This window comes from Pyrus communis, chromosome 4 (assembly GCF_963583255.1).
Source record: "Pyrus communis chromosome 4, drPyrComm1.1, whole genome shotgun sequence".
Taxonomy (NCBI): domain Eukaryota; kingdom Viridiplantae; phylum Streptophyta; class Magnoliopsida; order Rosales; family Rosaceae; genus Pyrus; species Pyrus communis.
Window position 1 is genome coordinate 23,393,910 of NC_084806.1, and position 144,179 is coordinate 23,538,088.

The 144,179-nt window shown below is 38.5% G+C and overlaps 2 protein-coding genes across 2 annotated transcripts; one reads left to right on the forward strand and one right to left on the reverse strand.

The window, feature by feature from the left end:
• Positions 1 to 49,097: 49,097 nt before the first annotated feature.
• On the reverse strand, positions 49,098 to 118,721 carry LOC137730438 (uncharacterized). Its single transcript, XM_068469427.1, has 3 exons — positions 117,556 to 118,721; positions 116,898 to 117,039; positions 49,098 to 49,649 (listed from the first exon to the last, which is right to left on the reverse strand). Exons 1-3 carry the CDS (start codon positions 118,717 to 118,719, stop codon positions 49,630 to 49,632), a joined length of 1,326 nt encoding a protein of 441 aa, XP_068325528.1. The 5' UTR covers positions 118,720 to 118,721; the 3' UTR covers positions 49,098 to 49,629.
• LOC137731174 (AP2-like ethylene-responsive transcription factor AIL5) lies at positions 88,651 to 92,015 on the forward strand. Its single transcript, XM_068470280.1, has 10 exons — positions 88,651 to 88,777; positions 88,891 to 89,299; positions 89,451 to 89,533; positions 89,923 to 89,931; positions 90,591 to 90,679; positions 90,802 to 90,875; positions 91,025 to 91,075; positions 91,334 to 91,410; positions 91,517 to 91,772; positions 91,982 to 92,015. Exons 1-10 carry the CDS (start codon positions 88,651 to 88,653, stop codon positions 92,013 to 92,015), a joined length of 1,209 nt encoding a protein of 402 aa, XP_068326381.1.
• Positions 118,722 to 144,179: the final 25,458 nt, after the last annotated feature.

The following is a 144,179-nucleotide window of genomic DNA, read 5'->3' on the forward strand; positions in this document are numbered from 1 at the left end:
TGAGATTTTTGAAGTGCTACACTTACCATCTATTTGTACTATCACTTCTACCATCTCTTCAATAAAGGTAGGGCTCACTAATGCATGTGGATCCCATTTTTATTGGAGAGATAATACAAATAGATGTTTAAAATAATATTATTGGAACTATAAATGCAAGAAACACAAAACATGAAAAGTCAACTTTATAGGCGATTTTACGGTTCATTGAATCAAGGATGATTTACAAACACAACATATTATTTATTCTTGTCATTGAAAACCAAAAAAGGGCATTTCTAACTTTCTAGACTTCTAGATAATATGTTGATTAGGGACAAATCGTGATTTTGTGTAAAAATTCTCTCTTGCGCATATGGTCGTGTGCATGAGCTCCATTTGACTTGGAAACGACAACATTACAACTGAATATCAATGTCATGTTAACGAGATTTATTTTTCTGTAAATTGTTCTTGTCACTGACCAAAAATAACGGGTGGTTTTGATTTTTTAGATTTCTGAATAACACATAGCTTTGTAACACATAGCGATGTGACTGCGAACTCAAATTTTTTGTCCAATAATTGTCGATTTATTTCCTTTTTAAGTAATTAGAGGTCGCATATGCACAACATATTAAGGGTAAATTGTCGTTTAACCTTATGAGCTATCACGTGAGTGTCAATGTCCTCCTTGAACTATTTTTTTTAGCTACTTGATCCCTTGAACTATGTCACCATTAAGTTTTTCAAGTTCGATCCAAATTGCCTTCAAAATTAAGGGCAAATGTGTCGTTAAGGGCAAGTTCCATGCAAATTGCCTTCAAAACTAAGGGCAAGTGGTAAATAAGAAGCAAAGGTGACTTGTCTTAAGCGTTTGGTAATAGCACATGCAAGACAGGCCGCCCAACACCAATAGCGCTTTTGATTGGATGCGTGTTGAACGTAAGCTTAAGAATAAAGGTAATATTCCTATCTCTCTTTGCCTTCCTTACCTATATCACTTGCAATATTCATATAAATCACAAGTACATTGCATATAAATTAACATAAATCAACTTAAATTAACTTTTTAGATTGCCAATCAATCTTCAATCATCAAAACAAGAGGATCATGCACCCTAAGACACCATCACATGCCTTCAAAACTGGATTCAAATGTCTCTATATTTATACACTACCATTCTATAAACTCAAAACTACCCTCAAACTTCTCATCACTGCCTCGAAAACCCAGGAAACAAAACTGTGAAACACATCGATTCAAGTCCTCAATTTCATTCGAAATAATGGGTTATGAGCCTGGAAGGAAAATGGAAACGAAAGGAGTTTCGGTACTTGGAGGGGATCAAGAGTTTTTGTTCAACAGAAACCTCTTAAGAAACTCCTCATCCTCATTGGGTTGCTCTTCTAGGGTTTATTACTGCAGGAGCACTGAAGGGGTTCCATTTAACTGGGAACTGCAGCCAGGAACACCGCGGAACCCACCAAAAGAAGAAGCAATTCCACCAATAAGCCCTCCTCCGGCTGTGCTCAGCTTAGGGCTACCCAAGCCCTGCATTGATCAGCAGCTTCATACTAATAAGCCTCCAACAAGCCCTCTGCATAGGCTCAAGTTTTGGAGTAAAAAAAATAAGGGAAAACAACAACGTAAGAATAATTTGCAACACAATGGTGGCTTATGTAAGTTTGATAAGGTCGAGTCTTGCAGCTCTGATTCTGAGTTCATGGCATCGTCAACTTCACCTCGGAACTCAAGCTCTTCATCTTCATCTTCATTTTCTTTTTCAAAAGGGCAGTGCTCGAGTTTAAGAAGTACTCCGGCAAGGGATTCTTTCACTAGTTCTGGTCATTTCAGCTGCAGTCCTTGGAAATTAAGCTCTTTTTCTCACTAGCGCTGCAAGGCGAGTTTGATACAGCGTGTTGTTAAGTTTTGCATTATGCTTTGTCATATACTACATACAATTATTCGTTTCTAGAAAGGCTTTTTTTAGCCAAATTGACTTTTGAGATTGGCATAACTCTTCATTTTGGTCTCTGAGATTTAAAATCAATAGAACTGATCATTGAGTTTGTCTACTATCAATCATTTTGGTCATTCTGTTAAAAATCTCAGTTAAATAAGAATAAAATGACAAAAATACCCTTAATTTTTGTCAAATCATTTGGGCTATTGTTTATTAAATTGAAGATATTTTTGTTATTTTGATCCTTATTTAGAGGATATTTTTCACAGAATGATCATAATGATTGACGGTGGACAAGCTTAGAGACCAATAGTGCCAGATCCAGGATTTTAATATTGGGTGGTCCCAATATAAATGCTCCAAAAAATATTAGACGAAATCAGTGTTCTAAAAATCGGCCTAAGAGTTAGGTGGTGAAGACCCGTCCCGATTTAGGGCAAATCGTTTCAAAAATTGGGTCTAGAGCTAGGCCGTCCTAGGCGGCACCTAGGTGGTCCTAGACGAATTTGGTTTTTTTATTTTTATTAATTGTGTGTTTTTTATTTTATTTTTAGTTTTATAGTGGTATACTTGTGGAAATGGTGTACCTAATTTGCAAATGACGAAATAACACACCCCGACCCCGAATGTCCACTAGGACTCCGAATTGAGTTGTGCTGGCCGATACCTGGGAGGTGACGAAGCCATGAAGTATGATGATGTGGAAAAATGTGAATAAATTTAAACCTAAGAGTGCCTAAATAGCAGAGTGCGCTGGTGAGCAGGAATGAACCCACTTCACACGTGACGTTAGAACATAAGTAAGTACAGTGGAGTGGATAAGAATTATACCCTCAAAAGTAACCACCTATCCTTAGATTTGCCAAGAATCCTCGTCGATACGAACTTTCAGCAATTAAAACCTGGAGGGGCGCAAAACAGAAAATGTGAGTGGGCAAAAACAAAGCTTTTTAAAAACCATTTCAATTATCAAAGGTAGTAACCCCTCGCCGTAAAACCTGTATAATTTCCCAGAAAATAGAATATATACATATATCGAAACCATACTCGAATTAGCAAAATCCACATATATGCCTTGTTAAATATCTCAGCATAAAATATGTAAGCCAGGTGATATCAATCAATGCAAATGATATGTCAGCCGGAGTCACCTAACATGACTTGTACGGCTCAACTCCACATCTCAACAAATATACCTGCACACAAGTTGGAACCACCTAAAGTGGTTTGTACGACAGGACTGTGTGTAAATAAATACGCTCAAGTGCTACGATCACGTGAAGATTGTACGAATAATCGCGGGTCACCTACGAGTCGGAACCACTTATAGTGGTCTGTACGACAGGACTGTGCACCTAACTTGGATCCAAGATGAGTGTATGGTGCGGGAGGTGAACATCACGTGAAGGACTGTGCCTTAACCATGGGTGGGAGCACTAACACCGGGGTGCAGGTTTATGAGCTCTCAATGCATCTCAATATACTCATCAACTCACATTAACAATCTATAACTCACCTGGTACTTACCTGAGCGTCCACAGCATCAAATCACACAATATGCATACTATACTAACTCATAATCTAAGTATAAATCATGAGGCATGGCATTTCAAAACATAATTCCATTTAAACGCATTTTCTGGGAAAAATACCAAGCATACATATATATACTGAAAACAAAAGCCCACTCACCTAGAGTTCACGCTACAACTCCCTAACACAACCATAGAGGTGTCATGAACGATTAGCGCCTAGAACAATTATCAAATCACAACTCAGAATTCTTATCAATAAAATATGTAACTTGCATAACACACATCTGTACGTAGTTTGATTCGGAAGATCTGCATCATGGATTTCCGATCCCTTACTTCCAAAGATCCACATTATACTTCTAGACAACATCCTAAAGTTCTATTACGATCCAACGGTCGGATCTCCGCCAATTGCGAAAACCAAGTGGCGGTTAACATTTTATTTTATGAACTTACAAATCCAAGTCGAGAAGATCCGTATATCGGATTCCCGATCCGTAAGTTCCTATGGTCCTCAAATATTACGTACTATAACATATTAAAGTTTGGTGACGATCCAACGGTCGGATCATCGATTCACATCTTTACCAAGTAACATATCGTAATGAATTTAGGTCCAAATGATCAACCTACGTCATACAATTACCAAAATTGAACTCAAGACATCTAATTTATTCTAAGAATAACATCATCGACCCCTGGCCACACACCACCGCATGAGCCATCGTGGGTGGCGGTTGGCTGCCTCGACTCGCCGGAAAATCCAACTATTTCCAAAAATTACCAAAATTTACAGGAATGAAGATCTCAATGAGTAAAGTAAAATTTATACCTCCAGCCAAGTCTAATTTGGCTAGGAAAAGCTCCAATTTTGCTCAAACCCATCAGAACCCTAGAAAATAGTGGTTGTCGATTCGTCATCTCCGAAGCTCCACCGCCCTAACCACCGGTTGGGTCTTATTCCTGGGTCCAAGGGAAAGCTAACTGTGGTGGTAATCGAAGGAAATGGTTGTAGGAATGGCGGATTTGCCGTCGTGCACCTATCGGGTTCCTGATTCGATTTCTACGAATTGGAGCCCCAATTGACTTAGGTTTTTGGTAGAAATAGGAAAGGAGAGGTCGTGAACAAATTCCCAGGTGAAAGCTCGGTGAATTTCACCTGAAAAATTGCTAGAGGACCCCATAATTTGGATTGGAGCTGTTGGGTCTACATGCGGGTCATGGTCCGAAACGGGTCAAGGAGAAAGGGTTCCTGATCCCCTGTTCTTCATTCCATCCTTGGCCCTCTCTTCCAACCTCCCGATTGGCCATCTCCTCACCTCCTTCTTCTGGTTAGTCACTCACTCTCTCTTCTTTCTGATTGGGCAGTAACCTTTCTTTCTTTTCTTCTTCAACTTAAAAAAATAACTAAATGATAAATAAATATAAACATTATAAAAATATATAAATAGTGACTAAAACAAAAGTACTTCTCGAGTTTACAATTCCATAAAACTTTAACCGTAACCCCAAATCCTCTTCTGCTTGCGCCTATGAGTCCGTAATGTCGAGTACTTCAGGAAAATGCTAAAGGATTAATTCATACATCTCACTATACGTTGATCAACGAAAGTCAAGACCCTCGCCTCTAAGGGCATTTTCGTAAAATCACGCTTTTAAAATTTGTAAAAACATAAAATTAGGGATGGGTCCAAAAATAGACATATAAAGCATAACATAGGGTCCAAAAATAAAATAGACGTATAAAGCATAACATCAGAATACATTTGTAGTGAAGTAAAATTAAAATAGTTATATTGAAATCAAAAGCGAAGATAAAATATTTTTCACAAACGCACTCATAGTATAACGTACTTCGAAACTAAGTTTGTAATATCTTTGGGTCAAGCCCAAACAACAAATTACTACTTAAATAAGTAAATACAAATACTAACGTAGAATGACCTACTTGTTTACTTGCTTAACGAACCCAACAAATAAGTTATTGATATTACGGTCTACAACTCGCAATATTGACAACCCACCGTTGTCTCGATAAGCAAGTAACAATCCCCGAGGGTGCAATATTACCATCTTGCCCCTCATTGGGAAATACACATATACGTCTCGATCGTGCTCATTCACTACCTTTTTAGACAACATCGTCAATAACATAAAATTTTCTACATAACAAATTCAATCATTCAAATACTTATTCACAATACTCTTTGTAAATCACAAGCTGCGCATACAACAATATTTATATTATCTCTCAAATGATGCCATACTCCTAATCAGGAATGTAACCGTAGTTACCCATAACTCTAACAAAAGTAAGCGTCTACCAAATGTGCACTATGCATAAGGTAGGTATGTCAACTCCAATGGTAACATAGCTAACCCAAAATTGAAACTGTGGTTACAAGCAACTAAAATAGAGATAATGGTATGATGCAACCATGCTAATGGTGGGACGAACAAGGTGCAACTCGTCCACTAAGGTTTGAATAACTCGTTTCAGACTAATCGTTAGTCTAGGGGTAGAAATGTGATACTAAACAACATCTAATACTCAAAACCTTCATAAAGACTTCCAAAGGCTTGGAAGTGAAACATGTAGCATGATGAAATATAAATACACCAAGATGATAATCTTGTCGGGTTTCTGTTTGCCTGAACTTGTATAGAAGTCTAGAAGCAGCTTTCTCATAATGCCATCATCCCTTGGATGCAATTAGAAAAACTGTGGTTGTCTAGGAAGTTTGAACTCCATATCCTCAAAATCCTCCCAACGTTAATCAAAAGCGAGGTGTATCTAGAATGATGATTCTCTTCAAACACATCAAAGGGAGCCTCGATTTTATTCCTTTCCTACGTCCACCCTTGATCATGTGACAATGAGAACTTCTTGATCACATCACATGGAGAAGTTAACAGCGTCCCACTTCTATCTTAGTTGTCTTCACAAGTGTTTTGTTGTTGAAATTCCAACGCCCATTTTCCGGAATGAAATCATCGCCAATACTTAAAGCCTTGAAGCTGGAAGAATACGGCTTCCCACTTAAATAAAGCTACCACCAATTAAAACACTACATAAGCATAACCTTGGTTCGGCATCAAGATTATTGACTTTCACATTCACTACCCATACAAAATACCTCATACAGAGAGCGTATAATGATACTTCCTAACTCCATTCATATAACAAAAGTGATTTACCATTCGAACTATTCTTGATGAGTCAAAAATAATTCCATAACGATACTCGAATTCTCTAACTACAATAGGATAGAATAAGCTAAAAATGATCAAGTACAGTTATGTCCCTTAATTGCCGCCATGAAAACTTAGCTCATTCCAAGAGTAAATATATTTAGGAAATTCTAAGGTTGATAAGGATTTTGGACCCGTTCTCCACAGAGAAATGTCATTTGATTTTTAGGCAAAGATGGTAAATGTCGACTCTAAGTCATAAATGAGATGGCTCATTCTAAACAATTCTACACATTAGAAATATAGATGAAAATCCGTCATGCTGCCTCTGCACAACTGAAACATCCAAAGATACATCGTCATGAATCTCCCAGAAGATCAACATCATCGAAGAATGTAAAGCAATGGTGAACTGAGACAATAATTTCATTACCAGAAACTTTATTCATATCCAACTTTTCAAAACAAGCTAACTTTTCTCGGCCGAAAAGTGAAGAAGGATATTGTAGCTGAGAATTCACTGATAAATTGTCGATAAAATTGACAAGACCAAGAATATCACGAATTCACAACCCTTTGTGAGAATGTCAACTTTCTTCCATTACAAGCTTTTTGAGAAAAATAATCTCATCCATTGAGGTCGCGTCTCTCAAGAAGAGTATCAATTTAATCAAAGTTTAAAATCGAGGAATTTGGTATATAGCTAATTAACAAAGCTTAAAGAATTTGGTCTCGCTATCGAGGTAGATAAGAAAATCACCAATAAGACCACTACGAATTCATCAGACCATGGAGACAAACTTGGATTTATAAAGGTCAGTCAACTAGACCATCAGTTTGAAGTAGGGTTTAAATGGGTTCTAATCGCCACCCGATCAAGTTGCCAAAGTCTAGGTACAAACCTAGGGTTCAATCTTTCACCTTAGCAAAAGGTTTGAAGTTCCCTAAGTAAATGTTTGATTGGGTAATTCCCTACTTGATACGCTTTAGGAACTGAATTCTTTTAAATGGTAGAAATTACTCGAAAGGACGCAAGGAAACTAGTGAATATGAGAAAGTAGATCGATGATAATATCTCAGGTAAGGCTTTGGAATATGATGCCTGAATGTACGTCCTCAAAACGTACCATAAACTTGAGGATTAATCACCTAAACCTGTATACCCTACGTACAAACACTGATCTTGCCTCACGCAAGCAAAGATGACAACTGAGATTGATACGTACCTCACACTGCTCTTGCCTTCGAGGCAATAAGGGAAGAAATTGTTTCACAATCTAATTTATCATGCAAAGATACCAAGAATAAAGAATTAGGGTTTCGAGTTTCGATCGATGAATAGCTTGATATGCTTAGTGCGCTTCTTAATTTTATCAATTGAATGAAAGCAATATATAGTGAAGGTTTTGGAATTTTCTCTTCACCTTCTATCATGTTTGTGGCGAGTCCCTCCTTGATGCGAGAATTTATACGCACACAAATTAAACCCTCTTTTTGACAATTGTAGTATAGATATAAGTAGGGATCGTTCTTAACCGGGGATTAGGAGGGATTGCAAAATCACTTGGAAACTGACTCAAAAACGTAAAATAAAGTTTAAAACACTAAACTAGACTCAAAGAATGCAAAACTAAACACTTGAAACACTAAAACAAACCAAAACACTCAAAACAGCACCAAAACACTCAAAACTACCTTAAAAACACTTTCTGGGCAGTTTTGAGCACTTTGGTGAATCTGGACGAATTTGTGTAACAAATTGAATCAAAATACTTATAAACACAAACTAAGACACTTTCTAACTAAATTGGACACTAAAGTAAAGGGGGATTGAGGTTTTGACGAAATTAAACTAAATGAACAGATTGTAATTAAAGGCAGAATGTAAATATGAATATGATGAAAATATGGATGAATGCTAGCTAAGGGGTTCATCTCCACACATGTTATACTTGCATATAAAACGATTTCCAATTGCTTTTCAATAAACCATGAATTCTCAACGCCCCAGATTAACCGTGAATTGCACTAATTAACCCTCAGATTTTCCTAACGTTATTGAATTGGATGATTGCATACGACAACCCAAAGCATTCCCCACAAGTTCCCTATATGAACTGCATAATAGAGATACAAGCAAGAATCATTAAGTTCTTTGAAAACCATAAGCATTGACGAAGCACTCGTTACTATGAACTGCATGAAACTTATGCCAAGAATTTACTTAACGCAATTGAGATCATCAACCTTTACTACTTGTGAATATAAGTTCATAACTATTAGGTGAAACTCACTTATTTTCTAGCGTCATATTCATGCATGAAAATTAAGCGTGCACTCTCAATAAACATACATAAATAAGTTATCAATCAAACAGTTAAACAAATTGAATCCACAACTTATGAAACGCAATTAGAAGTAATCAAATCATATTGCAAGCATAAACATGTATTTCGAATCCCCCCCTAGCCAAGGGGGGGTTTAGTTCCTCATACGTACAATACAAAGATAAGTAAATTTAATTATTGAAATCAAGGAGAGGAAACACCTAAACATTCCAACAACTCAAACTTGAATTGTATGAACGTTTAGGCCTCTTCTCCTCCTCTTTGTTGTGGCACAAGGTCTAAGGATAGGTTTTGGGGTGGTATTTGTATGGAGGAATGGATGTGTGATGGTATGAAATGTGTATGAATGGATGGAATGGTTGAATTTCTGGAATGGTGGATTGGCACGGCACAAAGGGACTCTTTGTTGGTGTGACTTTGTGTATGAATGAATCCCCTTTCTTGTGGCTGCAATGGATGTTTATTTATAGGTGGATGAATGATTAAAAGAGGGAATATGACAGCTAGGAGGTTGGTGGAAAGCTGGAAATGGGATGGGAGTGCACGGCATAGTGGTAGGAATGGGTGAATGTGCATGTGGCTGATTTATTTGAAGATGCATGTGCAATGACAGCTAGGTTGAATGATTAAAGGGGTGCTGCTAGGTTGGAAATGCATGTGGAATGGCTGGAATGAAGGGGGAAGCACGGCACCAAGGGGTTTGAATGATTGAATGATTAAGAGTGCATGTGGGTGAATATGTGGCTGCAATGATGAAGTGGACAACCTGGAAATGCAAGGTGAATGTGCACGGCAAGGGGAGTGAATGATTGAATGTGCATGTGGGTGAATATGTGGCTGCAATGATTTTGGAAGAATGATATTGAAATGGGAAAGCATGTGGCTGCCAACTAGAGTGAATGATTGAAGTGGGATGGCTGGAATGAATGTGTTTTGCACGGCAAAGGGGAGTGCATGTGGAATTGCAAGGGGGAAAGCTGGAAATGGGATATGAAATGCACGGCAATGAAGGGAAGTTGCTGGAATTGAAAGGTTTTGCACGGCTAAGGCTTTGTTTGATTAGGCTAGGCCCTTTGTTTTATGTCCTAAAGTGCATACAAGGCCTTCAATTTCGTCCAACACTTTGGTTCCAAGCATAAGCTATCCATTCCAAGTCCAATTTTGCTCCAAAATGCTCCAAAATGCATCTTTTTGCTTCCTTAGCCATATGAACCTAAAAACACACGAAAATGGCTTAAACTACAACAATCAGGAATTAACAATATAAATGCACGAAAACAAGCTAAGTAAGTCGCCTAAATATGCTCCTATCACTCCTTCCTGAATTTCAATGTTAGATTGATTTGTTTTTTTTTTTCCTTTTCGGTTATGGAAAAAAAATCTTACCTAAAAGCCTAATCATGTCGCAAAGCACAATCATTGTAAACTGTCACAAGTGCAGCATAAATTCATGCAGAAGTGTGAAAACGAGGGGTATATGAATCTACAATCACGCCATGCCAATAAAATAATAATTTATAAATTGGACGTTTGTGTAATCATGCCAAACCCATCCACATCCATGCATATTTAACACGCTAAGCCATGTTATGACGTTAGCGTTGTAAATAAATCACGCCAACTACGCTACATGCTAAATGGGCCCAATCCACATGTCGGGGCTTGCAGAGTGGATCATCATGTGGATGGTCACTAAAGTTTACCAGGCCTATGTGGAACTAAGGTTGCAGAAAACTTTAGGCTGCTTGTGGGCACATAAAGTCCAAGCCATATTCTTTGGCTTTATGTGGGAAGTCTGAGAGAGAAAAGGCCAAGTTTCCCTTACAAACCAAACAGGAAACTTAAGAAACAACCAAAACCCAAAATTAAGTTGCCTGAATCCTAAGAAGAGCCATTCCAAGCTTACATAGGAAAACTAGAAGACAAGGAGCTGCGCCCCTCATTACTCTTGATCACATTGTTTGATTGATAGTTTATTCATGTCTACTATCCAATGTAATTATCTTGCCTATATGATAAACTTGAATGATTTGGAACATACTTCCTAAATCTCAACCATACTCTAGCTAATGATTCTTAATCATATCATAGACTATTCTACCTCAACGGTTTAAAGGTTAGAGATCCCTTGTTATATATTCATATGACCACATGATTAAGTAGCTTAACCTCAACTATGCTGTGGACATAGTCAAATATTGAGGACCTAGCCACAAGATAACTATGACACCTCAGGTCAAATAACTATGTTGTATTATCCTAACTAATGAGTTCTTATATTACATGAATATGAGAACTCTTGGTGATCGTTGTTGGAACCAAATTTGTACACCGTCGTAGGAGGTGGAGATGCACAAATTTGAGTAACCTGTAAAAGAAAAAACAATCATGAGTTAGCCAAAGACCGGGGGGAAGGGGTGGGGGAGGGTAGTGGTGTAACGTTCAAAGGATATCCGAGGCTCAAGTTAGTAAGCAATATAAGATTCATGCAGTGAAAAAGAGAATAAGTATGTGATAATTACGTTACCAGAGATGAACCCAAGAAGTGTATGTTTATACCAATCGAGGATGAAACCTTTTAGGATAATAGAATCCTTATTAAACTGGGAAAATCCTAGAGGATATATAAGAAGTAAATATTGTATCATCTTAGGAGTGTGATTTCTTGTGGCACACGCCAATCCTTAGATTGTAAGGACTTTAAGATTACAGGGAACTTGCTGATTTCTTCTTGGATTAGGTTTCCGTATCTTGTGGAAAAAGCATGGTCAATCTTAGCGAAGTCATCGGGCTTCGCCCCTAATTACGGAACAGGATGATGGTGGCATCGCTGTTTCGTTTATTCAGCTTCGCATGGTGGCTGTTGATTCCATGACAAGACTTCCAAGTTATGCATATTATGATTCGCTTTACTCCATCCTTGGAAAATCATGGTCCCACATTCCCCTAACTATATATCTAAAATGACTTGTTCCCCTAGAGGTTGTATAGTTATCCAAAGACTATACCTTTCGGAGTAAGTCGGAATACATATTGTTTTAGTTATTCTGACATGTGGTATCTTGGATTTGACCCTTGTGAACTTTTGATGTTTCAGATTCAGATGTGCATTCTCGAGAGCCGTAGCACGTAGGTAGCATTGATGAGGGATTTCATGTTACTTGTGCATATTTAACAAGGGGCAGCCCTTTGCTTCACCGAGTGACTTTGGCTTTTAGACACTTGAATCTGTAAGCAAGACTTTTCAATTCGATGGTAAGATTTTTTGGCAACTCCTTTTTAAATAGCCCAACCTTAGCTTTATTTTGCAAACCCTTTCTCTCGAGTTCTCAACTTTGCCATGGATCCTCTTTACTTCTTTCATACTTTAGCTTCAAACTCAATTTCCACTTTGAGCCTTCGATGATTAAGATTTGAAACCAAGAAATTTGCCACATCCATATTCACTCTTATCAAGAAAAGTCTAGATAAGCCATAACATTTCAATAGCTAACCTTGCTTCCCTCGGCAAGTTCTATAGCCTTTATACTTTGCATTACATCCATTGGCAACATCCTTCTCGCAATCTTTGCATACGGATTCAACTTGAGGAAAGTGTCGAGATTCTTCAGTGGGTTCTTCTTTGTTGGAGATTTCCCAATCCTTATTTAAAGTAGCATTCTCCTTGATCGGCCTGATGACAAATTGAACCTCATCAGAGTTGATGATTATGGCCAAGTTAACCTTCTTAGCATCCTTAGGAATAATTTTGTACTAGGGGTAACGACATGTCTCCGCCAAAGAATTGTACTGCTTTTGTGCTATTTATGGGACTTTTATTACGCATGTGCTTCATGTTTAAGAGAATTGTAACTATATTCAAGTCATTAATCATGTTGGAATAAAGCATCTCGAACTTTTTAGCCTTTGCTTCCTAATTGCAGAATAATATTTTAATCCAACAAATATTTCAAAAGTAATCTAAATTTGGAGTAATGAGCGATGAAGTGAAACACGATTAAGCTTGTAGGCCTGGGACATAGCTCTAAGCCCCTTTAGGTAACACTGATTCAAAAAAATATTACCTCCCAAGCTGTGTGTTTATAAAGATTTTCACTGCAATAACTAGACTACCACCTTACTTTGACACCAGGTCTAAATCTATGAGAAATCTTTTACTCTACACTTTCCATGTTACATTGATCTGATTAAGGATGAGAACGTGAGAGATTTTGGATTGAAATGTCCTCATACGCATCGACTTTGGTGTGTCATCTTCAAGAAATATGTTGCTTGTTTTTTTGTTCACCTTGCCCAATTTTGGATCTGAGGATTTTGATGATTGCAACGTGTAGCCAAGAAGAGGCTGCCTTTGCCGTCCAAATTGCATGTTCGTTCCTAGTGAATCTTAGTTGAAAGTTTGTTAGAGACTTGGTCTCTTACATGTGGGGCAGGAACACCTTTGGAATCTGAGACCCGTATCGTTGGACCTGAGCATTTCAGATCAGACTACACTTATTAACTTGGCTAAGGACTTTCTGTGTATCGAAGCTCATTTGGAATGAAATTCCATTTAAGGATTTCCTAGTCTGGATGCCTTCTTCGGGTCTACTTAAACACATGGTGTTGTAGAACATACTTGACTTAGTACACTTGCCCAAGATAGAAGTAATCATACTCAAGATTGAAACTTAGAGCCACCAGTCATATAATTTTTGAATCACCCTTTGGATTATACCCTGGAATGGTGTAGAGCTCAGGTTTGAATGTTATAACCCACCCTTAGGTTATATAAACTTTTTCGGAGGCAAGATGATGCATTGGACTTCTGGGTCGAAGGTCATATCCCGTGCCCATAGGCCGCCTATCGTAACCGTGCTTAATATGACTCGAGCCTCCTAAGCTGCTAGCCAGACACTATGGAGAAGGCTAAAGGAGACTCCTCTGACACTATCACTTTGAATTTTTAGACTTGCAATTATGCGAAGTTTCAAGATTGTGTGTTATTCAAGATTTTGAGGTATCCCATGCACCGCTTTGATCTGGTCTGGTTGGCTCTATTTTGCTCATGATGACCAAATAACTGAGGAAATGGCCTAATGCTACTCCAAAGGTACTTTTTTTTTTTTTTTTTCTCCAGATTGAGCTTCATGTTATAATTATGGAGTAGGTCAAAGAATCCCTAAAGGTGAGTGACGTGGTCTTTTTTTTTTTTTTTTTGCTTTTAACGACCATGTCGTCTATGTAGACTTCCGTCATCTCTCTAATCATTTCCTTGAAGATTTGATTGACAAGTCTCTGATAGGTTGACCTTGCATTTTTAAGATCAAAGGCAATAACCTTATAGCAGTACATAACTCGACCAATGACCATTGATGTCTTCACCTTAATAACTTTCTTTGCACCATAACCGACTTTGTGGTTAGATCCAAGTGGAGGAGGTGATGGTAGATTATGGAGGGTCCATCCTTTTCATATCTTCTACGAACCAAGCAAACATGTCATTATTTGCTTGCAGAAAGGCAGTGAATAACTACTTCTCGTGATTGGTCAACTTCGTAATGATCCTCATTTGGCACTCCAGTTTGTTGGGGCCCAAGCTAATGTAGATAATACTCTAATTCGTTTTAGATTTCAGAGTGCTATCATCTTGGGGGTCAAGGTTTGGTTAAATTCCTTATAGTTCGTATGTTGGCCCCTAGCTTGTGAGTGATATGGGAATGCTAGAACTCCTCTCCCTCTACAGATCATGTTCGTAGTTTCGATAGTTTATCATTGTGCTACTACCTGATCATATTTGACTTTTTTAACTCCCCTGGGCGTTGGGTAATAACTGATGGTAAGGTGAGGGGATTGCCAGTATTTCATAAAGCCAGTTCCGATCGAGTATAGGATTGTGCTAGGGCTGGGCAATCCATAACGTAGCAAGCCACTAGATAATTGTACGACTTGGCATAAACCACCAACTTCACTATTCTGAGAGATCGAACATGAGTCTCATTGAAGGTGTGGATGGTGGTTTTACTTTTGTTGATGTTGTCTAAGATCCTTATCCTCTCGTTGAATCCTTGAAGAGAATGTTAACTCTAGATCCATTATCCACCCTAACGTGACTTACCATTGCATTGGAGATTTGAACCTTAATGGCCGAGGCATCATGATGGTGGGAGTGGACATGTTCTTAATCCCAATAAGAGAACATCAAGATGTTCGAGTTAATAGGAAAGGGCTTGTTGATGGTAGCCACCATCATAGGCTTTTTGCAATTCGCACGGGGCTTTCCATTGGGCCCTGACTTTCTTGTGTAACGTTTTGGGAGTGGAGCGGCAGTGATTCGCACGTGATTTCAAATCAACAATAGAACTGCTTTTTTACGTCGCACAAAAGATGCTGTAAAGGGTTATTCATAGAGTGAGCACCCAAGCAGTAAAATCCTCTGTCGTAAATTTTTTTATTGTCAAATATGACGTACTTTAGTAGTCGTGAACAATTTAAGCAAAACACATCGCAAATGCTCTTTAAGACGGGCCTTGTATGCCTTAAATTGGTATTAGATAAGGCGTTAATGGAGTGTTGCAAAAATAATTACGGCATACCTATGTGTTGTAATTTATATTATTTGATACGACGTTTATTAAGTGTCGTAGTACTCTGAAGAAAATTACGGTAGCACGTTGTACATTGTAAAATAAGACTACCATTAATAGTTGCTGTTGATTTTGCATGCCGTAATTTATATTAATTTAATTTATATTTTTAACAATTCGTTTTAGACAAACCTCACTTCATAACATCTAAATTAATATGGAATACAATAATCATCATAAACACATTATGTCACATCCCGGCCCGGGGCGGATCACTTCCCGGGCCCGTTCCACCACTGTAGCATGATATTGTCCGCTTTGGTAGCTCACTGGCTTCGGGTTCCGTAGGAACTCCGAAGTTAAGCGAGAAGGGGGCTAGAGCAATCCCATGATGGGTGACCCATTGGGAAGTTGTTCGTGAGTTCCCAAAAACAAAACCGTGAGGGAATGGTAAGCCCAAAGCGGACAATATCGTGCTATGGTGGTGGAGCGGGCCCTGGAAGTGATCTGCCCCGGGCCGAGATGTGACAATTCGGTATCCGAGCCTAACCCTGGTCGCGTGCGTGCCGACGAGGACGTCGGGCCCCTAAGGGGGGTGGATTGTGACATCCCACATCGCCCAGGGGAGTGATCCTTAAATGTATATTCCCATCCCTACCTAGCACAAGGCCTTTTGGGAGCTCACTGGCTTCGGGTTCCGTAGGAACTCTTAAGTTAAGCAAGAAGGGGGCTAGAGCAATCCCATGATGGGTGACCCACTGGGAAGTTGCTCGTGAGTTCCCAAAAACAAAACCGTGAGGGAATGGTAAGCCCAAAGCTGACAATATCGTGCTACGGTGGTGGAGCGGGCCCGGGAAGTGATCCGCCCCGGGCCGGGGTGTGACACATTAAACTCCAAATACTTAGATTAATTAGTAGAAGTGGTCAATTACAATACAATTGGAAGTTTTGACACAAACAAAAAAATATGAATTGTTTTGTTCATCTTACATTTGATGCACATTCTAATGTTTGTTGTAGTCTACTACAAAATATGTAGCATCAATACTATGCAATCTAGAAGAAACTAGCCTTTCGAATAAGTTCAATCATTACAACCCTAGCTGCATCATCATTTTTCATTTTGTAGCATATCCAGGCTGTCAGCCGTATAACTAAAAGTTTTGCAAAGTCCCTCAGCCGAAGCTCATTGCATAGTGGCTACGTGGACTCATCTGCTTCTTTAAAAGCAATGTGCTTGATTGTCGGTCTTATAGCTAAAAGTTTCATAATACAAAGTGAAATTATGAAGATGGAGTAAAGTAGTTTATCGAATTTCTAGCAAGTTGATAAACTTTCACGAAGGCCACCAAAATCCGACACAAGCCAAACAAAGCACACTAATTATTAGAAGTTTGGATGACCATTAGCTTTTTAGTAGCCACCCTGCCTCCAATGGCCATCCTGCATTTAACAATCACTTTGCACTTAAGAGTTTGCTCATCCGAGACTTCATCTTCAGCAGCTCTAATCTTGGCAACCTATCTTCAACTACTTAATCTACAACAATTGAGAAATCAAAATCGAGCAGTTTCCTCCTTTTTGGCAGGCGACACAGATGTTGTAGCAGCAAAAGAAGCAAGTTTTGACGTCTCTTTGGCAGACGAATCCACTTTCCCGGGTGAAGAATTTTCCTACCCACTTCTCATAATGGTGAGCTTTTTAGAGGCCAATCCAGACTGAGCTATAAATGGACTCTTCACTTTATCTCTAAACCCAAACGCTTGAGGCAGGCACAATTATTGCCCTGAGTGATCTTCTTAACCAAGATTTCAAGCTCCTTCCAGAAGCAGCATAACTCCAATGAGTAGAAGAAGAGTCTTGGAATTCTTCTCCACTGAAGATTTAGCAAGCATGACAACCAACCAACAAGGTTGACAAATCAAATTTGAGTAGTTTCCTTCTTCTTAGCAGGCATCATAAACATAGTAGCAGCAGAAGAAGCATGCTTTGCCGTGTTTTTGGCTGTCGAATCCACTTTTTCGAGTGACAAACTATCCTTCATATCTCTCATAGTGGTGATCATTTTAGAAGTCGATCCAGACTTAGCCATAGATGGACATTTCACTTTATCTCAGAACCTGGACGCTGGGGGCAGGCGAAAATTTTATGCTGAGTCATCTTTTTAGCCAAGACTTCAACTCTTTCCGGAAGCAGCAGAACTCCATAGAGCAAAGGAAGAGTCTTGGAATTCTTCTTAAATGAAGATCTAGCAAGCAGGACAACCTACCACAAGGCCCCTTGCTAGCTTGCAGCACCGTGCCATTCATTCCTCGGCCCTAGCTAAGCCGAGCTAATACTTGGCCTCAGCCAGCTGGGCTGCGTCAGCCAAACGGGTCCCCTGAGTTGACTTGCAGCAGCACCGTAGCTTTCCAACCACGCTTTTCACTTCCTCAATCTCTGCCTAGCCATTACGTTAAGCCTCGAAGCTCCAAAAAAAATAAACAAGAAAGAAAATTAATTTTTCTTATCTTTGTGGTGCGGAGAATAATAACAACAACGATGAATAACTCTTTTCTCTCTTTCTTGTTGCAATAAGAATTGCTCTCCAAATTTATTTAACCATCCACTTAAGGTAGACTTATATAGGTTTTGGAGGCAATTGGTTTCTCTTTCTCAGAAGACTTCATATCCAAGTTAAAAATGATCTACATCAAATTGGGAATTAACCCTTTTCTCACCTATAGAGCCAAAATAATCCTAAAAATCCTAGAGATGACACATGAACTTTTTTTTCTTCTTAAGAAGATGAAATTGCCCTCATTAAATGGGTAGGGCACACGAATATTCACATACGTTAGTATTCCTGAATGTTCAAGCGGTTGACTACAACTGCTCTCAACTCCCCTGCTTATGGCATGGGATAGTCGAAGGTATTAAAGATAAGATTAATAATCAAATCCTATCTTTAATACAACCCTAATTGAAGATCAACCTAAACAAGTAAGGAATCCTCATCACAATCAATTAGGGATGCTTCCTGTTGGAAATGTGCCCTAAAACCAATCATATGATGATACTTTACGGACATTTCACAAAGTTAAACTAATGTAGTTTAAATGTAAAGGGCAAAGATTATTGTTTGAGCCGTCTCATATAAATGTTATATGCTTAAATGATAAGTCCAAGGAATATGTGATTGGAAGAATGCGATCTAAAGAAGTTAGATTCATGAGACCATTCTTTCGTTGACACATCCTAAACGTTCCTGATCATAGGATTGTAAATTGGGCATTGACAGTCCGTTAAGATCAGTACGTGCTATGTCTTCTCTCAGGGAGAGTGACTAGTCTCGAGTCATTGGTGTGTGATGCGAACTAATTAAGCACACAAATTAAAACCCTCTTGTGACAATTGTAGTAAAGATGCAAGTAGGGATCGTTCTAGACCGGGGATTAGGAGGGATTACTAAATCACTTGGAAACTGACTCAAAAATGTAAAACAAACGTTAAAACACTAAACTAGACTCAAAGAATGCATAACTAAACAATAAAACACTAAAACAAATCAAAAGACTCAAAGAATACAAAACACTTATAAACACAAACTAAGACACTTTCTAACTAAATTAGACACTAAGGTAAAGGGGGGATTGAGATTGAGGTTTTGACGAAATGAAACTAAATACACAGATTGTAATTTAAAGGCAGAATGTAAATATGAATGTGATGAAAATAGGGATGAATGCTAGCTAGAAGGTTCTTCTCCACACATGTTACACTTGCATACAAGATGATTTTCAGTTGGTCTTTCGATGAATTATGAAACTCAACACCCCGGGTTAATTAGGTTCGCTTAAATTAACCGTCAAGTTTTCCTTAAGTTAATGAATTGGATGATTGCATGCGACAACCCAAAGCATTCCCCACAAGTTCCCTGCATGAATTGCATAATAGAGATACAAGCAAGAATCATTAAGCATCATGAAAACTATAAGTGTTGACGAGGCATTCGTTACTATGATTGCATGAAACTTATGCCAAGAATTTATTTAACGCGATTGTTTATAAGCAACCTCCACTACTTGTGAATATAAGTTCATAACTATTAGGTGAAACTTACTTATATTCTAGCGTCATATTCATGCATGAAAATTAAGCGTGCACTCTCAATAAACAAACATAAATAAGTTATCGATCAAACAGTTAAACAAATTGAATTCACCATTCACGAAATTCCAACCAAAAGTAATCAAATCATATTGCAAGCATAAACATGGTTTCGAATCACCCCCTAGCTAAATAGGGGTTTAGCCTCTCATGTTCACAACAAGAAAAATAAAATTGAATTTAAACATAAAGAACAAAGGATGGATTACACCTAGAACGCCCAACGAATCCACTTGAATTTCTGCGCGTCGAAGCTCCTCTTTCCTCTTCTCCTTGTTGCGGCAGTGAGGTTTTGGATGATTTGGGGTGAGTTGCTGGTTTATAGATGGGTTTAGGATGGTTTGGGGGTTCGGCAAGGTTGTGAATGTGGCTGAAAAATTGGTTGTGAATGCACGGATGGTTGCAGCTGTTAATAAAAATGGGATATGGTAGTGACGGCTGGCTTAGGAATTATGGGAGAATGTTGGGGGAAGTCACGGCTGGCTTAGGGAGTAAAAAATGGAATTATGGTGGCTGAATGATTAGGGTGGAAAAATGTGAATCCTGAAAAGTGACGGCTAAAGAGTGAATAATGAGAGAATTAGGATGATTGGCCGATTAAAATATCAATGAATGGGATTTGCGGATGGAATGGAATGGTGTTATGGAGGCTACGGCTTAGGTCAGAAAATAAATGGGATAATTCCATAGGGGGGCCACGGCTTGTAAGTTTTTGGTGATAGGACCCACGGCAAAGGTGGGAAATTTGGGTGAAAAATTGCGGCTGCTAGGTTTGGTTTTTTTTTTGTAAAAGGGAGGATACGGCTAAAAATGGTAGATTACTTAGGGTTTTCTGAAATTTAAAACCTAATTAATTTTTTTGTTAATTAAAATTAAGTTAAAAACTTCTAGAATTAGGAAATAAAATCAGAAATTAAAAGGGATTAATTAAAGGGTGCGGCTAGGGTTAGGTTAGGAGAAGGGAAAAGGTTTTAAGTGCACAACTTTGGACAAAAGTGCCCCCCCTTGCACGGCAAGGGAAGAGACTAGGGTTAAGGCACGGCAAAGGGGTTTAAAGTGGGCTAGGGCCATTGTTTTGTGTCCTAAAGTGCCTACAAGGCCTTCAAAGTGGCTAGAAAATACGGACGTTTAAGTTTAGGAAAGGTTACCAAAACGGGAAACTTAGGGTTAACTTTCCTATATCAAATAGGAAACCTTGTTTGAGTAGGATTCCTCGTTTTGGTAAGAATTCATCGTTGGAGTAGGAATTCGTCGTTTCTTTAAGTCTTCAACTCATTCATTCCTCTTTCACTCCAAAAGACTCCAATTTGCATCTTCTTGCACACTTTGGCCTTATAATCTGAAAATACACAAAAGTAGCCTTAAACACTAAAATAGCTAAGTAAACACAACATAAATGCACGAGAACAAGCTAATTAAGTCGCATGAATATGCTCCTATCAGTGTGTGTGACATCAAGACAAGTACGTAGGTGCTCAATAGAGAATGAGTTCACTGAACACGATCAACGAAGAGTTCTCATATTCATGTCACATGAGAACTCATGGTTGGGATAATGCAAATTAGTCTTTTGACCTGAGGCATCACAGTTGTCTTGTGGTTAGGTCCTTAATCTTTGATTATGTCAAAGTCACTCCATCAGGAGGGTGTCCACGGCATCGTTGGGGTTAAGCCACTTAGCCATGGAGGCAAGTGAATGTGCAACAAGGGATCTCTAACCTTCAAACTGTTTGAGGGAGAATACTCTATGATATGATTAAGAATCTTTGGCCAAAGTATGAATGAGATTTAGGAATGTGTTCCAAATCACATTCAAGGTAATCATATAAGCACAAGACTCACATTGGATAGTAGACATGAATAAACTATCAAACCAAACAATGTGGTCAAGAGTATTGTATTAGAGAAAGACCGTATTGCATTTGTAATCCTAAAACTGAATAGGTTCTCCACCTCTTCTGATTAGCTTGGGTAACCATGACATGCTGCTAGGCGTCAACCATGGTTTGTGGAAGCCCTAAAAGTGTATTATCACTAACGGGAGAATTGAAAGTAAGTTTCAATTCACAATCGATTAGAAAGAGTTTTAATCGCCCACTGCCTCGCTAAAAGGAACCTAATGGATCGTTCACCGAGTAAGGTAGAGTTTGAAGAAACAACGGAGATGAGTAAGAATAATTAAATGGTTTAATTATTTATCTAAGGCTAGGATTAATTAATATGTTAATTAATCAAACGAATAAGTTCGTTAAAGACCTCGGGTTAGTTTTGGGCCGCAAGGCCCAATGGGATTTGAATGTCAAGCCCATTAACTCAAGTTGTATGACAACTTGAATAAACAAAGGGCTTGAAAGCCCAATAAACCCTATAGGCCGGCCATGTTAGAAGAATAGGGCTTTTGGTCCATTAGGTCACTTATTTGAAGGGACTATATAAAGGACTTTATAGCCTAAAATTCATTAAGGGTTGTTTTTGGGGAAAGGATGAGAACACAAGCTCTCCTTTCTCTCTAAAATTTCGGCCACCTTGGAGGGATCATCTAGCAATCAAAGTCCTCCAAGGTCACTCATTTCTTCTTCATTATGCCTTGGTGATGAATCATTAGAGGTTCTCAATTTTGGGAACTTTGGAGAAACCTTTTTTCATCCATCCAAATCCATAGATCTAAGATGCAAGGAATGAAGGCCCTCTCTTTGGGTGATTAGCCTTTGTTTAAATACAAAGAGGAATCTACAAAGGTATATATTTCAACTCACTTTGTTTTGAGTTGATTATTGGTTCACCATTTTACTAGGCTTTGAACATTCATGGGTAATGTTTTGTTTTTAAGTGCATGCTAGCATGATTCCGCCTTTAATTTGTTAATTGCATGCTAATGATGTTGCTTAAATGAACATGTCATCTTCCAAAATAATCCTTCACTTCCATCATCATCCCAAGATATTATCTCCTAATTAATATCTTAGGAATATTATTTTCTCATCCATCATACGGATGACACAACCTTGACCAATGATAAGTCACCACATATAGGGTATAACCCTACATCTAGTCCGGTCACCTCTTTAAAAATAGTCCATCTACACCATTACTGATAATCTTTAGCTACATACACAAGCCCTAAACGCTTATTCTTTCAGATATACTGCCTTAAGCATTGAAGATTCATTGCCAAACGCAACCCAACCTCTTGGTCACGAATGGCTTTGGCCTTGATCAAACGTGTTGATTATTTTGTAGGTACAAATTCATCAAGACTAAAGATGGTGGCTTCGTGCTACCACAGTAATTATCTTGCAGAAATATAGTATGTGTTAAATTTGGAACCATGATTGTCTAAAGCTTGAGTAAGGCTGATTTAAATACTGCTACCTTAGAAGTCCTATCATGGACTCACCAGCTCTTGACATAGTTGTATCAGACGGATCATGGTGCCATCATCACTCTACTCTGGGGCACTAGGCAGAGTCCTAGCGACTTTGCTGGATGACTATGCTTGTTCTGCAAGACATGCGACCTGATCCGGATATGGACACAATTAGATCCTATAAGTCTTAGAATTCCTATAATGTAGGGATAGGCGTGTGCCACAAGTAATATAGTCTAGGGATAGTCGTGTGCCACAAGTAATCACAACTCTTAGGGGGATGCAATATCTACGTACTAGATATCCTTTAGGATTCTCCAGGATTAGAATGAGGATTCTATCTTGAAAAAGTCTCTCTTCCTACGGTCTAAATACACCCACCTAAGGTTCATCTACATTAACACAATATATGCCCTTTAATGTCCACTACTTGAGTCTACAATCATTCACTAACTTGACCATCGAAGAGCCTTTGGCATCCCCTTCCCAGTCTTAAGCTTGCTCATCGTTGTTTATTGTTTTGTAGGTTGTCAGGTTTACTTGAATTTGCACTCAACCACTGCTCACAGAGGTGCATGAATTTGGTTCCAACACTAGAGATGAAACAAAACCGAGGGGGATTGTTCAACAAGAAGATAAAAGGCTTGCTAATTGTTTGGAGTCAACCAAGTGGTCTCTCATTTGTCTTCAGCACGTGGCTAATTTGGATTTTTGACGTTTTAGGCATAATATTGGTGGTGATTAGAAGTGATTGGATTGAAGACCATCAAATATTTGGATCATAATTGGTCTTATATTAGTATATAGTTCCAGGAGATGATTAGGAATGGATAAAGTTCCATTTGATGATATAAATTGGATCAGGATTGGTTGGTCTCCAGATGATACAACAACAACAACAACAATGCCTTTTCCCACTAAGTGGGGTCGGTTATATGAATCCTAGAATGCCATTGCGCTCGGTTTTGTGTCATGTCTTCCGTTAGCTCCAAGTACTCTAAGTCTTTTCTTAGAGTCTCTTCTAAAGTTTTCCTAGGCCCTTCTCTACCCCTTCAGCCCTGGACCTCTGTCCTGTAGTCGCATCTTCTAACCAAAGCATTAGTAGGCCTTCTTTGCACATGTCCAAACCACCGTAACTGATTTTCTCTCATCTTTCCTTCAATTTCGGCTACTCCTACTTTACCTCGGATATCCTCATTCCTAATCTTATCCTTTTATTGAATTTCCTTTCGAGTGCAAATATAAGGATAGTATAGCAGCACAAGTAAGGGTGTCGAACCACAAGGACTGAGAAACAACTTAGTAAAACCTTTGACTTTTACAAATTAGCATTAGTTAAAGACTCATATGACTTAAAATGGGGGGTTTGAGTAATTTTGGAATAGAAATAAAAACAGAAAGAAAAGGGAACAATTAGAACTATCTAAAAACAAACCTAAGACATGGAATAGGTTAAAAACGTTTTTAGCACATAAATCTGACTTCAATTAAACAAAGGCCTTCCCCTAAACATTCCTGAATCAGTGATATGATCTTTTAACTTATCCCTTTCAAATGCACAACTAAGATGTTCACATATCTAGCATGGCATATAACTAGATTGTATGAATGTTCTCTTACTTTGCATGTTAGATGCATGGCATATACATAAAACTTATATTTGTAGGTGCAACCTAGCTTGGTATATACTCAGATTTAGCACCTAGAAACTCATTAAGAACGAAGAGGATTATGAACATCACATGAACCCTAGAACATGGCATTTGTCCTAGAACTTCATGGAATCAATTTACGTGATTAGTTTTGAACCTAACCACATGTTGCTAACGAATGAAAGAAGTTATGGCAGTCATCCTTATCATTCTCAACAGAAAGAAAACATAAATAAGGTAGCTAAGCTTGAAAATATGTGCTTGAAATGATTAAAACAGAAAACTGATTCTAGCTTGCAAATGAAATTAATAAACTAAAACTGCATCAAAACATTAATTCAATCATGTGTAGGGCTTCAAAGCAGCCCCAAATATCCATAAACTAAATTAAAAACATAGCAAAATACATAAAAAATTAGGAAAGCTAGAACCTAGAAACTGCTCAAGGCTGAAGACTCTTGCTTTCTCCAGATTCTCTTTCTTTGTTGTTGTGTATCTCCTCATTTTTCCTCTTTTTTTTCCTCATGTAGTGTATTTGTCTACTATTAACAAGCTTAGGACTTATCTAACATCTGACACAGTTACATCCTTGAATTGACTCTCATTTATAACTCATAACAACTAGTTTTTTGTATTGGAATAACTGAAAACTAGCTGTTATCAGAATTTGTAACTGAACAGCTCCGCTTTATTCTGTTATAACTTCTTGTCAAAACCTCCAAATGAAAAGTTGTAAAGACCATCATAAAGAAGACTTCCAGGGCTTTCCAACCATATATGGCCTATTTTCTAATTCTTTCTAAGCTCTTCGGGGCAAAGCTCGCAAGTTGGATGTTTTGCAAGGGCCTTTTCTAGCGGATCTTAGGCCACTTGTAATATTCAAAATAAGATGATTTCTTCAAGCCCTTACTTTCATCTTGAAATACAAAACAAACAACAAAATACCTTGTGATGCATAGAGATTTTAAGTAAAAAACCTAAGTAAAAGAAGGCATATAAATATAACTTTATGCACTCAACAAATACCCCCAAACTTAGATTTTGCTAGTCCTCGAGCAAACCAAAACTAAAAGAAACAAAAACAACAAAAAAGACAAACATAAGTTAATCTAAGACCAATTCCATCAGTGAGACGAATGCATTCAGCTTATGTATCAAGCCTTTAAACCTCTAGGCATCCCTAGTGGAGGAGTTGTGTCTCCTAAGGGTTTAACAGTGATGGTACCCATAAATGTCTAAAACAACCTACAAAACAACGATTAGAGAAATTTTGAAACAAGATAATAAGAATCAAAGCTCAACTATGCCTTACATTCCTAACTTTGACTTTACCTTTCCAGCAATCAAATCTGCATGTTAGTGAGGTGCTCTAGCTCAAATTAAACCTGTTACTAAGTTACAAGCTCAAGCAAGGAAGATCATATTTGTCTCAACTCTAATCTCACAGATTCACTCTTTCACTTGATTCCTAAGGCTTGCACTCAACAAGTATATGTGAGTGAGGTTATGTAATGGAAAGCAAGATATTCTCACACATAATGCAAATAGAAACAAAAGCACTTTATGGACAAGATCTCATGAAAGGAATCAAATACTAAGAATAGGATAACACACATACTTACTAACACCCATGAATACATCCTCAAAGATCAGCTAGGTCTTTCAAAAGGTTGTAATGTAAGGTTTTTAGGGTAGGGGCTGTGAAAGGATGGATAAGGATTACTAGAACTTGAGATATACCAAAGTGTCTTCCTTGCAAAACCAACATGCTCTCCTCTTAAATTGATCTTCTTTACTTGTTCTCGGCGTCCAGGACCCATGGACTAAGAAATTGCATCTTCTTCTCTTTCTTTCTTTTTTTTTGTTTTTTTTCTCTTCTTAAAACGTTTTCTTTTTCCCTTTTTTTTTCTTTTCTCTTATTTTGCAATTCCAGCCCATGTTACCTCGGTACATGCCACTTTCTTAGTTTAAAGCTCGAGCATTTTGTCCTCATCACTTTGGTATTCCCCAAGCTATAGGGAATGGCTATTGTGGGGGAAAATGGGTAGAGTTTAGTGTGGGTGATGAATGATATGGCTGTGTTTGGCTTCAAAATGGGTAATGGCTCATAAAACAAAGGTAGGGAATTAGGTCATTTACTAGTTAAAAATGCACAACCTAACATCGTCTCAATAAATTCATTCATGGTTGATAATAAGCACAAGTATCCACAAAAGAGAATAACTCTTAGTATTCAATAAAAACTGAATAATGAGATCATTTGAAATGAATTTGAAAGAAAAGAATTAGAGTAGAAACAGTTTAATCCCTCTAAAAGAAGCAAATAGGCACAAAATTTCACAAAAGGTAGTCTCCACCAGCCTTCTTTTAAGGCTTGAGCTAGTAACTTTTCAAAAGTATTCTTAGAACTGTGAGCAGTGGTAATATATAGCAGATACAACAACTTTCAAAGCATAGCCAAAGTTATGATTGCAAGACTAAGTTAAACATGTACATTCCCATTATATAATTGCAAATAGCTTTAATCATGACTCAAAAAGACTAAAAATTCAATACCACACACCCCCATACCTAAACAAAGCATTGTCCCCAATGATTACAAATGAATGAAATGAATGCAATGCAAAGTATGGCAAAGAATGTCATAGTAAAAATACTAACAGAAAACAAAAAAAAAAATAAAGGAGAGAAAAAAAACTTAGTTGGGTTACCTCCCAACAAGCGTTTTATTTTATGTCTAGGCAAGACATGATGTGAAGGTTATGTGGCTCATGGTGGTGGTTGATGAAGAGTCTCAGCAACCTCAGGAATTGGTTTATAAGCATCGTAGTATGGCTTAAGACGATGGCCATTGACTGTGAAAGTGTTCCCTGTTTGGATGTTTTGAATGTGCACTGCACCATGAGGATGAACATTAGTGACAAGAAACGGACCATACCAATGGGAACGAAGCTTACCAGGGAAGAGCCTAAGGTGTGAATTGAATAAAAGAACTTTTTACCCAATCTCAAACGACTTCCTATGGATTGCTTTGTCATGATATGCTTTGGTCCTTTCTTTGTAAATTCGAGAGCTCTTGTATGCATCATTCCTTAACTCATCAAGCTCATCGAGTTGAAACCTTCTCAAATGGCCTGCCTCATAAGCTCTATGTTCTAGCTCCACAGGAAGATGGCAAGGCTTTCCATAAACAAGTTGGAAATGTGACATGCCTATGGGAGTTTTATATTCTGTTTTATAAGCCCATAATGCATCATGCAAGCGTAGCGACCAGTCTTTTCGAGTAGGGCCTACAGTCTTCTCAAGGATTTATTTGACTTCACGGTTAGAGATTTTAGCTTGTCCGCTCGTTTGAGGGTGGTATGGTGTGGAAACCTTGTGCGTGACTCCATAGCATTTTAATAAAGCCTCAAATGATCGGTTGCAAAAGTGTGTATCTCCATCACTGATTATAGATCTAGGAGTTCCAAATCTAGCAAATATGTATTCTTTAAGAAAACTGAGAACCACTTTAGAGTCGTTAGTCCTAGTGGGGATTGCCTCAACCCACTTCGAAAAATAATCAACAACAAGCAATGTGTATAAACAACCATAAGAATTAGGAAAAGGTCCTATGAAATCAATGCCCCAAACATCAAAATTTCAACAACTAGGATTGGGTTTAAGGGCATTTGATCACGAGAACCTAAGTTACTTGTACGTTGGTAGCGATTGATAAGAGCATATCTATGCGGCTTAGTTAGCTTGTTTTCTTGCATTTACATAGTTAGTTTCTATTTATTATAGTGATTTAAGCTATTTTCGTGTGTTTGTAGGTTTAAATGACAAAGTTGGCAAGAAAGTGCAATTTGGAGCTATTTAGAGCAGTTTTAGGCTTGGAATGGATAGCATATGCATGGAGCAAGGTGGATGGACGAATTTGAAGTTAAAAGAGGCTAGGAACATGCTACAAATTTGGAGAAACAAGTTCAAGACAAAGAAGATAAGGAAAGAGCAAGAAACATGGAACATTATCCAAATAACCTTATCTTATCCAAACCTTATCCAACCTTATCTTATCTTATCTTATCCTAATCTTTTCCGACCATAATTCCAGCTGCAAAGAGGACTCATTTTCACATTAAATCACCTAAATATCAGGTTCTAGAAGCCCTATTTTCGTGCCCTTAGTTTATGCCACATGTAACCCTTCTAGAAGTTCTAGAATCTGCCACAAGGACCATTCCTTGTCCTCCCTGGAATCTGATTGAAAGTGACCTTGTTCTTTGGTGATTTGGAGTCCTAATTCCTCTCCTTTTCAGCCCAATTTTGTGACTTCCCTTCACCCTATAAATATAAGATGCCGCACCCATCATTTAACACCACCCTTTACCATCAAATCACCACACCATCCACCACACATCAAGAGCCTAAATTCAGAAAATCCCCATTGTGCCGCACCAAGGAAGGAAGGAGGAGCCACTTGGAGCCCTGCTTGCCATTCAAGACGTTGGATTGTTGGAGCGTTTCTAGGTGTATTCTATTCTTTATTTTCAATGTTTAAATTTAATTATGTTTGTTTTGCAAACACGAGGAACTAAATTCGTTTTGGCTAGAGGAGACTTTGAAACCATGATTATATTTGCAATATGAATTATTACCTCCAGTTGTGATTTCATAAATCGTGAATGCAATTTACTTAACTGTTTGATTGATAACTTATTCTTGTATGTTGATTAAGGATGCATACTTAGTTTGCATGCATGAATTTGATGCTAGAATATAAGGGAGTTTCACCTAATCGTTATGAACTTATATCCATAAGTAGTGGAGGTTGCTAGTCACAATCGTGTTACGAATGCCTTGTCAATGCTTATGATTTTCACAAAGCTTAATGATCTTTGATTGTATCTCTATTATGCTGTTCAGGTAGGGAACTATTGAAGAATAATTTGGTTGCTAATGTGTATTCCATCCAATTCAACGACTTAAGGAAAATTTGAGGGTTAATTAGTGTTGTTCACGGTTAATCTAGGGTGTTGAGGTTCATGGTTTATTGGAAAAGCAACTTTAAATTGATTGTATGCAAGTGTGTCATGTGTGGAGAAGGACCCTCTAGCTAGCTATTCACCCATTTAAACACCCAATTTCATCCAAAGTTGTTTAGAGTCCATAATCTACTTGTTTTTACTTTAAATTCATCAAAAATCCAATCCCCTTTATTTTGTTGTGTCAAATTAGTTAGAATTTGTCCAAATTTGTGTTTTTAAGTGTTTTGAGTCAAATTAAAAGTAATTTTTGTCAAAATCACCCTTTAGTGTCTCGTTTGAGTCTATTTGGTTGTTTTGTGTTGTTTTGAGTCATTCTAGTTTGTTTTAAGGCAATAGAGTCTAGTTAAGTGTTTTTAAGCTTTCTAGTCCCCAGCCTAAAACGATCCCTACTTTCATATACTATAGTTATAGGGTTTAATTTGTGTGCTATTATATATCACATCAGCGATCACATGTGACAACAAACTTCTAAGCATCTTTGAACAAGCAAGGCCAATAGAAACCACTTTGAAGAACTTTAAGAGCTATTTACTGTGCTCCAAAATGACCTCCACAACGTGAATCATGACAGAATGTTAAAATAGAATGAAATTCAGATTCAGGTACGTAACTTCTTATGATCAGGTCTAGGCAATATTTCCATAAAAAGGGATCATTCCAAATGTAATACTTAGCTTGTTTTACTAGCTTGTCTTTTTGGAATTGAGTGAATGTGCTAGGGACCTGCTTAGTGGCCAAGTAATTGATAATGTATGCGAACCAAAGATTTGCAATATCAAGGGAAAATAGCTGCTCATTTGGGAAGTTTTTTTGTAATGGCAAGTGATCCTCTTCTTCATTAGATGAATGCACTAAATGGCTAAGATGATCAGCCACAACATTTTCTGAACCTTTCTTATCTCTAATCTCCACATCAAACTCTTGGAGTAGAAGCATCCAACGAATCAACCTTGGCTTGGCATCTTTTTTTGGTAAGGAGATATTTCAAAGCTGTATGATTAGAATAGATAATCACTTTAGTGCCAATTAGATAAGATCTAAACTTTTCTAAACCAAAAATAACAGCAAATAAGTCGTTTTCAGTTGTTGAATAATTAAGTTGTGCATCATTTAAAGTACGGCTAGCATAGTAAATGACATGGGGAAGCTTGTTCACACGCTGCCTTAAAACAGCTCATACTGCATAATTTGAGGCATCACACATAAGCTCAAATGGAATGCTCCAATTTGGTGGCATGATGATAGGGGCAGTAGTAAGGAGTCTTTTGAGCTTCTCAAAAGCTTCATGGCACTTGCTATTGAACTCAAATGGAGTATCTTTAGCCAACAAGTTGCATAAAGGCCGTGAAATCTAAGAAAAGTCCTTGATGAATTGACAGTAAAATCTAGCATGTCCAAGAAAGGATCAGAGTTCCTTCACTGATGTACGGGGTGGCAACTTGTTCACTATGTCCACCTTGGCTTTGTCTACTTCAATCCCATGAGTATAGATCACATGACCTAAAGCAATGCCTTGTTGCACCATGAAATGACACTTCTCCCAGTTAAGCACCAAATTGCATTCCCTACACCTTTGCAACACTAAAGAAAGATTGTGAAGACATACATCAAAAGAGTCACCAAATATAGAAAAATCATCCATAAAAACCTTAATGATGTCCCTAACCATTTCCGAGAATATGCTCATCATGCATCGCTGAAATGTTGCAAGGGCATTGCACAATCCAAATGGCATCCGTCTATAGGCAAACGTGCCAAATGGGCATGTGAATGTGATATTTTCTTGGTCCTCAGGGGCTATCACTATTTGGTTATATCCAGAATAACCGTCCAAAAAGCAATAATGGTTATGACTTGCAAGACGCTCAAGCATTTGATTAATAAAAAGTAAAGGAAAATGATCCTTACGAGTTGTTGCATTGAGCTTGCGATAATCAGTGCACACCCTCCAACTTGTTTGCACTCTTGTTTGCACCATGTCATCATGCTCATTCTTGACAATTGTGATGCCGGATGTCTTAAGGACCACATGTATCGGACTTACCCATTTTGAGTCAAAAATTGGGTAAATAATTCCTACATCTAGCAGCTTCAAAATCTCCTTCTTCACCACCTCCTTCATAGGTGGATTTAGGCGTCTTTGAGCTTCTTTGGTTGGCTTGGCTCCATCCTCGAAAAGAATTTGGTGCATGTACTTTGTTGGGCTAATTCCCTTGATATCAGTTATTGTCCAACCAATAGCTTTCTTATTCTCTCTTACTAGCTTTTCTGTCTCAACATCACTTAAATGGGCATTTATAATAACAGAAGAGTATCTCATTAACAAGATTAGCATATTTAAGATGTTCAGGGATTGGTTTGAGTTCTAACCTTAGAGCTTGAATCACAGAGGGAATTGGCTTCTCTATTGAGCTAGGAAGAGGCTCAAAATGTGGCCACCTTGAAGGCCTATAAAATGGCATAGCTTATAAGGCATCAAGTATCTCAGTTCTTGCTTTGTCATATGCATCCTCCTCATTTTCAATTAAAGTGAGTGCTCTCTCTAGTGGATCATCCTAACCTTGTGTTTCAATTGGTTCTTGCAATGTTAAGCTTAAATAAATAGAATTGCATTCATGAATGTCACTAGGGTACCTTATAGCTTCAAGGATTTGAAAAGTTCTTGTTTCTCCTAGAACAGTCATGGTAAACTTTCCGGAATGACAATCAATGATGGCATGAGCTGTGGCTAAAAATGGTTGGCCAAAGATGAGAGGAAGATGATTTGGTAGAGGGCTCTCCTCTATGTCCAAAATGTAAAAATCTGCTGGTAGAACTAGGTCACCGATTTGGACAATCACATCTTCCACAATTCCTTGAGGATGAGTAAGAGAACGATCCACTAGTTGAATCATCATATGAGTTGGCTTGAGATCACCTAATTGAAATGCTTCATAAATAGAGTAAGGCATTAAGTTAATCAATGCACTTAAATCACATAAACATTTATCAAACCTCAGTGGACCAATTTGGCATGGAACGGTAAAGCTTCCAGGATCCTTCTCTTTCCATGGCAACTTTCTTTGCAAAACTAATGACACTTTCTCTCCAAATGCCACCACAGCGTTGAGTTCCACCATCCGTTTATTTGTGCACAATTCTTTTATGAACTTTGCATAACCTGGAATATGCTTGATTGCCTTAAAAAAGGGAATTGCAATTTCTAGATTCTTGATTGTCTCTAGAAACTCTTTCTCGAGCTAGTCCTTCTTTGAATTGACAAACCTGTGGGGGTAAGGCATATGTGAAGTATATCCTTCCACCTTAGGGTTAGAATTCAACTCATTAGGTTTAGATTTTAGCTTCGGAACATTCAACTTGGTTGGAATAGTGCTCCCGTCATGAAGAGTTGATTTAGACTCCTTGTGATGTTGCTGGTAGTCTTCTTCTTCCTCTTGTTGGACAGCCACAAGTTCATCAATTTGTTGAGGCTCCTTGGTGCTTTTAAGCTTTTTTCCATTCCTCAAAGTGATCACATTCACCCGTGCATTGTTCAAATCTTTTGGATTTACAACAACTTGACTAGGAAGCTTACCTAGTTCTCTTTGGTTTATGACTGCTGCAATCTATCCAACCTGAGTTTCTAGGTTTGCAATTGAATGATCAGTCTTGTTCATGAAAGCTTGGGTTGAAACCTTGAGGTCTTGAGTGCTTTGAGCTAAAGAACTCACTTGTCCAACCAACGTACTCATGATGTCTTCAAGAGGCTTGCTTGGTGTAGCTTGGGGAGGTGGCAAATTTTGCACATTGTTGTTGTTTCCCCATCTGAAATTAGGATGATTCCTCCATCCTGGGTTGTAAGTTGGAGCAAACGGATCATTTCTAGGTCTTTGATTTCCTTCAAATCTTCCTACCATGTTTGTTTCTTCATGAAACCCTTACACTCGAGGACATGCTGCAGATGAATGTCCTTGCATGGAACACACTTGACAAACAGCCGCAACTTGCTTTTGGGATACAAGTTGCTTAACAAGGTTAGTTAATTCAGAAATTTGAGAGTTATCATTAGAAGTACTAACTTCATATTTGATTGGTTTGTCGATTTCTAAAGCTAAATTGGTTCATATTTGAAGCAATGTCTTCAAACATGGTATTGGCTTGATCAGCTGTCTTGTTCATCAAACCATCGGCAGTAACATCCACCATCATACGATCAAAATCAAGCAATCCTTCATAGAAATATTGCATGAGCAACCATTGTTCCAAGTTGTGATGAGGGAAAAAATGTAACAAAGTTTTGAAATGGTCCCAATACTCATGGAACAACTCTCCATCATTTTGCACAATTGACATGATTTCGCGCCTAAGCTTGTTAATGCGTTGAGCTGGGAAAAATTGTTGTAGAAACTTTGAAGCTAGTACATCCCAAGTTTCAATGGATCCGGATGGAAGAGTGTGAAGCCATGCCTTACCCTTCTCCCTTAGTGAAAAGGGAAAGAGCCTAAGACGTATCTCTTGAGGGGTCATGCCTTGGATCTTAATGGTATTGCACAGCTCTACAAACTCCTTGATATGCAAATGGGGATCCTCACCTGCCAAACCATTAAATTTAGGTAAAAGATGAATCATACATGATTTGAGTTCAAAGTTCTCCACGATGGTGTCAGGATAATGAATGCATGAAGATTCCTCACTGATCTTGGGAATCGCATACTCCTTTAAAGCACGATTAGCCTCGTTGTCATTGTTGTTGTTGTTGTTTACCATGGCCATCTCGTCTTCTTCTAATTCAGCCTTGGGTGAGGATGAGGCTGACTTAGGTGTATGTGATTCTGAATGGCAAGGAGAGCTTGGCAAAGATTGAGTTTTGAGAATCTTCACAGGTTTGAGTGTACGCCTCTTACCCGAACTTAACTGAACCACCCTTTGTAGCTACTCTAAGTCAATGGGCTGCTTGAATGGATTGAAAGACATACAACTAAAAACAAAATAAATTAAGTTAGTAAGCAAAACTAATAGGAAATTCAAAGCTGTTTAAGTGCAGTCCTCGGCAACGGCGCCATTTTGTTGAATTTCCTTAGTATAGCGGCACAAGTAAGGGTGTTGAACCACAGGGACTGAGAACCAACTTAGTAAAACCTTTGACTCTTACAAATTAGCATTAGTTAAAGACTCATATCACTTAAAATGGGGGGTTTGAGTAATTTTGGAAAAAAAAAATAAAAACAGAAAGAAAAGGGAAAAATTAGAACTATCTAAAAACAAACCTAAGACATGGAATAGGTTAAAAACGTTTTTAGCACATAAATCTGACTTCAATTAAACAAAGGCCTTCCCCTAAACATTCTTGAATAAGTGATATGATCTTTTAACTTATCCCTTTCAAATGCACAACTAAGATGTTCACATATCTAGCATGGCATATAACTAGATTGTATGAATGTTCTCTTACTTTGCATGTTAGATGCATGGCATATACATAAAACTTATATTTGTAGGTGCAACCTAGTATGGCATATACTCAGATTTAGCACCTAGAAACTCATTAAGAACAAAGAGGATTATGAACATCACATGAACCCTATAACAAGGCATTTATCCAAGAACTTCATGGAATCAATTTACATGATTAGTTCTGAACCTAACCACATGTTGCTAATGAATGAAAGAAGATATGGTAGTCATCCTTATCATTCTCAACAGAAAGCAAACATAAACAAGGTAGCTAAGCTTGAAAATATGTGCTTGAAATGATTAAAACAGAAAACTGATTCTAGGTTGCAAATAAATTGATAAACTAAAACTGCATCATAACATTAATTCAATCATGTCTAGGGCTTCAAAGAAGCCCTAAGTATCCATAAACTAAATTAAAAACATAGAAAAATACATAAAAAATTAGGAAAGCTAGAACCTAGAAACTGCTCAAGGCTGAAGACTCTTGCTCTCTCCAGATTTTCCTTCTTTGTTGTTGTGTATCTCCTCATTTTTCCTCTTTTTTTTTCCTCACTTAGTGTATTTGTCTCCTATTAAAAGGCTTAGGACTTATCTAACATCTTACACATTTACATCCTTGAATTGACTCTCATTTATAACTCATAACAACCAGCTCGTGCGCCTACACATCCAACAAAGCATCCTCATCTTCGCTACGCCCATTTTATGTATGTGTTGATGCTTTACCGCCCAACATTCTGTGTCATACAGCATCGCCGGCCTTATTGTTATCCTATAAAATTTTCCCTTGAGCTTCAGTGGTATACGGCAGTCACACAACACGCCGGATGCACTCTTCCACTTCATCCATCCAGCTTGTATTCTATGGTTGAGGTATCCATCTAATTCTCCGTTCTTTTGCAAGATAAATCCTAGGTAGCGAAAGCGGTCGCTCTTTGGTACTTCCTGATCTTTGATCCTCACCCCTAACTCATTTTGGCCTCTATTTGCACTGAACTTGCACTCCATATATTCTGTCTTTGAACGGCTTAGGTGAAGACCTTTAGATTCCAACACTTCTCTCCAAAGGTTAAGCTTCGCATTGACCTCTTCCTGAGTTTCATCTATCAACACTATATCGTCTGCGAAAAGCATACACCAAGGAATATCATATTGAATATGTCCCGTTAACTCATCCATTACCAATGCAAAAAGGTAAGGACTTAAGGATGGGCCTTGATGTAACCCTACAGATGATGAGGAGATAAAATTCCAACAGGCATGGTGCAATCAAAATAGCTTCTACAACATATCATCCAAGGCATACATGTCCTTGTATATACAAGAAGATTTGCATTATAGAGAGGACTTTTAACTCAACACACAATCAACACTTTATGTGAAACCATCTCACACCTATGAGAAAAATAGTAACTACTCCATTTACACGTCACCACAAATTTAGTATGGTTAAACATCACTGGGTTGACAACCGACTAAGGTGACAGTTTGGTTATACAATACTGGAGTCTTAGAATTAGCTTAGTCCATGAATGCTGATATTTTGGTTAAACAACATGCTCCCCTCAAGTCTTTATTAGTGAAGATTCTTTGATTCTTTAGCCGAACGAGGTCACTTCATCAGCTTTCTCGGTGAATTAGAGTGTTCTATGACTGGGTATTCAAAAGTATCATTTAGAGTTTGGCATTTGAATGGCCTAACAATTTTTACCATAAAAATGCTAATTTCCTAGGATCTTTGCCCTTATTGTTCGATTCTGATTTGACACACTTATATTTTCACAAATATATTTAAAGATGCCAAATGTGACATCCCACATCAGCCAGGGGAGTGATCCGTCAATGTATATTCCCATCCCTACCTAGCACGAGGCCTTTTGGGAGCTCACTGGCTTTGGGTTCCATGGGAACTCCGAAGTTAAGCGAGTAGTGCGCGAGAGCAATCCCATGATGGGTGACCCACTGGGAAGTTGCTTGTGAGTTCCCAAAAACAAAACCGTGAGGGAATGGTAAGCCCAAAGAGGACAATATCATGCTACGCTGGTGGAGCGGGCCCGGGAAGTGGTCCCCCCTGGGCCGGGATGTGACACTAAACCTGGTGCATAAGATCCTAAACTTAGTAGTGATTTGCATAACCTTGTCTTCAGGTTATAGAACCCTAAACCAAGAGCATTCCTTCCCGGGCGAAGTTGCTCGCTATAAAAGTCAGCAACGCATTTCATTATCACACCACCACATCCATCTTATTCACCCAACCAGGCTCAATAATGAGTTGTCACACTTGGATCATCAATCAGCCTCACAAGAACTTAGTTAACTGATTAGTTACTCATCATGCGTTTAGATCAATAAGTCTAAGTGTCTTAACTATTGACACCTGAGATATTTACTAATATGGGGAAAATGCATTTTCAACTTGAGCAGTCTACTTATGTGTTTGTTTTGTACATATTTCTTCTGTCTTTTGGATTCTTTGTCCAATTTCTTTACTAGATTTGTACGAGTTGGCACAGCAATCTAAGTGCTCATATGGATGGAATGGAAGAACGTCAAATCTAGCGGTTGAATTATTTGTTTAAATAATTCTAAAATTAGAAGAAAACGAAAAGAAAAAAGGAAGTAAATTTCAAATAATTCCTTGGATAAGCATTTCAAATGTACATCTAGTTCTTATGCAAATGGAAACTTTGTGGCTGCAATGGCGTGGCACGCTGGAGGAATCAAATCCCAAACACTAGCAGAGTGTATGGTTGCTTGAAAGGCTGCGACCTTTTTGCAGCAATGGGACGGGGCGCAGGTGGAATTAGAAGGGGATGCTCTACTGGTGGTTGCAGCACTTCAGTGGGATTCAGCAGCAAACATGGGTTAGTTTGGTCATATCCTTGATGATATCTGTCAGCTGATGGGTAATATTCCTCAAGGGAAGGTTTCATTTTGCAATCCGGAGGCCAATAATGTTGCATATCGCTTGGCAAGGTATAACTTATATAAAACTACAACACAATAATTCTGAATATTCGTTTTTCATTGAATAATTGGATAATTACATCAATTGTCATGTATATAGCCACAACTATTTAAAATATTCTCTCTAACAAATTTTACACATGGCACATTATAAATGGTTGACTACAACAGAATGTATGTCATGATTTGGCATCCTCATCTTTACACCCCTTCAAGCTAAGCTTGGAAGAAGTTGGAGTTCCAAGAGATAGCTTGGATTGGAGAAAGAGAAACTTGTTCTTGGATAGAGACTTAGTATGAATATCTGCTATTTGATCCTTATTGCAGACATACTAAACCTGAACAAGACTAGCGAGGACTAACTCTCGAATGTTATGAAAATCAATTTCAACATGCTTGGTCCGAGCATGGAAAACAAGATTAGATGTAAGAGAAATAGAAGATATGTTGTCACACCAAATTATAGGTTTAAGAGATAAAGGAAAGCCAAAATCATGAAAAACCTTGCAAATCCAAGTGTGTGGGCTAGAGACCTATATTCGGCCTCAGTTGAAGATCTAGCCACTCCAGGCTGTTTCTTAGCACTTTAGCTAATTAAGTTGGATCCAAGCAAAACACAAAAACTACTGGTTGATCGTTGATCAAAGACACAACCAGCCCAATCTGCATCAGAGATGGCTAAGAGATTGAGATTAATTTTTTGAAACCACAAACCATGTGTAGAATTACCTTTGAGAAATCTGAGGACACTTTTGGCTGCATGCATATGAAGATCAGTGGTGTATGCATGAATTGGCATACTTAATTGACAACAAAAGAAATATCAGGCCAAGTCTAGGTCAAATACTGTAAAACACCAACCAGTGATCTATATTAAATAGGATTAGATAAGGGAATACCACTGTGATCCAGTTTAGTAGTACCAAGAGGTGTGTAGCATGGCTTGGCACCCTCCATCTTGTTGGTGAAAACCCTTGGCAACCAAGCGAGCCTTATACCTTCAACAGAACCATTAGGTCTTTTGTTGATTTGAAATACCCATTTGCAACCTGCTACATTCTGAGATGGTGATGGGGGGACTAGGGACCAAGTTCCAGTGGATTGAAGAGCATTATACTCATTTTGCATAGCTAATCTCCATTCACTATGCTTAGAAGCTTGATTGTAAGTAGTGGAAATATAATCCACAATGGGTGGCAAAGGATGTTTAGTAGTAGTGTAGGCTTTAGGTTTGAAAATACCATTTTTGGACCTGGTAACTATGGGATGAATGTTGGTGACTGGTGCAAGAGAAGGAGATTCACCAGAAGTAGTAGATGATAATGGATCAAGATGTTAAGAGGATGAGCTGAAGGAAATAGGTGGAGCAACAGTAGTAAAGGATGATCAAGTGGTTAGGATGATGGTTGAGAAATAGGAAAATGAAGATCGATGGTAGGAGGAGTAGTGACAGAGGAATGTGATGACTGAAGGTTGAACTTGGTGCAATGGAAAAGAGGTCTCATTGAACAAAACATACCGGGAGATATATATTCTATCAGTGAGAAAATCCAAGCATTTATAGCCCTTATGTTGCAGATTATAACCAAGAAAGACACATTCCTTACTTTTACCATCTAACTTAGAAGAAACATATGGTTTTAACCAAGGGTAGCAACTACATCTAAAAACCTTAAGCCTAGTATAATCTGGTGAAGTATGAAACGACAATTCCCACGGAGAATGAATAAGGCCAGAAATAGGCAATCGATTAATCAAATAGATGGCAGTAGATATAGCTTCAACCTAATATTTGTGAGGAGGATGAGATGCAACCATGAGAGTTCTAGCAGTCTCTATTAGATGTCTGTGTTTTTTATCTATATAGCCATTTTTCTCAGGAGTATATGGATAACTAAGTTGAGGAGAAATGCCATTCAATATGAGATAAGCTTGAAATGAAGAACTAACAAATTTACCCCCTGAGTCTGAACAGATAGCCTTGATTTTATTTCCAATAGCATTTTCTACATATGTTTTGAAGCTTACAAATGTAGAATACACTTCAGATTTTACTTTCAATGGAAAAAACCAGCTATACTTAGTATGATCATCTACTAGCAACAAATAATAGCGAAAACCACTAACTGAAAGCACAGGGGCAGGTCTCCAAACATCACAGTGAAGTAGTGCCAGGCTTTGAGATGCAGAGGAACTTGCAGCTTTGAAAGGAAGCTTGTGGTTTTTAGCTATAACACAATCAGAACAGAAAAACTCAACTGAAGATGTACCTTGCATGACAAGTTTATTGTTTGAGATAACCTTTAGAAATATAGGAGAAGATGGATGACCCAATTTGCCATGCCATGTCTTTACTGGAGCTTTAACAGTGACAAGAGTAGATGCAGTAAGGGAAGGATGAGCAATACTAGAGACAGAGTTACTAGCTGAAGTAACAGATTGCAGAGGATAGAACCCTTCTTTAACTGATCCTTGCAAAAGCGTCTTCCTCGTAGAAGGATCCTTGACAATGGATCCATCAGAATCAAGGGTTAATGAACAAGAATTGTCTCGAAAAAATTGAAAAGCAGACAACAAATTATGCTTCATGTGAGGAACATAAAGAACATTGTTCAGTTTAAAGGAAGCAGCAAACATGCATAATGTGGAAGAACCAACATGAGTAATGGACAGACCTTTACCATCACCGACGTATAATTTTTTCTTCACCAGTGTAGGGAGTAAGGGAATTGGTGTATGAGATGTCATTGGTGATGTGCAAAGTGGTGCCATAGTCAATTAGCCAAGAGGGAGAAGGCTTTGTAGTGTAACGCGCACACATTGCTTGTAGTTTAGCAGGAGGAATTCGACCAGATATCTCTGGATTTATACGATCAAAATAGTCGAGAGCTTTATGATTGAGATTAACACAAATTTGACAAGGAGCACGAAGACTAGAAGATGAACCACGAAAATTTGAGTGGATATTGGTGCGATTGGAGCCACTGGTATATTCATTTCCTCAACAGATACCTCTAGCTCCACGATTATTGTTGTAACAGCCATTTGATGCGAGAATTATACGCACACAAATTAAACCCTATGGATGACAATTGTAGTATATGAGCAAATAGGGATCGTTCTAGACCGGGGATTAACTAGGGATGCTAATCAATGTGAAATTGACTCAAAAACGTAAAAACAATATTTAGAACACTAAACTAGACTTAATGAATGCAAACCTAAAATTTAAAACACTCAAACAAACTAAAAGACTCAAAACAGCACAAACACACTCAAATCTGCCTAAAAACCACTTTCTGGGCAGTTTTGAGCACAAACACAAATTTGGACGAAATTAAGTTGTAACTTGACTCAAGACTCTTAAAAACACAAACTAAATGTATTTCTAACTAATCTAACACTTTAAAATAAATGGGGGATTGGTTTTGACGAATTTAAAATTAAAACATAAACTTGGAAACAAAACAGATTCTAAAACCGATTTTGATGAAATAGAATGATGAGAAACTAGTTAGAGGGTTCCTTATCCACACATGAACATATGCATATAATTTGATTCCCAGTTATGACTTCAACAAACGATGAATGACAAAGCTCCAAGTTAATTAGGTCCGCTTAAATTAACTTTCAGATTTCCCTAGATTCATTGGATTGAATGGGATACGCATTACAACCAAATTATTCCTAATCAAAGTCCCTAACTATGGAATACGCATGATAGAGACATTCAACAAAGATCATTAAGTTCAACGGAAATCATAAACATCGACTAGGCATTCATAACTATGGAATACGCATGTTAATCCAGCCTAGGGTTTATTAAACACAATCGTGACTAGCGATTTTTACTACTCATGAATATAAGTTCATAACGATTAGGTGAAATTCCCTTATATCCTAGCATCAAGTTTAGGCATGCAAATTAAGTGTCGACCCTCAACCCACATACATAAACAAGTTCTTAATCAAAACAGAAAAGTAAACCACATCTAAAGTTCATGAATTCATAACTGGAGTAAATCAAATCATAACCAACATATGTCCATGGCTTCAAACTTTCCCCTAACTAATTAGGGGTTAGCCACTCATGATTACAACAAACTTAGAGAGTAATAACAAAGTAAACATTGAAAACAAGAACGAAGAACACCTAAAAATTCCAACAACTCAATCTTGAATTGTATGAACGTTTAGGCCTCTTCTCCTCTAGTTGCTGCAGCACAAGGGGTTTTGGTGAGTTTTGGGGGTTATGGATGATGTAGAATGATGTGTTTAGGGTAGGGATGGATGTAGGCGAAGGCAAGGAGTGTTTTTGGGCAGAAAATATGAAGAATGGTGAAGTATGGCAGTGTTAGAGAGAGGGAATGAATTTCTGGCGTGAATGAATGTGTATGAGAGATGGTAATATGAATCTTTTGTGGCTGCAATGGATGCTTATTTATAGGTGGATGAATGATTAAAAGAGGGAATATGACAGCTAGGTTGTTGGTGGAAAGCTGGAAATGGGATGGGAGTGCATGTGGGTGGAAATGCATGTGGGAATGCATGTGCAAAACAGCTAGGAAAAGTTGTGGAAATCTGGCAATGGGATGGGAGTGTGCACGGCAGAGATGGGAATGAATGATTGAATGTGCATGGCTGGAATGAATGTGTTTGCATGTGAATTAAAGCTAGGGTGAATGATGATAAATGCATGTGGATTAAATTAGGGAATATGGAAGTGAATGTGCTGAAATGATGAATGGGAAAGCTGGAATTTCAAGGGGGAGCCACGGCAATGAATTTGTGTTAGGTGATGGGTGCATGTGTTGGCTGTTTTATTTGTTGGGAAAGCATGTGAATTAAAGCTAGGGTGAATGATGATGAATGCTGTTTTATTTGTTGGAATATGCACGGCTAGGGGTTGTTTGATGGATGTGAAAAGGTATGTGAGATGTGGCTGAGATTTAGGTGAAAAAAGGAATGTGTTTGAATGCTTTAGAATAGGAAAGAAAGCCCTCCCTTGCACGGCAAGGAAGGGAAACATCAAGGGGATACACGGCATGGCCTAAGGTTGCAAGTTTTGTGACCTAGAATAGGTAGGAACCTTCTTTGACTAAGATTCCTCATTTGATTAGGAATCCTCTTCAATTTCGTCCATTCCTTTTGCTCCAAACGTAAGCTATCCATTCCAAGCCCAATTTTGCTCCAAAATGCTCCAAAATGTACTTTTTTGCTTCCTTAGCCATATGAACCTAGAAACACACGAAAATGGCATAAAGGACTAAAATAACTAAAGAAACACAACGTAAATGCACGAGAACAAGCCAATTAAGTCGCATAAATATGCTCCTATCAAATTCCCCCACACTTAGCTTTTGCTAGTCCTCGAGCAAAACAAACAAACTAAACAAAACGAAACGAAACAAAACAAATAAAAGATAATCTAAACCTTCCAACGTTGCCTTAGGGATTTCCAATGCACATGACAAGTTAAAAATCATCATTCCCATTGATTTTAGTCATCTTCACACTTAAGTACATTCTTAATCATAGTCACCACATACTAGTTCACAATTAAGCATTTAAAACCATGTTTTGAATGTAGTAACATGCCTTAGAGAATTTGCTCAATTCCTTACAAGATATGCACTCAATTTTTCACTCAGATTTTCTAACTACACACCCCAATCTAGTTACATGTGAGAAGATTGATGTAAACATGAAAACGAACACTCACATATATGTATCTCAAAGGAAGCAATTTCTGGAGTTAATAAGCATGTTTAGGTATGATCTCATGAATGGAATGCTCCTACTTAGATGCGAGGACCAGTGATTCCATATGCTCATACCAAATTCAAACTCCACAAATTGAACACATAACATCAAGATAGAAGTTGAGGGTTGTAACGGGGCTAAGGGTAATGGTTTAACAAAGAAAGGTAAAGTAAAACAAAGGTTCTTAAAGTAATAGGAAGCGAAGTAATGAAATTGACACTTAAACTCACTTTTAATGGCAGAAATCAACTTTTAAACACAAGGGAAGATTCAACTAGGGTCAAATTCACTCTTTTGGACCCTTCCTTCAATAACCAATACTTGTGAGATCATTCTCACTTATTTTTCAACTCTTTTTCTTTCTTTTCAACACTTTTCTATTTTTCCACGAATTTTTTTTTTCTTTTTTTCTTTATTTCATTCTTTGGCCGTGCCCTATTATCTTCCCCCACACTTATTTTCTGCAATATATTGATCAAAAGGAGTTCATTCTAAGTCATGCTTCACTATCCTTTAAGAACAAGGGTATGGAAAGTCCTAATCTAGGCTGGGTGAGAATAATGTGGTTAACAAAGAAAATAAGCTTGAAAAGGCTCAAAAGGGGTAATCCTACAATACATGTGAAAAGGGATAGGCTTTTTGGCTTTGGCTTGACTAACAACTTCATCTTGTTGTATGTTATGCAATCAATATCATGCTTTGAATGAATTGGGCATGAGTTCTAGTATTTGGAACTATAATGAAATGCATTCCAAGTAGCAACCAAGCAAAGAATGATGAGATCATGCAACGACTTTAGAAAACAAGAAATCACAGATTTATACTCTCCAAAGAACGTTATAGGCTCAAGTCTCACAAGGATGTAGCTTTAGTTTAAGTTCCTTCATTCAAGCATGTTACAAAAACAGATTTTCTCTTTGTAATTACATGTGAATTCATAAGCTATAACCATAACCAAGCATAAACCAAAGCATAAATCAACTTCCAGCCATGTTTACAACATTCTTTAATAGTCATGTAATTTAAAACCAAATTCTCATCATTGTGTTGGAAGGTACCCTAAAACACAAAAATGACTCAAAAACGACTCTTTTTGGTATTTTTCAAACTTTTTCGAATTTTTCTAAGGTTTTCTGTTATATGACACTAAAACACATCAAAACACACTAAAAACACTTTAAAACAGTGAGAAACAACATGTGAAGTGATAGGTGATCAAATCCCACGAATTTCATGCAAATAACAGCTTGTTTACCCCCCCACACTTAAACCAAACATTGTCCTCAATGTTTCAAACTTAGATTAACACAAAAACAATCAACTAACACAACTAGCAAACATAACACAAATGGCAAAGTAATAGCAATAAAGAGATAGGTTAGGGACGCAAATCTGGGTTTGGAGTGAAAGTTCCTTCTTCTCGTGTTTCAACACATAGGTTGCCTCCCAAGAAGCGCTTGCTTTAACGTCTTCCAGCCGGACGGTACCTCCGTTTAAGCTTGACTAGGTTCCACGGCATGGAGGGGTACCTCCTCCACGACATGCTCCTCAAACGTCTCGTAATAGGGCTTCAATCGATGCCCATTCACTTTGAATTCTTGCTGCGTCCTTGAACTTTTGATTTGCACTGCACCATGAGGGAAAACATTAGTGACAATAAAAGGACCAACCCATTTGGAACGCAACTTACCCGAAAACAACCGAAGGCGAGAATTGAACAACAACACTTTCTGCCCAATAGAGAACGTCTTGGCACGAATTATCTTGTCATGGAATGCCTTCGTTTTCTCCTTGTAAATCCGGGCATTCTCATATGCTTCATTTCGGATTTCATCAAGCTCACACAATTGAAGCTTCCTATGTAAACCTGCGGCATCAAGGTCCATATTGAACGTTTTGACGGCCCAATGTGCACGATGCTCTAGTTCGACGGGAAGATGGCATGGTTTCCCATAGATGAGCCGAAAAGGTGACATCCCAATGGGGGTTTTGTAGGCAGTGCGATATGCTCACAATGCATCGTTTAAGCGCAAACTCCAATCCTTCCTTGTAGGCCCCACGGTCTTCTCAAGAATCTGCTTGATTTCCCTATTCGAAACCTCGGCTTGCCCGCTCGTTTGAGGATGATAAGGTGTGGCCACCTTATGCGTGACATTATATTTCTTGAGCAACGCCTCGATGGTTCGATTACAAAAATGGGAACCTCCATCACTGATTAGCACTCGTGGCATTCCAAACCTTGCAAAAATGTTAGTTTTCACAAAATCTGCAACCACTCGAGAATCATTAGTTCGGGTGGCTTTTGCTTCCACCCATTTCGACACATAGTCCACAGCAAGCAATATATAAAGAAACCCATGTGATGAAGGAAAGGGACCCATAAAATCAATACCCCAAACATCAAAGATTTCAACACTAAAAATGGGGGTTTGCGGCATTTGTTGTTTAGGACCAATATTGCCCGTTCTTTGGCATCTATCACAAGACATGCAAAATGTTCTAGCATCCCTAAAGATGGTAGGCCAATAGAAACCACATTCTAACACCTTAAGTGTCGTTCTTTGAGTGCCAAAGTGTCCCCACAAGCATAAGTGTGACAAAAGGTTAGAATAGCATTAAACTCAGAATCGTGCACACACCTACGTATAACTTGGTCAGGGCAATATTTCCATAAATATGGGTCATCCCACACATAAAACCGTGCCTCTTTCTTCAATATATCACATTGGTGTTTAAGTAATTCACTAGGAACATGTTTAGACACCAAATAATTCACCAAATCAGCATACCACGGTTCACTTACCTTGACGGACATCAATTGCTCATCTGGGAATGTCTCTATGATAGGCACGGCATCCTCCTCATGCACTATACGGCTCAAGTGGTCAGCCACCACGTTTTCACTTCCTTTCTTGTCCCGGATTTCGATATCGAACTCTTGGAGAAGAAGCATCCAACGAATGAGTCGTGGTTTGGCCTCCTTCTTGGTGAAAAATACTTCAATGCTGCATGGTCAGTATAAATAATAACTTTAGTACCAAGCAAATAAGAACGGAATTTATCTAAAGCAAATACAACATCAAGAAGTTCTTTTTCAGTGGTAGAATAATTCAATTGTGCATCATTTAAAGTCCGAGAGGCATAATAGATAACATGCGGCCTCTTTTCCTTCCTTTGCCCCAAAACAGCTCCTAATGCATAATCGGAAGCATCGCACATAAGCTCAAAAGGAAGGCTCTAATCCGGTGGAACTATGATAGGGGCCGAAGTTAGCATTTCTTTGAGGTGATTGAACGCCTTCTCACACTCCTCGTTGAAGTCAAACGCCACATCTTTCTGGAGGAGACGTCAAAGAGGGTTTGAGATCTTGGAGAAGTCCTTGATAAATCGCCTATAAAATCCTACATGACCAAGAAACGAACGAACCTCTCGAACCGAAGTAGGAGAGGGTAAGTAGCGTACAAGATCTATTTTCGATTTATCCACTTCAATTCCTCTTTCTGAAACAATATGCCCTAGAACTATGCCTTGTCTAACCATAAAGTGACATTTTTCCCAATTAAGCACAAGGTTAGTTTCTACACATCGTTTCAAAATCATTGTGAGATTTTCCAAACAACCATCAAATGAATCACCAAACACACTGAAATCATCCATAAATACCTCAATAATCTTTTCCACAAAATCTGAAAAGATACTTACCATACACCTTTGAAACGTGGCCGGAGCATTGCATAAACCAAAAGGCATGCGACGATAAGCAAAAGTACCAAAGGGGCACGTGAAAGTTGTCTTTTCTTGGTCATCCGGCGCTATGACAATCTGATTATATCCAGAATAACCATCAAGGAAACAATAAAAAGAATGACCGGTTAACCTTTCAAGCATTTGATCAATGAACGGCAAAGGGAAGTGGTCCTTCCTTGTGGTGGCGTTGAGCTTCCTATAATCAATGCACACTCGCCAACCTGTTTGGATACGGGTTGGCACAAGCTCATTCTCGGCATTCTTCACCACTGTCACTCCGGACTTCTTTGGAACACATTGCACCGGTGACACCCAACGACTATCAGAGATCGGATAAATCACGCCACAATCAAGAAGTTTGATAATCTCCTTTTTCACAACTTCCATCATTGGAGGGTTGAGACGGCGCTGAGCCTCTCGAGTTGGTTTAGCCCCCTCCTCTAGAAGTATGCGATGCATGCACGTAGTCGGGCTAATTCCCCTAATATCGGCCAAAGTCCATCCAATGGCCGTCTTGTGCTCTTTCAACACTCGGATCAACTTCTCCTCCTCTATGGCCGTGAGTGATGAGGAGACAATGACGAGCAATGTCTCGTTGTCTCCCAAGAAGACGTACTTTAAATGATCGGGCAACGGTTTAAGCTCAAGTACGGGTGCCTGAATCATTGAGGGTAACAACTTATTAGTGGAAACTGAAATTGAAATTGGGTTAGAAGGCTTACCATGGTGTTGAGGTAGTGACTCAAGGGCAGCCACTATCTCGGCCTCCTCCACACTTCTAGGCACGGCAAAACCAGATTTTTGCCCAATTCCTTGTGCAATTGTTGTTTCAAGTGTATCCCTCTCCAAAGAATCGAGAAAATCCTGCGCCAAATCATCAATTATATCAATAGAAAAGCAAGAATGATCGTCCTTAGGAAATTTAATACTTTCAGAAAGATTGAAATCAATGACTTCCCCATCAAATTCCATCGTTAAAGTTCCTTTAAACACATCTATCTTGGTGCGGGCTGTTTTCATGAAGGGCCTCCCTAATAGAATCGGCAATGGGGTGGAATGGGGTAAATCCTCCATGTCAAGCACGTAGAAATCCGCTGGAAAAATCAAGTTACCAACCTGTACCAAAACATCTTCCAAAACACCCTTTGGATATGCATTAGAACGATCGGCTAATTGAATTATCACACCATCATTTTTAAGCTCACCTAAGTTCATAGATGCATAAATAGAGTATGGCATAACATTAATCGAAGCCCCTAAGTCTAACATGCATTGTTCAAACTTAGTATTACCAATAACGCACGGAATTGTAAAACTACCCGGATCTTTGCATTTAGGGGGTAATTTCCTTTGTAACACAGCAGACATTTTCACTTACTTGAACCACCTCCTTGTTTGAAATCCTTCTCCTTGTTGTACAAAGTTCTTTTAAAAACTTAGCATACCTCGGGACTTGCTTAATCGCATCAAGGAGCGGGATATTGACTTGAACTTTCCGAAAGGTCTCTAGAATGTCCTTCTCGGCTTCTTCCTTCTTTGATTGCCTAAACCTGCCAGGAAAGGGCACATTTAGTGGAATAGAACTAGAAAAAGTCGAATTGGGACTTACCTTGGTGGTTTGGGACGGTTTAGGAGGACTAGATGAATTCGGCAAGGTTTGGTCATCCTTGGCCGTGGGCTTTGCTCCCTGTGCTTCTTCTTGCAGCAACTTGTCCTCCTCGTCTTGACTTGATTTGGATGTATTTGAGTCCGTTCCAACCTTTTTACCACTTCTCAACATGATGGCCTTAGCGGTTTCAAATCCTCCCTTCGGGTTCATAACGGTTGAACTAGGCAATCTGCCTTGTTCTCTAATTTGCCCCATAAACTCGGCAATTTGACCCATTTGCTTCTCCAAATTATCCACCCGTTTGTCTTGGATTTGTCTCTCCTTATTTTGAGTTTGTACTTCCTGCGTCAAAGTAGTAAGTAACTTAACAACTTGATCATTATCCAAAGACATACCTGAGGTTGTTGGGGCAGATTGCACTTGGTTTTGATTGGGGACGAATGGCTTTGTATAAAAGCCCGGTGGTTGCTGCCTAAATCCTCCTTGTTGTTGGGGTTGTTGAGGATCCCGCCATTTGAAATTTGGATGGTCCCTCCACCCCGGATTGTAGGTATTAGAGTATGGATCATGGCGTGGTTGATTTTGGTTCCCAAAACCCACGGCATTGGCAGATTCCCAACCCCCATTCTCAATCAATTTAGGGCATTGATCGTTGGCATGTCCTTGCATAGAGCACACGCCACACACACTTGGTCCATGAATCTTCATTCCCTCGGCCAAATGAGAAACAATAGAAGTAAGGTTAGCTAATTGGGATTGAATTTCGGGCATAGAACTTACCTCATTCACTTGTGGCCGTGGGGGGTCTCTTTGTCCAACACCTTCGTATTGTTGTGCATTATGTGCTCGGTTGGCAATTAGAACTTTTGCAGCCCCCGAAGTTTTATCCACCAACGCACCTCCCGCCGAGGCATCAAGCATTTGGCGTTCCATGGGAAGGAGTCCTTCGTAAAAGTATTGAATGAGCAGCTCATCCTTCATTTGATGCTGTGGACAAGAAGCAACAAGTGATTTAAAACATTCATAATAAGAAGGAAACGATTCACCTTGATTTTGTTGGATGCCACTAATCCGTTTCCTCAAAAGAATGACTCTTGAAGTTGGGAAAAACTTCTCCAAGAAAGCTCTTTTCATACTATCCCAAGATGTAACCGTTCCGGGTGCTAACTCGTACAGCCAATCCTTCGGCTTTTCCAAATGTGAGAATGGAAAAGCCTTCATCATTAGAATGTTCCCATCGACATTTATGGGTGTCATGCTCGAACAAACAACCTCGAACTCCTTGAGATGCTTGTTGGGATCTTCCATGGAAAGCCCATGGTATTTCGAAATGTGGTGCAACAAGCTTGACTTCAACTCGAATTCATCGGTCTTGCCTTGGGCAGCCGCGGGGTATTGAATGCATAATGGTGCGGCATTGGCCAACCCCGAGGCCGAAAGCTCTTTAATGGTCCGATTGTCCGCTGCCATAACTTCTTCTTCCACACGTTCAAACTCAAATTCGGCCTCTGAACTTGAACTAGGTTCACTAGGTTCACTAGGTTCAGGATGCCTCCTCTTTCTTCTCAAATCACGTTCAAAATCGTCGTTAAAGTCCAAGATATGTGCATGCACAGTTTGAGAACTCCGCGTCATGCACTAGTACCTAAACCAAGAAAACAAAACAAAATAAGAAAACTAGGTAAATTACACTAAAAACATACGGCAAAAACACAAGGGATTAGCAATTTTGCTAATCCCCGGCAACGGCGCCAAAATTTGATGCGAGAATTATACGCACACAAATTAAACCCTATGGATGACAATTGTAGTAAATGAGCAAATAGGGATCGTTCTAGACCGGGGATTAACTAGGGATGCTAATCAATGTGAAATTGACTCAAAAACGTAAAAACAATATTTAGAACACTAAACTAGACTTAATGAATGCAAACCTAAAATTTAAAACACTCAAACAAACTAAAAGACTCAAAACAGCACAAACACACTCAAATCTGCCTAAAAACCACTTTCTGGGCAGTTTTGAGCACAAACACAAATTTGGACGAAATTAAGTTGTAACTTGACTCAAGACTCTTAAAAACACAAACTAAATGTATTTCTAACTAAGCTAACACTTTAAAATAAATGGGGATTGGTTTTGACGAATTTAAAATTAAAACATAAACTTGGAAACAAAACAGATTCTAAAACCGATTTTGATGAAATAGAATGATGAGAAACTAGTTAGAGGGTTCCTTATCCACACATGAACATATGCATATAATTTGATTCCCAGTTATGACTTCAACAAACGATGAATGACAAAGCTCCAAGTTAATTAGGTCCGCTTAAATTAACTTTCAGATTTCCCTAGATTCATTGGATTGAATGGGATACGCATTACAACCAAATTATTCCTAATCAAAGTCCCTAACTATGGAATACGCATGATAGAGACATTCAACAAAGATCATTAAGTTCAACGGAAATCATAAACATCGACTAGGCATTCATAACTATGGAATACGCATGTTAATCCAGCCTAGGGTTTATTAAACACAATCGTGACTAGCGATTTTTACTACTCATGAATATAAGTTCATAACGATTAGGTGAAATTCCCTTATATCCTAGCATCAAGTTTAGGCATGCAAATTAAGTGTCGACCCTCAACCCACATACATAAACAAGTTCTTAATCAAAACAGAAAAGTAAACCACATCTAAAGTTCATGAATTCATAACTGGAGTAAATCAAATCATAACCAACATATGTCCATGGCTTCAAACTTTCCCCTAACTAATTAGGGGTTAGCCACTCATGATTACAACAAACTTAGAGAGTAATAACAAAGTAAACATTGAAAACAAGAACGAAGAACACCTAAAAATTCCAACAACTCAATCTTCAATTGTATGAACGTTTAGGCCTCTTCTCCTCTAGTTGCTGCAGCACAAGGGGTTTTGGTGAGTTTTGGGGGTTATGGATGATGTAGAATGATGTGTTTAGGGTAGGGATGGATGTAGGCAAAGGCAAGGAGTGTTTTTGGGCAGAAAATATGAAGAATGGTGAAGTATGGCAGTGTTAGAGAGAGGGAATGAATTTCTGGCGTGAATGAATGTGTATGAGAGATGGTAATATGAATCTTTTGTGGCTGCAATGGATGCTTATTTATAGGTGGATGAATGATTAAAAGAGGGAATATGACAGCTAGGTTGTTGGTGGAAAGCTGGAAATGGGATGGGAGTGCATGTGGGTGGAAATGCATGTGGGAATGCATGTGCAAAACAGCTAGGAAAAGTTGTGGAAATCTGGCAATGGGATGGGAGTGTGCACGGCAGAGATGGGAATGAATGATTGAATGTGCATGGCTGGAATGAATGTGTTTGCATGTGAATTAAAGCTAGGGTGAATGATGATAAATGCATGTGGATTAAAGTAGGGAATATGGAAGTGAATGTGCTGAAATGATGAATGGGAAAGTTGGAATTTCAAGGGGGAGCCACGGCAATGAATTTGTGTTAGGTGATGGGTGCATGTGTTGGCTGTTTTATTTGTTGGGAAAGCATGTGAATTAAAGCTAGGGTGAATGATGATGAATGCTGTTTTATTTGTTGGAATATGCAGGGCTAGAGGTTGTTTGATGGATGTGAAAAGGTATGTGAGATGTGGCTGAGATTTAGGTGAAAAAGGAATGTGTTTGAATGCTTTAGAATAGGAAAGAAAGCCCTCCCTTGCACGACAAGGAAGGGAAACATCAAGGGGATACACGGCATGGCGTAAGGTTGCAAGTTTTGTGACCTAGAATAGGTAGGAACCTTCTTTGACTAAGATTCCTCATTTGATTAGGAATCCTCTTCAATTTCGTCCATTCCTTTTGCTCCAAACGTAAGCTATCCATTCCAAGCCCAATTTTGCTCCAAAATGCTCCAAAATGCACCTTTTTGCTTCCTTAGCCATATGAACCTAGAAACACACGAAAATGGCATAAAGGACTAAAATAACTAAAGAAACACAACGTAAATGCACGAGAACAAGCCAATTAAGTCGCATAAATATGCTCCTATCACCATTCTTTCCACGATTCGCATTGTAATAAAAAGAGTGTTGAAGTGGTTGATTTTGGACTGCATACGCCTGAGGCAATGTGGGAAGAAGAGGTGGTTGGCCATGGACAGACAGAGCATGAAAAGGTTCAATAGTGCTAAAAGAGGCAACTTTCTTTCAACGATTCATAGAGAGCTCTTTGGGGAGTAAAAATCTATGCAATTCATTCAAAGAGGTAGAGGATAAATAGAGCATGATCGAATCAGTGAAGGACTCAGAGTCATCAGGAAAACCAGCAAGAGTGGCCGTAATCAAATCACGATCAGAGTTTGAAGCTCCAGTGGCAGTGAGAGAATCAGAGTTCTCTTTGATTTCTTGTAGGTAATCAGACATTGATTGTGAACCTTTTTGAATGCTCTAAAGTCTCGATCGAAGCTGATGAATGTGTGCATCAAAAACACCCCCAAATTGTTGCTCAAGTTTGAGCCAGACATCACGAGAAGATGAAACTCTAACACTAAACGGAATGACCTCTTCCGATAGTGTGGAATTGAACCAAATCAAAAGGTTTTGATCTTTCTCGTACCAAATTTTGAATGCCGAATTCAGAGCTCGATCAGACAAAAATGACGGTGGACAGGGTTGATAGGAGCATATTCATGCGACTTAAGTAGCTTGTTCTCGTGCGTTTATGTTGTGTTTACTTAGTTATTTTAGTGTTTAAGGGCACTTTTGTGTATTTTCAGATTATAAGGCCAAAGTGTGCAAGAAGATGCAAATTGGAGTCTTTTGGAGCGAAAGAGGAATGAGTGAGTTGAAGACTTGAAGAAACGACGAATTCCTACTCCAATGATGAATTCTTACCAAAACGAGGAATCCTACTCAAACAAGGTTTCCTATTTTAGGAAAGTTAATCCTACGTCTCCCGTTTTGGTAACCTTTCCTAATCTTAAACGTCCGTATTTTCTAGCCACTTTGAAGTCTTTGTAGGCGCTTTAGGACACAAAACGAAGGCCCTAGCCCAACTTCTAGTCCTAAGCCGTGCCTTTCCCCTTGTTTCCTTCCCTTGCTGTGCAAGGGGGGGCACTTTGGTCCCATTTTATGCACAAAAATCCTAACCCTAAACCCTAGCCGCACCTATTAAGCTATTCCCTTTAATTTCTGGTTTTATTTCCTAAATTCTAGCAGCATTTAGGTGAATTTTAGTTAATAAAAATAAATTAGGTTTTGAATTTCTAAACCCTAGGGTTTCCAGCATTTAGCCGCACCTTAGGGACCTATTATTATTTTTCTTTTCATATTTTTCAGTAACAAAAACCAAGCAGCCACCCTTCCATATTTTTCCACCATAAGCCGTAGCACCCATTCAGCCATTCTCCCATAACTCCCCCTATGCCGTGCCCCCCCCCCCCCCCCCCCCATTTACCATTAACCATAAAAAACCAAAAAAGAAATCAAGGCCGCAGCCACCAATTATATTCTATCATTAGCCGCAAGAATCTACCATTCACCCTAATTCTAATCCTGCCGCAGCCACCATATATTATTATTTCTTCTCTGCTGTGCAGGTGGCACACCAATTCCAGCCTTCATACACAACAAAACATCACAGCCGCAGCCACCTTTCCATTCGAGCAGCCTCCCATTATTGCCGTGCCTTTCCCCAGCCATTGCAGCCAATTTTCCATAAACCATTGCCGCAGCCACCACATCACTTCCAGCCACCTTCCACACCTTCCTACACCATTCCCCACCATTGCTGCACCACTAAGCCTCCATAAACCCAATCCCAAAACCAGAAAAACATCCAAAACTCACCTAGACTTTCATTGCCGCAGCAAGGAGAAGAAGAATGAGGGCTTAGACGCGCAGAAATTCAAGTGGATTCGTTGGGCGTTCTAGGTGTAATCCATCCTTTGTTCTTTATGTTTAAATTCAATTTTATTTTTCTTGTTGTGAACATGAGAGGCTAAACCCCTATTTAGCTAGGGGGTGATTCGAAACCATGTTTATGCTTGCAATATGATTTGATTACTTTTGGTTGGAATTTCATGAATGGTGAATTCAATTTGTTTAACTGCTTGATCGATAACTTATTTATGTATGTTGATTGAGAGTGCACGCTTAATTTTCATGCATGAATATGACGCTAGAATATAAGTGAGTTTCACCTAATAGTTATGAACTTATATTCACAAGTAGTGGAGGTTGCTTATAAACAATCGCGTTAAATGAATTCTTGGCACTAGTTTCATGCTCATCATAGTAACGAATGCCTCGTCGACACTTCTAGTTTTCATGATGCTTAATGATCTTTGATTGTATCTTTATTGTGCTTTTCACGTAAAGGACTTTTGGAGAATGTTTTGAATTGCGTTGCGCTAACCCATCCAATTCATTAACTTAAGGAAAACTTGACGGTTAATTTAAGCGGACCTAATTAACCCGGGGTGTTGAGTTTCATAATTCATCGAAAGACCAACTGAAAATCAAATTGTATGCAAGTGTAACATGTGTGGAGAAGAACCTTCTAGCTAGCATTCCATCCATATTTTCATCACATTCATATTTACATTCTGCCTTTAAATTACAATCTGTGCATTTAGTTTAATTTCGTCAAAGCCTCAATCCCCTTTACTTTAGTGTTCAATTTAGTTAGAAAGTGTCTTAGTTTGTGTTTATAAGTGTTTTGGCATTCTTTGAGTCTTTTGATTTGTTTTAGTGTTTTATTGTTTAGTTTTGCATTCTTTGAGTCTAGTTTAGTGTTTTTAACGTTTGTTTTACGTTTTTGAGTCAGTTTCCAAGTGATTTAGTAATCCCTCCTAATCCCCGGTCTAGAACGATCCCTACTTGCATCTTTACTACAATTGTCACAAGAGGGTTTTAATTTGTGTGCTTATTTAGTTCGCATCAAGGGTTCTGTGCCATTGACAGTACTAAGAAGGATTGGGGCAAAAAGAGCTCACATGGCAAATAATTGGATCGCTTGAGTTTGATAGGTACCATGCTGCCAATATTTTGGATCGTGAGAGAGGTAGAAGATTGAGAATTAGGGTTTGAAGAGGAATTGAGATTCGGAATTTGCACTGACTCATAAGGAGAAGAAAATGCAGAAGGAGATGTCATTAGAAATCAAGATCGAAGTATAAGATCCATGAAGAAATCAATCAAATTTCACAGAAATCAGAGAAGGTGAACGGAAAAAAAGAAGATCGAGAGATGCCGTGAGGCGGTTGGCAATGAAACCATATAGAAAGCTAAGAACAAAGTAATTCTGAATATTCCTCTTTCATTGAATAATTGGATAATTACATCAATAGTCATATATATAGTGATAACTATTTACAATATTCTCTCTAACAGATTTTACACAAGGCACATTATAAATGGCTGACTACAATAAGACTTAAAACAGAATGTATGTTATGATTTGGCATCCTCATCTTTATAACTGGACTGTAACCAATTGTTTACTGTGGTTCGAAGGACCACCAGATTTGATTTTAGATTCTCTATTTGAGGATAGTAATTCCATTTTGTAATCTGGTGCATAACGCTCATTTTTCCTTAGACCGGATTTAATCCCTATCAAGATTTTTATCGAGGCCCTTAACATGCACCCCAATCTTAGCATTGTACATATTCCCTCATTAATAATGAATATTGTAACATCCCACATTGCCCAGGTGAGTGGATCATGTAAGCCTTATATGTATATTCCCATCTCTACCTAGCACGAGGCCTTTGGGGAGCTCACTGGCTTCAGGTTCCATGGGAACTCCGAAGTTAAGAGAGTAGCGCGCGAGAGCACTCCCATGACGGGTGACCCATTGGGAAGTTCCCGTGTGAGTTCCCAGAAACAAAACTGTGAGGGCATGGTTGATGTGTTATAAACTAGCACACAATTAAACCCTCTTGTTGATAATTGTAGTAAAGATGCGAGTAGGGATCGTTCTGGGCCGAGGATTAGGAGGGATTGCTAATCTATTCTAAACTAACCTAAAAACACAAAACTAGGTTTAAAAACACTTAACTAGACTCAAAGAACTCAAAACAAACTAAAAAGACTCAAAACAGCACCAAACAATCAAATATACTCAAAACAGACTCTAGAACTTACTTTGGACGAAAATTGAATTGGTTTTGACTCAAAACACTTAAAAACACAAATTAGGACAGATTCTAACTAGTTTGGCATAACAAAGTAAAGGGGATTGGGTTTTTGATGAATTTGAAGTAAAAACAAGTAAATTGCAGAAACTAAGTAAAGGAATACGAATTTAGGTGAATTGATGGGTGATTAGCTAGCTAGAGGGTCCTTCTCCACACATGACACACTTGCATACAAATTGATTTCCAGTTGCTTTTTCAACGAATTTGAAGTAAAAACAAGGAAATTGCAGAAACTAAGTAAAGGAATACGAATTTAGGTGAATTGATGGGTGATTAGCTAGCTAGAGGGTCATTCTCCACACATGACACACTTGCATACAAATTGATTTCCAGTTGCTTTTTCAATAACCATGAACCTCAACACTCCAGATTAACTGTGACATCACTAATTAACCTTCAGATTTTCCTTAAGTCATTGAATTGGATGGAATACACATCGGCAACCAAATTATTCTTCGATAGTTCCCTACATGAATAGCATAATAGAGATACAATCAAAGATCATTAAGCTTTGTGAAAATCATAAGTATTGACAAGGCATTCGTAACTATGACATCATGATACTCATGCCAGGAATTTAACTTAACACTATCGTGACCAACGACCTTCACTACTTATGAATATAAGCTCATAATGATTATGTGAAACTCCCTTATATTCTAGCATCAAATTCATGCATGCAAACTAAGTGTCAACCCTTAATCAACGTCAAGAATAAGCTTTTAATCCAACAGTTAAGCAAATTGCATTCACGATTTATGAAATCACAGCTGGGATTAATCAATTCATATTGCAAATATAATCATGGTTTCAAAGTCTCCTCCAGCTAAAACAAGTTTAGCCTCTCATGTTCACAGCAAAACAAAGAAAATATAAATTAAACATTGAAAACAAAGATTGAATACACCTAGAAACACTCAAACAATCCAACAATCTTGAATGGCATGCACGGCTCCAAGGGGTCTTCTCTCCTTCTTCTTTCCTGCGGCACAAGGATGAATGGGTGTGAAATTGGGTATGGTGAATGGATGTTGCGGAATTGTGGGTGTGGAAGTGAAGAATGATGGCTGAATAGGTGAATGATTGTATGGATGTGTGAATGGGTGCGGCACAAGGTTAATATTTTAGGGAAAGGATCATGACTTTAATTAAATGTTTTTGGGAAAGAATTAGACCCCAAATCGACAAGGAAAAGGAGTAATTAAGTCAGCATCCTAAAAGAAAAAAGGAAAGGGACTTGCGGCAGCATCCAAAGAGAAGGAAAATGAACTTCCTCACACTACAAGGAAAGAGAAAGGGAGACTTGGTGTGGCAAGGACTCTTTGATTGGGATTAAGGCTTCTAGAACTTATATTTAAGTGTCCTAAATTGATTAGGAACCCCTTTGATTGCTGGAACATAAGTAGGAAAAGATTAGGATTGACTAAGTCAAAATAAGGAAGTTTGACTCATGTTTCCTTCTTTGTAGCTGATTCCTTTTCTTCCAAATCTTGAATTAATTTCTTCCATCTCTTTATTAGATTCCTAGCCTCCTTTGGTCTTCAATTTCATCCATCCACCTTGCTCCAAGCATGTGCTAACCATGCCAAGTCCAAAACTGTTCCAAAATGCTCCAAATTGCACTTTCTTGCCACTTTAATCATTTGGACCTACAAACACACGAAAATAGCTTAAAATACTAAAATAACTATGAACTAACAACATAAATTTACTACAATTCCAGGTGCCAATTCGTACAACCAATCTTTAGCCTTTTCCAAAAAAAGAGAATGGAAAAGCTTTCATCTTCAAAATATTGCCATCCACGTTGATTGGGGTCATGCTTGACCAAGCCACTTCAAATTCCTTCAAATGCTTGTTTGGATCCTCCATGGACAGCCCATGGTACTTTGGAATATGATGCAACAAGCTAGACTTTAATTTGAACTGATCGGTGTTGTCTTGAGGTGCCCTAGGATATTGAATGCATAGGGGTATGATGTGATATATAATAGCACTCAAATTAAACCTTCTTATTGACAATTGTAGTAAAGATGTAAGTAAGGATCGTTCTAGGCCGGGGATTAGGAGGGATTGCTAATCTAATAAAAACTGATTCAAGGATACAAAACTAGGCTTAAAAACACTTAAATAAACTCAAAGACTCTTAACTAAACTTATATGACTCAAAACAAACTAAAAAAGACTCAAAACAGCATAAAACAATCAAATAGACTCAAACTAGACTCTAGGACTTACTTTGGACGAAAATTGAATTAGTTTTGACTCAAAACACTTAAAAACACACAATAGGACATATTCTAACTAATTTGACACAACAAAGTAAGGGGATTGGGTTTTTGACGAATTTAAAGTAAAAACAAGTAACTTAAAGACTTAAACAAAGTTTGATACGAAATTGGGTAAATGGATGGATGATTAGCTAGCTAAAGGGTCCTTTTCCACACATGACACACTTGAACACAGATTGATTTCCAGTTGCTTTTTCAATAAACCATGAACCTCAACACCCCAGATTAACTGTGACATCATTGAATTGGATGGACAACGCATCGCAAACCAAATTATTCTTCCCAAGTTCCCTACATGAACTGCATAATAGAGACACAAGCAAAGATCATTAAGTTTCGTGAAAATCATAAGCATTGACAAGGCATTCGTAACTATGACATCATGATACTCATGCCAGGAATTTAACTTAACATGATTGTGACAAGCAACCTTTACTGGTGAATTTAAGTTTGTAACAATTATGTGAAACTCCCTTATATTCTAGCATCAAATTCAAGCATGCAATCTAAGTAGGCCTCCTTAATCAACATACAAGAATAAGTTCTTGATCAAATGGTTAAGTAAATTGCATTCACAATTTATGAAATCACAACTGGAATTAATCAATTCATATCACAAATATAATCATGGTTTCAAAGTATCCCCTAGCTAAAACAAGTTTAGCCTCTCATGTTCACAGCAAAACAAAGAAAACTTAATTTAAACATTGAAAACAAAAGATAGATTACACCTAAAAGCGTTCCAACAATCCAACTTGAATGCAAAAATGTCCAAGGCTGCTTCTCCTCTCCTTCTTCCTTGCTAGGCTGCGGCACAAGGGTCTAAGGGTGTGAAAGTGGGTTGTGGTGTGTTAGGGTGAAAGATAGATGAATGGCAAGGAGGTATGGTGGAGGAAGAGGGCAAATTAAGGTGTATGGAAAGTGATGAAGGCTGCGGGATGATGTGTAGAAGGATGAATGATGGCTGGTTGTCTATGTGAATGAAATAGATGTGTGTATGGGTGCGGCAAAGGGTATATATTTTAGGGAAAAGATCCAAACTTTAATTAAATGTTTTAGGAAATAATTGCACCCCAAATCCTCAAGGAAAAGGAGAATTAAAGTCAGAATCCCAAGAGAAAAGGGATAGGAAACTTGCGGCAAAGCAAATAGGAAAGGGAATGGTGTTTCCCTTGCACGGCAAGGAAGGGAGAAAGGCTAAGTTGGGTGCGGCATCCCCTTTGGCTGGGATTAAGGCTTCTAGAACTTGTATTTAAGTGTCCTTAATTAATTAGGGACCCTCTTTGGTAGCTGGAACTTATATAGGAAAGATTTAGGGAAACAAAGTCAAAATAAGGAAGTTTGACTCATGTTTCCTTCTTTGTAGCTGATTTCTTTACTTACAAATCTTGAATTAATTTCTTCCATCTCTTTAGCAAATTCCTAGCCTCCTTTGGTCTTCAATTTCGTCATCCACCTTGCTCTAAGCATATGTTATCCATTCCTAGCCCAAAACTGCTCCAAAATGCACTTTCTTGCTACTTTAGCCATTTGGACCTACAAACACACGAAAATAGTTCAAAAATACTAAAATAACTATGAACTAACAACATAAATGTAAGAAAACAAGCTAACTAAGTCACCTAAATATGCTCCTATCAGGGTACGGCATTGTCTAATCCCGAGGCTGAAAGTTCCTTGATTGTTCTATTATCCACTGTCATGACTTGTACTTCTTCTTCTTCCCTTGCCGTGGCCTCTTCTTCCTCCTCAAACTCAGATTCTGAGCTAGAACTAGGTGCATTAGGTTTTGGCTCCTTCCTCTTCCTTCTCAAAGTCCGCTCAAAATTGTCGTCAAAGTCCAAGATATTTGCACGAATAGGTTGAGCGCTTCAAGTCATAAATTAGTACCCAAAAACAAGAAAAGAAAACAAGGTTAGCAACTAAAGCAAAAACACACAAAAAAGAAACAAAAAGAAACAATGGGGGATTAGCAAAGTTGCTAATCCCCGGCAACGGCGCCAAAAATTTGATGTGTTATAAACTAGCACACAAATTAAACCCTCTTGTTGACAATTGTAGTAAAGATGCAAGTAGGGATCGTTCTAGGCCGGGGATTAGGAGGGATTGCTAATCTATTCTAAACTAACTTAAAAACACAAAACTAGGCTTAAAAACACTTAACTGGACTAAAAAAACTCAAAACAAACTAAAAAGACTCAAAACAGCACAAAACAATCAAATAGACTCAAAATAGACTCTAGGACTTACTTTGGACGAAAATTGAATTGGTTTTGACTCAAAACACTTAAAAACACAAATTACGACAGATTCTAACTAGTTTAACACAACAAAGTAAAGGGGATTGGGTTTTTGACGAATTTGAAGTAAAAACAAGTAAATTGTAGAAACTAAGTAAAGGAATACGAATTTGGGTGAATTGATGGGTGATTAGTTAGCTAGAGGATCCTTCTCCACACATGACACACTTGCATACAAATTGATTTCCAGTTGCTTTTTCAATAACCATGAACCTCAACACCCCAGATTAACCGTGACATCACTAATTAACCCTCAGATTTTCCTTAAGTCATTGAATTGGATGGAATACGCATCGGCAACTAAATTATTCTTCAATAGTTCCCTACATGAACAGGATAATAGAGATACAATCAAAAATCATTAAGCTTTGTGAAAATCATAAGTATTGACAAGGCATTCGTAACTATGACATCATGATACTCATGCTAGGAATTCAACTTAACACGATCGTGACCAGCGACCTTCACTACTTATGAATATAAGTTCATAACGATTATATGAAACTCCCTTATATTCTAGCATCAAATTCATGCATGCAAACTAAGTGTGCACCCTTAATCAACATACAAGAATAAGTTTTTAATCCAACAGTTAAGCAAATTGCATTCACGATTTATGAAATCACAATTGGAATTAATCAATTCATATTGCAAATATAATCATGGTTTCAAAGTCTCCTTCACCTAAAACAAGTTTAGCCTCTTATATTCACAGCAAAACAAAGAAAATATAAATTAAACATTGAAAATAAAGATTGAATACACCTAGAAACGCTCTAACAATCCAACAATCTTGAATGGCAAGCACGGCTCCAAGGGGTCTTCTATCCTTCTTTTTTGCTGCGGCACAAGGATGAATGGGTGTGAAATTGGGTATGGTGAATGGATGTTGCGGAATTGTGGGTGTGGAAAGGAAGAATGATGGCTGAATAGGTGAATGATTGTATGGATGTGTGAATGGGTGTGGCACAAGGTTAATATTTTAGGGAAAGGATCATGACTTTAATTAAATGTTTTTGGGAAAGAATTGGACCCCAAATCCACAAGGAAAAGGAGTAATTAAGTTAGAATCCTAAAAGAAAAAGGGAAAGGGACTTGCGGCAACATCTAAAGGGAATGAAAATGAACTTCCTTGCACAGCAAGTAAAGGGAAAGGGAGACTTGGTGCAGCAAGGACTCTTTGACTGAGATTAAGGCTTCTAGAACTTATATTTAAGTGTCCTAAATTGATTAGGAACCCCTTTGATAGTTGGAACATAAGTAGGAAAAGATTAGGATTGACTAAGTCAAAATAAGGAAGTTTGACTCATGTTTCCTTCTTTGTAGCTGATTCCTTTTCTTCCATATCTTGAATTAATTTCTTACATCTCTTTAGTAGATTCCTAGCCTCCTTTGGTCTTCAATGTGTTCATCCACCTTGCTCCAAGCATGTGCTAACCATTCCAAGCCCAAAACTGCTCCAAAATGCTCCAAATTCGCACTTTCTTGCCACTTTAACCATTTGGACCTACAAACACACGAAAATAGCTTAAAATACTAAAACAACTATGAACTAACAACATAAATGTAAGAAAACAAGCTAACTAAGTCGCATAAATATGCTCCTATCAGTGGTCGGGCCCCAAAGCGGACAATATCGTGCTATGGTGGTGGAGTGGGCCAGGGATGTGGTGGACCCCGAGCCGGGATGTGACAATTTGGTATCAGAGCCTAACCCTAGCCGCGTGTGTGCTGACGAGGACGTTGGGCCCCTAAGGGGGTGGATTGTAACATCCCACATTGCCCAAGGGAGTGGATCCTGTAAGCCTTATATGTATATTCCCATCTGTACCTAGCACAAGGCCTTTTGGGAGCTCACTGGCTTTAGGTTCCATGGGAACTCAGAAGTTAAGCGAGTAGCGTGCGAGAGCACTCCCATGATGGGTGGCCCACTGGGAAGTTCTCATGTGAGTTCCTAAAAACAAAACCGTGATGGTGTGGTAGGGGCCCAAAGCGGACAATATCGTGCTAGAGTGGAGTCAAGCCCTGGATATGGTGGGGTCCCGGGCCGGGATGTGACAATTTGGTATCAGAGCCTAACCTTGGTCGCGTGTGTGCCGACAAGGACGTTGGGCCCTTAAGGGGGTGGATTGTAACATCCCACATCGCCCAGGGGAGTGGATCATGTAAGCCTTATATGTATATTCCCATCTCTACCTAGCACGAGGCCTTTTGGGAGCTCACTGGCTTCGGGTTCCATGGGAACTCCGAAGTTAAGCGAGTAGCGCGCGAGAGCACTCCCATGATGGGTGACCCACTGGGAAGTTCTCGTGTGGGTTCCAAAAAACAAAACCGTGAGGGCGTGGTTAGGGGTGGAAAAAATTCCCAAAAATCCCAAACCGAACCGAAAAAATCCCGATCCCAAACCAAAAATTTCCCAAACCGAAATTCCCGAAATTTTCGGGATGCTATCCCGAACCGATCCCAAAATTTCGGTATGGGATTCGGGATTGGCTTCTCGATATTTCGGGAATCCCATACCGAACCGAAAATATATAATATTAATTATTATATATATATTATTCTTTTATAATTGATGCTAGTAGTTTCTAATTCATGCTCTGCAACCTGGAATGCCCTACACCTTGCATATTTTTCATGTTTTGTTTGATATTAATGTGGATTTTATTATTGCTGCTGCCATGACTGATGATTTTAGAAGGCTTGATTCTTTTGTCTCTCAACATATTGCAAAAAGGGTTTAATTAATTTGAATTTTGACTATGATAAAAACAGTTAGGCATGCCAGTGTTCAATTAAATGGTAGTGTGAATGAAATGAAATTCCTAGTTCATGAATGTGTTCTTGAATTATATATTTGAAGAACAATTCATAATTTCATATTTCATTTTGGGATTCCCGATTTGTCCCAAAATCCCGAAAATATTTCGGGATTCCCGAAATTTGGGATTCCCGAAAATTTGGTTTGGGATTGGTCTTCAAATTCCCGTCCCGAAAAATTTTGATTTGGGATTCGGGATACTAGTTTTGGTATGGTATCCCATACCGAACCACCCCTAGGCGTGGTTGGGGCCTAAAGCGGACAATATCGTGTTACGGTGGTGGATCCCGGGCTGGGATGTGACAAATATCGCACATCTAAAAAAAAAAAAAAAAAACAATGTGCACAAACTTGAAGTTTTAAGTCGAACTTAATTTCGGCACAACCGAATTATCTTAATTTGTTTACCTCTATACTCCTTTGGTGTATTTATGAAGGATTTTTCTTTTGATAAATTTATACGTAAATGTTTTATTTGTCAAGCTTTGGTTATTTTAGTTGCTACCTAACCAAAGATTTATAAGCACTTATTCTTGAATTTGATGTTAATGGTTGAAATTTAAAATATTAAAAGCAAATTTATTTAATTTCCCCTCTGGATATCAAATCTAAAAGTTAAAACTAAGCATTTTTTTTATTATCACTTGATGACTAACGAGTTGAATTTGTTTATTCATTTAACTATTTCTCAGTAGTTGAAAATCCTAACAAACCTTGTATCCAGAGGGCCCACGTGTTCACACATAAAGACATGTTTCAACAACTTCAAACACGAATAACATTAGAAAGATTAAATTTATAAATAAATTTTGTAAACTAAATAACAAGAAAGTTGATAATTAGATTATGACTTAAATGTTAATAAACATGCTCATTCTTAGGTGACAAATTATTTAGTTTGCAAATTTAGAGGAAATTTTTCATTGTGGCCGAAACATGGGTGGTACACCATGTGTTTTTATATAAGTGGTGAAATTTTTTATTTTTTAAGTTATTAATTTTTTAACACACATATCCTATCATTTAACTAATGACACATGATGTATCACTTTGTGTTTCAATCACACTAAAATCTCTCTTAATTTAGTATCTTTAACATTTACTTTAATAATAGTATCTACATAAAAGTAAAAATTAAAAATTAAAAAAATTAAATCGCAAATAAGAAAGAAAAGAAAGAAAAATGTCATGTGAGATTCGATCATGAGCAATAATAAAGAAATAGAGCGCGAACGTGAGGAATCAATCGTTTCTCTGACCACAAACCCACCATCCACATTGCTTTTTTTACTTACTTTAAGCTTAGTTTGACCGTCGACAAAATTTGGGATTTGAAATTTTGAACTGCGAAAGCCAGCTAATTTCATACTAATATCTGGCGTTTGCATTTGATTTCTAATTTCATACTGTAAACTTAAAAATAAAAATAAAAAATCAAGCCATAGAGGTTAGTCTAGCATTTTGAATAACCTTTTAATACAAAATATTAGAAATCAAATGCAAACGTCATTGTGAGTGAGGGGTTATTCTAGTGATTAAAGTTTTACTTTTTAACCGACTGCATTTCAATGTCAAACTCTTCATCTTATTTTTAGTATAGAATATTAGTTGTATTAGGAAAAAAAAAAAAAAAAAAAAAAAAAAAAAAAAAAAAAAAAAAGCAAAAGTCCCATGAACTCTTTTGCCAATCTATGCTTTCCCTTCCCTTCAATTATTTATTTGTTGTTTTTGAATTTATATGAGGCTTGAGCTTGAGAATGATTTCACTTGCAATGCACACTCTTGTAATTTTGTGGGAATCCATCGTTTTGGGTTGCTTATTGTAAAAGCAGTTTTAACATCTATCCGGGTTTTGAGGCTCCTTACAATATTTGTGTTGTCATACCCAATCTTTTGTTTAATTACTTTCATCATGCATTCATGTGAATTTTGCTTTGTCTTGCAGCTTGAATTTGGGTGGTTGGTCAACTTGGTCTTGTCCCTCGGTCACCACGTGTTAGCCTTATATATTAAACACTAGGTGGCATTTGGCTTCTCAGACAGCTTAAACTCTGTTGAAGTTAACTGCCATGTGATTTTGTAATCACATCCAATAAAATTTGGTCTAAAAGCAACATCTTGCAACTTTCTTCTATAAATTAAACAAACCCTAGAGGCTAGAACGGAATGATATGATCTTATCAACTTTTAAATCTAACTCTTAGCCAAGAAAGGAACTGAATCAGATCCATTCGTATCTTCTAGAAATTAAACAATTTATTTGTTTATAGGGCCAACAATTATATGCGACAATTTAAATTATATTCATTAGTTTGCATGCTTACTTTAACAAATGGCATACAATTGATCAAACTGAATTGTTTTTATGCTGCTTTAAGATCATTTTTAAAAGAGATGTTAAATTTTAAACAAGAAATATAAATTTGAAGGCTTATGTGGCTCACTGATTATTTTCTTAAATTTTATTCTCCACCCAATATGTCACTTTTAAACTATTATTAATTGCATTATTTACTTTTCATAATTGTAATTAGTATGTTTAAACAAAAGATAATAACAAAAACTATAAAAAGCATTTATTATCCGCCAAAAGCTACTGTCAAATTTGACAATTACTCCCTTTGCTGCCATTCCATGTCATGCCACATAGGAATTGGCATTGTGGTTGGAAAACGCTATTGATGTTCCTTTGGAGATGCTCTAGAAGTTGTTATGGGTTTTTGTTTTCTTTTCTGCTAGCATGATTATGTTGTTAGACAATTTTTTATTTTGTAAATTGTGGACTTAAATCACACGTATAACAAAATAACTGAACCTACAATTTAAATTCAGATCTCACAATATAGACATCTTAATTAAAAGAAAGCTGCTCATGTTAAGGTAGAACTTGTGACATGTTGTCTCGTATTTAATATTTTTTTATTCCTTAACCTTGGAAAATTACGAAATGCCCCCGACGGGTGGAAATCCTTCGTAGACATTCGAGTCCTTATCACTCTTTGTTCCTTGGCACATATGTCTAGGTGGTGCATGTTCTCACGAACACATGAGCGCGAACGGGCGTAAATTGGACAATTTATGAACATTTCCCAATGAGGGGTAAAATGGTAATTTTGCATCATCGGGAGTTTATTACTTGTTTATCGAGACAACAGTGAGTTGTCTGTATTGCAGGCTGTAAGCGTAATATCGATAGCTTATTCATTAGGTTTGTTAAGCAAGTGGGCAAGTAGGCCCAAAGATGTTAGTATTATATTAATTAGGTCTCGTACTTAATTAATCATTATTAGGGCTTGACCCAAGATCACACACATATTTTCAAAATACTCGACAATACGAATGCATGGGTGCAAGTAGAATCGAATTCGGAGATACGTTAGAAATTTACGAAACTACGAAATCAAAGGGCATTTTAATAAATTCACTATTTTAGATATTTTCTTAATTATTTTAAGTTTTTCAGGAGGGATTTGTGAGCTTTCCAGCCCAGAAACTAGGATCTTGGACAACTAACTCAACCCAGTCGTGAACCCTACACTGTTAGTGGCCCATTGCCAATGTTCATCTTTTTCTCTAGTTCTCTAGTGATTTTCGGTCGTTCACGACTAAGGTAGGCCTCAAGGCCTTGTCAATTAACTTTTTTTTTTCCTTTTTTTTTTTTTTTTTTTTTTTTTTTTTGTTGTTTTGTTGAATTAGATTGTGACCTTGAATTAGATTGGACCGTGACCATCAGGCCACTTTCAGGCCGTTCCCGTGGCCAACTTTGGCCATTCCTAGCTTCTAATTGGCTTTTGAATCACTGCTTTTGGTTGAGAAATAAGCTGGGAATGAGCTCGGGAATATGGCTTTGGAACCTGCAAAAATGCAGGTTTTCACAAGGAAGGCGAGTACGCTGGTACTCGCAGGCACGTAGGGAGCCACATCGCATGGTGTGTAGCTGCTTGTGCAACCACCTTATGGCGGTGCATGGAGGAACCCGAGGTCCTTTCTCAGGTTTCTCGACGTGCCGAATCCAAATTCGCCCTCTGTTTTTCAAAATTCGATCTTTTTAAAGTACTCCATTTATTAGCTGTACTTTGCATGTGTGCGAATTTACGTTAGTATGTTAAATATTTACATAAAGGGTTTCGTAAAGGTTTTAGAAGCTTTATTTTCTAGCCACTCACCCTTATTTTTCGGCCCTTCTAGGATTTAGTAGCAGAGCTTTTGTGTCGGCGATGATTTCTTGCCAAATGTTAATATAGGAGAATACTCCCGACAGTATAATTCTTCTTTAATTTTAATGTACTTTACTTATGCTCCAACATTACATGTGAAATGGGTTCAATTCGGCTCCCATGCACACTCTTGTACTTAGTCATTTTTAGGCTTAAATTTATTCATATTTTCCACATCACCACATTTTATGGCTTACCTTCTTGGTGTCATCCAGCACAGCTCGATTCGGAGTCCAGGTGGACATTTCGGGTCGGGTTGTATTAGTTTGGTATCTGAGCATAAGTTTGGGCAGTATTTCATTCAACACACGTGATGTAAGCATTCTCGAATCTTGAACCTAATGACGAATCTTGCCACCCTGTCAAGCATGAAAACTTTGTTTGCTTTTCCTAAGTTTTGGGTAACTTAGACAACTTGTCTGCCTTCTAGAAGAACTTTTTGGTGACCGCCTTTAGATTTTAAACAAAGAACTTCCCTGCCAAGGAAAATCTTGACTAGAAATGAATTAATGGCCCTTAAGCAGGGCTAATGCATCAAAAACTGTGTACCACTCACTTTTCCAAACAACCCTACTACTATGTAGTTATTAATATCAATCTATCTGAGGTAGGAAACTATAAATAGCTTTGATCCTTGGTAGTGTCCATTTAGTATATCACCTATTAGAATTCCTGCGAAGTCTTACTTTTCGTTGAAATTGACAGAATGTCTCGTGTGACAATGTGGTGCTTAAGTGGTAGGACTCAAGGAAAGAACATTTGGGGGATAGTCTGATCATATGAAATGTCATTGGTTTTGATGATTACTATCGGCAATTTGTTAGTGATTCTTCAGCTATATTGTTCTTCGTCACGAGTCAATCGAGGAAAGTTAGTTTAGTTTAAGACGTTGAATGTGAATAATTTCTGACAATTAAGGTGTTGTCTTTTTCAAACTATTGTTATCACACTTTTCGATGATGTTGATAATTTCGAAATCTATAGTGATGTTTCACTGAATGTTATGGTTGCATGTTGATGTAACGTGACAGAGTATTGCTTTTGTCTACCGACGATTGGAAACACATAAAGTGAATTACCTTACTCCTGACCTAGAGTCAATGATTACATTCTTTACTTGAAAATTCAATGACACTTCTCTGTGGAGAAATGTGTCAAAGTCTACCGACCTCATAAACTTCTTTAGTACATCTTCACTTAAAATGAGCAAAATTTTACATAGGGATGATGGAAGAAATGAATCTATGCATGCGATTGCACCATCGTGTATTATCCTGGTTGTGCAAACGTAGTTATCGGCAACTTCAGTAGAAAAACACATGAATAACTGAACACCCTTGAGCATGTCCTATTCCATTTCAATTAGAACTCTCAAGTACTGATTTGACATTATTTATTGATCATCAGGAAATCCTGTTAGTTAATTTCCAAGTTCAACGTTTCTAATTTTGACTTGGGATGAAAAGAAAAAAAGATTGCTTAGTCGTTAAGTACATGCCTAATTTGTCTGCAAGTCAAGCAGAAATAAATCTTTCGAGTGATTATAATCACTTTCCGTACCTAAATGGAGATGGGAAAATATCACCATGGACTTCTTGTACGAGCTATCTTGTATACGTGGAGATTATGATGATGTTTCGGTGATTGGCGACCAACTTGACAAGTCAGCTCACTTTTTATTGATCCAGAAGGACTATATTTTTGGCCACTAGGTAAAATTTCTCGTTCCTAAATTTATTTGATTTCCTGGCATTTCGGTTAGCATCCACTCTGACCGTGATTCCATATTCACCTCTATGTACTGGAAGGCATTCCGATCACCCTTGGGTATGTGTCTCACACTTTATATTATTCTTGGGACAGACACATTATCTGGGAGAACCACTCTGACACTAAAGTTTTAACTAAGACCATTAGTCCTTCATTCCCCGACAAACACTATATCAAGAAAATCTTTACTGTTGGTGAATTAGTAATTCTGAAACTACTTTTATAGTGTGAGGTTACGAATATTGGTAAGAGAAAAATATTATGGCCCTGCATATTAGATTTTATTGGACTATCGATCAAGTTGAAAATGTTACACATTGACTCGACTTGCCACCATAGAATCAGATTCGGAAATTACACGCGTTCATGCATTAGAGTTATACATTCAATCTAGTTATCTTGTACTCTAGATTTGATGGACGTGTTTTGGTCCTCAAGTTCTTGAGTGTTCTTTTAGCTTTCTCGACATGGTTTCTCGTTAAATCCGATAAGACATGTTGTCGCGTGATCTCCTTATTTTCATGCTTATTCTTCAAGGAAGTTCTAGTATGATTTGAAATTTCGGGAACGAAATTTCTATAAGGAGGGTAGATTATGACATGTCGTCCCGTATTTAATATTATTTTATTCCCTATCCTTGAAAAATTACTAAAATGCCCCTGACAGTCGGAAATCCTTCGTAGACATTCGAGTCTTTATCACTGTTTGTTCCTTGGCACATGTGTCTAGTTGGTGTGTATTCCTACAAACACATAAGTGTGAATAAGCGTAAATCAGACGATTTATGCACGTTTCCCTATAAGGGGCAAAATGGTAATTTTGCATCATCAGGAGTTTATTACTTGTTTATCGAGACAACAATGAGTAGTCGGTATTGCAGACTGCAGACCATAATATTGATGGCTTATTTGTTGGGTTCGTTAAGTAACTGGGCAAGTAGGCCCGTTGAAGTTAGTATTTTATTAATTAGGTCTCGTACTTAATTAATTATTATTAGGGCTTGACCGAAAGTCACACACACATATTTTCAAAATACTCGAGGATACGAACGCGTGGGCACAAGCAGAACCGAATTTGGAGCTACGATGGAAATTTTACTGGACTACGACACCGAAGGGCATTTTAGTAAATTCATTATTTTAGATATTTTCTTTATTATTTTAAGTTTTTCATGTGGGATTTTGTGTTTTGTGGGGACCACACCCCAGTCCTTTCTTGTCCTCATGTCATTCTTTCTCCATAACTCTCAAGGACTATCTAACTCTCTTATTTCCCTATTTTCTTTGTCAATCTCTTAGACTATCTCTTTTCTCTCAACTCTCGCCCCTTTTCCCTCTGTGCATAGCGCAATAGAGAACCCACCAACCTTCACCACTAACATCCAACTCTGTAGCAAGTCAAATAACACAAAACTCAGGCCCTTCAATCTCACTCTCTCATCTCTCACTCCCCATTTTTCTCTGTAGGCACCTTGTGGATGGTTCAACAACACCATCAATGTTGCTAACCTTGTTACCTCGACCAGATTTGCGAGCTTGCCAACCGAGAAAGTAGGATCTCAGACTGCCAACTCAACGCAACTATGAACTATTCACTGCCAGTAGCCGCCGCCACTGTTTACCTTCATCTCCGATGATTTTTCGTCATTCACGATCAAGGTAGGCCTTGAGGTCTTGCAAATCACTTCTTTTTTACTTTGGTTAGATTAGATTGTGACCTTGAATACTCGTTTTGGTGAGGCTTAGCACGAAATAAACTCATGGAAAAATTTTCCCATATTTCTAGAAAATTAGATCGTGACCATTAGGCCACTTTCAGGTCATTCTATCACCAACTCCAGCCACGATTGGACCTCAAACTGGTATAAACCTCTTCCTCACATTCCTAGTTCTAATTGGCTTTTGAATCACTATTTTTAGTTGAGAAATGAGCTAGGAATAAGCTCAGTAATATGGCTTTACAACCTACAAAAACGAAAGTCTTCGCAAGGAAGGTGAGTACGCTAGTACTTGCAAGCACATGGGCGCGTGTGGGGAGCTACAGTAGGTGGTGTGTGTGGCGCGTGGCTGCCTAGGTAGCCACCTTGTGGTGGTGCATGTGTGTGGCGCGTGGCTGCCTAGGTAGCCACCTTGTGGTGGTGCATGGAGGAACTCAAGGTCCCTCCTTAGGTTTCTTGATGTGCCAAATCTAAATCCACCATCTGCTTTCCGAAATTCTATCATTTTAAAGTAGTTCCTTTATTAGCCTTACTTTGTACGAATACTCGAAATTACGTTAGTACTTTAAATATTTACGTAAATGGTTTTGTTTCTAAGTGAAACGCATCGCAAGGATCTTTGATGCCAGCGAGGCAGGTTCGACCCGATGACATGACTGTGAGTGGGTCTTTGCATTTAAATATTATATCTCTATTTAGTTTCCATATATATATATATATATATATATTTAGTGAAGAATAAAGCTACAAATACCTTTCGTTGCAATAAAACATATCGTAGAACGCAAAAATCATCGAATGAATTTAAAAATATGTGTATTTGTTGGGATATTTTTTTATCATGATGATGGTATCCTCTGTTCTCCCAAATGCAAGACATTCGAGTAACATTTCATCATCACCTTCTTCGACACATACTTAAGTACTCCACATGACGATCCTTTCATCCCTTCCAACTACAAGTTCTAATATTGCCAATACAAATCTTATAGCTACTGCGAAACCTCACAATTGGCTTCGATTCTTTCCCGTACTTACTCTTCTGATTTTTACCACCATTATTACTTTGTAAACCTCGATCACTAAAAGTTTGTTAGGAAAGGTTGGTTGGGAAACGGTGGTCGGGGAAGGATGGTCACCCTAAACCCTTAAACCTAATTAAGCCTTTACGCGATGGAATTTTTACAAGTTCGTCGGGAAAGGTTGGTCGCGTAAACCCCAATTAAGCCTAACACCTAATTAAGCTGTCGGGCAAGATGAGAACTCATGGCTGGGATAATGCAAAATAGTCCTTTGATCTAAGGCATCGTAGTTATCTTGTGGTTAGGTCATTGATCTTTGACTATGTCAAAGGCACACCATCAAAGGGTGTCCACGACATAGTTGGGGTTAAGCTACTTAACCATGAAGACAGTTAAATGCGCAACAAGGGATCTCTAACCTTCAAACCGTTAAGGGAGAATATGCTATGATATGGTTAAGAATTTCTGACCAAAGTATGAATGAGATTTAGGAAGTCATTCCAAATCACATTCAAGGTAATCATATAGAAAGAGAATCACATTGGATAATAGACATGAATAGACTATCTTACCAATCAATGTGATCAAGAGTATTTTATTAGAGAAAGATCGTATTGCATTTGTAATCCCAAACTTAATAGGTTCTCCAACCTCTTCTGATTAGATTGGGTAACCATGGCATACTACTAAATGTCACTTATGGGTTGGGGAAGCCCTGAAGATGTATAATCACTAAAAGGAGAATTGAAAGTAAGTTTCAATTCATAATTGATTAGAAGAGTTCGAATCGCCCACTGCCTTACTAAAGGGAACCTAATGAATCGCACACTGTGTAAGTTAATGACTGAAGGAAATAGCAATTAAATAGTTAATTGTTCAAGGCAATAATTAAGTAATATGTTAATTAATCATACGAACAGTTCATATTGGGCTTTATGTAAGTTTTGGGTTTTAGGGCCCAATATGTTTTGGTCCACAAGGCCTTTTAAGTTTAAATTGTATAACAACTAAAACAAAATGGGAACTAACCCAAAAATACACAGAAGACCATCCTAATAGAGAAGGGAGTGATGGCTCACTTATTATAAGTTTGCCACTCACTAAAATGAGGTATGAAGGCAACTTTATAGCTCCATCCTTCATTAGGGTCTTTGAGGAAGGTTGAGAGAATACAAGCTCTCTCTTTCTCTTTAGGAGTCTGGTCACATAGGAGCAACTTAGCTAGCAATTCTTTTCTACCTATGTCACTCATCTTCTTCCTTCATCACCCTTGGTGTCGAAACTTAGAGGTCTCCTATTTTGGAGACTCTTGGAGAACCTCTCAATCATTCAAATCCAAGAATCCAAGGAGGCAACCACATTAAGATGATAGCCATGGAGTTCAACTCAAGGAGAGGAATGAAGGCCCTATCATGGGTGACTAGCCTTTTCGCATACAAAGAGGAACTTAAAAGGTATAAAGTTTCTCAACTCTTTTGTGATTAGAGCCAAGTCTTGGTTCACCACCACTACTAGGCTTTGAATTTCATGGTTTAAAAAGTTCATAAAAGCATGCTTCTATCATTTAATTGTTAAATGCATGTTTTATTTTTGCTTAATGAACTTAGTTTCTCGAATAATTTCTTTCAATGGTAATTTTTGGTAGTGAATTGATAAATTGATAATTTATTAATTTATCAGTTAATTAATAACTAATTAATTTAATTATCGAAGAGTTTAGGGTTATGCAAGTACAACAAAGATAATTCAGGTAGCACTAAAAACAATTACAACAGCGAGTGTTAAAAATTTTTAACTTGCAAGTGAGTCAATGGAAAATGTCAAATACGATCAAGCTATCTTCAGAGTGTGTCTCAGATGTTTTTGAAATAGGTGATGTTAAGCGACAAAAATTTGAAGAAGAAACAATACAATAATCTTGTTATATTTTAGGAATGCTTTATAGTCAAATCATAAGCACTATGTATCTGGAAATTATTAACTTATATATTATGTAAGATGTATATAAATTTTTATAATATATTATCTTATAAATTTAGCAAATTATTAATTTAGCACGTTATCCTCAAGTAGGGACTGGCCAAAAATATTATTTAACTGAGGTTATCAACTTATTAGATATGAAATTACCAAGGTTCTAACGTTTTGAGTGATTTATATTTTTTATTTTGTGAGAGCTCCCTGTGACATCCCACATCGTCCAGGGGAGTGATCCTTATATGTATATTCTCATCCCTACCTAGCACGAGGCTTTTTGGGAGCTCACTGGCTTCGGGTTCCGTTGGAACTCCGAAGTTAAGCAAGTAGCGCACGAGAGCACTCCCATGATGGGTGACCCACTGGGAAGTTCTCGTGTGAGTTCCCAAAAACAAAACCGTGAGGGTGTGCTGGGGGCCCAAAGTGGACAATATCGTGCTACGGTGGAGTCGGACTCGGGAAGTGGTCCTGCCCGGGTCGGGATGTGACAATTTGGTATCAGAGCCCAACCTTGGTCGCGTGTGTGCCGACGAGGACGTCGGGCCCCTAAGGGGGGTGGATTGTGACATCCCACATCACCCAGGGGAGCGATCCTTATATGTATATTCCCATCCCTACCTAGCACGAGGCCTTTTGGGAGCTCACTGGCTTTGGGTTCCGTAGGAACTCCAAAGTTAAACGAGAAGGGGGCTAGAGCAATCCCATGATGGGTGACCCACTGGGATGTTGCTCGTGAGTTCCCAAAAACAAAACCGTGAAGGAATGGTAAGCCCAAAGTGGACAATATCGTGCAACGATGGTGGAGCGGGCTTAGGAAATGATTCGCCGCGGGCCTAACCCTGGCCGTGGTGTGCCGACGAGATGTCAGGCCCCTAAAGGGGGTGGATTGTGACATCCCACATCGCCTAGGGGAGTGATCCTTATATGTATATATTCCCATCCCTACCTAGCATGAGGCCTTTTGGGAGCTCACTGGCTTCGGGTTCCGTTGGAACTCCGACGTTAAGCGAGTAGAGCACGAGAGCACTCCCATGATAGGTGATCCACTGGGAAGTTCTCGTGTGAGTTCCTAGAAACAAAACTGTAAGGGCATAGTCGGGGCCCAAAGTGGACAATATCGTGTTACAGGGGTGAAGCGGGCCCAGGAAATGATCTACCCCGGGCCAGGATGTGTCATCCCAAAATGAAATCCTAGCTTTTTTTATAATTTTTTTTATTGGAAGACTGAAAATAAATTACGACGTAGATCCTCGAGGGTTCGTAATTCCAAATAGGTAAAACTTTAACCTATAAAATATTAAAGATCGAAAATGACACACCCTGACCGAGATCAGGGCATGCTGGGCGTCACGCGAAGGTGATGTAACCATGTGCACAGTGCGGAAGCTAAGAATATTAATAAAATTACGAATAAATAAAAACTGAGCTATACACTAAGTAGATAACATACATGTGCAAGCGTAAATGTGAAAAAAAATAATATTAAGAGCACGGAAGGCCTAATGCAGTCTGGGGGAAACAAACACTAAATAAACACACCCAGAGGTGGTCCTACACTGGTGATAATCTGTCAGATATGCCGTGAATCCATTGAGAGCCACCAAAAGGGCTATCCAAACTAGAACCTGGAGGGGTGAAAAACAGAAAGCGTGAGTGGGCAAAAACATAGCTTTTCAAAATCATTTCAATAACAAAAGTTCTAACCCCTCGCTGTAAAACCTGTATAGTTTCCCAGAAAATAGAATATACACATATATATAAAACATGCTCAAAAATATGCCATGTCGAATCCCTCTAAATAAAATGCAAGTACTCAGGTAATGTTAATCAATGCCATATAATCTGCCAGCCGGAGTCACCTAACGTGACCTGTACGGCGGAATCTAGAGCTCAAATCCCCAACTCACTAACTATACCTGCACACGAGTCGGAACCACCTAAAGTGGTCTGTACGACAGGACTGGGTGTAAATAAATACGCTCAAGTGCTACGATCACATAAAGACTAGGCGAATAATCGCGGGTCACCTACGTGTCGGAACCACCTATAGTGGTCTGTATGACAGGACTGTGCACCTAACTTGGATCCAAGATGAGCATGTGGTGCGGGAGGTGAACATCACGTGAAGGACTGTGCCCTACTCTGGGCGAGAGCACTAACACCGGGGGTGCAGGTTATGAGCTTTCTATGCCTCTCAATTCACTACTAAACACAAACATAAACCATAACTTACCTGTCACTTACCTGTGCGTCCGCAGTACCAAACATATATATATATATATATATGCAACTACTAATGCATAATTAACAAGGCAAACGCAAAGCATGGCATTTAAAACATATAACGTTTCATTTCATTTTCTGGGAAAATCACAAGTATATAGGTATATACAGAAAATCAAAAGCCCACTCACTGGTATGTAGAAGGGTCGTAACCCCCTTGCCTCGAGTGACTGCGCTCGTCCTTGGGATAGGTCACACCTATATACGAAACAACTATAAAAATGTTAATTTAAAGCACATAACCCAAACTAGGTAAAAACTTCTCATACAATGCTCAAATGGGGTGTATGAATACACCAACGTGATCTACTCAACCTCACGAACATCCCCATATTTTTAAAATAATTTTCTGACGTTGCACGCGCCCCCACGCGCCGGCCAAGGCACGGCCACACATGCCTGGCACACTAACGGCGCCAATTAACGCCGTCAGGAATATTTCGTTATGTCTGACAGATTCCGTTAAAGTTAACCTAATGCCGTTAGGAATATTCCGTCCAAACTGATGGAATATTCTGTTTTCTTTTCCAGCCAATCTCCGGCGCCGTCGTCGAAAAACTGGGAAATTTTCCAAACTTCATTTCTCACTCGTTTTTCACCCAAATTTCACGAAATTGGTACCAAAATGAAGCTTACAACTAGAGGAACAAAACCTTACCACTTTCAAGCATTAAAACCAACGGAATCTCGCTGGAAAAACTCCACCAAATCCGGCCAAACCTGCGACTCACGATCCCGACGTCCAAAACCTTCAAACGAACCACCCCGAGCTTCCTAAGGACCTCACCAAGCTTCCTACAAGCCTGAAATTCCCAAAAACACATGAATTTACGTGTGCATGAAGAATACCCCGAAATGAACCTCTCAGGTTCGACGTGAAAACAAATGTTCCCTTACCTGAAATGGGTATGGTTGAACTCCTAAGAACCTCACAAGCACAAATGTATAATTTTTTTCCTCGATCTAGCACGTTTTCGAGTGGTTTGACCTTGTCTGTACAAGGAAGAAAGGAAAGGGAGAGAGAGACAGGGATACGGGACAGGGAAAGGATGAGAATGAGTGTGGATGTGTGTGTGTGGTCCAAAAGCAACCAACCAAATTCCAAAAACGACCACACAATGAAACAAAAACACTAGGGGCAAAATCGTCATTTTACCCCTATGGTACGAAAAATCCGGGACGGGCTACCACAAAAAATTACTAAACCAAATATAAATGTCTAAAGAAAGCTAAGCCATCAGCAACCATATTTCCTTGTCGAAATATATGCCGGAGATTGAGAGTAATGATATATGATCCATAGTAAGAACAATTGATCGAATATACAAAGGCACACTATCAATCTCGTCTTGATTATTAGTGTAAAATGAGAATTTTGGAGTGCTAATAACAATTTCTATAAAAATATATGCATTTAAATTTTTTTTTCTCTCCCGTTTGGTGAGAATATCTCTCTTTTCCTGTTTCTCAACGCTGCTAAGTGTCCTTTCGTCAAGCCTACCCTTTGCCGCTGCCAATCCTTGCTCTGGTTAGGGTCAGTGGCGATCCTTTGTTCCTCTTGTCTTCTTTTTCCTTTTCTTTCTTTCTCTTTCAACTTGTTTTTTCCTCTGCTTTTTGGCTAGATCGATCTCATCCATCACCCCTGTTTGCATTTGATTTCTCAGTTATTTGGCCCCAATTCCCCTCCACCTCCATGCTTTCTAACAATCCGCTCCATACCCTTCCCATGGACTCAATCCTTCATCAATCCCATCGGATATTCTCCCACAAATCTTCAACGGGATTTTTTTGTGTTTCTCATGAAATGTGCATAGAGCTTTGGCTCAGGTGTTCACACCACCTCTTTCCCTCTCTTTGCCTTCGTTGGCACTTGTTATTATTACTTGCTGGCTGGTTCTTCCCGCTGGCTTCTATTGATTTATGGTGGCGATTTCGGAAGATGTTGGATTTCAATTGCGTAGAGCTTTGGAAGATGTTGGATTCTTCTCTTCATCCAACTAGGGGACTTTGTTTGTCCTAAGCTCAAGTGTTTGTTGGGGGCGATAGTTCGGGATTGTTGTAGGTAGCGTTCCAGCAATGGCGGAGGTAGCAAGTTATAGGGTTTGTTTCGGTTCCTCTTTTGCTCTGGGATCAAAATTGTGCCTTTTCCTATGTAATTATGTGGCTTTGGTAATGAATATACCCTTTGTCCAAAATAAAAAAAAAATATTTGCATTTCTTTAATCCAACACTATAATTACTATAACGGGTGGGAGAATAAATGTTATTGAACAAGCCATCCACGAGTTTCGAACAAAAGACTTCAGTTAATCATATAGAACCGACATTATGATTTCGACTAGTAAAAAGAATAAAGGAAGGATATGAGAGGTTTGCAATATGTGTGCTTTAAGCGTTTAACTAAAAATGATAGGGAGATTATATTTTGTAAACCACATCTAAAACATTTCTTTGCAGAAGAACAAAAGAGGAGCATTTTTGCTCACCACCATAATATAGTGTATGCTCACTATACACCTAATCATTTGTCACGTATTCTTTCACCTAACTTTAGTTAACTTTCACGCTAAATGTTAGTTTTTCAATTTTAAAAAAAATCGACCAAGGTTAAGTGAAATGACATGTGGTAAATGATTAGATGTATGACAAGCATACACCATAGTTTACATGAACAAAAGTGCTCCCAAGAAAAAAATTTCAGAGTTCTGTGTACAGTGTTCCAAGGAATTAAAAATAAACACATGGTTCTTCTTGTTTCAATTAAATTACATTCTTAAAATTTTATAATATTGGGACCCGAAAACTAGAAAAGAAAAACTTCGTCAATCTCTTCTTCTTCTTTATGTTTGAAAAGGGAGAAAAGGGGATCCAAAAAATTGCTGATAACTGCACTGTTCTAAAAATCCCTACCTAGCACCATCTAGGCCCCACCTAACGCCGCCTAAATCCTGCCTGGGCACTAGGTGATTGGCCACTGCCCTGATTAGTCACTAGGCATTTGAAAATTAAGAAAGTGCACCTAGACCAGCTTAAGCGTCCGCCTAGCCTGCTTAGGCGCCCGCCTAGCCCAACTAAACCTGCCTAGGTCGCAACTCTCACTTAGATAGAAAATTGATAACTTTCATTTGGCATTTTATTTTGTTAGTAAAATGTAAGAGACTTGTTAAATACTTGAATGAACACTCATTATATGCTTGTTCCCTATATTTTCAATATGCTCTAATACTTTATAATGATATGTCATTTTATTTTGCAATTGATGTAGCACAATACAGTTATGTTTTTTTTTTTTTTTTTTCAAGTATGAATAGGCACTTATTTACACAATTTATACTAAATTACTTAAATCCGCCTAGGCCCCCGCCTAGGTTTTGTCTAGTCATCTAGAAGCTAGACATCAACCAGCCACCCGACTAGCGCATAGCGTCTTTTAGAACCTTGCTTATTTGATTTCGAAATAACATCATCTAGATTGCTTGCCATGTGTGGTGGCCTCCACCATCCTTGATTTTTCAGTTCACTATAGGTTATTTGTATAATTTGTTGATCTTTTATGGGTATTTCTGGGTTTTTATTTTCTTCTTGGTGGTTTTCATATTCTGATTGAATGATTTATGCTTGAGAAGGAAGTAATGGTAGCATATTTGCTTTCATCAAATTTCTCGACGGATTTAAAAATTTTAGCCAATTCTCATTGAAATCCAGTAGAAACTTTCTCTAATTTCTTTATTTTGAGTTAAATATATTTGTTTGAAAGCCAATTGGCCGAAAGAACACAACCAAAACAACCGTACAACACAAAGACACTAAAATGTGGAGCAATTGATTATAAAATGCAATACTAGATTGGTGTCTCCGTAGGAGACCAGGGAAGCGCATAGGAAAGAAGGACGAGGACCAGAGATGGGAACGTTGAACTGTTATTGACAACAACAGAAGTTTGACAGAGTAATGCTTGGCTACTTAAACATAAGTAGGAGTTTCTACTCAAAATTCTTCATGCTTTATTTACAAAATTTTGTGCTTATAATTAGAACCGTTCATATTATAAAGGCAAAATGGTAGAAAATAGATAGACGGTTTGTAATGCTTTTTGTGAGAATATAAAGGTAAAATGGTCTCACATTGGTGAAAAGAGAAACCTTGCAAGGGGTTATAAGATGTTGGGCTACTCCCAGATTGCCAATTGGTTTTATGGTGGAGCCTTAACTTCTTCATAGTATTAGAGCCAGGTTGGCCCCAGTGATAAGTCCAACGGCCATATGTGCTCCACGTCACCCAATTCATGTTGTCTACGTGTTTGGCTTGATAATTCGCTAGCATGTGAGGAGCCTTGTGAGAATGTGAAGGTAAAAGAGACCCACATTAGTGAGAGGAGAAACCTTGCAAGGGCTTATAAAAGGTTGGGTTCCTCCCTGTACTGCCAATTAGTTTTATGGTGAAACCCCAACTTCTTTTACCATTTCTGTCCATCTTGTTTTTATACAATTTGATGACTAAATAACCTTAGTTTTAATTGATTTTTTTTGCAGACATGACCTTTATAGAGTGACTTATAATATGAGCGGTTTTGATCATATACACGAAGGTATATGAATTAGAAATGAAGAGTTTTGAGTAAGAGTTCCTACTCATCCTTTAAGTAACCAAGTATCATTCATTTACAAAATATGATCATTCTAGCATTATCCTTAACTAAAATGCTACAAACTATAGCAACATGGTTGACATGAAACCAACTCAAGATGACCTAAATTAAATTGAAGGTATAGTGATTACGTAACAATTTAGGAGAAAGGGTTTCTCTTGTAGAATGAAGCTACTACGGGGCACATAGATATCTATGATCCTCTAATAACAAGTTAGTGACGAGTTATTATAAGGTGTCACAAGACTCACAACTCAATTATTGCCTGTGGTAACTCCGTTTCATGGAAGAATATTTTCTACTAGGAGACAAAAGGAAATAACACGCAACAATGAAAGATGGAATGGAAGGGATTTTAAGTCCTAAAGAAAAGTCATACGCATCATCCTACTTATGGGTCATGGTATCCGCTCACTCTCCCTCTTGCTTCCCTACGATCATACACACGAATATCACCCTTCACTCTTTCTAAAACTAGAATAAGAGCAACTCCAGCGTTGCAAAGGCCCCCTAGGGCTATTCACTATTGAATCCATCCAGTGAATAGTAACTGCCCTTTGAATCTCCACCCCTAAAATTGAATAGCCCTGGCTATAGGCAATAAAATATTAGATTTTACCCACTAAGCAAATCCGTCCTCATTGCTCATCGTTTTTGTAGCCTGCAAATTGGTGATGTCGGATAGCTTCGTCCTCATTATGCCACCCAAAGACAATCTCTTGGCCATTTTCTCACTTCCCATACTATTTGAAACCAATTTAAACTTCAACATTCACAATTGGGCATTCAAGAAATGCAATTCCAACATTAAAATAAAGCTCGTGCCGTCGAAAATTGAGGTCGAGGAAGACAAAGTTCAAATGGAAGGGGACATCAATGAGCTTAGTTTGATTGGTGAATCGAACGACGGGGATCATGGTTCTCCGATTGAGGTTCGAATATGAAGCCTCTTCACGTTTTGAGTAAGGGGCGATGAGAGAGAAATGACAGCAATAGAAACCAGGGAAAGGAAGCGAGCAGCGAGGAGGGGAGGAGTAGGAAGTGAGCCCTGACGTCAGTGTTGCATCATCTTCACCTCGAGCTCTCGAGCCAGCGATTCGTGCCAGGCTTGTCGCTCAGGCCCCCTTCGGCGCTGAAGCCCGCATGGCCTGGACTTGATTGCCCCAACAATTTGCTCTTATGCAATCCACGGTCCATCAAGCTAAAGGCCCTACTGGACTTGCTCTAAAGTAATACTTTTTTTTTAAATATTCAACTATTAATATTTGACACTTAATGTATCGAACTGTATTAAAAGGGAATCTCCTAAAATCATGGAAAAAACCTCTCCACCATATAGCAACAATTCATATCAGGCAGTTGCACATGATCACATTGAGTATCTTCTCATTTACTAGAAGATTGTAACTGAATATTCTTTTGTTAAATGTCTTGTATTTTCTTAATTTGGCACAATTCAAAATTGTAATAACACATGTAAATTCCTTTTGTGAAATATACAAAAATACACATTCCATATTAGCTCAATTGCCTCTCAAACTCACACCCACCAACTTTCCTTCATGGCGAGCTCAATTCAATGCCCTACTTCTTAGGTATGACTTGATGGGTTATATTGATGGATCAAACCATGTCTTGCTACCTCTTCTGCTACGTCCTATAAATTTTGGATTTGTCAAGATTAGCTGCTCCTACACGCTTTTTAGCCTTTGTCTCTTATCATGTCATATCTTTCATTGCCTCCTCCAAAACCTCTAAGGATGCTTGGGACAAGCTGATCAAGCTTTACGCTAACAAAACACACTATCGGGTTCTAACTCTAAAAGAGCGTCTTACGCTCATGCGTCGTGATACACAGCCTGTGTTTGTTTTTCTACAAGTTGTCAAAGCCATCATTGATGAGCTTGCCATTATTGATGTCCCACTCTTTGACGATGATATTGTTCTACATGTTCTCAATAGTGTTTGACCCGACTTTAAAGAAATCGCTGTCGTTGTTCAGGCTAGTGATACCTTCATCTCCTTTGAGAATTTGTATGACAAACCCATTAAACATGAAGCTTTCATCAAACGGGATACTACAACAGATGTTGTAGCACCTATGACTACCCTTGTTGCTCAAAATTCCTGCTTCACCCACCGTGGCTCGTGATCCACACAAGCCTCCAACCAACGTCCAAATAATACCGCCAACAATTCTCATCGTGCTAACCACTACAACAACAACACCACTAATAATCAGCGTTCTGGCACGGGATATCGTGGTTTTTGCCAATAGTGTGGCACTCAAGGGCATAGTGCCAAACTCTACCCTCATCTTTCTTCAAGCTCCTTTGCTCCACCTATGGTCAACCACACCACTGCCCGCTCCTCCACATCTTTTCCTTGGATACTAGATTCGGGTGCTTTTCACTACGTCACTTTTGATTCCAGGAACATCCCGGATTCCACCTCCTATGATGGCCCAGATGAGATTATTATTGGTAATGGAAAAGGTTTGAGTTTTACCCATGTTGGTTCCACATCATCCCCTCTCCCTCCACCACACTTTTTCGATTATATGATGTCCTGTGTGTTCCTTCCATTTCGCGTGATATAATTTCCATTGCTAAGTTTAATAAAAAAAAATGCAACCTCTATTGAACTTTGCCATGATTTCTTTCTTGTCAAGGATCTGAACACGAGGGCGACACTTGTTTAAGGCCCGAATAAGGACGATACATATAAGTGGCCATGCTTGATGCCCATATCCCGATCTCAAATACAAGCTATGGTGGGTGTGGTGGACTCCTCCAATTTGTGGCATTGTCGACTCAGTCACCCCAATCATCGAACTTTTCTCCAAATTTTACGTACCTCATCCATTACTATGTCTTCAAATCCATCTATTTGCACTTCTTGTCATTGTAATAAGAGCCACAAGCTCCTGTTTGGGCATTCTTCACTTGTTAGTAAGCGTCCCCTTGAACTAATTTATAGTGATGTTTAGGGCTTTGCCCCTTATTTATCTACCGATGGCTTTTCATACTATGTTATCTTTGTAGATCATTTCACAAAATATATTTGGTTTTATCCCATGAAACACAAATTTGATGTTTCATCAATTTTCACAACCTTTAAGGTTCTCGTTGAAAATTACTTCCACACCAAAATAATCACCTTATACTCTGATGGTGGTGGAGAATATGTTAGACTCAAAAGTTTTTTAGTCACCAATGGCATCACTCATCTCACCACTCTTCCTCACGCTCCTGAATAGAATGGTGTTGCTGAACGCCGTCACCGACATGTTGTCGAAATAGGGTTAACACTTCTCCATCAAGCATCTTTACCTATCACTTATTGGTCATATGCTTTCAAAACTGCTGTGTATCTTATTAATAGGATGCCTACTCATGTTCTCAATAATATTTCTCCCTACAAAGCTCTTTTTGGTGATCTTCCTAACTAGACTAAGCTTCGGGGTTTTGGTTGCTTATGTTTCCCCTAGTTAAGACCCTATAATTCTAACAAGCTTCTTCCTCGGTCTCGTCCATGTCTCTTTCTTGGTTACTCCTCTACTCAAAGTGCTTATTTATGTCTTGATATCTCTTCCCGCCGTGTGTTTGTTTCCCGTCACGTTCAATTTGACGAAAACACATTTCCCTTCTCTTCTTGTGACTCTGTAGTTCCTCAAGTTTGTCCCCCCAACTCATTAGCATGGTCTACTGTCATTCTCGCTGTCACAAGTATTCCTATTTAGGTTGCCAATGTACCATCACCCACTTCCACCTCTCAGCATGCTGCTACTCATATGTCATCAGACGTCTTGGCGTTGTGTTTCTCCCCCACACCATCACCACATGCTGCTGCTCATCCACTAAATTCCCCATGCCCCACCTCCTCAACAACACATCACATTAACCTCATCTCCCTACCAACACGACCTGCCAATTTCATTACCCTACAACCCCACGGACCCACCCCATCATTAACCCAACCCTCTTTGACTACACTATCATTGTCTAATACTACCTCCTAACCAACATCACTACACCTGCCAGCCCTACTTCCTCACCGTCCCCATTCACTCTACTTATCAATCCCTTACCCCCACCCCACTACCACCAAATAATTTAAACAATCATCCCATGACCACTCAAGCCAAAAATAATATTTTTAAACCCAAACAACTTTGCACCGCCACCGAACATCCATTTCCCTATCCCATTGAACCAACATGTGTTTTCTCAGGCTATCAAAGATCCTCTTTGGCGTGCAGCCATGTCCGACGAGTTCAATGCTTTAATCTGCAATGGTACTTGGGAGCTTGTTCCCCCTCAACCCACATGGAATCTTATTGGGTGCGAATGGGTATTCCACATAAAAAGGCATTCTGATGGCAGTATTGATAGGTACAAAGCACGCCTTGTTGCTAAAGGCTTTCACCAGTGTCCTGGAGTGGATTTCTCGGACACATTCAGCCTGGTTGTCAAACCACCACAATTTGTCTTGTTCTTCATTTGGCTCTCACTCATGGTTAGCCTCTTCGTCAATTAGACGTGAACAATGCTTTTCTGCATGGCTCACTCTCTGAGGATGTTTATATGTCATAACCTCCCGGATTCGGTGATTTTAATTTTCCAAGTTATGTTTGCAAACTCCGCAAAGCTTTATATAGCCTCAAGCAGGCACCCTGATCATGGTATAAGGAGTTGAGCTCTTTTGTGCTTAATCAGGGATTTGTTAATGCTATCTCAGATGCCTTTCTCTTTATTTTTCGTCGGGATGGTGATGTGCTATTAACAAAGAGAAAGGCAATATCTGAGTCTCACCCGCCCTGACATCTCATTTACTGTCAACAAACTCTCACAGTTCATGCATCGACCAACTGAGTCTCATTGGCAGGCCCTGAAATGTCTCCTTCGCTATCTGAAAGACACTATCTTTCATGGTCTTCTCCTCCATCATAGTGTCTCATCCCGTCTCTATGCTTTTTCAGATGCTAACTGGGTTGGTGATCGTGTTGACCGTAAGTCCACTACTAGTTATGTTATTTATTTTGGTGGTAATTTAATCTCTTGGAGTTCTTGTAAACAACATTCTGTCGCTCGTTCGTCTACAGAAGTAGAGTACCACGCCATAGCCTCCCCTACTGCTGAACTAGCTTGGGTTCAATCCCTCCTCCGTGAGCTTGGTGTCTCTTTAATGGATAAACCAACCATTTTTTGCGACAATATTGGGGCTACTTTCTACTGTGTCAATCCCGTCCTTCATTCTTGCATGAAGCACATTGAACTTGATTTTTAGTTTGTTCGTGATCGTGTCAATCGTGGCCTTCTTCGGATGTCACATGTTTCTACTTAGGATCAACTTGCAGATGTCCTCACAAAAGCCCTTCCTCGTCCAAGATCAGTGTCTCTAATGGGACCACCATCTTGCGGGGGCATAAAAGGGAATCTCCTAAAATCATGGAAATAACCTCTACACCAGATATCAACAATTCAAATCAGGCAGTTACACATGATCACCGTTGAGTATCTTCTCATTTACTGGAAGATTGTATCTGAATATTCTTTTATTAAATGTCTTGTATTTTCTTAATTTGGCACAATTCAAAATTGTATATAACATGTGCAAATTCCTTTTGTGAAATATAGAAGAATACATATTCCATATTAGCTCTAATTTTTTAGACAAACTAAAAAAAAATTCCCTAAAGAAGTAGAGAGAGAAATACACACCGCTTAGTCATCCCATCAAAAGCTTCCACTTTGCTTTCCTTGCTCTCTCTCTCACTAAAAAGAATCTCGATCCTCGTGCAACCCTTAATAGGACTCTCTTTCTCTTTCGATTCATTCATCTCACCTCTTCACGTCTTTCTTCTTCTACTAATACTAAAGAATACTCTAGTTCGACCGCTACTGCTAGTTTTCTGCTATCACCTCCTCAATATCTGTGTTCATTTTAACTTAACTTTAATTGACACACTTTCACATTCACTTGGGTATTTTGTTAGCTCTTCTTCCAAAGACAAAGAAATCCCACAAACTTCTCATATGTCACGCATGTCTATCTATCTATCATCAAAATTAATATTGAAAAACACAAAAACCATGGATTCTTCTCCTCAGAACTGGCTCCTCGGCTTCTCTCTTTCCAACCACTCTCATCATCACCAGCCTTCTCACGATCTCTCCTTCTCCGAGGCCTTCACCTCCAATTCCCCAACCCACTCAGCAGGTCCCCAAAATCACTCTCTCTCACTCTCTCTCTCTCTCTCTCTCTCCCCCCCCCCCTAATTCTATTTTATTTCTAACACATGTATTATATCAATCTTTTTTTTGGTCTTACAGGTACTGTCGCCGATCACCATCGTCAAGGTGCAAGTCCAACTTCAGCAACTGACCTCTCCATCTTCAGTTCCGGAGTGAACGGCTCAAAGCTTGAGGACTTTCTCGGAGGTTGCACCACCTTCACCACCACCGTCACACCGACCTCACTCCCTCAGTTTTCTACTGCTGATCATCATCATCAAACAGCTCCGCTCGCTTTGTCTGAAAACCGGATTTACGATCCCGAGCTCAAAACCATAGCTGCTAGCTTCCTCCGAGGTTTCTCCACAATCGCTACCACCACCACAACCGATACTCTACAAGCAACCAAACCGAAAAACCACCACCCTCTCGCCTCTTCCGATCCCATCCCCAAAAAACCCTCTGACACCTTCGGGCAGCGCACATCCATTTACCGAGGCGTCACACGGTAATGCTCCTAACTACTAGAGCTACGTACAACTTAATCACAAGTTCATACTTTTTATAATGATTTTACTATTGTAATTTTTGAGAATATTTTCTTCTTGTTACTAATCTTTGTTTGTTTGGGGGTTGGTGGCGCGGGTTTGAATGTTTAGGCATAGGTGGACAGGAAGATATGAAGCGCATCTGTGGGATACCAGTTGCAGAAGAGAAGGACAAAGTAGGAAGGGCAGGCAAGGTAATTTTCATTTTCTACTATGTAATAATCTCTTCTAGGGTTTGAAGGTTCTTTGTGATTCTAACGTGCGCTTAAGGTGTACAATATATGACACAAGATAAAATGGGTCCTCTGGATCTATTTCAGCGAACGGTTCTGATCATCCAGAAGGATCAGAACAATCCCAAGAAAGAGCACAGTTTGAGATTGGATCATCTTGCTTTTGACACCTTAGGCGCATGTTAGGTTTGAAGTGGATACCACTGCTATTGTGCGCATTGTGTTTGTAGTTTCATGACTGGTAAAGATTGTGATGTGGGTTGTTTGTTTTGTCCGCCATGTACATGACGCAAATGATTGCTCTTATGGATATGCTCTAATCATCATCATCATCAACTTCACCTCTGCAGTTTATTTGGGTGAGTAACTAATTTCACGTTTTACTGAGTAAGATTCTCTATTCTATTATTTCCATCGCATTCCTCTCTCTTTTTCTCACATTTTGCTTTTTGACTTTTTTTTCTATAAATTTTTTTATATAAGATGTTAGACGTAGTTTAATCGTAATTGATCAAGTAGGAGGAGAAAATGAAAGAAAATTTAAAAAGAACAGAATAAAGGAAGAGAATCCTCTTCGACCAATTTATGGCCATTATCAATAAGATCATTATTATCAAGTACATGAAAGGATATGATCATCAGGAATCGGATCCCCTCTGGATTATTTGGAACTGAGCCTACTCATCAAATGATCCAATCTATTGAAATTTGATTCAATGACTACAAACAGAAACCCTTCTAAAAATTATAATAATTGTAACCGTTCAATAAAATTTTAATAGTTCGGATCATTTGATGAGTGGACTCAATTCCAAATGATCCGGAGGGGATCCGGCTCCTGATCATCAAATTTTAAGATTCACAACAGATTTTGGTTACTGTAGCACAACAATTATTCTTTGCATGAATGCACCACATCATGGGTCAGATTCTTTTCTATTTAGATTCTCATTGTTGAAAAAGTAATTAAATAAATAAATTTGTATTTACATTGCTTGAATTTTGTGAATATTTGTAGGTGGTTATGAGAAAGAAGAAAAAGCAGCAAGAGCCTACGATCTGGCAGCTCTGAAGTACTGGGGTCCGACCACCACCACAAACTTTCCAGTAAGATCAGCTGCATGCAATAAATATTCATTTACATTGTTTCATTATTACATATCTATTTATATTTCATTTATTTATGTTCGCTGAAAATATTTGATCTAACTTCGTTATCAATTTTGAAGGTTACTAACTATGAGAAGGAATTGTGGGAGATGAAGAATATGACTAGGCAGGAATTTGTTGCTTCTCTTCGAAGGTACTATTATTTTTAACCCTTTTTTTATAGTTTTTTTAAGGAGATATACTCTATATGGTTTCGTTTACTTTTTATTTTTTTAGGAATTTTCTTGGTGTTATTATTTTGAAGATTTGGTTGTTTATGTATTTTTTTTTTCTACGTTGTAGGAAAAGTAGTGGATTTTCTAGAGGAGCTTCTATTTACAGAGGGGTCACAAGGTTTGTGTTTCCCAACTTGTTTATTGTATTTAGTGCTTTGATTTTAAATTAGAACTAAATAATATTTCTTTTCTTCTAATTTTTTTTGAATTTGAATTTACTTTTATTTTAATTAAAACCCAATAGGTTTGTCGTTTCCAACTTGTTTATTGTCTGTAGTGCTTGATTTTAAACTAGAACTAAATAATATTTTCTTTTCTTCTAATTTTTTTTAATTTTTATTTGCTTTACTTTTAATTAATACCGAATTTATTTCAGGCATCATCAACATGGAAGATGGCAGGCAAGAATAGGAAGGGTTGCAGGCAACAAAGATCTCTACCTTGGCACTTTCAGTAATTCCCTTAACATTTTTCCTCGAACAAATTGTTCAAGGGTTTAAAACCATATTTGATTGTGTTGCTAATTGATAAGGACTTTTAATTAATTTGTGTCGAACAGCCACTCAAGAAGAAGCAGCTGAGGCCTATGACATTGCGGCCATTAAGTTCCGAGGCCTAAACGCCGTGACCAACTTTGATATGAGCCACTACGACGTGAAGAGCATTGCCAACAGCAACCTTCCCATAGGTGGAATGCCCGGAAAATCCAAAAACTCATTCGATTCTGATAGCAAGAGCATCGAAGGTAACCGTTCAGCTGATGATCGAGATCTCACCTTCGCATCCTCAGTGATCTTTGCATCTCAACAACCTAGGTATTGGAAGAAACTTTACTTTTCCATGTTTCCTTCCATGTTTTCTGCTTCCATGTTTCATGCTTTGCTTTTTACTTTTCCATGTTTCCTTCCATGTTTTCTGCTTCCATGTTTCATGCTTTGCTTTTTCTTTCTTTATGTTTTGCTTTCCTTTCTTCCGCTCATTTATATGAGCTTTCCTTGTAAGTTACACACATATACAAATATAGACATTCAAAATTCAATATGGTATCAGAGCAGTGACCCTAACCGGCCTGTCTCTGTGGTGTTCTCTTGAGAGATTTGTGAGCTTCTTGTCCTTCAATCATGGCTGAAGAAAGCTTAGTAAATTTGGAAGGAGACAGCTTTCATGCTACTCCACCATCACCACACTCAGATATTGATATCAACCCAAATCAACGTCTTAGTTCTGTCTTGCTAAATGAGTTTAACTATCTTCCATGGGAGAGAGCAGTTTCTCTTGCTCTGGGAGGACGATCAAAGCTTGGTTATGTTAATGGTGCTATTCCAATGCCTGAGACTACCTCACCGGAGTATGATGCTTGGCTATGCAAAGACCAGTTGGTCATGTCGTGGCTACTGAATTCCATGGATCGTAAGATTGCAGAAATTTTTAGCTATGCTGAATCCTCCATGACTCTTTGGAAAAATCTCAAGGAAATGTATGAAAATCAGAACAATGCGGCTAGAGTGTTTCAGTTAAAGAAGGACATTGCTGGTTTGCAACAGGAAGGGAAGCCATTTGTGCAACATCTTGGAAAGCTGACCACTATGTGGAACGAGCTGAATGTGTATCGACCACACACCATCGACGTTGCTGTGCTAACTAAAAGAGCCGAGGAAGACAAAATATTCCAACTCCTAGCAAGCCTGAGCCCTGAATTCGAAGATCTTCGAAGCCATATCCTCATGAATCCCGACCTGCCTTCTTTTTCAAGTGTGTGTGCCACAATTCAAAGAGAAGAGGTTCGAAGGAAAGTCATGACCTTGGACATGAAGGCAAATATACCAGAAGCTAGGGCTTACTTCTCTAACCAAAAACTTGGTGAGGAGAGAGGCTACAAAGGAAAGAAAACTGGCTTAAAATGTAGCCATTGTGATGCTGGTGGGCACTCAAGAGACCGATGCTGGATTCTTCATCCAGAGTTAAAACCAAAGTTTCCTAGGGATAACAAAGGTGTCTCGAAAGGCTCGTACAACCCTTCTTACAAGGCAAATTATGTTGCCACAACTTCTTCTGATGGAGCACTAAAGTTCACCACTAATCCAGCTGCACTGATCAACGAGTTTGCTATGTTTCTTCACAAGAAACAAGGTCTTGGAGATAGTGAAGGACCACTAAATCAGTGTGACAACAATCAAACTGCACTACTAGGACAGTTTGCTGGCTTCCTGGCTGGAAATGAAGGCGTGGTACAAAGGGACATCCCAGGTATCTTACACTCCTTCTCAACTGCTCTCAGCATTGGTAATGTGCATGATTATTGGATTTAGATTCTGGAGCCACTGATCATATGACTAACAAGTCTACAAACTTGCATAAATTTGAAAAATTTTCTATTCCATCCCAAGTGTCAGTTGCCAATGGAAAAAATGCTATGGTTGTGGGAAAAGGAAAAATACATTTGATCTCAAGTGATGTCGAGTCTGAGGCTCTTTATGTTCCCTCATTCCCTTTTCAACTTTTATCTGTTAGCAAGATCACAAACTCATTAAATTGTCTTGCCATTTTCTCTCCCAAAAATGTGATCTTTCAGGATGTAGTCACCAAGAAGACGATTGGTGAAGGATTTTTCTTAAATGGTCTCTACTATCTTTCCAAGCATATTCAAGTTCCCAAGGATTTTCAAGTCACTTCAAGCTTAGCTCAAGAACAACAACTTTGGCACCAACGTCTAGCACATCCTTCTGAAAAAGTTCTATCCACCTTGTTCCCAAATATGTGCAAAGTTACAAGTCCTTGTGATGTTTGTCATTTTTCTAAGTTTACTAGATTACCATTTACTAAGGCTACATCGAATCCCTAGAAAGAAATTAGTTACACTTCATGTTTACAGAATGTTTGATATAAAAATATACAACATGAATGAACATAGAATTAAGGAGAAAGAACCCTTGAAGCAAAACTGATGTCGAAATCCCTTAAGAGTTGCCTTCGGTGTTGGTGCTCCAAGTGTGTTGTAAATGAAGGTGGAGCGGCTAAGGTTGAATGGTTTCTGCGAATGGGAGAGTGTATGGACAGTTTCTGCGAATGGGAGAGTGTATGGAATGGAATGAAGCCGAGAAGAGATTGTGTAGAAATGGAAGGGGATTTGCGGCAAAGGGGAAGTGTTTGTGTTGTGTGTTGTGTTGTGAATGGAATTTCTGTGATGAATGGAATCCATTGTGGCTGCAATGCATGCTTATTTATAGGTAAATGAGAGGGAACATGACAGCTAGGAATAGGTGGAAATGTGGCTGCAAGTTTGGTGAATGATTATGAGTGAATGCATGTGAATGTGGCTAGGTTGGAAAGCTGGAATTGCATGTGAAAGCTGGAATTGCATAAGGGGTACACGGCATGGGATGTTTGGTGCTGGAATTGAATGTGAAAGCATGTGCAATGAATATGTGGCTGCATGTGGGTGAATGTGTGGCTGATTTGTGGTTCAATGATGAAATAGATGGGAGTGCATGTGGGTGAATTAAAGGATGGAATGCATGTGCAATGAGTGGTGTTGGTGTGTGAAAGTGATTGCTGAAAATGAATATGTATGAAATGATAGTGTTTTGCACGGCTAGGTGTTGTGGTTTTGGGAAAAAGGTGGATGAATGTGCATGTGAATTAGGTTGTGAAAGCATGTGGATTAGGTGGAAATGTGTAGATGATTATGAGTATGATAAGTGATAAGTGTATGGTTATGATAAGTGATAAATGAATGTATGATATGATAAGTGGTGAATGATATGTGGTGAATGATAAGTGGTGAATGATAAGTGGTAATGTTTAAGTGTTTAAAATAGGGAACAAAGCCCTTCCTTGCATGGCAAGGAAGGGAGACACAAGGAAACACACGACATTGTCCTAAGGTTGCAAGGAATGTTGTTTTTGTGTTCTAAAATGCGTAGGAGTCTTCAATGATGCTCAAACATGAGGTCTTTTAGTATTTAACTTTCCTACTTCAAGTCTTCAATTTCGTCCATCCTCTTGGCTCCAAGCATATGAAATCCATTTCAATCTCTAATTTGCTCCAAAAGGCATCCTTTTCCATACTTTGCCCTTAGAACCTGAAAACACACAAAAGAAGCATAAAGGACTAAAATAACTAAAGAAACATAACGTAAATGAACGAGAACAAGCCATTTAAGTCGCATGAATATGCTCCTATCAAATACCCCCACACTTAGCTTTTGCTAGTCCTCGAGCAAAACAGAAATACAAAACAAAACGAAACGAAACAAAACAAACCAAAGGCAATCTTAAACCTTCCAACAATCGTTTCAGGGATTTCCAATGCACATGACAAGTTAAAAATCATTATTCCCACAGATTTTAGCCATCTTTACACTTAAGTACATTCTTACTCATAGTCACCACATACTAGTTCACAATTAAGCATTTAAAACCATGTTTTGAATGTAGTAACATGCCTTAGAGAATTCTCTCAATTCCTTACTAGATGTACTCTCGTTTTTCACACAGATTTTCTGACTACACACCCTACACTAGGCATATGTGAGAAGATTGATGTAAACATGGAGACGAACACTCACATATGTTATAACAAGGAAAGCATTTTCTGGATTTATGATAATGACATGAATATGATCTCATGAATGAAATGCTACTACTTAGAATGAGAACCAGTGATTCCATAAGCTCATATCAATTCCAAACTCCACATTATTGAACACATAACGATCAAGATAGAAGTCAAAGGGGTGTAACGGGGCTAGGGTATTGGCTAACAATGAAAGGTGAAGGATAAACAAACATTCTTAAAGCAATAGTGAGCAAAGTATTGAATTAGGCACTTAGAATTCCCTTTTGAATGAAAACTCAACTTTTGAACAAAAAGGGAGATCAAGCTCTTTTTTTCTTTCTTTCTTTCTTTCTTTTCTTTTCTGTTTTTCTTTTTTCTTTTTTTTTTTTTTATATGTTTTTCACAATTTTTTTCTTTTCTTTTGCCTCTCAAAACATACATAAACACTTAAGAACAAAACATTCTCTCCCCCACACTCATTTTCTTTCATAATGTACTCAAAAGGAATTCATTTAAGTCATGCTCACTATCATTTAAGAACAAGGGTGTGGACTGTCCTACACTAGGCTAAGTGAGGATAATGTGGGTAAACAAAGAATAAAGGCTAAACAAGGCTCAACGGGGTTAAAACTTACAACAAATACGAAATATGGGAAGTAAGGCTATTTGGCTATGGTGGCAACTACACAACTTCATCTTGATATATGTTATGCAATTCAATGTCATGCTTTGAATGAAACGAATATAAGTTCTAGCATTTAGTTCTATCATAATACAATTGCATTCTAAGTAGCAACCAAGCAAGGAATAATGAGATCATGCAACAACTTTAGAAAACAAAGAATCACAGATAATAACTCTCCAAAGAACGTTTAGGCTCAAGTCTCACAAGGTTGTAGCGTTTGTTTGAGTTCCTTCCTTCAAGCATGTTACAAAAACGAATTTTTCTTTTATGATTGCATGTGAAGTCATACATTATAACCATAACCAAGCATATACCAAGAGTAAATCAAACTTTTCTTTATGTTTATAACTCTTTTTAACCGTCATGCAATTACAAACCAAATCCTTATCATTGTGTTGGAAGGTACCCTAAGACACAAACACACAAAAACGACTCAAAACACTCTTTTTAGGCTTTTCAAAACATGTTTTTTCAAATTTTTATGTGATTTTCGGAGTTATAAAAACAAAACATACTAAAACATTCTAAAACAACTTAAAAACACCTTAAAACAGCAAGGAACAACATTTGAAGTAATGGGTGATAAAATCCCACGAATTTGCATTAAAGTAATGGGTTACCCCCCCACACTTAAATCAAACATTGTCCTCAATGTTTTAAGCATAGATTCACACAAAACATAAGTAAACACACAAAAAGCACTTAAACATACTAAACATGGCAGAATGTAACTAACAAAGAGAAGAGTTTAGGGACGCAAATCTGGTTATGGAGTGTAAATTCCCTCTTCTCTTTGGTGATTGTATTGAGGCTTGATCTTGGTGATTCCACAGGCTTACTCTTGAACTGGTTTCCGCCCATCGTTGATTTTCCTTTGTGCTACTCTTGAACTGGGCAGCAGGATTCTTTTGGTCTTCCCCGAAGGTCGGAGCTTCCTCCTTTTATCTGTTTCTTTGTTCAATCTTCGCAGAAGTGGTCCCTTCTCTGGAAGTGTATCAACCGTTGAAGATGACTACTCGAGAGCAACGCTAGGTAAGCAATCAGGAATAGATTCCAGGCAGTTGGCTCCAGAACAGAAGACTGACTCCAAGTGCCGGCTGATTGCTTCTTTCACTTTGCCATGCGAGTAAGAACAAGGACAAAGAAAAAGACAGGGAAAGAGCATGATATGAGATACTTTTGCTTTTAACCTTGATGATATGAGATACCTTTGCTTTTGAAGAAGCGGTGAATGAATCAGCACATGCTTCAATCCGCCGTTTCCTCCTGGGTCATCTGTACTCCAGGCATCTGGTATCATTTTTGGGGAAGAAGAAAAAATTGAGTAGTTCGAAAGGCTTTGCTGGGAGTGCGCCCTCAGAGGTGAGGAAGAGTTGGGCATTTTCTTCAGGTCTGCCTTGCCATAAAAGATGAAGGTCGACATATATAGAGATAATATCAAGTGGTGGTACTGTTCTTTTACCCTTGTCGACAAACGTTTTGATCCCGCAAATCCTGCTTTTTGAAATAGTGAGCGCCTCTTCGATTTCTGAGCAGGCGCCCCTTCGCTTTCTGAACGACGCCCCTTCGCTTTCTGAACGACACGCAGTAGTGCGGATGCGGCTCCTTTTGACAAAGCTGCACGCGTTTTCTGAAAAGCAGAGAAAGCGTCGCCGAACTTTGCGCTTGTCGGCTAAAGATGTGTAGTTGCGATGATGGCCTCCACGTGTTTTCTGAAAAGAAGAAATCTTTTGACAAAGTTGAACGCGTCTTCAGAAAAGCCGAGAAAGCGTCGCCTAACTTACGCCGGAAATTCCTGCTTTTTGAATCGATGGACGCGTCGCCTTGGCTTTTTATAGAGGTATCAATCACCCCAACATACACACTCTGAAGATTTTCCATTCTTGAAAATCGATTCCGGCCCTTTGAGATTTAACTCCATCCACCCCTTCTCATTGAACACCTTTGAAAAATGACTAACTCATCGAACCTTAGCTTAGATTTGAGTCTCAGCAGCGATCCGGTTGCGCCCCGTCAAGGTAATGTATGGCGCCCTTCTTTTTTATCTTCTAATGGTCCTCTTTCAGGTGAAGACTCCATGATGACAGATGCAACAACAGCTACGATAGTAGCTAGGAACCTCCTTACTCCTAAGGACAGTAGGCTGCTTTCAGGACGGTCCGATGAGTTGGCCGTTCAAGAGTCCCTCGCTCTCAGCGTTCAATGTGCAGGCTCTGTGTCCAACATGGGCCAACGCCTGCTTGCTCGGTCCCGCCAAGTGGAATCGTTGATGGCAGAGGTGGAAAGTCTTAAGCAGGAGATCAAACAGCTTAAGTACGAGAATAGAAGTTTGCATGTGCTTGCAAATAACTATTCGTCGGGCATGAAGATGAAGCTTGATGAGCTGCAAGAATCTGAGGGTCGAATTCACAGTGACCGTCAAAGGCTTGCGGCTTATCTCCAGAGGCACCTTTTTCCTGGGTCATCCAGCGTTTGGCCAAGTATTGAGGCCTGGAATGCTCTAGCTCCAATGCCTTCCGCTTCGATGCCTCCCGCTTCGATGCCTCCTGCTTCGATGCCTTCCGCTCCGACGCCTTCTGCTCCGACGCCTCGTAGTGGGGCTTCACGTAGACATCCTTTGTGAAGGCTCCATCTTTCTGCCATGTTTATTTTTATTCTATTTTTTTTTTTTTTAATCAAATCAAACGGCATGGAATTGATCTTTGAATGGAGGGTGATACTTGAAATGATCCGGTAATGGTTTAAATTCTAGAGTGGATGCCTGAATCATTAACAATATATTAGTATAAAAGAAAATTGAAATTCGGGGAGGCGGCTTACCTTTGTGCTCCGACATGAACTTAAAAATAAACACCCCTTCGAAAGTTATGACATGTCCCGTGTCATAAAACCCTTTTTCATAGCAACCCAATAGTTTGTCTACAAACATAGCCCTCATATACATTCGTATTAGTAAGCAAAAACACACTTAACCAAAACTAACACAACTAACACAAAAAAAAAAAAAAAAACACAAACCTTCCATCCCACACCCAAACCTAACCAAAGCATTGTCCTCGATGCTTAAAATTGTATGTAATGCAAGTAGGCAAAGAATATGGAATGGTGACAACATAAACACAAAATGAGGAAAGAACACAAACCACACTAGGTTGCCTCCTAGTAAGCGCTTTATTTAATGTCTAGGCAAGACATGGTAGCTTGTTCACGGTGTTGTAAACTCAAGAAAATCTACAACTTGATAAACTTGCTCTTCCTCCACTTTCTCCAAATATGGTTTCAATCGCTGCCCATTGACTTTAAAAGAGGTGCCATTCTTCATGTTTGCTATCTCCACAGCTCCGTGGGGAAATGTTTGCAGCACCTTAAATGGTCCCACCCACCTAGACTTCAATTTACCTGGAAAAAGTCTCAAACGTGAGTCATACAACAGTACTTTCATACCTTGGTGAAACTCCTTCCGTAGGATGGCCTTGTCATGATAGAGCTTAGTCCGTTCCTTGTAGATTTTGGCATTCTCATATGCTTCATTTCTGAGTTCTTCCAACTCATTAAGTTGGAGCTTCCTTGCTATTCCAGCATCCTTGTAATCAAAGTTGAACTTCTTGATGGCCCAATATGCACGGTGTTCAAGCTCCATTGGCAAATGACAAGCTTTCCCAAACACAAGGCGATAAGGACTCATGCCAATGGGGGTCTTATATGCTGTTCTATATGCCCATAGTGCATCATTCAACCTCAGTGACCAATCCTTCCTTGTAGGGCTTACGGTCTTCATCAAAATGTTCTTGATCTCCCTATTGCTAATCTCCACTTGTCCTGAGGTTTGAGGATGGTACGGGGTTGCCACTTTGTGGTTGATGTTGTACTTCTTCATCAAGGATTCAAAGGGTTTGTTGCAGAAATGGCTGCCACCATCACTAATAATAGCTCTTGGGGTTCCAAACCTACAAAAAATCACATCTTTAAGAAAATTCAAAACAACCTTATGATCATTAGTTATTGTAGCAATGGCTTCAACCCATTTGGATACATAATCTACTGCCACTAATATGTATAAGTAACCAAAAGAGGATGGAAATGGTCCCATGAAATCGATTCCCCAAACATCAAAGAGCTCCACCACCAAAATGTTGTTCAATGGCATCTCATTTCTTCGGCTAATGTTCCCCATTTTCTGGCACCTATCACACTTAGAACAAAAATCAAAAGCATCTTTGAATAAAGTAGGCCAAAAGAAACCAGATTGTAAAACCTTTAGAGATGTCTTTTTGGCACCAAAATGTCCTCCACATGCCAATGTATGGCTGAACGTTAGAATGCTTTGTTGCTCACTCTCTGGGACACACCTCCTAATGATTTGGTCAGGGCAATATTTAAACAAATATGGTTCGTCCCAAACGTAGTACTTTACCATGGCAAGGAACTTCTTTCTTTCCTGAAAAGAAAGGTCATTTCTAATTATACCACAAACAAGATAATTAACAAAATCAGCATACCATGGTTCTTTTTCTTGAATAACAAGGAGTTGTTCATCTGGAAATGATTCATTTAGAGGCAAAGGTTGTCCAACTCCATGGTTTTCATTGAGCCGTGACAAATGGTCAGCCACAACATTATCACTTCCCTTCTTATCTCGAATTTCCAAGTCAAACTCTTGTAGTAAGAGTATCCATCTAATTAAGCGTGGCTTAGCATCCTTTTTTGTCATCAAGTACCTAAGGGCTGCATGATCAGAAAACACAATAACTTTAGATCCAACAAGATATGACCGAAACTTCTCTAAGGCAAAAACAATAGCAAGCAACTCCTTTTCAGTTGTGGAATAGTTAAGTTGAGCATCATTTAGAGTCCGGCTTGCATAGTAGATCACGTGTGGGAGCTTGTTCACCCTTTGCCCTAAAACTGCACCAATAGCATAGTCAGAGGCATCACACATTAATTCAAAAGGTAAAGACCAATCTGGTGCCATAATAATAGGGGCCGAGGTTAATTCATGTTTCAAAGTATTGAATGCATCCATACAAGCTTTATCAAAATGAAATACAACATCTTTAGCTAACAGATTGCATAATGGACGAGTGATCATTGAAAAGTTCTTAATGAAACGACGATAAAAACCCGCATGTCCCAAGTTGGAGAGATCATCCCAATCTTTCGTGGAAGAACAACAATCAATTCCAAAACTTCCAACCAAAACCTACACTTGAAGATATGGTTAAATTGTTAGCCCAAAATCACTTTCACACACCAACAACACCACTCATTGCACATGCATTCCATCCTTTAATTCACCCACATGCACTCCCATCTATTTCATCATTGAACCACAAATCAGCCACACATTCACCCACATGCAGCCACGTATTCATTGCACATGCTTTCACATTCAATTCCAGCACCAAACATCCCATGCCGTGTACCCCTTATGCAATTCCAGCTTTCACATGCAATTCCAGCTTTCCAACCTAGCCACATTCACATGTATTCACTCATAATCATTCACCAAACTTGCAGCCACATTTCCACCTATTCCTAGCTGTCATGTTCCCTCTCATTTACCTATAAATAAGCATGCATTGCAGCCACAATGGATTCCATTCATCACAGAAATTCCATTCACAACACAACACACAACACAAACACTTCCCCTTTGCCGCAAATCCCCTTCCATTTCTACACAATCTCTTCTCGGCTTCATTCCATTCCATACACTCTCCCATTCGCAGAAACTGTCAATACACTCTCCCATTCGCAGAAACCATTCAACCTTAGCCGCTCCACCTTCATTTACAACACACTTGGAGCACCAACACCGAAGGCAACTCTTAAGGGATTTCGACATCAGTTTTGCTTCAAGGGTTCTTTCTCCTTAATTCTATGTTCATTCATGTTGTATATTTTTATATCAAACATTCTGTAAACATGAAGTGTAACTAATTTCTTTCTAGGGATTCGATGTAGCCTTGCAAGATTGCCATGTAGTTATTTCAGAATGCTCAGTTGATCCATCTATTTCTTGTTTCATTCTCTGATTTAATTGTGACTTTGTGTGTTGATTTTAATGTTTGATCACCATTTGATTTAACCACAGGTTGTTTAGCCAAGAGTAAAGCACACATCATGCATACTCTTGGTGGAGATGTGAATGAATGAAGGGAATGCTTTGCAAACAACCTGCCGAGTGTTTCCTTTGGTTTTATGAAAGTTTCTTGTGCGTGTCATGTTCTTGATTAGGGACCAAAGTTGCACATCACACTTAGGTTCATGATTAGGAACATTTGATCAAGTCCACACATCATATGGTTGATCATATCTAAGTGAAACAAACCCAAGAAATAGGTAGATGGATGAGTATAATCTGATTTAACAAGCATTTTGATTGATGTTTTCCTTCTTCGTGCTAGAATATGTTTAGTATAATGGCACAAGTAAGGGTGTCGAATCCACAGGGACTAATTGGACCTATACAACTACTTGTTTTGCAAGAACTCTATAAGAGAAATAAAACTAATCAACTTAGGCAGATTTGTTGTTGTAACTTGAAAGCACAAGAAAATGAAGTAGACACAAATAAATGAATCAACAACTAATAAAATGAGATAGCACAAATGGAGATGAAGCTAGGGATTCGGTTTCACCATTGCTAAGCCAAGTCCATGCTTGTTAAATCAGATTATACTCATCCATCTACCTATTTCTTGGGTTTGTTTCACTTAGATATGATCAAACATATGATGTGTGGACTTGATCAAATGTTCCTAATCATGAACCTAAGTGTGATGTGCAAAGAAAACTTCCACCAAAGCTCAAGGATCCAGGAAGTTTTTCTATCAACATCACCATAGGGGACAAGAAGGTAGAGAAGGCAATGCTTGACTTGGGTGCTAGCATCAACTTAATGCCTTATTCCGTGTACCTTCAACTAGGTTTGGGGGAATTGAAAGCCACCACCATCTCATTACAACTTGTGGACAGATCCGTGAAATATCCAAGAGGTATAGTAGAGGATATTCTAGTTCAAATTGATAAACTAATCTTGCCTGCGGATTTTGTAGTGTTGGACATGGAAGAAGCTCCTATACATGACCGAGAGTTGCCTATTTTGCTTGGGAGACCGTTTATGGCCACGGCCAAGACCATCATTGATGTGCAAAATGGACTCCTCACTATGACAGTGCTAGGAGAGACCGTTCAATTCAAAGTGTTTGAGTCTCTTTCACATCCTTCTTCATCTCTTAATTGTTATGCCATTGATGTGCTTGATTCGCTTGTTTTCTCTAAGTTCTTGCAGGCACAATCTAATGAACCATTACAAACTGTTTTGAGTCAATCTCAAGATGAGTTTGATGAAGAAGATGCACTCATGGAAGAGGTAGCTGCCTTGGAAGCATTGGCACCGTATCCTTTGAATATTTTACCTCTTTTAGAGCCTTTAGAACCATCGAGGTCACATTTAACCCCTTCCACTGTTAAGGCACCAAAACTTGAACTTAAACCACTTCCACCACATCTAAAGTATGCATATCTAGCTGAATTTGAAACTCTTCCAGTTATCATAACTTCTGACCTCACCCCAAATGAAGAAGATAAACTAATTAGGGTGTTAAAAGAGTTCAAATCAGTTATTGGTTGGTCTATTGCAGATATCAAGGGAATAAGCCCTACCATGTGCATGCATAGGATTCTTTTGGAAGAAGGAGCAAAGTCAACCCGTGAACCACAAAGGAGGCTCAATCCACACATGAAGGAAGTTGTGAGGAAAATACATAAACTAAACTAAATTATGTCTAGGGCTTCAAAGAAGCCCTAAGTATCAATCATGTCTAGGGCTTCAATCATAGAAAAATACATAAGTATCCAATCATGTCTAGGGCTTCAAAGAAGGCCTAAGTATCCATAAACTAAATTAAAAACATAGAAAAATACATAAAAAATTAGGAAAGCTAGAACCTAGAAACTGCTCAAGGCTGAAGACTCTTGCTCTCTCCAGATTTTCCTTCTTTGTTGTTGTGTATCTCCTCATTTTTCCTCTTTTTTTTTTCCTCACTTAGTGTATTTGTCTCCTATTAAAAGGCTTAGGACTTATCTAACATCTTACACATTTACATCCTTGAATTGACTCTCATTTATAACTCATAACAACCAGCTCGTGCGCCTACACATCCAACAAAGCATCCTCATCTTCGCTACGCCCATTTTATGTATGTGTTGATGCTTTACCGCCCAACATTCTGTGTCATACAGCATCGCCGGCCTTATTGTTATCCTATAAAATTTTCCCTTGAGCTTCAGTGGTATACGGCAGTCACACAACACGCCGGATGCACTCTTCCACTTCATCCATCCAGCTTGTATTCTATGGTTGAGGTATCCATCTAATTCTCCGTTCTTTTGCAAGATAAATCCTAGGTAGCGAAAGCGGTCGCTCTTTGGTACTTCCTGATCTTTGATCCTCACCCCTAACTCATTTTGGCCTCTATTTGCACTGAACTTGCACTCCATATATTCTGTCTTTGAACGGCTTAGGTGAAGACCTTTAGATTCCAACACTTCTCTCCAAAGGTTAAGCTTCGCATTGACCTCTTCCTGAGTTTCATCTATCAACACTATATCGTCTGCGAAAAGCATACACCAAGGAATATCATATTGAATATGTCCCGTTAACTCATCCATTACCAATGCAAAAAGGTAAGGACTTAAGGATGGGCCTTGATGTAACCCTACAGATGATGAGGAGATAAAATTCCAACAGGCATGGTGCAATCAAAATAGCTTCTACAACATATCATCCAAGGCATACATGTCCTTGTATATACAAGAAGATTTGCATTATAGAGAGGACTTTTAACTCAACACACAATCAACACTTTATGTGAAACCATCTCACACCTATGAGAAAAATAGTAACTACTCCATTTACACGTCACCACAAATTTAGTATGGTTAAACATCACTGGGTTGACAACCGACTAAGGTGACAGTTTGGTTATACAATACTGGAGTCTTAGAATTAGCTTAGTCCATGAATGCTGATATTTTGGTTAAACAACATGCTCCCCTCAAGTCTTCATTAGTGAAGATTCTTTGATTCTTTAGCCGAACAAGGTCACTTCATCAGCTTTCTCGGTGAATTAGAGTGTTCTATGACTGGGTATTCAAAAGTATCATTTAGAGTTTGGCATTTGAATGGCCTAACAATTTTTACCATAAAAATGCTAATTTCCTAGGATCTTTGCCCTTATTGTTCGATTCTGATTTGACACACTTATATTTTCACAAATATATTTAAAGATGCCAAATGTGACATCCCACATCAGCCAGGGGAGTGATCCGTCAATGTATATTCCCATCCCTACCTAGCACGAGGCCTTTTGGGAGCTCACTGGCTTTGGGTTCCATGGGAACTCCGAAGTTAAGCGAGTAGTGCGCGAGAGCAATCCCATGATGGGTGACCCACTGGGAAGTTGCTTGTGAGTTCCCAAAAACAAAACCGTGAGGGAATGGTAAGCCCAAAGAGGACAATATCATGCTACGCTGGTGGAGCGGGCCCGGGAAGTGGTCCCCCCCTGGGCCGGGATGTGACACTAAACCTGGTGCATAAGATCCTAAACTTAGTAGTGATTTGCATAACCTTGTCTTCAGGTTATAGAACCCTAAACCAAGAGCATTCCTTCCCGGGCGAAGTTGCTCGCTATAAAAGTCAGCAACGCATTTCATTATCACACCACCACATCCATCTTATTCACCCAACCAGGCTCAATAATGAGTTGTCACACTTGGATCATCAATCAGCCTCACAAGAACTTAGTTAACTGATTAGTTACTCATCATGCGTTTAGATCAATAAGTCTAAGTGTCTTAACTATTGACACCTGAGATATTTACTAATATGGGGAAAATGCATTTTCAACTTGAGCAGTCTACTTATGTGTTTGTTTTGTACATATTTCTTCTGTCTTTTGGATTCTTTGTCCAATTTCTTTACTAGATTTGTACGAGTTGGCACAGCAATCTAAGTGCTCATATGGATGGAATGGAAGAACGTCAAATCTAGCGGTTGAATTATTTGTTTAAATAATTCTAAAATTAGAAGAAAACGAAAAGAAAAAAGGAAGTAAATTTCAAATAATTCCTTGGATAAGCATTTCAAATGTACATCTAGTTCTTATGCAAATGGAAACTTTGTGGCTGCAATGGCGTGGCACGCTGGAGGAATCAAATCCCAAACACTAGCAGAGTGTATGGTTGCTTGAAAGGCTGCGACCTTTTTGCAGCAATGGGACGGGGCGCAGGTGGAATTAGAAGGGGATGCTCTACTGGTGGTTGCAGCACTTCAGTGGGATTCAGCAGCAAACATGGGTTAGTTTGGTCATATCCTTGATGATATCTGTCAGCTGATGGGTAATATTCCTCAAGGGAAGGTTTCATTTTGCAATCCGGAGGCCAATAATGTTGCATATCGCTTGGCAAGGTATAACTTATATAAAACTACAACACAATAATTCTGAATATTCGTTTTTCATTGAATAATTGGATAATTACATCAATTGTCATGTATATAGCCACAACTATTTAAAATATTCTCTCTAACAAATTTTACACATGGCACATTATAAATGGTTGACTACAACAGAATGTATGTCATGATTTGGCATCCTCATCTTTACACCCCTTCAAGCTAAGCTTGGAAGAAGTTGGAGTTCCAAGAGATAGCTTGGATTGGAGAAAGAGAAACTTGTTCTTGGATAGAGACTTAGTATGAATATCTGCTATTTGATCCTTATTGCAGACATACTAAACCTGAACAAGACTAGCGAGGACTAACTCTCGAATGTTATGAAAATCAATTTCAACATGCTTGGTCCGAGCATGGAAAACAAGATTAGATGTAAGAGAAATAGAAGATATGTTGTCACACCAAATTATAGGTTTAAGAGATAAAGGAAAGCCAAAATCATGAAAAACCTTGCAAATCCAAGTGTGTGGGCTAGAGACCTATATTCGGCCTCAGTTGAAGATCTAGCCACTCCAGGCTGTTTCTTAGCACTTTAGCTAATTAAGTTGGATCCAAGCAAAACACAAAAACTACTGGTTGATCGTTGATCAAAGACACAACCAGCCCAATCTGCATCAGAGATGGCTAAGAGATTGAGATTAATTTTTTGAAACCACAAACCATGTGTAGAATTACCTTTGAGAAATCTGAGGACACTTTTGGCTGCATGCATATGAAGATCAGTGGTGTATGCATGAATTGGCATACTTAATTGACAACAAAAGAAATATCAGGCCAAGTCTAGGTCAAATACTGTAAAACACAAACCAGTGATCTATATTAAATAGGATTAGATAAGGGAATACCACTGTGATCCAGTTTAGTAGTACCAAGAGGTGTGTAGCATGGCTTGGCACCCTCCATCTTGTTGGTGAAAACCCTTGGCAACCAAGCGAGCCTTATACCTTCAACAGAACCATTAGGTCTTTTGTTGATTTGAAATACCCATTTGCAACCTGCTACATTCTGAGATGGTGATGGGGGGACTAGGGACCAAGTTCCAGTGGATTGAAGAGCATTATACTCATTTTGCATAGCTAATCTCCATTCACTATGCTTAGAAGCTTGATTGTAAGTAGTGGAAATATAATCCACAATGGGTGGCAAAGGATGTTTAGTAGTAGTGTAGGCTTTAGGTTTGAAAATACCATTTTTGGACCTGGTAACTATGGGATGAATGTTGGTGACTGGTGCAAGAGAAGGAGATTCACCAGAAGTAGTAGATGATAATGGATCAAGATGTTAAGAGGATGAGCTGAAGGAAATAGGTGGAGCAACAGTAGTAAAGGATGATCAAGTGGTTAGGATGATGGTTGAGAAATAGGAAAATGAAGATCGATGGTAGGAGGAGTAGTGACAGAGGAATGTGATGACTGAAGGTTGAACTTGGTGCAATGGAAAAGAGGTCTCATTGAACAAAACATACCGGGAGATATATATTCTATCAGTGAGAAAATCCAAGCATTTATAGCCCTTATGTTGCAGATTATAACCAAGAAAGACACATTCCTTACTTTTACCATCTAACTTAGAAGAAACATATGGTTTTAACCAAGGGTAGCAACTACATCTAAAAACCTTAAGCCTAGTATAATCTGGTGAAGTATGAAACGACAATTCCCACGGAGAATGAATAAGGCCAGAAATAGGCAATCGATTAATCAAATAGATGGCAGTAGATATAGCTTCAACCTAATATTTGTGAGGAGGATGAGATGCAACCATGAGAGTTCTAGCAGTCTCTATTAGATGTCTGTGTTTTTTATCTATATAGCCATTTTTCTCAGGAGTATATGGATAACTAAGTTGAGGAGAAATGCCATTCAATATGAGATAAGCTTGAAATGAAGAACTAACAAATTTACCCCCTGAGTCTGAACAGATAGCCTTGATTTTATTTCCAATAGCATTTTCTACATATGTTTTGAAGCTTACAAATGTAGAATACACTTCAGATTTTACTTTCAATGGAAAAAACCAGCTATACTTAGTATGATCATCTACTAGCAACAAATAATAGCGAAAACCACTAACTGAAAGCACAGGGGCAGGTCTCCAAACATCACAGTGAAGTAGTGCCAGGCTTTGAGATGCAGAGGAACTTGCAGCTTTGAAAGGAAGCTTGTGGTTTTTAGCTATAACACAATCAGAACAGAAAAACTCAACTGAAGATGTACCTTGCATGACAAGTTTATTGTTTGAGATAACCTTTAGAAATATAGGAGAAGATGGATGACCCAATTTGCCATGCCATGTCTTTACTGGAGCTTTAACAGTGACAAGAGTAGATGCAGTAAGGGAAGGATGAGCAATACTAGAGACAGAGTTACTAGCTGAAGTAACAGATTGCAGAGGATAGAACCCTTCTTTAACTGATCCTTGCAAAAGCGTCTTCCTCGTAGAAGGATCCTTGACAATGGATCCATCAGAATCAAGGGTTAATGAACAAGAATTGTCTCGAAAAAATTGAAAAGCAGACAACAAATTATGCTTCATGTGAGGAACATAAAGAACATTGTTCAGTTTAAAGGAAGCAGCAAACATGCATAATGTGGAAGAACCAACATGAGTAATGGACAGACCTTTACCATCACCGACGTATAATTTTTTCTTCACCAGTGTAGGGAGTAAGGGAATTGGTGTATGAGATGTCATTGGTGATGTGCAAAGTGGTGCCATAGTCAATTAGCCAAGAGGGAGAAGGCTTTGTAGTGTAACGCGCACACATTGCTTGTAGTTTAGCAGGAGGAATTCGACCAGATATCTCTGGATTTATACGATCAAAATAGTCGAGAGCTTTATGATTGAGATTAACACAAATTTGACAAGGAGCACGAAGACTAGAAGATGAACCACGAAAATTTGAGTGGATATTGGTGCGATTGGAGCCACTGGTATATTCATTTCCTCAACAGATACCTCTAGCTCCACGATTATTGTTGTAACAGCCATTTGATGCGAGAATTATACGCACACAAATTAAACCCTATGGATGACAATTGTAGTATATGAGCAAATAGGGATCGTTCTAGACCGGGGATTAACTAGGGATGCTAATCAATGTGAAATTGACTCAAAAACGTAAAAACAATATTTAGAACACTAAACTAGACTTAATGAATGCAAACCTAAAATTTAAAACACTCAAACAAACTAAAAGACTCAAAACAGCACAAACACACTCAAATCTGCCTAAAAACCACTTTCTGGGCAGTTTTGAGCACAAACACAAATTTGGACGAAATTAAGTTGTAACTTGACTCAAGACTCTTAAAAACACAAACTAAATGTATTTCTAACTAATCTAACACTTTAAAATAAATGGGGGATTGGTTTTGACGAATTTAAAATTAAAACATAAACTTGGAAACAAAACAGATTCTAAAACCGATTTTGATGAAATAGAATGATGAGAAACTAGTTAGAGGGTTCCTTATCCACACATGAACATATGCATATAATTTGATTCCCAGTTATGACTTCAACAAACGATGAATGACAAAGCTCCAAGTTAATTAGGTCCGCTTAAATTAACTTTCAGATTTCCCTAGATTCATTGGATTGAATGGGATACGCATTACAACCAAATTATTCCTAATCAAAGTCCCTAACTATGGAATACGCATGATAGAGACATTCAACAAAGATCATTAAGTTCAACGGAAATCATAAACATCGACTAGGCATTCATAACTATGGAATACGCATGTTAATCCAGCCTAGGGTTTATTAAACACAATCGTGACTAGCGATTTTTACTACTCATGAATATAAGTTCATAACGATTAGGTGAAATTCCCTTATATCCTAGCATCAAGTTTAGGCATGCAAATTAAGTGTCGACCCTCAACCCACATACATAAACAAGTTCTTAATCAAAACAGAAAAGTAAACCACATCTAAAGTTCATGAATTCATAACTGGAGTAAATCAAATCATAACCAACATATGTCCATGGCTTCAAACTTTCCCCTAACTAATTAGGGGTTAACCACTCATGATTACAACAAACTTAGAGAGTAATAACAAAGTAAACATTGAAAACAAGAACGAAGAACACCTAAAAATTCCAACAACTCAATCTTCAATTGTATGAACGTTTAGGCCTCTTCTCCTCTAGTTGCTGCAGCACAAGGGGTTTTGGTGAGTTTTGGGGGTTATGGATGATGTAGAATGATGTGTTTAGGGTAGGGATGGATGTAGGCGAAGGCAAGGAGTGTTTTTGGGCAGAAAATATGAAGAATGGTGAAGTATGGCAGTGTTAGAGAGAGGGAATGAATTTCTGGCGTGAATGAATGTGTATGAGAGATGGTAATATGAATCTTTTGTGGCTGCAATGGATGCTTATTTATAGGTGGATGAATGATTAAAAGAGGGAATATGACAGCTAGGTTGTTGGTGGAAAGCTGGAAATGGGATGGGAGTGCATGTGGGTGGAAATGCATGTGGGAATGCATGTGCAAAACAGCTAGGAAAAGTTGTGGAAATCTGGCAATGGGATGGGAGTGTGCACGGCAGAGATGGGAATGAATGATTGAATGTGCATGGCTGGAATGAATGTGTTTGCATGTGAATTAAAGCTAGGGTGAATGATGATAAATGCATGTGGATTAAATTAGGGAATATGGAAGTGAATGTGCTGAAATGATGAATGGGAAAGCTGGAATTTCAAGGGGGAGCCACGGCAATGAATTTGTGTTAGGTGATGGGTGCATGTGTTGGCTGTTTTATTTGTTGGGAAAGCATGTGAATTAAAGCTAGGGTGAATGATGATGAATGCTGTTTTATTTGTTGGAATATGCACGGCTAGGGGTTGTTTGATGGATGTGAAAAGGTATGTGAGATGTGGCTGAGATTTAGGTGAAAAAAGGAATGTGTTTGAATGCTTTAGAATAGGAAAGAAAGCCCTCCCTTGCACGGCAAGGAAGGGAAACATCAAGGGGATACACGGCATGGCCTAAGGTTGCAAGTTTTGTGACCTAGAATAGGTAGGAACCTTCTTTGACTAAGATTCCTCATTTGATTAGGAATCCTCTTCAATTTCGTCCATTCCTTTTGCTCCAAACGTAAGCTATCCATTCCAAGCCCAATTTTGCTCCAAAATGCTCCAAAATGTACTTTTTTGCTTCCTTAGCCATATGAACCTAGAAACACACGAAAATGGCATAAAGGACTAAAATAACTAAAGAAACACAACGTAAATGCACGAGAACAAGCCAATTAAGTCGCATAAATATGCTCCTATCAAATTCCCCCACACTTAGCTTTTGCTAGTCCTCGAGCAAAACAAACAAACTAAACAAAACGAAACGAAACAAAACAAATAAAAGATAATCTAAACCTTCCAACGTTGCCTTAGGGATTTCCAATGCACATGACAAGTTAAAAATCATCATTCCCATTGATTTTAGTCATCTTCACACTTAAGTACATTCTTAATCATAGTCACCACATACTAGTTCACAATTAAGCATTTAAAACCATGTTTTGAATGTAGTAACATGCCTTAGAGAATTTGCTCAATTCCTTACAAGATATGCACTCAATTTTTCACTCAGATTTTCTAACTACACACCCCAATCTAGTTACATGTGAGAAGATTGATGTAAACATGAAAACGAACACTCACATATATGTATCTCAAAGGAAGCAATTTCTGGAGTTAATAAGCATGTTTAGGTATGATCTCATGAATGGAATGCTCCTACTTAGATGCGAGGACCAGTGATTCCATATGCTCATACCAAATTCAAACTCCACAAATTGAACACATAACATCAAGATAGAAGTTGAGGGTTGTAACGGGGCTAAGGGTAATGGTTTAACAAAGAAAGGTAAAGTAAAACAAAGGTTCTTAAAGTAATAGGAAGCGAAGTAATGAAATTGACACTTAAACTCACTTTTAATGGCAGAAATCAACTTTTAAACACAAGGGAAGATTCAACTAGGGTCAAATTCACTCTTTTGGACCCTTCCTTCAATAACCAATACTTGTGAGATCATTCTCACTTATTTTTCAACTCTTTTTCTTTCTTTTCAACACTTTTCTATTTTTCCACGAATTTTTTTTTTCTTTTTTTCTTTATTTCATTCTTTGGCCGTGCCCTATTATCTTCCCCCACACTTATTTTCTGCAATATATTGATCAAAAGGAGTTCATTCTAAGTCATGCTTCACTATCCTTTAAGAACAAGGGTATGGAAAGTCCTAATCTAGGCTGGGTGAGAATAATGTGGTTAACAAAGAAAATAAGCTTGAAAAGGCTCAAAAGGGGTAATCCTACAATACATGTGAAAAGGGATAGGCTTTTTGGCTTTGGCTTGACTAACAACTTCATCTTGTTGTATGTTATGCAATCAATATCATGCTTTGAATGAATTGGGCATGAGTTCTAGTATTTGGAACTATAATGAAATGCATTCCAAGTAGCAACCAAGCAAAGAATGATGAGATCATGCAACGACTTTAGAAAACAAGAAATCACAGATTTATACTCTCCAAAGAACGTTATAGGCTCAAGTCTCACAAGGATGTAGCTTTAGTTTAAGTTCCTTCATTCAAGCATGTTACAAAAACAGATTTTCTCTTTGTAATTACATGTGAATTCATAAGCTATAACCATAACCAAGCATAAACCAAAGCATAAATCAACTTCCAGCCATGTTTACAACATTCTTTAATAGTCATGTAATTTAAAACCAAATTCTCATCATTGTGTTGGAAGGTACCCTAAAACACAAAAATGACTCAAAAACGACTCTTTTTGGTATTTTTCAAACTTTTTCGAATTTTTCTAAGGTTTTCTGTTATATGACACTAAAACACATCAAAACACACTAAAAACACTTTAAAACAGTGAGAAACAACATGTGAAGTGATAGGTGATCAAATCCCACGAATTTCATGCAAATAACAGCTTGTTTACCCCCCCACACTTAAACCAAACATTGTCCTCAATGTTTCAAACTTAGATTAACACAAAAACAATCAACTAACACAACTAGCAAACATAACACAAATGGCAAAGTAATAGCAATAAAGAGATAGGTTAGGGACGCAAATCTGGGTTTGGAGTGAAAGTTCCTTCTTCTCGTGTTTCAACACATAGGTTGCCTCCCAAGAAGCGCTTGCTTTAACGTCTTCCAGCCGGACGGTACCTCCGTTTAAGCTTGACTAGGTTCCACGGCATGGAGGGGTACCTCCTCCACGACATGCTCCTCAAACGTCTCGTAATAGGGCTTCAATCGATGCCCATTCACTTTGAATTCTTGCTGCGTCCTTGAACTTTTGATTTGCACTGCACCATGAGGGAAAACATTAGTGACAATAAAAGGACCAACCCATTTGGAACGCAACTTACCCGAAAACAACCGAAGGCGAGAATTGAACAACAACACTTTCTGCCCAATAGAGAACGTCTTGGCACGAATTATCTTGTCATGGAATGCCTTCGTTTTCTCCTTGTAAATCCGGGCATTCTCATATGCTTCATTTCGGATTTCATCAAGCTCACACAATTGAAGCTTCCTATGTAAACCTGCGGCATCAAGGTCCATATTGAACGTTTTGACGGCCCAATGTGCACGATGCTCTAGTTCGACGGGAAGATGGCATGGTTTCCCATAGATGAGCCGAAAAGGTGACATCCCAATGGGGGTTTTGTAGGCAGTGCGATATGCTCACAATGCATCGTTTAAGCGCAAACTCCAATCCTTCCTTGTAGGCCCCACGGTCTTCTCAAGAATCTGCTTGATTTCCCTATTCGAAACCTCGGCTTGCCCGCTCGTTTGAGGATGATAAGGTGTGGCCACCTTATGCGTGACATTATATTTCTTGAGCAACGCCTCGATGGTTCGATTACAAAAATGGGAACCTCCATCACTGATTAGCACTCGTGGCATTCCAAACCTTGCAAAAATGTTAGTTTTCACAAAATCTGCAACCACTCGAGAATCATTAGTTCGGGTGGCTTTTGCTTCCACCCATTTCGACACATAGTCCACAGCAAGCAATATATAAAGAAACCCATGTGATGAAGGAAAGGGACCCATAAAATCAATACCCCAAACATCAAAGATTTCAACACTAAAAATGGGGGTTTGCGGCATTTGTTGTTTAGGACCAATATTGCCCGTTCTTTGGCATCTATCACAAGACATGCAAAATGTTCTAGCATCCCTAAAGATGGTAGGCCAATAGAAACCACATTCTAACACCTTAAGTGTCGTTCTTTGAGTGCCAAAGTGTCCCCACAAGCATAAGTGTGACAAAAGGTTAGAATAGCATTAAACTCAGAATCGTGCACACACCTACGTATAACTTGGTCAGGGCAATATTTCCATAAATATGGGTCATCCCACACATAAAACCGTGCCTCTTTCTTCAATATATCACATTGGTGTTTAAGTAATTCACTAGGAACATGTTTAGACACCAAATAATTCACCAAATCAGCATACCACGGTTCACTTACCTTGACGGACATCAATTGCTCATCTGGGAATGTCTCTATGATAGGCACGGCATCCTCCTCATGCACTATACGGCTCAAGTGGTCAGCCACCACGTTTTCACTTCCCTTCTTGTCCCGGATTTCGATATCGAACTCTTGGAGAAGAAGCATCCAACGAATGAGTCGTGGTTTGGCCTCCTTCTTGGTGAAAAATACTTCAATGCTGCATGGTCAGTATAAATAATAACTTTAGTACCAAGCAAATAAGAACGGAATTTATCTAAAGCAAATACAACATCAAGAAGTTCTTTTTCAGTGGTAGAATAATTCAATTGTGCATCATTTAAAGTCCGAGAGGCATAATAGATAACATGCGGCCTCTTTTCCTTCCTTTGCCCCAAAACAGCTCCTAATGCATAATCGGAAGCATCGCACATAAGCTCAAAAGGAAGGCTCTAATCCGGTGGAACTATGATAGGGGCCGAAGTTAGCATTTCTTTGAGGTGATTGAACGCCTTCTCACACTCCTCGTTGAAGTCAAACGCCACATCTTTCTGGAGGAGACGTCAAAGAGGGTTTGAGATCTTGGAGAAGTCCTTGATAAATCGCCTATAAAATCCTACATGACCAAGAAACGAACGAACCTCTCGAACCGAAGTAGGAGAGGGTAAGTAGCGTACAAGATCTATTTTCGATTTATCCACTTCAATTCCTCTTTCTGAAACAATATGCCCTAGAACTATGCCTTGTCTAACCATAAAGTGACATTTTTCCCAATTAAGCACAAGGTTAGTTTCTACACATCGTTTCAAAATCATTGTGAGATTTTCCAAACAACCATCAAATGAATCACCAAACACACTGAAATCATCCATAAATACCTCAATAATCTTTTCCACAAAATCTGAAAAGATACTTACCATACACCTTTGAAACGTGGCCGGAGCATTGCATAAACCAAAAGGCATGCGACGATAAGCAAAAGTACCAAAGGGGCACGTGAAAGTTGTCTTTTCTTGGTCATCCGGCGCTATGACAATCTGATTATATCCAGAATAACCATCAAGGAAACAATAAAAAGAATGACCGGTTAACCTTTCAAGCATTTGATCAATGAACGGCAAAGGGAAGTGGTCCTTCCTTGTGGTGGCATTGAGCTTCCTATAATCAATGCACACTCGCCAACCTGTTTGGATACGGGTTGGCACAAGCTCATTCTCGGCATTCTTCACCACTGTCACTCCGGACTTCTTTGGAACACATTGCACCGGTGACACCCAACGACTATCAGAGATCGGATAAATCACGCCACAATCAAGAAGTTTGATAATCTCCTTTTTCACAACTTCCATCATTGGAGGGTTGAGACGGCGCTGAGCCTCTCGAGTTGGTTTAGCCCCCTCCTCTAGAAGTATGCGATGCATGCACGTAGTCGGGCTAATTCCCCTAATATCGGCCAAAGTCCATCCAATGGCCGTCTTGTGCTCTTTCAACACTCGGATCAACTTCTCCTCCTCTATGGCCGTGAGTGATGAGGAGACAATGACGAGCAATGTCTCGTTGTCTCCCAAGAAGACGTACTTTAAATGATCGGGCAACGGTTTAAGCTCAAGTACGGGTGCCTGAATCATTGAGGGTAACAACTTATTAGTGGAAACTGAAATTGAAATTGGGTTAGAAGGCTTACCATGGTGTTGAGGTAGTGACTCAAGGGCAGCCACTATCTCGGCCTCCTCCACACTTCTAGGCACGGCAAAACCAGATTTTTGCCCAATTCCTTGTGCAATTGTTGTTTCAAGTGTATCCCTCTCCAAAGAATCGAGAAAATCCTGCGCCAAATCATCAATTATATCAATAGAAAAGCAAGAATGATCGTCCTTAGGAAATTTAATACTTTCAGAAAGATTGAAATCAATGACTTCCCCATCAAATTCCATCGTTAAAGTTCCTTTAAACACATCTATCTTGGTGCGGGCTGTTTTCATGAAGGGCCTCCCTAATAGAATCGGCAATGGGGTGGAATGGGGTAAATCCTCCATGTCAAGCACGTAGAAATCCGCTGGAAAAATCAAGTTACCAACCTGTACCAAAACATCTTCCAAAACACCCTTTGGATATGCATTAGAACGATCGGCTAATTGAATTATCACACCATCATTTTTAAGCTCACCTAAGTTCATAGATGCATAAATAGAGTATGGCATAACATTAATCGAAGCCCCTAAGTCTAACATGCATTGTTCAAACTTAGTATTACCAATAACGCACGGAATTGTAAAACTACCCGGATCTTTGCATTTAGGGGGTAATTTCCTTTGTAACACAGCAGAGACATTTTCACTTACTTGAACCACCTCCTTGTTTGAAATCCTTCTCCTTGTTGTACAAAGTTCTTTTAAAAACTTAGCATACCTCGGGACTTGCTTAATCGCATCAAGGAGCGGGATATTGACTTGAACTTTCCGAAAGGTCTCTAGAATGTCCTTCTCGGCTTCTTCCTTCTTTGATTGCCTAAACCTGCCAGGAAAGGGCACATTTAGTGGAATAGAACTAGAAAAAGTCGAATTGGGACTTACCTTGGTGGTTTGGGACGGTTTAGGAGGACTAGATGAATTCGGCAAGGTTTGGTCATCCTTGGCCGTGGGCTTTGCTCCCTGTGCTTCTTCTTGCAGCAACTTGTCCTCCTCGTCTTGACTTGATTTGGATGTATTTGAGTCCGTTCCAACCTTTTTACCACTTCTCAACATGATGGCCTTAGCGGTTTCAAATCCTCCCTTCGGGTTCATAACGGTTGAACTAGGCAATCTGCCTTGTTCTCTAATTTGCCCCATAAACTCGGCAATTTGACCCATTTGCTTCTCCAAATTATCCACCCATTTGTCTTGGATTTGTCTCTCCTTATTTTGAGTTTGTACTTCCTGCGTCAAAGTAGTAAGTAACTTAACAACTTGATCATTATCCAAAGACATACCTGAGGTTGTTGGGGCAGATTGCACTTGGTTTTGATTGGGGACGAATGGCTTTGTATAAAAGCCCGGTGGTTGCTGCCTAAATCCTCCTTGTTGTTGGGGTTGTTGAGGATCCCGCCATTTGAAATTTGGATGGTCCCTCCACCCCGGATTGTAGGTATTAGAGTATGGATCATGGCGTGGTTGATTTTGGTTCCCAAAACCCACGGCATTGGCAGATTCCCAACCCCCATTCTCAATCAATTTAGGGCATTGATCGTTGGCATGTCCTTGCATAGAGCACACGCCACACACACTTGGTCCATGAATCTTCATTCCCTCGGCCAAATGAGAAACAATAGAAGTAAGGTTAGCTAATTGGGATTGAATTTCGGGCATAGAACTTACCTCATTCACTTGTGGCCGTGGGGGGTCTCTTTGTCCAACACCTTCGTATTGTTGTGCATTATGTGCTCGGTTGGCAATTAGAACTTTTGCAGCCCCCGAAGTTTTATCCACCAACGCACCTCCCGCCGAGGCATCAAGCATTTGGCGTTCCATGGGAAGGAGTCCTTCGTAAAAGTATTGAATGAGCAGCTCCTCCTTCATTTGATGCTGTGGACAAGAAGCAACAAGTGATTTAAAACATTCATAATAAGAAGGAAACGATTCACCTTGATTTTGTTGGATGCCACTAATCCGTTTCCTCAAAAGAATGACTCTTGAAGTTGGGAAAAACTTCTCCAAGAAAGCTCTTTTCATACTATCCCAAGATGTAACCGTTCCGGGTGCTAACTCGTACAGCCAATCCTTCGGCTTTTCCAAATGTGAGAATGGAAAAGCCTTCATCATTAGAATGTTCCCATCGACATTTATGGGTGTCATGCTCGAACAAACAACCTCGAACTCCTTGAGATGCTTGTTGGGATCTTCCATGGAAAGCCCATGGTATTTCGAAATGTGGTGCAACAAGCTTGACTTCAACTCGAATTCATCGGTCTTGCCTTGGGCAGCCGCGGGGTATTGAATGCATAATGGTGCGGCATTGGCCAACCCCGAGGCCGAAAGCTCTTTAATGGTCCGATTGTCCGCTGCCATAACTTCTTCTTCCACACGTTCAAACTCAAATTCGGCCTCTGAACTTGAACTAGGTTCACTAGGTTCACTAGGTTCAGGATGCCTCCTCTTTCTTCTCAAATCACGTTCAAAATCGTCGTTAAAGTCCAAGATATGTGCATGCACAGTTTGAGAACTCCGCGTCATGCACTAGTACCTAAACCAAGAAAACAAAACAAAATAAGAAAACTAGGTAAATTACACTAAAAACATACGGCAAAAACACAAGGGATTAGCAATTTTGCTAATCCCCGGCAACGGCGCCAAAATTTGATGCGAGAATTATACGCACACAAATTAAACCCTATGGATGACAATTGTAGTAAATGAGCAAATAGGGATCGTTCTAGACCGGGGATTAACTAGGGATGCTAATCAATGTGAAATTGACTCAAAAACGTAAAAACAATATTTAGAACACTAAACTAGACTTAATGAATGCAAACCTAAAATTTAAAACACTCAAACAAACTAAAAGACTCAAAACAGCACAAACACACTCAAATCTGCCTAAAAACCACTTTCTGGGCAGTTTTGAGCACAAACACAAATTTGGACGAAATTAAGTTGTAACTTGACTCAAGACTCTTAAAAACACAAACTAAATGTATTTCTAACTAAGCTAACACTTTAAAATAAATGGGGATTGGTTTTGACGAATTTAAAATTAAAACATAAACTTGGAAACAAAACAGATTCTAAAACCGATTTTGATGAAATAGAATGATGAGAAACTAGTTAGAGGGTTCCTTATCCACACATGAACATATGCATATAATTTGATTCCCAGTTATGACTTCAACAAACGATGAATGACAAAGCTCCAAGTTAATTAGGTCCGCTTAAATTAACTTTCAGATTTCCCTAGATTCATTGGATTGAATGGGATACGCATTACAACCAAATTATTCCTAATCAAAGTCCCTAACTATGGAATACGCATGATAGAGACATTCAACAAAGATCATTAAGTTCAACGGAAATCATAAACATCGACTAGGCATTCATAACTATGGAATACGCATGTTAATCCAGCCTAGGGTTTATTAAACACAATCGTGACTAGCGATTTTTACTACTCATGAATATAAGTTCATAACGATTAGGTGAAATTCCCTTATATCCTAGCATCAAGTTTAGGCATGCAAATTAAGTGTCGACCCTCAACCCACATACATAAACAAGTTCTTAATCAAAACAGAAAAGTAAACCACATCTAAAGTTCATGAATTCATAACTGGAGTAAATCAAATCATAACCAACATATGTCCATGGCTTCAAACTTTCCCCTAACTAATTAGGGGTTAGCCACTCATGATTACAACAAACTTAGAGAGTAATAACAAAGTAAACATTGAAAACAAGAACGAAGAACACCTAAAAATTCCAACAACTCAATCTTCAATTGTATGAACGTTTAGGCCTCTTCTCCTCTAGTTGCTGCAGCACAAGGGGTTTTGGTGAGTTTTGGGGGTTATGGATGATGTAGAATGATGTGTTTAGGGTAGGGATGGATGTAGGCAAAGGCAAGGAGTGTTTTTGGGCAGAAAATATGAAGAATGGTGAAGTATGGCAGTGTTAGAGAGAGGGAATGAATTTCTAGCGTGAATGAATGTGTATGAGAGATGGTAATATGAATCTTTTGTGGCTGCAATGGATGCTTATTTATAGGTGGATGAATGATTAAAAGAGGGAATATGACAGCTAGGTTGTTGGTGGAAAGCTGGAAATGGGATGGGAGTGCATGTGGGTGGAAATGCATGTGGGAATGCATGTGCAAAACAGCTAGGAAAAGTTGTGGAAATCTGGCAATGGGATGGGAGTGTGCACGGCAGAGATGGGAATGAATGATTGAATGTGCATGGCTGGAATGAATGTGTTTGCATGTGAATTAAAGCTAGGGTGAATGATGATAAATGCATGTGGATTAAAGTAGGGAATATGGAAGTGAATGTGCTGAAATGATGAATGGGAAAGTTGGAATTTCAAGGGGGAGCCACGGCAATGAATTTGTGTTAGGTGATGGGTGCATGTGTTGGCTGTTTTATTTGTTGGGAAAGCATGTGAATTAAAGCTAGGGTGAATGATGATGAATGCTGTTTTATTTGTTGGAATATGCACGGCTAGAGGTTGTTTGATGGATGTGAAAAGGTATGTGAGATGTGGCTGAGATTTAGGTGAAAAAGGAATGTGTTTGAATGCTTTAGAATAGGAAAGAAAGCCCTCCCTTGCACGACAAGGAAGGGAAACATCAAGGGGATACACGGCATGGCGTAAGGTTGCAAGTTTTGTGACCTAGAATAGGTAGGAACCTTCTTTGACTAAGATTCCTCATTTGATTAGGAATCCTCTTCAATTTCGTCCATTCCTTTTGCTCCAAACGTAAGCTATCCATTCCAAGCCCAATTTTGCTCCAAAATGCTCCAAAATGCACCTTTTTGCTTCCTTAGCCATATGAACCTAGAAACACACGAAAATGGCATAAAGGACTAAAATAACTAAAGAAACACAACGTAAATGCACGAGAACAAGCCAATTAAGTCGCATAAATATGCTCCTATCACCATTCTTTCCACGATTCGCATTGTAATAAAAAGAGTGTTGAAGTGGTTGATTTTGGACTGCATACGCCTGAGGCAATGTGGGAAGAAGAGGTGGTTGGCCATGGACAGACAGAGCATGAAAAGGTTCAATAGTGCTAAAAGAGGCAACTTTCTTTCAACGATTCATAGAGAGCTCTTTGGGGAGTAAAAATCTATGCAATTCATTCAAAGAGGTAGAGGATAAATAGAGCATGATCGAATCAGTGAAGGACTCAGAGTCATCAGGAAAACCAGCAAGAGTGGCCGTAATCAAATCACGATCAGAGTTTGAAGCTCCAGTGGCAGTGAGAGAATCAGAGTTCTCTTTGATTTCTTGTAGGTAATCAGACATTGATTGTGAACCTTTTTGAATGCTCTAAAGTCTCGATCGAAGCTGATGAATGTGTGCATCAAAAACACCCCCAAATTGTTGCTCAAGTTTGAGCCAGACATCACGAGAAGATGAAACTCTAACACTAAACGGAATGACCTCTTCCGATAGTGTGGAATTGAACCAAATCAAAAGGTTTTGATCTTTCTCGTACCAAATTTTGAATGCCGAATTCAGAGCTCGATCAGACAAAAATGACGGTGGACAGGGTTGATAGGAGCATATTCATGCGACTTAAGTAGCTTGTTCTCGTGCGTTTATGTTGTGTTTACTTAGTTATTTTAGTGTTTAAGGGCACTTTTGTGTATTTTCAGATTATAAGGCCAAAGTGTGCAAGAAGATGCAAATTGGAGTCTTTTGGAGCGAAAGAGGAATGAGTGAGTTGAAGACTTGAAGAAACGACGAATTCCTACTCCAATGATGAATTCTTACCAAAACGAGGAATCCTACTCAAACAAGGTTTCCTATTTTAGGAAAGTTAATCCTACGTCTCCCGTTTTGGTAACCTTTCCTAATCTTAAACGTCCGTATTTTCTAGCCACTTTGAAGTCTTTGTAGGCGCTTTAGGACACAAAACGAAGGCCCTAGCCCAACTTCTAGTCCTAAGCCGTGCCTTTCCCCTTGTTTCCTTCCCTTGCTGTGCAAGGGGGGGCACTTTGGTCCCATTTTATGCACAAAAATCCTAACCCTAAACCCTAGCCGCACCTATTAAGCTATTCCCTTTAATTTCTGGTTTTATTTCCTAAATTCTAGCAGCATTTAGGTGAATTTTAGTTAATAAAAATAAATTAGGTTTTGAATTTCTAAACCCTAGGGTTTCCAGCATTTAGCCGCACCTTAGGGACCTATTATTATTTTTCTTTTCATATTTTTCAGTAACAAAAACCAAGCAGCCACCCTTCCATATTTTTCCACCATAAGCCGTAGCACCCATTCAGCCATTCTCCCATAACTCCCCCTATGCCGTGCCCCCCCCCCCCCCCCCATTTACCATTAACCATAAAAAACCAAAAAAGAAATCAAGGCCGCAGCCACCAATTATATTCTATCATTAGCCGCAAGAATCTACCATTCACCCTAATTCTAATCCTGCCGCAGCCACCATATATTATTATTTCTTCTCTGCTGTGCAGGTGGCACACCAATTCCAGCCTTCATACACAACAAAACATCACAGCCGCAGCCACCCTTCCATTCGAGCAGCCTCCCATTATTGCCGTGCCTTTCCCCAGCCATTGCAGCCAATTTTCCATAAACCATTGCCGCAGCCACCACATCACTTCCAGCCACCTTCCACACCTTCCTACACCATTCCCCACCATTGCTGCACCACTAAGCCTCCATAAACCCAATCCCAAAACCAGAAAAACATCCAAAACTCACCTAGACTTTCATTGCCGCAGCAAGGAGAAGAAGAATGAGGGCTTAGACGCGCAGAAATTCAAGTGGATTCGTTGGGCGTTCTAGGTGTAATCCATCCTTTGTTCTTTATGTTTAAATTCAATTTTATTTTTCTTGTTGTGAACATGAGAGGCTAAACCCCTATTTAGCTAGGGGGTGATTCGAAACCATGTTTATGCTTGCAATATGATTTGATTACTTTTGGTTGGAATTTCATGAATGGTGAATTCAATTTGTTTAACTGCTTGATCGATAACTTATTTATGTATGTTGATTGAGAGTGCACGCTTAATTTTCATGCATGAATATGACGCTAGAATATAAGTGAGTTTCACCTAATAGTTATGAACTTATATTCACAAGTAGTGGAGGTTGCTTATAAACAATCGCGTTAAATGAATTCTTGGCACTAGTTTCATGCTCATCATAGTAACGAATGCCTCGTCGACACTTCTAGTTTTCATGATGCTTAATGATCTTTGATTGTATCTTTATTGTGCTTTTCACGTAAAGGACTTTTGGAGAATGTTTTGAATTGCGTTGCGCTAACCCATCCAATTCATTAACTTAAGGAAAACTTGACGGTTAATTTAAGCGGACCTAATTAACCCGGGGTGTTGAGTTTCATAATTCATCGAAAGACCAACTGAAAATCAAATTGTATGCAAGTGTAACATGTGTGGAGAAGAACCTTCTAGCTAGCATTCCATCCATATTTTCATCACATTCATATTTACATTCTGCCTTTAAATTACAATCTGTGCATTTAGTTTAATTTCGTCAAAGCCTCAATCCCCTTTACTTTAGTGTTCAATTTAGTTAGAAAGTGTCTTAGTTTGTGTTTATAAGTGTTTTGGCATTCTTTGAGTCTTTTGATTTGTTTTAGTGTTTTATTGTTTAGTTTTGCATTCTTTGAGTCTAGTTTAGTGTTTTTAACGTTTGTTTTACGTTTTTGAGTCAGTTTCCAAGTGATTTAGTAATCCCTCCTAATCCCCGGTCTAGAACGATCCCTACTTGCATCTTTACTACAATTGTCACAAGAGGGTTTTAATTTGTGTGCTTATTTAGTTCGCATCAAGGGTTCTGTGCCATTGACAGTACTAAGAAGGATTGGGGCAAAAAGAGCTCACATGGCAAATAATTGGATCGCTTGAGTTTGATAGGTACCATGCTGCCAATATTTTGGATCGTGAGAGAGGTAGAAGATTGAGAATTAGGGTTTGAAGAGGAATTGAGATTCGGAATTTGCACTGACTCATAAGGAGAAGAAAATGCAGAAGGAGATGTCATTAGAAATCAAGATCGAAGTATAAGATCCATGAAGAAATCAATCAAATTTCACAGAAATCAGAGAAGGTGAACGGAAAAAAAGAAGATCGAGAGATGCCGTGAGGCGGTTGGCAATGAAACCATATAGAAAGCTAAGAACAAAGTAATTCTGAATATTCCTCTTTCATTGAATAGTTGGATAATTACATCAATAGTCATATATATAGTGATAACTATTTACAATATTCTCTCTAACAGATTTTACACAAGGCACATTATAAATGGCTGACTACAATAAGACTTAAAACAGAATGTATGTTATGATTTGGCATCCTCATCTTTATAACTGGACTGTAACCAATTGTTTACTGTGGTTCGAAGGACCACCAGATTTGATTTTAGATTCTCTATTTGAGGATAGTAATTCCATTTTGTAATCTGGTGCATAACGCTCATTTTTCCTTAGACCGGATTTAATCCCTATCAAGATTTTTATCGAGGCCCTTAACATGCACCCCAATCTTAGCATTGTACATATTCCCTCATTAATAATGAATATTGTAACATCCCACATTGCCCAGGTGAGTGGATCATGTAAGCCTTATATGTATATTCCCATCTCTACCTAGCACGAGGCCTTTGGGGAGCTCACTGGCTTCAGGTTCCATGGGAACTCCGAAGTTAAGAGAGTAGCGCGCGAGAGCACTCCCATGACGGGTGACCCATTGGGAAGTTCCCGTGTGAGTTCCCAGAAACAAAACTGTGAGGGCATGGTTGATGTGTTATAAACTAGCACACAATTAAACCCTCTTGTTGATAATTGTAGTAAAGATGCGAGTAGGGATCGTTCTGGGCCGAGGATTAGGAGGGATTGCTAATCTATTCTAAACTAACCTAAAAACACAAAACTAGGTTTAAAAACACTTAACTAGACTCAAAGAACTCAAAACAAACTAAAAAGACTCAAAACAGCACCAAACAATCAAATATACTCAAAACAGACTCTAGAACTTACTTTGGACGAAAATTGAATTGGTTTTGACTCAAAACACTTAAAAACACAAATTAGGACAGATTCTAACTAGTTTGGCATAACAAAGTAAAGGGGATTGGGTTTTTGATGAATTTGAAGTAAAAACAAGTAAATTGCAGAAACTAAGTAAAGGAATACGAATTTAGGTGAATTGATGGGTGATTAGCTAGCTAGAGGGTCCTTCTCCACACATGACACACTTGCATACAAATTGATTTCCAGTTGCTTTTTCAACGAATTTGAAGTAAAAACAAGGAAATTGCAGAAACTAAGTAAAGGAATACGAATTTAGGTGAATTGATGGGTGATTAGCTAGCTAGAGGGTCATTCTCCACACATGACACACTTGCATACAAATTGATTTCCAGTTGCTTTTTCAATAACCATGAACCTCAACACTCCAGATTAACTGTGACATCACTAATTAACCTTCAGATTTTCCTTAAGTCATTGAATTGGATGGAATACACATCGGCAACCAAATTATTCTTCGATAGTTCCCTACATGAATAGCATAATAGAGATACAATCAAAGATCATTAAGCTTTGTGAAAATCATAAGTATTGACAAGGCATTCGTAACTATGACATCATGATACTCATGCCAGGAATTTAACTTAACACTATCGTGACCAACGACCTTCACTACTTATGAATATAAGCTCATAATGATTATGTGAAACTCCCTTATATTCTAGCATCAAATTCATGCATGCAAACTAAGTGTCAACCCTTAATCAACGTCAAGAATAAGCTTTTAATCCAACAGTTAAGCAAATTGCATTCACGATTTATGAAATCACAGCTGGGATTAATCAATTCATATTGCAAATATAATCATGGTTTCAAAGTCTCCTCCAGCTAAAACAAGTTTAGCCTCTCATGTTCACAGCAAAACAAAGAAAATATAAATTAAACATTGAAAACAAAGATTGAATACACCTAGAAACACTCAAACAATCCAACAATCTTGAATGGCATGCACGGCTCCAAGGGGTCTTCTCTCCTTCTTCTTTCCTGCGGCACAAGGATGAATGGGTGTGAAATTGGGTATGGTGAATGGATGTTGCGGAATTGTGGGTGTGGAAGTGAAGAATGATGGCTGAATAGGTGAATGATTGTATGGATGTGTGAATGGGTGCGGCACAAGGTTAATATTTTAGGGAAAGGATCATGACTTTAATTAAATGTTTTTGGGAAAGAATTAGACCCCAAATCGACAAGGAAAAGGAGTAATTAAGTCAGCATCCTAAAAGAAGAAAGGAAAGGGACTTGCGGCAGCATCCAAAGAGAAGGAAAATGAACTTCCTCACACTACAAGGAAAGAGAAAGGGAGACTTGGTGTGGCAAGGACTCTTTGATTGGGATTAAGGCTTCTAGAACTTATATTTAAGTGTCCTAAATTGATTAGGAACCCCTTTGATTGCTGGAACATAAGTAGGAAAAGATTAGGATTGACTAAGTCAAAATAAGGAAGTTTGACTCATGTTTCCTTCTTTGTAGCTGATTCCTTTTCTTCCAAATCTTGAATTAATTTCTTCCATCTCTTTATTAGATTCCTAGCCTCCTTTGGTCTTCAATTTCATCCATCCACCTTGCTCCAAGCATGTGCTAACCATGCCAAGTCCAAAACTGTTCCAAAATGCTCCAAATTGCACTTTCTTGCCACTTTAATCATTTGGACCTACAAACACACGAAAATAGCTTAAAATACTAAAATAACTATGAACTAACAACATAAATTTACTACAATTCCAGGTGCCAATTCGTACAACCAATCTTTAGCCTTTTCCAAAAAAAGAGAATGGAAAAGCTTTCATCTTCAAAATATTGCCATCCACGTTGATTGGGGTCATGCTTGACCAAGCCACTTCAAATTCCTTCAAATGCTTGTTTGGATCCTCCATGGACAGCCCATGGTACTTTGGAATATGATGCAACAAGCTAGACTTTAATTTGAACTGATCGGTGTTGTCTTGAGGTGCCCTAGGATATTGAATGCATAGGGGTATGATGTGATATATAATAGCACTCAAATTAAACCTTCTTATTGACAATTGTAGTAAAGATGTAAGTAAGGATCGTTCTAGGCCGGGGATTAGGAGGGATTGCTAATCTAATAAAAACTGATTCAAGGATACAAAACTAGGCTTAAAAACACTTAAATAAACTCAAAGACTCTTAACTAAACTTATATGACTCAAAACAAACTAAAAAAGACTCAAAACAGCATAAAACAATCAAATAGACTCAAACTAGACTCTAGGACTTACTTTGGACGAAAATTGAATTAGTTTTGACTCAAAACACTTAAAAACACACAATAGGACATATTCTAACTAATTTGACACAACAAAGTAAGGGGATTGGGTTTTTGACGAATTTAAAGTAAAAACAAGTAACTTAAAGACTTAAACAAAGTTTGATACGAAATTGGGTAAATGGATGGATGATTAGCTAGCTAAAGGGTCCTTTTCCACACATGACACACTTGAACACAAATTGATTTCCAGTTGCTTTTTCAATAAACCATGAACCTCAACACCCCAGATTAACTGTGACATCATTGAATTGGATGGACAACGCATCGCAAACCAAATTATTCTTCCCAAGTTCCCTACATGAACTGCATAATAGAGACACAAGCAAAGATCATTAAGTTTCGTGAAAATCATAAGCATTGACAAGGCATTCGTAACTATGACATCATGATACTCATGCCAGGAATTTAACTTAACATGATTGTGACAAGCAACCTTTACTGGTGAATTTAAGTTTGTAACAATTATGTGAAACTCCCTTATATTCTAGCATCAAATTCAAGCATGCAATCTAAGTAGGCCTCCTTAATCAACATACAAGAATAAGTTCTTGATCAAATGGTTAAGTAAATTGCATTCACAATTTATGAAATCACAACTGGAATTAATCAATTCATATCACAAATATAATCATGGTTTCAAAGTATCCCCTAGCTAAAACAAGTTTAGCCTCTCATGTTCACAGCAAAACAAAGAAAACTTAATTTAAACATTGAAAACAAAAGATAGATTACACCTAAAAGCGTTCCAACAATCCAACTTGAATGCAAAAATGTCCAAGGCTGCTTCTCCTCTCCTTCTTCCTTGCTAGGCTGCGGCACAAGGGTCTAAGGGTGTGAAAGTGGGTTGTGGTGTGTTAGGGTGAAAGATAGATGAATGGCAAGGAGGTATGGTGGAGGAAGAGGGCAAATTAAGGTGTATGGAAAGTGATGAAGGCTGCGGGATGATGTGTAGAAGGATGAATGATGGCTGGTTGTCTATGTGAATGAAATAGATGTGTGTATGGGTGCGGCAAAGGGTATATATTTTAGGGAAAAGATCCAAACTTTAATTAAATGTTTTAGGAAATAATTGCACCCCAAATCCTCAAGGAAAAGGAGAATTAAAGTCAGAATCCCAAGAGAAAAGGGATAGGAAACTTGCGGCAAAGCAAATAGGAAAGGGAATGGTGTTTCCCTTGCACGGCAAGGAAGGGAGAAAGGCTAAGTTGGGTGCGGCATCCCCTTTGGCTGGGATTAAGGCTTCTAGAACTTGTATTTAAGTGTCCTTAATTAATTAGGGACCCTCTTTGGTAGCTGGAACTTATATAGGAAAGATTTAGGGAAACAAAGTCAAAATAAGGAAGTTTGACTCATGTTTCCTTCTTTGTAGCTGATTTCTTTACTTACAAATCTTGAATTAATTTCTTCCATCTCTTTAGCAAATTCCTAGCCTCCTTTGGTCTTCAATTTCGTCATCCACCTTGCTCTAAGCATATGTTATCCATTCCTAGCCCAAAACTGCTCCAAAATGCACTTTCTTGCTACTTTAGCCATTTGGACCTACAAACACACGAAAATAGCTCAAAAATACTAAAATAACTATGAACTAACAACATAAATGTAAGAAAACAAGCTAACTAAGTCACCTAAATATGCTCCTATCAGGGTACGGCATTGTCTAATCCCGAGGCTGAAAGTTCCTTGATTGTTCTATTATCCACTGTCATGACTTGTACTTCTTCTTCTTCCCTTGCCGTGGCCTCTTCTTCCTCCTCAAACTCAGATTCTGAGCTAGAACTAGGTGCATTAGGTTTTGGCTCCTTCCTCTTCCTTCTCAAAGTCCGCTCAAAATTGTCGTCAAAGTCCAAGATATTTGCACGAATAGGTTGAGCGCTTCAAGTCATAAATTAGTACCCAAAAACAAGAAAAGAAAACAAGGTTAGCAACTAAAGCAAAAACACACAAAAAAGAAACAAAAAGAAACAATGGGGGATTAGCAAAGTTGCTAATCCCCGGCAACGGCGCCAAAAATTTGATGTGTTATAAACTAGCACACAAATTAAACCCTCTTGTTGACAATTGTAGTAAAGATGCAAGTAGGGATCGTTCTAGGCCGGGGATTAGGAGGGATTGCTAATCTATTCTAAACTAACTTAAAAACACAAAACTAGGCTTAAAAACACTTAACTGGACTAAAAAAACTCAAAACAAACTAAAAAGACTCAAAACAGCACAAAACAATCAAATAGACTCAAAATAGACTCTAGGACTTACTTTGGACGAAAATTGAATTGGTTTTGACTCAAAACACTTAAAAACACAAATTACGACAGATTCTAACTAGTTTAACACAACAAAGTAAAGGGGATTGGGTTTTTGACGAATTTGAAGTAAAAACAAGTAAATTGTAGAAACTAAGTAAAGGAATACGAATTTGGGTGAATTGATGGGTGATTAGTTAGCTAGAGGATCCTTCTCCACACATGACACACTTGCATACAAATTGATTTCCAGTTGCTTTTTCAATAACCATGAACCTCAACACCCCAGATTAACCGTGACATCACTAATTAACCCTCAGATTTTCCTTAAGTCATTGAATTGGATGGAATACGCATCGGCAACCAAATTATTCTTCAATAGTTCCCTACATGAACAGGATAATAGAGATACAATCAAAAATCATTAAGCTTTGTGAAAATCATAAGTATTGACAAGGCATTCGTAACTATGACATCATGATACTCATGCTAGGAATTCAACTTAACACGATCGTGACCAGCGACCTTCACTACTTATGAATATAAGTTCATAACGATTATATGAAACTCCCTTATATTCTAGCATCAAATTCATGCATGCAAACTAAGTGTGCACCCTTAATCAACATACAAGAATAAGTTTTTAATCCAACAGTTAAGCAAATTGCATTCACGATTTATGAAATCACAATTGGAATTAATCAATTCATATTGCAAATATAATCATGGTTTCAAAGTCTCCTTCACCTAAAACAAGTTTAGCCTCTTATATTCACAGCAAAACAAAGAAAATATAAATTAAACATTGAAAATAAAGATTGAATACACCTAGAAACGCTCTAACAATCCAACAATCTTGAATGGCAAGCACGGCTCCAAGGGGTCTTCTATCCTTCTTTTTTGCTGCGGCACAAGGATGAATGGGTGTGAAATTGGGTATGGTGAATGGATGTTGCGGAATTGTGGGTGTGGAAAGGAAGAATGATGGCTGAATAGGTGAATGATTGTATGGATGTGTGAATGGGTGTGGCACAAGGTTAATATTTTAGGGAAAGGATCATGACTTTAATTAAATGTTTTTGGGAAAGAATTGGACCCCAAATCCACAAGGAAAAGGAGTAATTAAGTTAGAATCCTAAAAGAAAAAGGGAAAGGGACTTGCGGCAACATCTAAAGGGAATGAAAATGAACTTCCTTGCACAGCAAGTAAAGGGAAAGGGAGACTTGGTGCAGCAAGGACTCTTTGACTGAGATTAAGGCTTCTAGAACTTATATTTAAGTGTCCTAAATTGATTAGGAACCCCTTTGATAGTTGGAACATAAGTAGGAAAAGATTAGGATTGACTAAGTCAAAATAAGGAAGTTTGACTCATGTTTCCTTCTTTGTAGCTGATTCCTTTTCTTCCATATCTTGAATTAATTTCTTACATCTCTTTAGTAGATTCCTAGCCTCCTTTGGTCTTCAATGTGTTCATCCACCTTGCTCCAAGCATGTGCTAACCATTCCAAGCCCAAAACTGCTCCAAAATGGTCCAAATTCGCACTTTCTTGCCACTTTAACCATTTGGACCTACAAACACACGAAAATAGCTTAAAATACTAAAACAACTATGAACTAACAACATAAATGTAAGAAAACAAGCTAACTAAGTCGCATAAATATGCTCCTATCAGTGGTCGGGCCCCAAAGCGGACAATATCGTGCTATGGTGGTGGAGTGGGCCAGGGATGTGGTGGACCCCGAGCCGGGATGTGACAATTTGGTATCAGAGCCTAACCCTAGCCGCGTGTGTGCTGACGAGGACGTTGGGCCCCTAAGGGGGTGGATTGTAACATCCCACATTGCCCAAGGGAGTGGATCCTGTAAGCCTTATATGTATATTCCCATCTGTACCTAGCACAAGGCCTTTTGGGAGCTCACTGGCTTTAGGTTCCATGGGAACTCAGAAGTTAAGCGAGTAGCGTGCGAGAGCACTCCCATGATGGGTGGCCCACTGGGAAGTTCTCATGTGAGTTCCTAAAAACAAAACCGTGATGGTGTGGTAGGGGCCCAAAGCGGACAATATCGTGCTAGAGTGGAGTCAAGCCCTGGATATGGTGGGGTCCCGGGCCGGGATGTGACAATTTGGTATCAGAGCCTAACCTTGGTCGCGTGTGTGCCGACAAGGACGTTGGGCCCTTAAGGGGGTGGATTGTAACATCCCACATCGCCCAGGGGAGTGGATCATGTAAGCCTTATATGTATATTCCCATCTCTACCTAGCACGAGGCCTTTTGGGAGCTCACTGGCTTCGGGTTCCATGGGAACTCCGAAGTTAAGCGAGTAGCGCGCGAGAGCACTCCCATGATGGGTGACCCACTGGGAAGTTCTCGTGTGGGTTCCAAAAAACAAAACGTGAGGGCGTGGTTAGGGGTGGAAAAAATTCCCAAAAATCCCAAACCGAACCGAAAAAATCCCGATCCCAAACCAAAAATTTCCCAAACCGAAATTCCCGAAATTTTCGGGATGCTATCCCGAACCGATCCCAAAATTTCGGTATGGGATTCGGGATTGGCTTCTCGATATTTCGGGAATCCCATACCGAACCGAAAATATATAATATTAATTATTATATATATATTATTCTTTTATAATTGATGCTAGTAGTTTCTAATTCATGCTCTGCAACCTGGAATGCCCTACACCTTGCATATTTTTCATGTTTTGTTTGATATTAATGTGGATTTTATTATTGCTGCTGCCATGACTGATGATTTTAGAAGGCTTGATTCTTTTGTCTCTCAACATATTGCAAAAAGGGTTTAATTAATTTGAATTTTGACTATGATAAAAACAGTTAGGCATGCCAGTGTTCAATTAAATGGTAGTGTGAATGAAATGAAATTCCTAGTTCATGAATGTGTTCTTGAATTATATATTTGAAGAACAATTCATAATTTCATATTTCATTTTGGGATTCCCGATTTGTCCCAAAATCCCGAAAATATTTCGGGATTCCCGAAATTTGGGATTCCCGAAAATTTGGTTTGGGATTGGTCTTCAAATTCCCGTCCCGAAAAATTTTGATTTGGGATTCGGGATACTAGTTTCGGTATGGTATCCCATACCGAACCACCCCTAGGCGTGGTTGGGGCCTAAAGCGGACAATATCGTGTTACGGTGGTGGATCCCGGGCTGGGATGTGACAAATATCGCACATCTAAAAAAAAAAAAAAAAAACAATGTGCACAAACTTGAAGTTTTAAGTCGAACTTAATTTCGGCACAACCGGATTATCTTAATTTGTTTACCTCTATACTCCTTTGGTGTATTTATGAAGGATTTTTCTTTTGATAAATTTATACGTAAATGTTTTATTTGTCAAGCTTTGGTTATTTTAGTTGCTACCTAACCAAAGATTTATAAGCACTTATTCTTGAATTTGATGTTAATGGTTGAAATTTAAAATATTAAAAGCAAATTTATTTAATTTCCCCTCTGGATATCAAATCTAAAAGTTAAAACTAAGCATTTTTTTTATTATCACTTGATGACTAACGAGTTGAATTTGTTTATTCATTTAACTATTTCTCAGTAGTTGAAAATCCTAACAAACCTTGTATCCAGAGGGCCCACGTGTTCACACATAAAGACATGTTTCAACAACTTCAAACACGAATAACATTAGAAAGATTAAATTTATAAATAAATTTTGTAAACTAAATAACAAGAAAGTTGATAATTAGATTATGACTTAAATGTTAATAAACATGCTCATTCTTAGGTGACAAATTATTTAGTTTGCAAATTTAGAGGAAATTTTTCATTGTGGCCGAAACATGGGTGGTACACCATGTGTTTTTATATAAGTGGTGAAATTTTTTATTTTTTAAGTTATTAATTTTTTAACACACATATCCTATCATTTAACTAATGACACATGATGTATCACTTTGTGTTTCAATCACACTAAAATCTCTCTTAATTTAGTATCTTTAACATTTACTTTAATAATAGTATCTACATAAAAGTAAAAATTAAAAATTAAAAAAAGTAAATCGCAAATAAGAAAGAAAAGAAAGAAAAATGTCATGTGAGATTCGATCATGAGCAATAATAAAGAAATAGAGCGCGAACGTGAGGAATCAATCGTTTCTCTGACCACAAACCCACCTTCCACATTGCTTTTTTTACTTACTTTAAGCTTAGTTTGACTGTCGACAAAATTTGGGATTTGAAATTTTGAACTGCGAAAGCCAGCTAATTTCATACTAATATCTGGCGTTTGCATTTGATTTCTAATTTCATACTGTAAACTTAAAAATAAAAATAAAAAATCAAGCCATAGAGGTTAGTCTAGCATTTTGAATAACCTTTTAATACAAAATATTAGAAATCAAATGCAAACGTCATTGTGAGTGAGGGGTTATTCTAGTGATTAAAGTTTTACTTTTTAACCGACTGCATTTCAATGTCAAACTCTTCATCTTATTTTTAGTATAGAATATTAGTTGTATTAGGAAAAAAAAAAAAAAAAAAAAGCAAAAGTCCCATGAACTCTTTTGCCAATCTATGCTTTCCCTTCCCTTCAATTATTTATTTGTTGTTTTTGAATTTATATGAGGCTTGAGCTTGAGAATGATTTCACTTGCAATGCACACTCTTGTAATTTTGTGGGAATCCATCGTTTTGGGTTGCTTATTGTAAAAGCAGTTTTAACATCTATCCGGGTTTTGAGGCTCCTTACAATATTTGTGTTGTCATACCCAATCTTTTGTTTAATTACTTTCATCATGCATTCATGTGAATTTTGCTTTGTCTTGCAGCTTGAATTTGGGTGGTTGGTCAACTTGGTCTTGTCCCTCGGTCACCACGTGTTAGCCTTATATATTAAACACTAGGTGGCATTTGGCTTCTCAGACAGCTTAAACTCTGTTGAAGTTAACTGCCATGTGATTTTGTAATCACATCCAATAAAATTTGGTCTAAAAGCAACATCTTGCAACTTTCTTCTATAAATTAAACAAACCCTAGAGGCTAGAACGGAATGATATGATCTTATCAACTTTTAAATCTAACTCTTAGCCAAGAAAGGAACTGAATCAGATCCATTCGTATCTTCTAGAAATTAAACAATTTATTTGTTTATAGGGCCAACAATTATATGCGACAATTTAAATTATATTCATTAGTTTGCATGCTTACTTTAACAAATGGCATACAATTGATCAAACTGAATTGTTTTTATGCTGCTTTAAGATCATTTTTAAAAGAGATGTTAAATTTTAAACAAGAAATATAAATTTGAAGGCTTATGTGGCTCACTGATTATTTTCTTAAATTTTATTCTCCACCCAATATGTCACTTTTAAACTATTATTAATTGCATTATTTACTTTTCATAATTGTAATTAGTATGTTTAAACAAAAGATAATAACAAAAACTATAAAAAGCATTTATTATCCGCCAAAAGCTACTGTCAAATTTGACAATTACTCCCTTTGCTGCCATTCCATGTCATGCCACATAGGAATTGGCATTGTGGTTGGAAAACGCTATTGCTGTTCCTTTGGAGATGCTCTAGAAGTTGTTATGGGTTTTTGTTTTCTTTTCTGCTAGCATGATTATGTTGTTAGACAATTTTTTATTTTGTAAATTGTGGACTTAAATCACACGTATAACAAAATAACTGAACCTACAATTTAAATTCAGATCTCACAATATAGACATCTTAATTAAAAGAAAGCTGCTCATGTTAAGGTAGAACTTGTGACATGTTGTCTCGTATTTAATATTTTTTTATTCCTTAACCTTGGAAAATTACGAAATGCCCCCGACGGGTGGAAATCCTTCGTAGACATTCGAGTCCTTATCACTCTTTGTTCCTTGGCACATATGTCTAGGTGGTGCATGTTCTCACGAACACATGAGCGCGAACGGGCGTAAATTGGACAATTTATGAACATTTCCCAATGAGGGGTAAAATGGTAATTTTGCATCATCGGGAGTTTATTACTTGTTTATCGAGACAACAGTGAGTTGTCTGTATTGCAGGCTGTAAGCGTAATATCGATAGCTTATTCATTAGGTTTGTTAAGCAAGTGGGCAAGTAGGCCCAAAGATGTTAGTATTATATTAATTAGGTCTCGTACTTAATTAATCATTATTAGGGCTTGACCCAAGATCACACACATATTTTCAAAATACTCGACAATACGAATGCATGGGTGCAAGTAGAATCGAATTCGGAGATACGTTAGAAATTTACGAAACTACGAAATCAAAGGGCATTTTAATAAATTCACTATTTTAGATATTTTCTTAATTATTTTAAGTTTTTCAGGAGGGATTTGTGAGCTTTCCAGCCCAGAAACTAGGATCTTGGACAACTAACTCAACCCAGTCGTGAACCCTACACTGTTAGTGGCCCATTGCCAATGTTCATCTTTTTCTCTAGTTCTCTAGTGATTTTCGGTCGTTCACGACTAAGGTAGGCCTCAAGGCCTTGTCAATTAACTTTTTTTTTTCCTTTTTTTTTTTTTTTTTTTTTTTTTTTTTTGTTGTTTTGTTGAATTGGATTGTGACCTTGAATTAGATTGGACCGTGACCATCAGGCCACTTTCAGGCCGTTCCCGTGGCCAACTTTGGCCATTCCTAGCTTCTAATTGGCTTTTGAATCACTGCTTTTGGTTGAGAAATAAGCTGGGAATGAGCTCGGGAATATGGCTTTGGAACCTGCAAAAATGCAGGTTTTCACAAGGAAGGCGAGTACGCTGGTACTCGCAGGCACGTAGGGAGCCACATCGCATGGTGTGTAGCTGCTTGTGCAACCACCTTATGGCGGTGCATGGAGGAACCCGAGGTCCTTTCTCAGGTTTCTCGACGTGCCGAATCCAAATTCGCCCTCTGTTTTTCAAAATTCGATCTTTTTAAAGTACTCCATTTATTAGCTGTACTTTGCATGTGTGCGAATTTACGTTAGTATGTTAAATATTTACATAAAGGGTTTCGTAAAGGTTTTAGAAGCTTTATTTTCTAGCCACTCACCCTTATTTTTCGGCCCTTCTAGGATTTAGTAGCAGAGCTTTTGTGTCGGCGATGATTTCTTGCCAAATGTTAATATAGGAGAATACTCCCGACAGTATAATTCTTCTTTAATTTTAATGTACTTTACTTATGCTCCAACATTACATGTGAAATGGGTTCAATTCGGCTCCCATGCACACTCTTGTACTTAGTCATTTTTAGGCTTAAATTTATTCATATTTTCCACATCACCACATTTTATGGCTTACCTTCTTGGTTTCATCCAGCACAGCTCGATTCGGAGTCCAGGTGGACATTTCGGGTCGGGTTGTATTAGTTTGGTATCTGAGCATAAGTTTGGGCAGTATTTCATTCAACACACGTGATGTAAGCATTCTCGAATCTTGAACCTAATGACGAATCTTGCCACCCTGTCAAGCATGAAAACTTTGTTTGCTTTTCCTAAGTTTTGGGTAACTTAGACAACTTGTCTGCCTTCTAGAAGAACTTTTTGGTGACCGCCTTTAGATTTTAAACAAAGAACTTCCCTGCCAAGGAAAATCTTGACTAGAAATGAATTAATGGCCCTTAAGCAGGGCTAATGCATCAAAAACTGTGTACCACTCACTTTTCCAAACAACCCTACTACTATGTAGTTATTAATATCAATCTATCTGAGGTAGGAAACTATAAATAGCTTTGATCCTTGGTAGTGTCCATTTAGTATATCACCTATTAGAATTCCTGCGAAGTCTTACTTTTCGTTGAAATTGACAGAATGTCTCGTGTGACAATGTGGTGCTTAAGTGGTAGGACTCAAGGAAAGAACATTTGGGGGATAGTCTGATCATATGAAATGTCATTGGTTTTGATGATTACTATCGGCAATTTGTTAGTGATTCTTCAGCTATATTGTTCTTCGTCACGAGTCAATCGAGGAAAGTTAGTTTAGTTTAAGACGTTGAATGTGAATAATTTCTGACAATTAAGGTGTTGTCTTTTTCAAACTATTGTTATCACACTTTTCGATGATGTTGATAATTTCGAAATCTATAGTGATGTTTCACTGAATGTTATGGTTGCATGTTGATGTAACGTGACAGAGTATTGCTTTTGTCTACCGACGATTGGAAACACATAAAGTGAATTACCTTACTCCTGACCTAGAGTCAATGATTACATTCTTTACTTGAAAATTCAATGACACTTCTCTGTGGAGAAATGTGTCAAAGTCTACCGACCTCATAAACTTCTTTAGTACATCTTCACTTAAAATGAGCAAAATTTTACATAGGGATGATGGAAGAAATGAATCTATGCATGCGATTGCACCATCGTGTATTATCCTGGTTGTGCAAACGTAGTTATCGGCAACTTCAGTAGAAAAACACATGAATAACTGAACACCCTTGAGCATGTCCTATTCCATTTCAATTAGAACTCTCAAGTACTGATTTGACATTATTTATTGATCATCAGGAAATCCTGTTAGTTAATTTCCAAGTTCAACGTTTCTAATTTTGACTTGGGATGAAAAGAAAAAAAGATTGCTTAGTCGTTAAGTACATGCCTAATTTGTCTGCAAGTCAAGCAGAAATAAATCTTTCGAGTGATTATAATCACTTTCCGTACCTAAATGGAGATGGGAAAATATCACCATGGACTTCTTGTACGAGCTATCTTGTATACGTGGAGATTATGATGATGTTTCGGTGATTGGCGACCAACTTGACAAGTCAGCTCACTTTTTATTGATCCAGAAGGACTATATTTTTGGCCACTAGGTAAAATTTCTCGTTCCTAAATTTATTTGATTTCCTGGCATTTCGGTTAGCATCCACTCTGACCGTGATTCCATATTCACCTCTATGTACTGGAAGGCATTCCGATCACCCTTGGGTATGTGTCTCACACTTTATATTATTCTTGGGACAGACACATTATCTGGGAGAACCACTCTGACACTAAAGTTTTAACTAAGACCATTAGTCCTTCATTCCCCGACAAACACTATATCAAGAAAATCTTTACTGTTGGTGAATTAGTAATTCTGAAACTACTTTTATAGTGTGAGGTTACGAATATTGGTAAGAGAAAAATATTATGGCCCTGCATATTAGATTTTATTGGACTATCGATCAAGTTGAAAATGTTACACATTGACTCGACTTGCCACCATAGAATCAGATTCGGAAATTACACGCGTTCATGCATTAGAGTTATACATTCAATCTAGTTATCTTGTACTCTAGATTTGATGGACGTGTTTTGGTCCTCAAGTTCTTGAGTGTTCTTTTAGCTTTCTCGACATGGTTTCTCGTTAAATCCGATAAGACATGTTGTCGCGTGATCTCCTTATTTTCATGCTTATTCTTCAAGGAAGTTCTAGTATGATTTGAAATTTCGGGAACGAAATTTCTATAAGGAGGGTAGATTATGACATGTCGTCCCGTATTTAATATTATTTTATTCCCTATCCTTGAAAAATTACTAAAATGCCCCTGACAGTCGGAAATCCTTCGTAGACATTCGAGTCTTTATCACTGTTTGTTCCTTGGCACATGTGTCTAGTTGGTGTGTATTCCTACAAACACATAAGTGTGAATAAGCGTAAATCAGACGATTTATGCACGTTTCCCTATAAGGGGCAAAATGGTAATTTTGCATCATCAGGAGTTTATTACTTGTTTATCGAGACAACAATGAGTAGTCGGTATTGCAGACTGCAGACCATAATATTGATGGCTTATTTGTTGGGTTCGTTAAGTAACTGGGCAAGTAGGCCCGTTGAAGTTAGTATTTTATTAATTAGGTCTCGTACTTAATTAATTATTATTAGGGCTTGACCGAAAGTCACACACACATATTTTCAAAATACTCGAGGATACGAACGCGTGGGCACAAGCAGAACCGAATTTGGAGCTACGATGGAAATTTTACTGGACTACGACACCGAAGGGCATTTTAGTAAATTCATTATTTTAGATATTTTCTTTATTATTTTAAGTTTTTCATGTGGGATTTTGTGTTTTGTGGGGACCACACCCCAGTCCTTTCTTGTCCTCATGTCATTCTTTCTCCATAACTCTCAAGGACTATCTAACTCTCTTATTTCCCTATTTTCTTTGTCAATCTCTTAGACTATCTCTTTTCTCTCAACTCTCGCCCCTTTTCCCTCTGTGCATAGCGCAATAGAGAACCCACCAACCTTCACCACTAACATCCAACTCTGTAGCAAGTCAAATAACACAAAACTCAGGCCCTTCAATCTCACTCTCTCATCTCTCACTCCCCATTTTTCTCTGTAGGCACCTTGTGGATGGTTCAACAACACCATCAATGTTGCTAACCTTGTTACCTCGACCAGATTTGCGAGCTTGCCAACCGAGAAAGTAGGATCTCAGACTGCCAACTCAACGCAACTATGAACTATTCACTGCCAGTAGCCGCCGCCACTGTTTACCTTCATCTCCGATGATTTTTCGTCATTCACGATCAAGGTAGGCCTTGAGGTCTTGCAAATCACTTCTTTTTTACTTTGGTTAGATTAGATTGTGACCTTGAATACTCGTTTTGGTGAGGCTTAGCACGAAATAAACTCATGGAAAAATTTTCCCATATTTCTAGAAAATTAGATCGTGACCATTAGGCCACTTTCAGGTCATTCTATCACCAACTCCAGCCACGATTGGACCTCAAACTGGTATAAACCTCTTCCTCACATTCCTAGTTCTAATTGGCTTTTGAATCACTATTTTTAGTTGAGAAATGAGCTAGGAATAAGCTCAGTAATATGGCTTTACAACCTACAAAAACGAAAGTCTTCGCAAGGAAGGTGAGTACGCTAGTACTTGCAAGCACATGGGCGCGTGTGGGGAGCTACAGTAGGTGGTGTGTGTGGCGCGTGGCTGCCTAGGTAGCCACCTTGTGGTGGTGCATGTGTGTGGCGCGTGGCTGCCTAGGTAGCCACCTTGTGGTGGTGCATGGAGGAACTCAAGGTCCCTCCTTAGGTTTCTTGATGTGCCAAATCTAAATCCACCATCTGCTTTCCGAAATTCTATCATTTTAAAGTAGTTCCTTTATTAGCCTTACTTTGTACGAATACTCGAAATTACGTTAGTACTTTAAATATTTACGTAAATGGTTTTGTTTCTAAGTGAAACGCATCGCAAGGATCTTTGATGCCAGCGAGGCAGGTTCGACCCGATGACATGACTGTGAGTGGGTCTTTGCATTTAAATATTATATCTCTATTTAGTTTCCATATATATATATATATATATATATATATTTAGTGAAGAATAAAGCTACAAATACCTTTCGTTGCAATAAAACATATCGTAGAACGCAAAAATCATCGAATGAATTTAAAAATATGTGTATTTGTTGGGATATTTTTTTATCATGATGATGGTATCCTCTGTTCTCCCAAATGCAAGACATTCGAGTAACATTTCATCATCACCTTCTTCGACACATACTTAAGTACTCCACATGACGATCCTTTCATCCCTTCCAACTACAAGTTCTAATATTGCCAATACAAATCTTATAGCTACTGCGAAACCTCACAATTGGCTTCGATTCTTTCCCGTACTTACTCTTCTGATTTTTACCACCATTATTACTTTGTAAACCTCGATCACTAAAAGTTTGTTAGGAAAGGTTGGTTGGGAAACGGTGGTCGGGGAAGGATGGTCACCCTAAACCCTTAAACCTAATTAAGCCTTTACGCGATGGAATTTTTACAAGTTCGTCGGGAAAGGTTGGTCGCGTAAACCCCAATTAAGCCTAACACCTAATTAAGCTGTCGGGCAAGATGAGAACTCATGGCTGGGATAATGCAAAATAGTCCTTTGATCTAAGGCATCGTAGTTATCTTGTGGTTAGGTCATTGATCTTTGACTATGTCAAAGGCACACCATCAAAGGGTGTCCACGACATAGTTGGGGTTAAGCTACTTAACCATGAAGACAGTTAAATGCGCAACAAGGGATCTCTAACCTTCAAACCGTTAAGGGAGAATATGCTATGATATGGTTAAGAATTTCTGACCAAAGTATGAATGAGATTTAGGAAGTCATTCCAAATCACATTCAAGGTAATCATATAGAAAGAGAATCACATTGGATAATAGACATGAATAGACTATCTTACCAATCAATGTGATCAAGAGTATTTTATTAGAGAAAGATCGTATTGCATTTGTAATCCCAAACTTAATAGGTTCTCCAACCTCTTCTGATTAGATTGGGTAACCATGGCATACTACTAAATGTCACTTATGGGTTGGGGAAGCCCTGAAGATGTATAATCACTAAAAGGAGAATTGAAAGTAAGTTTCAATTCATAATTGATTAGAAGAGTTCGAATCGCCCACTGCCTTACTAAAGGGAACCTAATGAATCGCACACTGTGTAAGTTAATGACTGAAGGAAATAGCAATTAAATAGTTAATTGTTCAAGGCAATAATTAAGTAATATGTTAATTAATCATACGAACAGTTCATATTGGGCTTTATGTAAGTTTTGGGTTTTAGGGCCCAATATGTTTTGGTCCACAAGGCCTTTTAAGTTTAAATTGTATAACAACTAAAACAAAATGGGAACTAACCCAAAAATACACAGAAGACCATCCTAATAGAGAAGGGAGTGATGGCTCACTTATTATAAGTTTGCCACTCACTAAAATGAGGTATGAAGGCAACTTTATAGCTCCATCCTTCATTAGGGTCTTTGAGGAAGGTTGAGAGAATACAAGCTCTCTCTTTCTCTTTAGGAGTCTGGTCACATAGGAGCAACTTAGCTAGCAATTCTTTTCTACCTATGTCACTCATCTTCTTCCTTCATCACCCTTGGTGTCGAAACTTAGAGGTCTCCTATTTTGGAGACTCTTGGAGAACCTCTCAATCATTCAAATCCAAGAATCCAAGGAGGCAACCACATTAAGATGATAGCCATGGAGTTCAACTCAAGGAGAGGAATGAAGGCCCTATCATGGGTGACTAGCCTTTTCGCATACAAAGAGGAACTTAAAAGGTATAAAGTTTCTCAACTCTTTTGTGATTAGAGCCAAGTCTTGGTTCACCACCACTACTAGGCTTTGAATTTCATGGTTTAAAAAGTTCATAAAAGCATGCTTCTATCATTTAATTGTTAAATGCATGTTTTATTTTTGCTTAATGAACTTAGTTTCTCGAATAATTTCTTTCAATGGTAATTTTTGGTAGTGAATTGATAAATTGATAATTTATTAATTTATCAGTTAATTAATAACTAATTAATTTAATTATCGAAGAGTTTAGGGTTATGCAAGTACAACAAAGATAATTCAGGTAGCACTAAAAACAATTACAACAGCGAGTGTTAAAAATTTTTAACTTGCAAGTGAGTCAATGGAAAATGTCAAATACGATCAAGCTATCTTCAGAGTGTGTCTCAGATGTTTTTGAAATAGGTGATGTTAAGCGACAAAAATTTGAAGAAGAAACAATACAATAATCTTGTTATATTTTAGGAATGCTTTATAGTCAAATCATAAGCACTATGTATCTGGAAATTATTAACTTATATATTATGTAAGATGTATATAAATTTTTATAATATATTATCTTATAAATTTAGCAAATTATTAATTTAGCACGTTATCCTCAAGTAGG

What these genes read in the sequence shown, in the direction of transcription:
- LOC137731174 (XM_068470280.1), top strand. Translation starts at nt 88,651, where the DNA reads ATGGATTCTTCTCCTCAGAACTGGCTCCTCGGCTTCTCTCTTTCCAAC. An exon ending in TTCCCCAACCCACTCAGCAG is followed by an intron (nt 88,778 to 88,890) that starts GTCCCCAAAATC and finishes TTGGTCTTACAG; the next exon opens with GTACTGTCGCCGATCACCAT. An exon ending in TTTGCATCTCAACAACCTAG is followed by an intron (nt 91,773 to 91,981) that starts GTATTGGAAGAA and finishes ATACAAATATAG; the next exon opens with ACATTCAAAATTCAATATGG.
- LOC137730438 (XM_068469427.1), bottom strand. Translation starts at nt 118,719, where the DNA reads ATGGAACGCCAAATGCTTGATGCCTCGGCGGGAGGTGCGTTGGTGGAT. An exon ending in CAAACAAGGAGGTGGTTCAA is followed by an intron (nt 117,040 to 117,555) that starts GTAAGTGAAAAT and finishes GATTTGGCGCAG; the next exon opens with GATTTTCTCGATTCTTTGGA. An exon ending in GTCACTACCTCAACACCATG is followed by an intron (nt 49,650 to 116,897) that starts GTAAGCCTTCTA and finishes ACTTTGACGCAG; the next exon opens with GAAGTACAAACTCAAAATAA.